At 32.7% G+C, this 121,896-nt stretch overlaps 1 protein-coding gene and 1 long non-coding RNA gene across 2 annotated transcripts; one reads left to right on the top strand and one right to left on the bottom strand.

Annotated features, from left to right (window-relative positions):
• Window positions 1-1,931: 1,931 nt before the first annotated feature.
• On the bottom strand, window positions 1,932-102,340 carry LOC125049568 (homeotic protein ultrabithorax). The gene is made up of 3 exons (XM_047648940.1): window positions 101,459-102,340; window positions 27,212-28,329; window positions 1,932-4,138 (listed from the first exon to the last, which is right to left on the bottom strand). The coding sequence occupies exons 1-2, from the start codon at window positions 101,916-101,918 to the stop codon at window positions 28,028-28,030; spliced, it is 762 nt and encodes a 253-aa protein (XP_047504896.1). The 5' UTR covers window positions 101,919-102,340; the 3' UTR covers window positions 1,932-4,138; window positions 27,212-28,027.
• A 17,399-nt stretch (window positions 102,341-119,739) lies between these two features.
• LOC125049570 lies at window positions 119,740-120,591 on the top strand. Its single transcript, XR_007117026.1, has 2 exons — window positions 119,740-119,779; window positions 119,963-120,591. It is a non-coding gene; the product is annotated as an uncharacterized LOC125049570 (long non-coding RNA).
• The last annotated feature ends 1,305 nt before the right edge of the window (window positions 120,592-121,896 follow it).

The raw sequence follows: 121,896 nt of genomic DNA, 5'->3' as shown, positions 1-121,896 counted from the left end.
TCTTTAAATAAATTGGAATTTTTGAAAATGGAACTTCGATTTTCTCCTTTTATATGCAGGTTACAGTAGCAAATACATAATATTGCTAAAATAGAATATAAAACCTTATATAAGTAGTTTAATATTGGTTAACAGTAAATATTTTTTTTCTATTACAGAGGTGTAATGTAGGATATATTACGTTGTTAAGATACTACGGATCCAATAATGGTAATAATTATTGGTTTGGTTAATTTATAGTTTTTTTTATACCTATACAGGGCATTCCATAGCTTTTAAGCCAAAACCATAACATATTTTAATGGTAATAAAATTAGTAAAACTGTACGTAATCTCAAAAGTTGCTAATTATTTAAATCAAAATTAATCAATCCAGCGTTGCTTGATAGCATATGTATAACTTCTTAGCATTAAGGTCAGATAATATATAATAAATAATATCTACGTATTAAATTCCTATCCAATTTAAATATCTTTAAGAATGTTTACAAACACACTTTAATACAGTTATAAACTGCTATTATTCCAGCACAGCAGTAACTTACCCACTCGAAATTTATTCACGACGTACAATAAAACTCTTGCTATGACGCGTATGCAAATAAAGCTGAAATTTCGCTAGCAAGGCATCGAACCCCATATTCTTCGGCCTCGTATAAACTTCCTGTTTGGCACGACAACGCGACTACTCCTCAATATACCTGCCAAGCTGTATTATTCTTCAGAATCCACTTTTATTTTAATATTCTTATGTAATGTGAAGATTTAAGCTGAGGCACGTTCATATTATCTTTAAACAGATTCTATATGTTTAAGACTTATTTAAATAAAGGAAAATGAGAATTGCTAAGAAGACTTTGAAGACTAAGATTCGACATTAGGTAGGTAACCTCTACTTAGCGCGAAGTTAGAAGAAACTATGACAAAAACGTATTGCATATAATAATGAGTTCTTGAGTCCTTACTCAGAATTTTTCCCATAATGTTTAAAAAATGTATCAATTGAACATCATAAATGCCCTTTTCAAATCTACCACTAACTTGCATTCATTGGCGTTATAACCCAATGTGTGTACATTTTTTAAGAAGTAGTAACTATTATTTGAGATTACCAATTTCTTTCACAGAACGAGAAAGTATTAATTGCGCGTACAAGTAAGTACTTGTAAACTAAAATTTTATATCAAAGTAAATGGATTACGTAGCAGTTTTGAAATATCTAATACCTATATAAAATTCTCGTGTCACAATGTTATACTCCTCTGAAACGGCTCGACCGATTCTTATGAAATTTTATGTTCATATTCAGTAAATCTGAGAATCGGCTGCTATCTATCTTTCAAACCCCTAAGTAATAAGGGGAGTCAACCCGAAATTTTTTATTTGTATTTAAAAAAAAATTGTTTATATTTTTTTATGATACAGCATACAAAAATACATACAACCCCTAATTTTCACCTTCTACGATCAACCCCTATTTTTAATTTTGTAGATAGTTATTTTTATTGAACTAAAAAAATGTTTCCTAGAAATAATATACATGGCAAAATAAACAGCCGGGTCAACCAGTTTTCAATATAAAAATATCTACTTGATTTTCAGTACATTCGTGAAGATCACGCCATAATAACAATGTATTTAAGAGCCACGGAAATTATGTCGATAATGAACAGCTGATAGGTCAAGTTGTGTTTTCATGACCTTCGAGGGGAATGACCTGAAGGTTAAGTTTATAAATTGATATTTATATTGTGTTGGGTATGTTTGAAGAATTTGTGATGCATAATGTAGGACAAACTTATCATATCTTAGGTATAATAATACCTAAGATATTATTTGTGTAAATTGTTCGTTATTATCTTGTTTTACTTCCAACAGTATATTTTTATATCTTAATTATTAAGGTTCCATTGTAATAAAAATACAAAATGTACAGTAACAGAATTTTATTTAATGCAAATTTTGCACTAGTTGATATTGTACAAAAAAATTATCGCTTCCCATTCAAATATATATTATAAGTGATAAATCGTATAATTTTATACAACATTTCACACATTTATATATCATCAAACACAAACATATAAATCATTTCAACTAGATTTCAAGTTTAAGTATTTCTCTATAATCTAATTAATATTAATTATTATACATTACTATAAATTGTGCCTAACTATTTACGTATGAAATGCTTCAAGGGCCAATTTTACGTATATAATCGTGAGCAAGTTTAATTCAAATAATAAAGGTACTGAAAATTATTTTTACAAATAGATTCAAAAATTATGGAGTGAACCAAAACTATCGTGTTTGTTATTTTCCGAATAAAAATAACCCTGTAAGATAGCAATTGCTATTGCGTATTATGTTACAGTACCTAATGAAAGTAATTTAAAAATCGAATTCGAATTAATCAAATAATTTCAAAAGTCTCTTTAGGTCTATTCGATGAAAATTGTACCCACTGTACAGGCCGAACATAAAGTGTCTAAAACAAGGTGATTCTAATACATAACCCCTATATATATGAGAAAGCTTTATAAATATGTATATAATCCATTTATTTACAATATATTCAAAATAAGTCACAAGAAAACTTAGGCTTAGATTCTTTCTAAATAAATACGTATTAAAATCCATTCGTATGTATAAAGGAACTCTGAGTTTAAACTATTGTAAAAAAGAAAAATGAATAATTTGGCACAATGCAATATTTAAAAGGAATACGAAAGAATCACGGCCAAATTTCAAACGACTTTTAATCTACATTGTGATATTACACGTACGTATGTTATAGGAATCCAAAAATATTACAACTACTGTATCTTAAAATAAATTATATTAGATATAACTTAATTAAATTAGCTATTCGTATACTGGGCACAACTAGTTTTGTTTGTCATTTAAGTGAGTAAGCTAAGAATAAGTTAAGCTATCGACTAATTAAATGGAATATTTTTGTAATAAAGCCTTTTTACGTATTTCGACTGACGGATGTGACGTATGTTTACAGAAATTCCCTTTTCTTGTTTGAAAATCAATAAGCGTTATTAATATTTGTATTGGTAACGAAATTATTGATTTTATACCAAATTTAATACGTCACATCGCCAAAGGTTTTCCACAAACATTTAATTATAATATATTAAAGATAATTCTGACCGTATACAGACGTTGTACATGAGTTTCAGATTAAATATACACTAATACATATTTACATATTCATTGACGCATTCTGACCATTGAAGTGAAGCACGACCAAGCGTTCATGAGAAAGCAACTACTTATACACCAATGGTTATCGTTAAATGGCAAGTCATCAGAAAACCTGACCTATTTGTACATTAATTCAAAATTGAAGCAATAATTCCATACAATTCGAGCCGAGATCGCGTTTAGCAGATGGAGTGATCGATACGGTACGATTCGCACGATAAATAAAAACACAATTCTATTTGAAGCTGGAGGCAGCTCGGCCGCGTCTCGTGTACCTCAGCAGGCGTTCAGGATTTATGCTGGCTGATGCTGGACAATATATCACGACAACGCGGGAACTCGACCTATGCCTAGTGGAGCCACCGTATCAGATTAGCCTGACTGATAGCAACTTTGCACTCGTACACGCCCCCTTTCAAACCTACCTCTCACAGTATCGAAAGCTAATTAATATTAATCAATATTAATCATTGAGATTAACATAACTCAAGCTAAGCGATAAATAAGCGGGAACGTGTATTTTTCATATATAATTTATAGTCGACGATATTATCGCGACTGGTTCTTTTATTTGTGAAATAGTGATACGCGGAGTGCTCGCTGAGCGTTACTAACGGGAAATTTTTGACAATAAATCTTCAGTAGTCGATTGCCTAAGCGATCGTGTGGGCTCAGAGGAAAATTTATTCGATATTTGACTTTGATATTTTGACCTCGTGATGTCAAATTGTGTCAGGCGAGTGGATGCGAACTTTGGCTATATGCCTTAACAAATGCGGATTGTAACGATATTGATAAATGCAGTTGTTCAACGGGTATGATACAATTTATGTTCTATTGATAAAATTACTTCGTGTGTCGAATTAAGCCCGCTCTGCGTTTAGGCCTACCAAGCATAAATGTTTAATAACATGACGACCACCTGAAACAAAAGGAAAAGCAAAATTAATATGATGTTTGGAAATTAACAGTGATATGCAAAGAATAAATAAAATAATTGTAGTATTAAATTCGGAGTTTGAGCCTTGCGGGGCTCTATATATCAATTATCAGTCATAATTGCTACGAGGCTCTAATTTAAAATATCTAAAGCACAATTACAATAAGTATTTTAAATATAGAACTCGGTATTGTTACTTGGAATTTAATTTATTTATGTTCTTAATTAGAATTTGTGCATAACGGAACCAAATTGTAAAACCATACAACGTCCTATAATTGTCACACAATTAAAATCTTATTTCACGTAGTTCCAAATTTAAAATCACATAAAATACGAAATGAATAAAAACCATCGTATTCTTTATCATAATATTTGCGTCACTTAATTTAATTTCGCATTAATTTAAACGATTTTGATAAAGGCCGTATCTGTAGCTCGCAGGCTCCAAGTCTGAAATTAAGATGTAACATGATGCGAGAACGAGCAAGAGCTGCTAGATTTATTGCTATACCACTTTGCATATGCTGATTTACAGAGACCGAGGACATCTATAGAGCTGTGTTTAATATTTTTATAGGAAAATGTAACGTTTATTTGGCCTTCAAGACTGTAAATTATATTTAAGAAAGACGGTATATCCGTCAAATAGGTAAGTGCCTACTATGGACTCTGACCATGGCTGTCATGTAATAACGTAAAAAATTTTTTTTTGTATCAATTAAATATATTGTATAAATGTAAGTGCTGGTGGACTTGGATATTAGGTGAATCTATTTACTGTGACTATGGCATTTAATATAGATTTCGTTCTAGGTAAATATGGATTAAATCTTAAATATAAAAACATAGATAGATACTATTGGAAGAGTAGTCCAGACCCGCTTCTACTTTGCGTAGATGACGTCATTTAACAAATGCACTATACATTACTTAAATGTGAATAAAATTCTAGGAGCCGAGATGTTCATTTTAGTAGGATCAAAATCTCTTAAATCTTTATATTGTAGGAATATTCGATAGGTAAAATCTTCTTTATAGAGAAAGGGGCAAACGGGCAGGATTTAAGGGCTCATCTGATGTTAAGTGATACCACCCATGGACAATCTCAATGCCAGAGGACTCGCTCGTGAATCGCCAGACTTTTAAAAATCAGCACGCCCTTTTTTGAAAGGACCCTAATTTATATTGTAATAACAGCTCCATATAGATAGCGTATGCTGATGTAGCCGATTCGCGCGGTATAGCGTCTCGGCTCGTCCGCACTCAGCAGAAAGAAACAACGAAGCTACGTATTTCCAGTTTACTTGTACATATAACTCAACACTATCACAGATTAAATAACATCTAAATCTCTGCAATGCATGTATGTGTGCACAATAACTGCACTTTAATGCGCGTTGGGTTTGTTTTGTGAAATCAGAACTGGATAGGTTGATCTAGACACAGAAAGTTAATGAGGTGTGATACGAATTCATAATATGACATAATTAGATTAATATTGTCTTAATAGTGAATGAAGATTTGCCTAGATTTAGAAAGCGTTCAAATGAAGAGTTCCGACGGTTGGCTAGATTTTAAACCTATATTTTTACGTATTTATATTATTGTAATAGACGCATTTATGTGAAATACTATTTGTGCAATTCAAAGGATAAATTTAGTTTATTCAGTAATTATTAAAGTGACACTGATCATCTTTCAACTTACCTACCGTAACTTTAAACTATTTCTTTAAACCTCATTAAATTTCTATTTAGTTTTAGTTATTATTACTTGGTTGGGTTTTTTGGGTTGCTTGTTTAATTTTTTCCCTTACCAGCTTATATTCTAATATAATTCATGTATGTAAAATTTGTGATCTCATATTTCCTTGTATAATTTTATGAATTCACGTGTATCGATACCTTCAATGGTTAAACAAAACATCTTCTTTTTTCTCTGTGATAAATTATAATGTTTAGTCTAGATTAGAAAACATAATTTACCTAATTTCTGAAAGTAACGTACTAGTACAATTTGTTACATTAGAGGCGAAAAAAGCCCAGCTCTACCTTCAGCAGAAAGTAATAAAGGAAGAGGACGCCAACCGAATAATTGATACTATTATCTGTCACTGTAAGGGCTGCCGCAAACACGAAAGCGTTTTAGATTTTACACATTTATACGAAAATAAATACAACGTTACGACGGGATGAATATGTCACAAATCGTGAATAGAAATGATGTACCGAATCAATTTGTAATTAAAAACAATAATTTTCTAATAGGTACTATATAGTTTGACCTTTAATTTCACAAGAAATCTTTTTTTACAATTTAAAATGTTTGCGGTTAAAGAATTAGTGTTATAATTTTTATTTCATAACGTTGTGAGAGGGTTTGAGTCACAGGAAGTGACGAAAAAGCATTCGCATAAATCAAATAAATTAAGTTTAGTCGAAAAGCGAAGCAATTAATTCGCACCCGTCGTACGACGTTAGCAGGAATCCCTAAATAGAGTTGCGGTTAATGACCTAGACTGTATCCTGAATGTCTATTTCGGCTCTGGTCAGGAACAATGAAAGAAGGCAAGCGCTTCGTCAAGTGAGAGAGACCATAAATCGAGTAGGACGTGCAATTTGTTGAATTACAGCATGCGCCCAGCCAGCCACCGGCCCGACGCGGAATTAGCTCCCTCGGAGATAAATTGACGGCGGCCCGCTAAATAAATTATTTGGGAAAACCGAGAAAAAACCGGCATCTTCCCTTGATAAGGGTTGCCTGGATATAATGAATATCGACCGTCTGGTCCAACAAGTACAATTGTTTATACTAATATAATTTCCGGAATAAAACGAAAGCTAGAGGAAGAATTAAAGTAGATAGGTACCTACTTAATTAAAAAACGAAAACGATATTGACTATAGTGGTAATTAATTGAATAATAATATGTATTTTACGCAATAATCGACAAAAAGCGTCAAATTATTTGTCACCTATATTAAATAGAAATAAATAAAAGGCCTACCAAAAACATTGATTAAATGACTTATAGCTAGAACCACTATCATTTGAATTCATATGTATTATATATGTACTTATATGTAAATCTTGCCTCAATATACAGAAATAATGATATCACGACTAAAAATTTATTCTATATGTTCAGCTTGTTAGTGTTATGAATATTAATTAATAGCAATTAAATATTTGACAGTAAAAATCAATAAAACGAAAAAAAACCTATACTACCGGTTCAATTTCCACCTTTAAAAGATTTATTGACCGAATCGAGCTTTAATTTAAATTCTCATTTGATGTTTTGAGAGGTTTCAAATTGTATCTCAATTGTATTTCATCTTATCATACGATCAGAATTAAAAGAAGTATTAAGATGTTTTATGCGAAACAAGTGCTTGGAACTTAATCAGCGAATTATATCATGGTATTTTAACGATAAACATTCTCACGATAAAATCTTTACTTTTTGCTAAGTTTTAATCTCTTTAAAGTGAAACATAATTGCTGTATACACTTATTATGTGTTCATCTTAATGAAACCATTAAAAATTGATTTTTAATATCATTTAACAATATGGATGGTTGTACAAAATGCGCATTAAGCGACTATAAATAGCATTTTTACATTAGGACGAATTCAACCTAAATCTATTCATATGATATTAAATTAAAGCAGTGTTGGCCTGGTTTCAACGTGCGAATCTCATTCCTAAATTCGAAGGTTCAATCCCAGGCTGGTGCAAACCAATGGACTTACTGTTATTGCGCATTTAACACACGCTCGTATGGAAAACATCGTGAGGAATCCGGCATGCCTAGGCTCTAAAAGACGACGGTGTGGGTCAGGCACAGACGGCTGATCCCTTGCCTATTAGAAATGATCACGGAACAGATACTGAAACCTGAGAGATAGAGAGAGATAGACAGATACTGAAACCAGTCCTTAAAGGTTGTAGCACCATTGGTATATAGTATGACAATTAATTCTACATACAAGTAAATTAATTTGTATTTTTTATATAAATGAACTGAAGATCATCTTTCATTTGTTAGACACTCTTTTAAGACTTGCTTTATAAATTTTAGTTGAAGATCCAAAAGTGCCTTCTACCTTCTTAAGGTAGGTAATAATTTAGTAGTTACTATATTAAAATATTAAAAAAATCAATATGTATAAGAACACTATAATCTTAATCACGTTATGATATGATATAAAACCTATTGTAATAGGGTTCCAGTTGCAAACCATTTTATGTGTATAAAATCCACTTTTGGCAAATTAAAGTATGAAGCATCACCGAATTATTTATTTTATAATCACAAAAGCTCACGACACCCTTTCTTTCAACGAGATTAATCTTACTTGTATATTCGAGATTTAGCTGGCAATAAGAAAGACATATAGGTGGGCTTAGAGGGGGCGGGCAAATTGTCTCAGATTCGGCCCTTGTGAAAGGATTTTATTACATTTGTTATCACATTTCAAATTATGGTTGGAGAAGAATTAACTTAAAATAAGGCTGAACATGTGGAGATTAATGAAATGCAAAATAATTAATCTTATAAAATTATATCTAATATATAAAATTCTCGTGTCGCGGTGTTTGTAGTTAAACTCCTCCGAAACGGCTAGACCGATCCTCATGATATTTGTATGCATATTGGGTATGTCTGAGAATCGGACAACATCTATTTTTCATCCCCCTCAATGTTAAGAGTAGTCCGGTCCACCCCTAAATTATTATTTTTTTTAATTTTTAGATATTTTTTTTTATTTTTATGAACCAGCATTAAATAATACATAGGTACAACCCCTAATTTTCATTTATAATATTTTTTTTATTATAAATGATATACATGTCAAAACGACGTTATCTTTATAACTTTCGCGCTTAAAAAAGATATCTACTTATGAAAAATAATTGTTCTAACCAAAACAAAGTTTTAATTATTACTGGTACAAAAGTTTATCCATGTAGAGAAAGCTGCTAGCATATATGTAAGTAAAATCCTATTATGAATCCTGTATTAGTATCTTAAAAATTTATGTTGCATTTCAAAACGCTCTCGATAAGCCGCCATTTGAAATAAAATTACATAACACATTTCTTTAGCTTATTCCATTATAAATGTACCTTCGCGGGGTGTAACCAACCCCTGCCCATTAATCCATCCCCTCCGACGTATGCTGTGACGTGCCCGAGTGAAACGCCATTACTATTTCGATTATCCTTTCTACCTGCCTAAATTTCTTAGCTAAAATATTTTAATTTGTACAGCTGTTGTTGCGAACAGCGAAAAATTTAGATTTAAAAATCGAATGATTTTGTAATGCCATCTATTTGTTTGAATTGGAGATATTCAAAATTATTGAAAATATGTTATCGGATTTAATAACTGAGCACCTAATACTACAGAAAGCAATTTTATTCTTATAATCAATACAGTAACATATATTTGCGCCGAAATCCAACTCGTTCCCCATTTAGACCATTAATCAGGATTTTGGACAGTCAAAGCTAAAATTTTGAACGCTGTAAGCCGGCGTAAATTTCTTAAAACATGACATTCCTAACAAGCTTTTAGAAATAAGTTTTTTATATAAGGTTTATATGAACCAAAGCAAAGAGGACTACCAATAAAGATTTCGTTGTATTTCTTAATGTACCAGCTGTGCTCGGAGTTATGAGCAAACGTTTAACCTATCGATCTCAGACATAAATCACTACATATCTCTCAAGACGGCGACCATTACGCAGAACTGTCTAAAAGCTTAAATACGTCCTTTGTCGCCACTATGAACTTTCACACTATGCATATGAATATTATTTTTAGATGCACCGACGCTATCTTCCTTTTTGATACTAATTCTGTTCGCTTTCGTCGGCATGTGGAATGAACATGGGGTGATAAACTTAAAGGACTCACAGATTTCGTAAACGTTTTAACCGTTAAGCATTACGCAAACTCGGCTGTTAATAAATCAATGCAATAATTCATTGAATGTATGACGCGATGTTTGCGTATAATGTAGACTATATTAAATGTCAACAGTGCATGAACATTTATCACGTCCCTATTTAAAAGCGTAAAAAAGATACGTAAAATAATTTTGTTGCCAAATATTGAAACGAGAAAAACTATTTAATCCGAAAAGTTTTGTGGGTTGAAATAAATCTGTGTGTCGTCGTCGATGCCAAAGAAATAAGAATTGAGTTGGCAATGGGGTTACCATAATCCGTCAGGGCTCGGTGTTGCGATACAGCGAGAAGTATGCGCTATTAATTACAAATAATCCGTTTCTTGTTATAATTTATTGGCTTATTTATCGCAGCGTCGCCCGGAGCGTACACTCGGTAGAGATAGTCAAAATAGATAAATGCATATTCAATGACTTTATAGAGGCTTTATATTAGCCGTTAAGTAAGCAATACAACTGAAACAATATAGCGAGTTATTTAAACGCGAATTTAAAAAACAAATCTTAGCAAAAAATATACGATTCACAGTGGTAATTTAGCTAATATATATTTTAATGGATATACGTAACATCAAACACTTGGCATGACGCATATCTATAATTATCTAACGTTATAAATCCTTGTCATAGAATGCATGTAAAGGCAAGTTATGTAATTATCCCAATTAATAAAAGTAAGCAGCTTGTGTTGAACAATTAATAAAAAGATGGAAGACGATAAGAAATCAGAAATTTCTAAGACTTTAAATGTAAAACATTCACTATACCTGAAGGTAAAAATAAGTAATTATATTTTTAATAATTCTTATAGGAGCCAAAACAGAAGTTTAGTGTGTATATACGTGTTTTACGTTAGGTAATGCCATTGTACGTATACTATATATATATATATATATATATATATAGTATACAAGTTATGTTTCAGGAATTAAAGCACTTTACAGTACATAAAATTTGCCTAAGCTTAACATATTTGTCACGATGGCCAATGTAGAATATCCTTTACCTATATTTGCCTTTACTAATTTTATTTTACGTTTCATATTATCTGCACTGAAACTTCTACTAAAATTTACTTCTTACTATTCTGTTACAACACTGCTACGTGGAAGATAGGTATGTCAAATATATTTTAGTTCAATCGGAGCTTTAGAATGCGCGCTTCCATAACCTGTACAGTGAAATATATTCTTTCGAAGTATTTATATTAAACAAGATACAAAATCCTATTAAATGTAAGCATAGCACGTTATTACAATTCCTCATTCACGAACAAACAAGGGAAAATATAAAACAATTTCTCAGAGCGAAGATTACTCCTGGGATGTGATCTTTATTACCACGAATCACGTGATACAACAATAAACTATTTTTCATCTCAAGTTATTTAGTGAAGCGCTGTGTTCACACTTTTTATTTTTTCCCTCTATTTCCTTAGAAAAATAACAATTAGACTCATGTATCAACGTCGCTGGAGCTCGTTACCGAAATCACGTTTATCATAGATCACATTTGTCTAAGGCTTTAGATTTTAATTGTACGGAGAAGAGCATAACACCCTTTATTGCTTCATGGGATAATGAGTCTTTTCTCTTTTGACAAAAAGAGGAAAATTGCGTGAGAAAACTATGGTTCTGAAGTGAAATTTTAAGAAAGGTTGCAGAGAAGAGTCGCGAGCCACACACGACGAATTACGAGCGAACTCGGGACGCGAGCTTGAGTTATGTGACCGCGATATATAATATTTATGAATAATGCCTTATATTTCGTGAAATTCCTTTTGTTTAAAGTATTTTTCATAAATCATTTGAGGGATGAAATAAGAAGAATCAAAATTACATGACAAAGACTTCAGCTAAAAGATAAAAGTGAAGTAGCCCCCGTAGAGCAGAAGATTTTTTTTATATTGTTTTTAAGATCTTCATAGATATTAGGAGCAAAAAACTGCTGCTCAGGAATCAAATCTAGCACCTTTAGCTTTCTGTATAGCAAAAACAACAGATATTTAATTACAAACTTTAATAACCAATAGGTACACTTAATGAATACTCTCCACAAAATTTGTAATTAACATAAATTGTAATTAAAATGGTCTTATCTATGAAAATAAAACGAGTTCTTTCAAAATGATAAATAGAGGTGATAAATATTAAAATGCTACTTGCATTAGTCTAGGAACACGTAACTTGTTTCTACGAGTATTTGTCTAAGCAGAAGCTTCGCGGAAGGGAACACATTTAGGCTGTTTATACACCCGCTTTTATCCGCTATTAGTGGATCATAAATATTACAAAGACTATAAGAATAATATTGTCTTTTACACCCGAGCATTTATGTGGTACTTCTAATTAAACCGGTCTTATAATGAATTAAAAATAATAAGAGTCTAGATTAATTGCGGGCTTTTTCACGATGTCCGATCATGACAGATTCAATTCTTTGATATAATATATGCTTTTTGACTTTTAATTTATATGTTACTAACTAATCTTTGAAAGAAGGAGACCGTTACTTTATTGACTGCGTAATTACGCAACTACAAACACTTATATGTTACACTTATATACTTAGTTCGATATTCTGATTCGCATATCTTGAGCGCTGTCAAATACGTCAAACTTCATACAGAAAAAGTAGTTTGATAGCTCTTTAAACTAGATTTGAGTTTGACTTACGTTGTATAATACCCGAGAATTTACTAAGAAATTGAATTCTTCTACAGACACATACGAAAGTCTTTACTTAATTGAACTTGCTTCTTAAGTCGAGTATTGGACGTAAAAAATCGCAAGTGAATGCTCAGCCTAGGGTCGGTGAAGTTAGGCGGGACAAGAGCGCAACAAGAATAATACAAAATGTTTTTCATTTTCTTTATGTCACCCCCGGCAGTCGTAAAGGCATTAAGCGTGACCAAACTTTTGTTTGATACCAACGATGTATGCGATACCTTAGAACATGCGCTTAGCAAAATAAAATTATGTTTAAAGTTCCACTATCATACTTTACAGCGAGATAGTCATAATGCAAGTATACTAAAGCGTTATATACGGGAAGGTATATGCGACCCACCTCAGTCAGATAAACCTTCTGCCTTGCGATTCTGTAACTCACTTTACGACTGATTTGAGCGCGACCGCTGCGAAAACTGCTGTGAAATTTCGAAAAGTGAGTTACAGAATCGCAAGGCTGCTGATAAAGCTGAGAGAGCTCGAACCACTGAAACAACATCGGGTGCCGTTTTCAAAGCTTACTCATGAAATTAGTGTTACATACAAAAATCTCTGACCAATAACCGAACGTTAAAAGAGAGTTCTATATTTTTGCGTAATCTTGCATTCTTATCTAAGTGTATAACAATAAAAATGATAAATTAACACCCAAATACGTGTGCCAGATAATTTTGTAAAACAATCCCGACTTTCTCCAATCTTTGTAGGCGTATACGTAGATTTCGAGTTTTGTCACGAAATGTAATCTTTCTTTTGGGGGACACGAAGATGTATGGATATTGAAGAATTAACTAGATTCCGGTGATAAAAATTTGGAAATGGTATCTTTGATAACGTGATAAGGCCCTCGTGGGTGGGCGATCCTTCCAAAAACACATTAACAATGAATTAATTAAGTAAACAAAGCAGTCATAATTATTTAAAAGAACAATTAGATAGTTAATTGCCCGGTAATTTTATAACGTTCACATCATTATTAAATATGATTTGTGGTTGCTACTGTTTTCTACTAAACACCTATATTATATCAATAAAACTGAGTAGTATGGCCATAAAAATAAGACGAACTCATAATGATTGAGTATTAAAATGCTAATTTGGTGGCGTCGAGCGAAGAATGTTAGTGTCCATTTAAAATGTATAATTAACGTTGAAAATCTACTTAAATATGACATTAATTTGAAAAAGGAACACACATTTATTTAATTTTTATACTTTGATTATGTTTAATAAGGTATTTTGAAAGTTAAAGATCAAATTAGTGACTTTACACCTTATAATACAGTCGTATATCACCTAATTTACTGTTAATGGACATGACGGTAGAGATAATTAAAATGAATTGTTTGAACAATATCTGTGAACCCTTCAAATTAGGTTCCCAACTATTGGGCGGATCGGTAGTCTCAGTAATTACTACAGTGATTACACGCCCTTACATTATTACCTATAACGGCTGTGAGACCTTATTTTACCTTTTTTTTTTTAATTTTATGGATAAATATTTCATGAATAATTTTTATGTTAATATACCTAAACCAAAAATGTAGTTTAAAAAAAATTTAACGCAGAAACTATTGGCGTAAATTTAAAATTAGTAAAAACAAAATAAAAATTTTACAGAACAATTTTAAGAAGTTAGGAGTTAGATAGTTAATAAGTGTTGCGTTCTTAAGATAAATATTGGACACTCACCCATGTGTATATCAATTTAAAGCCCGACGGTAGTTCTAATACGAGAAACGTTTATCACAGAACGATCCCTCATCTCCGGAGCAACAAAATTAAATGAATTATAAAGTAACTGTTCTGTGCATCTGCACTACCTGTGGTTCAATAGCCGAGATATTTTATGACCATTGTAAGCACAATTTGCGCATTCTAAACAATCGAATAAAAAACATGAAATATTTTTTAGTTTGACAATTGTTCGTAACAATAGTTTTATGAGAAGAAAGCACTCAGCTTTGTTAGAAACAAAGGTTTAGAAATTTAAGTTTTTTAAGGAGAAAGCATGCTAAAGTTCTAGGAAGTAGCTGGTATGGGGATGTGCCAAAAAGAGATAAAGTCGTTTTATTGATCTATACGGACATAGACCAGTGTGAGTTGAATGGAACGAAGATAACTTGCCGCCCCAACATCATTCATCCTTGTTAGACGCCCGGATTTTTATATCGCCCCATCCCTTTCGGGCCACGTGACCTAAGCAGGGTGTAACTCACCCTACAGCGGCCATAACTTACTCATACCGATAGGCGGGACGGTTGCGAAAATCATGTACACTATTAATCTTTTTTTTTTCATTTTAAAAATTAAAAAAATATCGTTAAATGATAATAATTTATACGTCAAGTTTTGAATATGAAGAGTTTATCAGACAGTAAATTTGTACGTAGGAAGTGCTACTAAATAGATTTAAAACATTCTTCTACCAGAAAACTACATTATGTCTGACCGTTTTATTTTATTGCATTTATGAAAAAATGGTCGTCATTAAAAAGTTCAAGATATTTTTTTTTTAATTAAATGTAATAATAGTTCTGGAACCACAAATATAACCGATATTATTATAATTATAACAGCTTGGCCCAGAATGTCAAAATAAATAATCCGATTATAATTTTTGTGCAATAACCAAATTGCATGCCATAAATAATGACAATTTATTACACTTTCATGACATATTTCGTCTTCTTCCCCCACAAATTATTAACAATGTCTGTCCTCTGGGTCCTATACGATACTTGCTTTGAATAAAATACAAATCTGATATCTTTTTTCTACAAAGTATTCGTAAGTAATTTTATATAATATGTATCAACAGATGAGTGAAGCGGAATAAAACAAATTTAACACAACATTTGAAGTAGGTAAATATATGCCTAAGTATAAGTAATTTACTTTTGAAAATAATACAGAAATACAATGAACTCAAAGAAGCTTCGACGCGGCCAAATTTGAGCCAGATACTGAACTATTGTTACGGATTTTCAGTGTCTTTTAAATAAGACAAAATATGCGAGCCAAGTAAAAATAAAGAAGTGCAGAGACGTGAAAATCTATATTTAAAATAAATGAACGAGTGGTATTCCTTTATAATTGAAGTAAATAAAATCACTTCATAAAAATATGTAAACGATTTTTTATCTGTTTACAAAATTAATTTAAAGTGGCAGTAAGCCCCAATCTGTACGAGGTGTTAACCGATCGTAAATGTCGAACGAACGATCACGATTATCGTAAAACGTCTCGTAAAACAAATAATTAGCGATCGTTAAACTTATGAGGGCTGTATCTCTACTTGGTCGTATTCAGTATTATAAATGTCAGTAATTTTTAAAGCACATAACATTTTGTTTTTGCAATATCATATTGTTATAAGGAATTATTAGTTTTATTTATTCACAAATATTTAATTCTTAAGAAGCTAAAACGTTTACATTAATTGAATTGAATTGATAAAAACCTATTAATTGATTAGAGATGTATATTTTAGTTTATTATAAATACATTAACTACTAATAGTACTAGAAAAAGTCATAAAAATAACTAAGGTTAGTTCAATATTTTTATTGTTGATGTGCGTACGCACTTAGGCGCTCAGAGCGCCATCTGTTATGAAGTAGTAAAACAATTTCCAGTATAATTTTTAAAAATAATAATATTGTTACTAAATTTTTAGGTAGTTATTATTTAGCACTTTCACCTGAATAGGATTGAATGTATCTGATGGTTTACACTACAACAATAATTAATAAAAATTAGGCGTTAAAAGCTTAACAGAAATCATAAAATAACAATAGTTATATATCCACTGGTAATATTATAGTATTATAGCTTTTTAGTTGTTTGTTAATAAATAGAAGAGAAGAAATTGTTCCATGTGCCTATATCTAAAGCGGTCAATAAACCTCCAAAAACAAATAAAGCTCCAGAATGATGAGAAAACATCCATCTCATAATAATAAAACACGATTGTGGTAATAAAGTGATTTATCCCATAAAATAACAGCTGATCGCTTTGATTACGCACAATACGAAGGAACTCATAATTTTACAACCAATTTACAAACAATAAAAGTCCATCTTATGCACACATTCACCCTCTTATATAACTCCATTGAGAGGCGATGGCCGCAGCTCATAACTTTTATGGGCACTCTCGTACTCCAATAAAACCATAACTCGATAGAAGTCAGTCGAAATTCTTTATATAAGCTGAAAACAGAGGGCGCGTGAATTATTGTGTACAGCGCCATCTCTGCTATGAACGATGAACTTTTCAAGCGTCTATTCGAATGTTGACGCGTCGTAAAATGGATGATACTTTACGACCTCGAGTGATGACGCTAGTAGTATAGCGATTCTGTTGCTTTAATATAGCAGGCTATTATTTTTTTATAGTTTTTTTTTGTAACACTAACAACGAATTTGTTAATTATAAACTATTTAAATTGTCTTACTATAATATATTCATATGCAAATATCTTATAAAAATATAATTTTGTTAAATTATTTAATTACAGAGATTGTATAGGAGCCAACACCAAGAAAGTTCTACTTGTTTACAAATTTTAGGGATTATTAATAAATATATGACTGTTTACTGACTGTCGCATAAATATATTTCTCCACATAAGTTATATTATTTTAATATAATATAATTGTCGATTATAATGTTCTTGCCTTTGTAAGATGTGTAATAGCGCCATCTGTGACAATATAGCTGAACTTTTATGTTCACAATTGAGAGTAATGGCTTGGCGCGTATCGAGACCATAAGAATATACTGATGGTGATTTTAACTCAACTGAAACCTATACGATTTGCTTTTTATCAAACAAAATTTTTGTAATATGTATATTTAGTGTATATGTAGAAGATTAAATTAATTTATAAAATAAATAACGTTTGGTGCGCTAATTGACAATTTATGCTTTCTATGAATGTAATGGTGTGATTTTTAAATGAAATATTGACCATAGTAGATAATAGATGGCGCGAGTGGTCCATTATGTAACGTATAGTGCCACAAAATAATAACTAAAGCGTGTTAAAGCTAGGTATGAAAAATAACTTTAACTTTTTTGTTCATAAAATCATACCAATCCTTAGATTTATTAGTATGGGAGAAAACTTATAAAATTTAAATGAAATTATAATAATAATAATTGTGTGTTTACTTTCTTAAAAATATATGTGTAAAAATAGTATTAAGTTTACATTGTTCTTTTGCAAGAAATAAAAAGTCTTTTTATTTATTTTATTTTATTATTAAGAAATACGATTTCAAGATGTGCCTGTATTACTCAATATCTTATATATGTCAATATATATCAATATCAATACCTTATTGTAAATATCGTATTTGAATAATGACAACCTATTTAAAACTTTCGAGTCTCTCGCTGACCAGTACCGATAGCAGAAAAGCTCTCGAAATCAGGATCTATAAAGAATGTATTATATTCGTAACTGTTAAAGAAGTTTTATTTTATTGAATAGTTGTAGCGTACCTATAGACAATACTACTTATACCTTTAGATATGTACCCAATCATTAGTAGTCCGATACCGCTTAAGACAACTCACACAATTCTAAAAAGTTGTAGGGTAATTATACAGTAGGAGGGTGACAAATCCCCTAATAAAACAACAGAGAAATAATTCCGAGGATAAATCGCCCTCGGTGTGAATGGAATAGCAATTATATGCTTGAGTTGTTCACTCCTTCTACTCGTTACTATTTTATTTTCCCTTCGAACCTGGACTGAATTGGTATAGAGTTATTCGAAATATTATGTATTTAAAAAGTAATTTTTATTTTCACTTTTAAAAATTAATATACCTACTTGTTTATTCAGTTGTAGCATGTGCTAATATAGTTTATTTCCTTAGTAAATAGACAATAAAACCAGAAGGTTCCTAAGCGTCAACCTAAGAAATTTACTTTTAAGCTTCGTAATTAAAAATATATATACGTATATATACCTTATATTACTTGTAAATTTAACATGTTATATAAAATAATTATCACATAATACGGAAACAGAGGAGATATCTTTATCACTCAGCTCCCAGAACCCATGCACTTATTCAAATTCAGCGATAACACGATATATTATTCGTAATAAATCACCGACGCATGCGCAACGCATAAGAATTAACTAGATATTTCAATTAACCGAAGATTTATAATTAATTTATACGCTTTTGCTGCGTGGACGCGCTTAGTGAGCTCCCATTTGTTCTGGATTGCGAACTTTCATGTTTTTAAGTTCGAAGCTTTGTAAACTAGAATGTATTAGAAAAAAAAAATTTAATTACAAGTCTGATAAATTAAAATTTAGTTTAGAAGCTTACTTCTATATAAAATGTTCAACATGTAGGCCGTAGGAGATAATAAACTATTTATATTATATTAAGCTTTTAATTATAATTATCTAAAACCGTTATCAAACTTAATTTCTACGCTAACTTGAAAATAATATACCAATTACTTTCCGCAATATATACCTGCTAATATAAAGAGAGACTTCTATTTTTGGATGATTATTTTAACCAAGAATTATTCCTGAGTTTCATATTTATTTCTCCAAAATGTCCAATCCAGTCCAGCTGTAAGAGGCCGGGCCTGTCCGTTTGGCTATAACAAGTATTTTCGTTTATCTTATGTTTAGGATTATATAATTAAAAACAACGTTTAATGGAAAATTAATTTATAAAGGTCACCTGTATAACTTGAACGTCTATAAGGTCATAACGGTTATCGTTAAACATTTAAGATAAAATTTCAAAAAATCGAAATGTACGTAAATAACCCATAATTTTAGCGATTTAATCAAAATTAATGTTAAACTTCAAAAAGTAACTGGTTATCTTGTGACATTACAAATAGGCGTGGTTTGTGTACTGGGAAAACTTTCGAAAACACTTGTTTCGGGTTTTCAAAATAGGAAAACCAGTTCGCTTTTTAAATATCAATATTTCTTTCGACGTTTAAATTTGGTAGAAATAATTTAGGTTCGTGGATAACTGTTGCCTACCTAATTATAATTGTAAAATTGTTCTGAACATTGATTTAATAAAAGGTTATCATTTGTTATTGTAAAACAAAACTTAAATATGTCTATAACAAATATTTAATTAACTTTACCAATCTAGCATTACCCTAACAAACAGTGTAATTGCTCATTATCATTCAATAAGACTTCAGAAATAAATTTTATTATATGATCGAACAAAACTTACCCCTTACAATAGTACGTAAATTCTAAAACGTCACACAGCACTATGTCACACATCCGTCCCTATTTTTTATTACCCTCATCATATTATAATTATAACCGTTGAACGGTGAGGTGCTCTGCGTTGCCATTTCTAACTAGACTTCAGAAACGTCAAGTCAAAAGATCTTAATAATATAACTTTTTGTTTAGATTTTTATATAACCAACCATTCCGGACAGCTAAAGTGCATATGGCATTTATGGCACAAAGTAATTTAACAAATAATTAAGTGTAGTGTGTAGTGTAGTACCTACTGCACCCTAAATCTAATTGTAACAAGTATTTTATTATCGATATTCCTTTCAAACTTTCAAAGTGATAGGTACATTATTGTTCATAGAATGTGATTTCGTTTTTTTTACCAACGTTTATTTAAATTATGTCATTTCATTTAATAATATACCTACTAAAATTTTTTATTTAGTGATAGTTTTATTGATTTTATACGATTAATACCTAAAATTACTAAATAGGTATCTCAGCTAGTTCAAGCTTACCGATTTTTACAAAATATTACCGCGGCAGGTGCATTGCACTGAAAAACAAGTGTTTAAGGTTTTCTAATTATATCTGGACTTTAATTAATAAAGCATTTATTGATTTTAATGGGTATGGTGACGCATTATAATCTAATGAATTTAGTTAAATAGCAAAAGTAAAATATTATCTTTATCTACATTTTTTGTTTAGTTGCATCAACGAATTATTCTTATCAAAGAATACATCCAATTTATGATATTCGTAGTATGTACATACTTACTTAGTGACAAGGTTGCATTTAAAGAGACAAATTATTTAATTGTTTTATTTACCTCAAAATAACTTTTTATTTCTTCACAAATACATATATATTAAAATAATATTGAAGTACCTACTATTAACTGTACCCTGCAGTGAAGCATAGTAATTTGGTTTGGTTGTGATGTTATATAACTTAAAGCCTTCAATAAATATTTTCGAATATTAAGCATCAATCCTTGATCGCTGACAAATCTCTTTGTTTTAAAGACCATTTATTCCCATTACACATGTAATAAAAGGAATAGCAGTTTGTCAGAGCAGTGCACGAGCTTTATGGCATTCAGTGTGGTGTCATAAAGCGATAAAATAGAAGTTGGGAGCGCGAACAAACCAATAGATAATGAAGTTTTATTGGTCAGTTTTACAACAGTCCCTGGGCGACAGTGAGGCCCAGTAAATGGCTGTCCGTACACGCAATCGCCCCCGGATTGGTGTGGGATGGTACAATGTAAACACTGCAGACTTGCAATTTAATTGTGTATTAACTCTAAAAGATGCAACCAAATAGACATTGGCAATTTAGAGTACTGAGAGTAGAGCTCCTAATTCACCATGCCTCCTGCTGATAGAGGACAAATCTTTGTTTTTAATTGATTTAATAACTATTTATTACATAAAATGTCACGTGGAACATAGTGAAATGGTTGCAGCTCCTTACAAAAGTTATGAAAAAAAACTTGGCGATTAAAAAGAGTGGCGGAGAGTTTAATGCCAGTTCTTCTCTTCCGTTCGACGCCCTTGATTTGAGAACAGGCAGTAAATGTAAAATTAGAAGCATTTAATGTATATTTGTTTTTTGACGTTCATAAGTGTACATTGTGTTACCTATATGAATAAATGGTTTTTGACTTTTGACTTGAGAGTTAGCCTAGTAGGTAGCTAAACGCATAAGCACCTATTATTACTGAAGAGGGCACAAAGGGATTTTTCTATGTGTACATGTATTTCTCTGTGTGAATTATTATTACACACACAAACAGTCAAGGCAATTTTTAGAAAACTGGCGTTTCTTTGATCCAAAAATCGAATTTGAATAATATATTTCTTTAGGAGTCAATGTTTCTTGCAAATTCGATTTCGAAACCAATGCTTTTGGACATAATGGTAAAGTCTGCAACGCGTACGCGTACGCGATATATATTTGACGTATTCTCTCGTTATCATATGTATTAAATGAGTTAAAAAGCATTATATTAATATTAAAATTCAACACAAGATATTCAAAGTCTCAGAAGCGATCTGTCAACCGGGTTTGGTAGCCAAAATGCTTATCGGTAGCAACAATTTTTTGTAACTACGTATATTTTAAGAGCCATTAGCCATCTTTTTATAGGGACATTTTATCGCACTTTTTTGAAGTTTCATGTATAAATCTTTTGCTATATAAATGTTGAACATACCTAATGAAGTAACAAGACTAATTTATATCCTTTCAAAGTCCGCAGATTTATCGCTGTGACGAGATAAAGGACAGACAGTCTGTCCATGTAATCTTTCTTATTCTGGTTTAAATATCAATTTACTGGTTTTGAAGGGATAAGTGGCTGAAAATTAATTCTGTTGAAACACCGCGAATGTTTTGCGCTAAATCGATTTTGGAAGCTCCTTTCAAAAGAATTAATAATATGGATTACATATTTATTAGGTAACTTCGAGTATTGTTTTGTACCGGAAGAAATAAACTATTCAAAATATGCAAATTGATTTAGTAAATAGTACATATTTAACTCTTGAATATTAAGGAGTACCTACTATTAAATTCTATTGTACTAGTGTTATTCTACTGTAGAATACAAAGATTCTAAACCATTCGTAGTAGCTACCTACACGCTAAATTATTGTAGAACTGTTTTTGGGAAGCGAATTTGACAACTCTTTCTATTACGGTATCGATATATTATGTTTTATAGTTTTGGAAAATGGAAAGCAGCAACTCCGAATTATATTTGTATTTAATTTGGTATTCATTTGTATCATACATTGTGCGTTAATTAAGGCTGACTATAAATGTGTTCAAATAGGTCTCTTCCTCAATTATTAGTATAGGGTAGTGTGAAAGTGTAACTTATCAACAGCAATTGTAACTTTATTGATAGCAGCAATTATAGCAAAGTGACTATTAAGTAGGCAGTATGCGGCTGAGTTGAGATAGTGAGCTGGTTTATAGCCTCTAGTGTGGTCCACAACAATTAATGGATCCCGCTGAAAACTGCTTTCAGAAGTTAAATACAACTATTCATACCTTATGAAATTTTAAATTACTAATAAATGCTTCCTCAACCGATGATTTTAACAGATAATGTAAGAACTGCTAGAATATTTGCTTTAATTAATCAGTAGCTTAAGTAGTCGAAATGCATTCTAACATCATGATAAAATAAATAAATGGTCTGGGCCTCAGATTTCTGTATATGTTTCATGAACATTTACAAATCGTATATGCAAGTGGTGGTCACCTGTGCCCGACACACCCCGTCGACTTTTATGGTCTAAGGCAAGCCTGTTTCCTCACAATGTTTTCCTTCACCGACCGAGAGAATGTTAAATGAGCACTTAAACAGAAAGTCCCTGGTTCACAAATTAAACCCCTCACGGTTTGGAGAACTATTCCCAAATAATACTACTGCAGTTATAATCTACTGATTAAAAGTGATTCTTAAAAGGGCGGCAACGCACTCGCAAGCCCTCTGGCATCGAGTGTCCAGGGGCGGTGGTATCACTATGTTAGCCTCCTACCCGTTTGGCCCCTGTTTAAAAAAAAAGGTATCTATAACAAATATTAGATACTAATTATCGTAGTAAATCTTCAATTGTAGCCAACAGATTTCAACAAACGTTTTGAAATTCATATAAAATACATACACGTATCAATATAAATTAAATTTATTCAAGCAACTCTATGTATAGAGGCATTATACAGAAGCAGGCTCGTGCGCGGGTACAGTTAATTAAATAAATTGTTATCGATGAAAGCCTCAATTCGTCCGCGTACAGAAGTTCAATGACCACAAACACACCACAATTTTGTATTAACTAGGACATTTTGCTATTCAAAGATATAGCCACCATCTGATAGGTTTCCAGTTTTGAAAGACGTTGTTAAATGATATCCTGGGTTTATCAAATTTATGGGCATCGTACGTACAGTCGAGTCGTGTGCGGTGGGGCAGGCCGGGTGACGCGATAGTATCACTGCACGAATGTACTTGAACAAGTACCCACAAGGGCTGGATTTTCTGCTTGCTAGGAGTCATTGTTTTTTGAAGTATTATTTATTCTCAAACATACGTAGCCGTACGTAAATAAGATTTCTCTAGGTATGCTATTTTTATGTATGTGCGAATGCGAGTTTTTGCAAATTTTGCTTAGAATTATGTACATTGAATATTATTAATACTTCTAAGTAATTATATTTCTACCGGTCATAACTACTAATTTATAAAACAATAAAAACTTTCAATATAGGTACTGCGGATACATTGTGAATAATATAGTTTTAGGTACCTACCTATATAAAAATTAAGAGACAATTATTCATTTACTTACTTAATAATTATTATTAAAATAGCACACATATACCTAATTGTTAAAATGTAGGTATCTTATTGCCGCAACCCATACTACGTCTTGATTAGTGAATAAAAAAAATGATTTTCATTTATTAATACAAAATGCAGTCAATAAAACAATATAGTAATTGATTATTTGCACCTAGATATTGTCTAGATCGTGTGTGAACAAAGTGTAGTTAGTAAGATAAGATTACCTGCGATAAGGCAAACTATCCATTAGTTAACTAAGGCTTGTAAGGATGACCTTTAACTATGATCCCTATCTTCAATTGCTTATCTACTAATTAATTGAACATTTTAGCTATACAATCTTACATTATATATATTATACTACGAACAGATTCATAACGCAGTTGTCGTAATATGTTAGGAAACTATTATTTGGATATTCTTATATTAAGTTAATAAATTAGTTACCTAATTACAGATATATAAAGAAAGATATAAAATCAATAATCAATATCATATAGTTTTAATTGTATAGGCAGTCAGCCTTTAATTTCAATTACTGTTTTATGCACACAACATGCTTTGCCTCATGCTTGTAGGTATATAACTCTCGAGTGCGTTGACGGTTTTTAATATTTGGTAGGTACATATTTTAAAGAATGACTCGACTTTTTATAGCGGTGAGATGCGCAATTGTTTTGTGTCTAATATAATTCACAAGTTCTTAATACGGTTCGTCAAAATATTTAATGAAATATATGCGAATTAAAGTATCTGAACTATTAATCTGAACGTTTTCTCGCGCGAGAAATAACCTTCCGTTAAATTCTCAAAAGTGAACGAGTAAAAAACGCCATCGCTAAATAACTGATGGCTCGCGTCTGGTGACCACATAAGAAAGATCACATCTCGAGTCAGCTGCCTCGGGTATATAATGATATATGCATCGTACATACGAACAGGTTCCGGGAGCCTTATAAAATTGCAATATAACCGCCGCTGAATATCGATTAATAAAAAACCTTCGTATATGATTAATCGATTATGCATTATTCAAGTATTCGACTAATTAACTTACGAATTTTATAAACTCAAGTTGTGAAGTTCAGTTTTAAAATGCAAGCCTATGTACATTTTAATAAGTAACTTTAAAGACAACACTTTTTTACCGGATTGAAGTTATGTATTATTATAAATTTACAATTATTTTACATAATTTTAAAATTTTCCGACGTGCGAGGTCACGGTTAATACGGACGTAACTTTAGTTAAATGTCTTAAATGCTATTTAATACATACTAGACAAAACATTAATATTTTTATAAAAATAAATAAATTAGTGGCGTTACAACTTTTTTAGGTCTGGGCCTCAGATTTCTGTATCTGTTTCATGATCATGTGTCAATATTTATCAATCTAATAGGCAAGTTGGTGATGAACCTCCTGTGCCCAAAACACGCCGTCGAGATTTTGGGTCTAAGGCAAGCTGGTTTCCTCACGATTTTTTGCTTCTCCGTTCGAGAGAATGTTAAATACACACATAGAAATAAACTCCATTGGTGTACAGCCGGAATCGAATCTACGACCTCAGGGATGAGGGTAGCACGCTGAAGCCACTAGGGCAACACGAACAGAGAGAACAGACTACTCTTTAGCATTATAATAATGAATTTTTAAAACAAACAATATATAAGCACGACTAAGAGTTAGTATAATTTTTATGTGGTTTTAAATAAACTAAATTGAGTCGTTTGAATATTAATGTTGTCGGTTTAATGTGGCCAATAATATTTCTTATCGGACCAAAGAATTATCAGTTATCGTTGAATTGATTTAGGTCGAGGACCGAAAAATGGCGACCATATAGGTATGTATGGTTAGCACATTCAACTAAACGAAGTTGTTTTTCGCTATACATTCTTAAATTTTCGTTCTTTGATTTGAAATTGTTAAGAGCAGCTTTGAAGTCTTTATATAGTAGTAGTGGTATAGAAAAGTAAATTCTTGAACGCAATCAGTATTATGTAGCAGGCATTAGTAGCCACGTCGTATTTTTAATTGAAGCCCTAATTTAATGGCTTAACACGTCCTACGTATCAGCTATTTGACATTTCTCAACATCAATAACGTGTCCAAACATGAAGCAAGGCATTTCTGTGGACCTGTTTTACTGACCGTACGCCCTGCTCGACTCAAAGAATCCACTTTTTAGTGTCCGTTTGATGTTTCTTACCGTATTGGGAATGCGAGATGGAACTGACCATAGTAAATTTAATTAATAGACGATATATATAATCGTGATGAAGCCATTACAAACTTTACCAAATAAACGACTTCAAAGTATTTGTATTCAAATGTATCACTCCCATTGTCTAGCTCTGTTTAAGGCAAGCGCTATAATTAAAATTTTTGGTATCGATTAACGAGGACGACGCAATGAAAATAATCTTAATGAATTTTTCTTTAATGATTAACTGCTTGCAAATATTTATTAATTAATGTTTAATTTGCTGTGCATGCGCCGTTCACGTTTCGACTATAAAGAGACGGTCGGGAAAGATCAAAGGGCTCTCGAAACTGGCTTAGTAAATTAAAACATTGCAAAGCAGCTATCCATAGATGTCTCGCTCGGGCGATTTCAAAAATGGCGTCGCGGTTCGCCCTGTGACGAGTAAGTTTTTCGCAACCGTCTCCACTCGATAAATAATGCCGCGGTCTTTGACAAAAACTCACCTAGTCCTGTTCGGTGGCCGGCGGCGCCCTCCCGCCCTCTCCACTCGCCCTTCACTGTCTCTCTTTGCCCGCACTCCATCCGAAGCCTTTTTCTGCCCTTTCCGAGGCGCCGGCGCATTCAACATCCTCACTTTCACGAATACAACCCTAACTATTTACACGGCTATGCGCTAAAATAATACCTACTTATATTTATGGCAATTTGTTTAACTTCACCAACTATTACAACTGCAGGAACACGATCACGTTACACTATACTTATGCGAGAGTATTGAGGGGTGATGGCGCGGTTAGACTGTTTGCACACGACTCTGGTACGAAACGATAATCTAACTTAATATGACTCTTACTTAGCTTTAAGGGTACGAGACCGGGTCTCTTTGGTAGGCATATTAATTTGTACAATGTTATAGTCCATTTCACCGACAGCGACGGCCTCTGCTCATATTCTACGATAGAGCTACACTATGATACACGGAAGAGATTTCTACAAATTGCACTGGTTTTCCAAACGCGAACATCTAAGACGATAGCGCGAATTAAAATATATGTAAATAATTCAATAAATCAACAAAAACAACCCAAAACACAAAATAATACGACCCGTTTCTATTCTAACATTAACAGTTTATTCGTCATACAAAAGTGAACATGTCAAATTCGAGTTAATTAATTTAAAAAATAATCACAACAACCGAACAACACTTAAATAACGAAAATAATTACAAACAATTTACAAACACAAAGGGCTAGGGATTGTTTGAATTGCAGAGTGCAATCGTATCACTGTAATTATTATAGGTAGTACGCGCGCACCTAATGCTCGGGATGACCCTGTGCTGCCGCCGCGGCCGCAGCCGCTGCCGCAGCAGCCTTCTGTGCTTGCGCCTGTTTCTCTTGTTCATTTAACTCCTTTATTGCCTGTATCTCTTTCTTTAACTTCATCCTTCGATTCTGAAACCATATTTTTATCTGTCGTTCCGTGAGACAGAGTGCGTGGGCCATTTCGATACGTCTCCTTCGCGTGAGGTAGTGGTTCGTGTGGAATTCTTTCTCTAATTCTAACGTCTGATATCTTGTGTACGTCTGTCTCCCTCGTCTTCTGAGGCCATTTGCTCCTGAAACAAAAAGAAGGAAGTTGTGGTTATTGATCGAGGCGGATGTTAGGCAGTTGAAGAAAAAAGGTTGATGTGTGATGTCGGTGCACCGTTTGATCGTCATTGAATGGGTTTGCTGTCGCCGTGTATTTGAAGTGACGTAACAATTGCTTCTGGAGACAGCTTCATTTAGTCTTAAGGATCAATATTGATAAATGGTATAGCTTGTACAACTGGTTCTATTTCTAAAACCCTATTCAAATAAGCCTTGTAAATAACAAGTAAATATTCAATTCATATAAGTAAATAAGGTGAGATAAATTGGCTGAAGAGGTGTTCATTTGACCGTGTTTGGCTTATAACAGGTTAACGTAACGAATGTTATTAAGCATCGTTGGGGCCGGTTACTGGAAACAACGCTGAATTGGTTCCCGAGAATTCGATCTGAGATAGCCGACTACAGCTTGATTGCCGCGGGACGTGAAAATTCGTACGTAACAACGCAAATATAACAAAGAAAAATAATACAGAATTTAAAATTAGGAATACGAGTAACTAATTAAGAACATCGCAATTTGTATAAAAGCAATGACGGCTATTTTAAAATACATTGGGTATATAATTATTCGATATCGAAATGAAACCTTTAAGTGCTACATCGGTTTTTATGAAGCCAATGTTGATAGATTAAATTTCAACGATCGAACGGAAGATAACATTCATATACGAATAAACCATATAAATAATGTGTCAAAAAACCAATCGAGATGTTAAAAGACTAAGCACTCAAGTAACACGTTGCCTTTGAAGTTGATACAAAAATAAAAGCACTTTAGAACGAGGCCGAAGAACGCTTCTCACAGTGTAAAAGGGTTGGCAAGCGATTTAATGGCTTAATTATCTCAAGTGGGAGCGGGCAGCTTAAAGACCACAGTGCATGTATGCGTTTATCTATTATATTGAAGGAGTTCAAGTCACGGGGGATATATTTATTGAATTGTACTACTATATAAGAATCCTAAGCATGAGAAACTTGGACGTATTTTGCAATTCATTATCATCAACCTCAATAGTGATTCTTAAATTTAAATTTGGAAAACGTGTAAATTTTGTTTAGTCTCGATAACTCTTCAATAAGAACGGATACGGAAAGAAGCATCCACTTTTTACCGTATGTGTTTTTAACATTTATTGTAATACTATTAATTTGTTTATTATTAACTGACAACTGGTTTTGTTTCAAAAATCGAACACGCTTTTATATTTTGGCGGAATTTTGATTACAAAAATTAAGCAATGTCCGTTTCCTAAGAGCGTTACTTTAAGTGCAGCCTTTTTAATAATTAACAAATTTATTTCAGTCGGAGGAGGTGGTGCTTAATTGAGTGACGCTAATTGCCTAAGCCGTAAAAGCCTCCGCCACGAGACGTAAATACTGAACCTTTTCTTTGTACATTGTACTAGTACCTACATAATTATACCAATTGACAATGTTCATTTATTTAGATTCCAAACAACAAAAATATAAGTTAATTTATTTTATTCACTTCATATAAAGCTGCAAAATATTCCGTTTCAAGTTTTTCTGTTTGACTTCTGACTACGTCACAGACTGATAAATCGTCTGCAACATTGTCAGTCCAATTAAGAGAAAATGCAATCGCTTTCTCAACGGATGTGCAAACGCCTTTTAAACAAATAAATATGAAAGCCATAAATATATGTATGCAAATAAATATTTTTTTGTTTATGCAATTAACGTCAGTGGTTTCTGTCAATTTGCGCCTTGTAAATTTAACTCAAAATCTGGCGTTCATAAAGGCAATAAACATGACACAAACGACTTCATTAAGACGTTGGGCGGGACTTTGACAAGCAAAAAAGATGTGTGCTGCCTTAATAGGTAAATAATGACAATCAAATGTTTCCGTAAGCTTCAAATCAGAAAAATCTTCTGTACATCTGTATCGAGTTCCGGCGTTTTGCCACCCCTTTGCATTTCGCTTCTCAAGGAAATGTTCTATATTTCAAGAGCTTGTATCTAACTTAAATAAGAGTAATAATCGCACATTAGTAGGAAACAAAATATCACGGAAATCGTTTCGATGTTCTTGAACAAGTGTCAGAACTCGGGACCAACCCGTTTTGCAACACGTGTAGCGAACAAAAGAAACTCGCCATCCCCGCTTTCCTTCAGCTGGGCGACAAAGGATTGCGCAAGTTTATATTAGTCGTAAAGAATTTTGAACTAAGATCTATAGTCTGTAAACCGCTCGTAATTCTCAATGGTCCCGCAATTGGGGAACATTTGAAACAACTGTTGTTTGCTTCGATATTTTAATTGTTCCTAATTCATAAAACTTTCGTGATTTACACCCGCTGCGTTGAAAACTGAAGAGATTTTTTTCGAAACACGTGAAGCATATTGTGACAGGATGCGCCTATTTATTTTGTGGGTTCGTAAAACAATAATCACGTGTAAAGAGTGAATTAAGAAATAAAGGCGTTGGTGTTTCGTATAATAGTTAGCTTAATATGCACTCATGCCTACGCTTGTAATTTTCTATCATAGAATTATGTAAATTAAACGCGCTACGAAGATTAAAGTCAATATAGACGTACATGCAAGCACTATAGAGATATTGTAGCCTTATTCGTTATCTGGCCTTCATTATATCGATATGAATCTTGAAATAATTTGATTCGTCCATATAAAAAATTACACATGTAGTAAGGCTTTCACGTAAAAATAAATTAACGATCAATTTTCACGAAACGTGTTTTTTAAATCGACGAGGACAGAACGGGTTTTTATATCAGCCTCTTTCCCGAATTTTGCTTATTACATATTCGGAGGTAACCAGTTCACTGAGATAATAACTCTTATTGGTAAGACGAATCGAAAATTACGAAATGAACACCTTCAACTACACTGTACTGAGGTACCTAAAGGCGTACATATAAGTTATACATGAGGTAGCTACAGGTAACGTAACGGCCTACCTGGGTGGTCCAGCCTCAGCGATCAGATGATACATAATAGCTATAAATATGTATAACATTTATATCGGTAAAGATTCGTGTCGCGGTCTCTTTATTGATTCGTATTACATTGTAAGCAATTAAAGTCGTGGTTAATTTTTAATTGTTGTTTTTGAGATTGTAATTGATATATATTTAGATGATTCATGAATTTCGTATAATTTACTAGCAGTAAAACTATGATAACGAAACAAAAATCGAAAAAAAATATAAAAAAATACGGGATGATTACGTAACAAAAATTTTTTTCGCTAGCAAGCGGTTAAAACCAATAAGCAAGAATCAAGTCAGAAACCAATAAGATTTCCATTAGATTATTTATCGTATAGAATTTTCACTGCAATGAGAAACAGAACGTGCTCACGTTTAATTTATAATAGTTACCATAATGCCGCTATCTGCACACTTCCAATCAGAGCACTAGATGTGTATCGAGAGACTGCTTGTTATCTCAAAAACACAATATGAATAATACATTAGTCACCAGCACGGAATACCTGAGTACTTAAATTGGCAAAGCTTAATTGACTCAAAGTTGAAAATGAAACACTGCCAACGTTTTCTTACGTTCGATCGGCAACTTTTTGTCCGATATCTTCCCGCCACGGAATCAATTTAAATCGCTAATATGCCTCTATAGATGGAGTGCACGAAAAAAGGAATGAAAATTTGAAGACAATAGTGAAATTAAGTGCCTCCGAGATAAACAACTTCTTCTGTTGATCCGATCTCAGACGTTATTATGACATTAAGTTAAGCGAACTATCCGTTTTTTAACAATTACTTTATGTTCATTGAATTTTTACTGTTGAACGGTTATTTATGACAAATCTTCGTGAAGAAATTTCATAAATTTTGAAATATAAATGAAGGTAATAAAGCGAATCGGTATTCAAGTCATAAATTGAACGTTAGTGGTTCTTAAGTTGTTTTTCACGATATAATTTCAAGTAGTATTTAGTTATAACGATAAAATCATTTTCTTTAATACTATAGCGGTTTTAATAAGTAGTTCTTGTATAAAGACTTGTTAGCTTAACAGCAGTTTCAGCATTTTATATGTTGAAAGGAAAACATTCAATTACAATAATGTTGCTAAACATTCACTTACAATTTATGTACTGAGTCATTATAATAATTGCAGGCCATGCATCGAAATTCAGAATCGATTAATAATAAAAATTATCATATTCGTTTACGGTCGCCAAAATCTCGAATTCCTTGGAAAAAATAAGTAGCACTCACAATAAATGCAAATTGCTAATTGATGGCTATAAGGCCCAGTTACGTGATTTATGTTAAGCTCGTAAAACGTACATAATGTATATAAACACTGCCCTTTACATGGCAGTATGTTTTATTTATATCACGCACGTAATAAAGTTACGCCTTCATCGGACGCGATTCATAACTGGAGATATTAAACTTTAAACGATATCATACAGATCTTAGATATGTACCCTTAACAATATGTGAACCCTTTTGACATAGCTCTTCGAAACTGGACCCATATTACCTCATAGATCAGGGCCGAAAGCAATAAAAATTGCCCATCCCTCCGGGATTAGGACAAACCCTGACGTATGTGGCATGTAAAATCCTGAGACTTTTTCAAGGGGCCCATTTGAACTTATTTAAAAATCAATTTGGTCCTACGCCCTCGACACTCACATACCTATAAGCATTTCCTTTCGATAAAATACGATCAATATATTCGTTACTCCAAATATATGAGGCATAAATCAATAACAGCGTACTGATACAGAATTTACGAGATCATTCAGCTTATAACACGAATAACATAATGCATGATATCTATATTCAATTCAAAATTGTAAAAGGGAGCGTGTTATTCGAATTCGCACAAATATTATTTCGAATTATTGATGCGAATAATTTAAAGCAAATCATTGGAACCACGTTAACAAGATGCAGCTGTTACACATTTTGAAAAACTCGTTAGTCCTCCAAAATAGAATATGAAGTGTCACTCCTTCCCTAATAAATCAGGGGTGATTAATGTTAGTTAGGAACGAAACTCTCCGTGTGACGGGGCAGTACCTCATTGGGTGGCGCGGACGCCATATTGCTCAGAACTTGTAGCTGTCAAACTTTGAGTTATTGCTGGTCGCCTTTCTTCGTTCGGATTAGTCTACGTCTTATCTTACGTTAACGAGATAAGTACGAAAATCGCGGGCGTATCACCTACCTGAGAATTGAGTTTGTAAAAAACTCCAAGGGTCCGATTTGATTTCATGGATATGTCTGATAAATTTACGTTTTGTTCTGGAGGTGTAAAATTATAGCGCTACAGTGACTCCAAAGGAATGTATTTTGATTTATATTTTGACATAAAAGCCAAAACATTAGTATCTATTGTAAAAATCAATTTATTGGCATAATAAATGTGACCGTTGTATCGCATAAATCTGATTTAAGATAATTTATATTTTTCGAGTTGGTTGCTATCTCTATTATTTATTCCCAGTAAAGGAAGGAAATATCTTGAAACAATAGATCCTACATTACAGTCGAATAGACGATTTAGTTAACAGCTTTGATTGCACAGTGAAGTTCTAAGTAGACGTTTTGCCTAACGCCCATTGGCATACAAATCATAATATGTCAAACTGATGTAGTCTTTAAATTAATACAATAGAGTCGGTTATTCCCAGAAGAAATTTACGTCAGTAAAGTGATGGAGGGAACCTACAATTTGCGATTTAACGTATGTACCTAATATAAGCACATGAAGGCAAATCATACCACTTTTATAATAGTTTGAAAACCGTTGTTTTAAGTTACCAGTTTGAAGATATTGTTACCAGCATAAATCCAAATATCTAAATATGTTTTATATCTATTTATTTATAAAAGCGTGCCAACGCTCGGCACACTGATACATTGATAAAAGAAAAATAAAATACAATTTTTAATGTGTCGAGCACTTACAAACATAGCATATAAGAAATAATAAAAAGAAATTAAGCAAAACAATAATATAATTTAAATAAAGATTAAACGAAAATCGTTCGAGCAACTATGGATATCCAGATCCAGCTCATTTCGTTTAACAGAGTGCTAATATTTAGTACCCATAAAGTAGTCACATATTTTTCTAAAGGGTTAGTACAATAGGTATAAGATTGGTAGATAAACATTTTAGTTCTAGAAAGTTCGGAAAAGTGATTAATATTTCGATTTTAATAAATTTTTACAGTGTATTCACCTGATATTATAGACTTCGCATTCGTTTGCCACGGCAAGTTTCGTTAGAGCAAGTTTCCCCACTAAGTTTAGACTTGGCAAAGAAACCACAAAAGCTCAACTTAGTAAATCTCCAGATATATGAACTACGGAATTTAATAGACAATAATTCTTTGGAGAGTTTTATTCCTACTTAAATAAATCTTTTGCTTGCTTATGAGTTTTTTTAATTAAAAATAGCTATTTTACATCTAAGTATATTTACATAAATTGCATGCATTACGTATAAATTTTTTTAATAATAAAACATACAATTTTATTCGTAAGTTATGATCTGCTAGTAGGTAGTCAAATTCTTAGAGTTGGGTTTCCAAATTTAATCCCCGACGGTATAAAAGATTACCTATATTAAGATGTGCATATACAAATCTCCATCATTTCGTATACCTAAGCCATGGATTAATCTTTATAATAAATATCTTGTAATACATAAAACATATACATATATGTTTGTAAAATAAACAAGTAGAAGAACATCACTAGTAATAGTGTCAGAAAGTATAAGAGAACTGCATTGTATATGAAGAGAATCCTTAACAGTTTAAAATAATACATAAGATAGTTATGCGAAAGTAAATACAGTTTGCATTATGCTTAAATGCAAGTTTGGTCGTTGAGGCAGGGATTTCGCTAGGATTTTGTCTGCGTTTGAAATAAATTAAGCAGATCTGCAGTCTGAATGCGTTGAGACATTGCAGTTTTTAGTCAAAAGTTATAGTCTAGGAACAAAGAGATATTAAAAAAACTCTCAATTTATTCGAATTCTTATATTGACGTTTTATGGAAACAAAGTAGAGTCATTGTTAACAGCAGCTGTGGAATACCTAACATACGTAAATGGGAATGGAAATTACTTAAGGCTTCTCCGGGCCTTCTCATATGTTAAGTATGCTGTTAAATGCATATATGATCTATGTGAACTACATATAGTACTTTAATTAATGACGCGCGATTATTTGTATTACTTATGAATTTAAGTTATACTCGTATTAATAAAAAAATATTTAATATTCATAATTATCTTTTATTTTTAAAGTGTTATGCGAAATGCTAGAAATTCACGTTTCTATCTTTTAAAGAAGTTGTATTTAAACAGGACCTCAGCTACGCTTATTAACACGTTTATTTGACTACCTTTTTACAAGATTTTGAAATCTCTTCAACGATAATCTTTTTTACAATTTACATAAACCATAATTTATCATGAGATTATCAGATTAAAAATCTCCAAAAGCCGTTAGATGTTCTTTAAGTTTATTGTGTTCATTAACAGAGAGCGAATCCAGGGACTTAATTATAGGTAAAGATTAAAAACCCTAAAATTTATGCTAAAGCAAAGACATCGTTACATCACGCAACAACAGGCTATAAAACATCCGCCCCAAAACCTGTGTCAATAAAGATAAAGGAAAACTAATATCAAAACAGGAATAGGTACGTGATAAGAAAACATTTATTCCCTATGTTTAATGCATGATTTGTCATAATTTTCCAGCCTCCCTTGTCTGTCCGTTGTTTTGTATCTAGCGGGGAAATGGCCGTTGATGATTTATAGCTTATCTTATTTATTTTGGACGAGAAAAATCGTTTAGGGGAAGAATCGTATGTCAGGTTTATTAACAGACTGCTGCAACGGGATCACGCAATTACACGTTCTACTTGTATATTTATTAATGTTTACTCAAACTTAGGAGATGCGAGTATTTAATTTATACCAAGAGAAATAATTAAATATATAAATATTCCATACTTTATTAATAACTATAATTTTTAGTCGATAGCAAAACAATTCTATAACCTACGTGTCAAATAATTAATACAGCTTTAATGATTATTTAAAAACGTTATGAAAAATTATCAGAGATTTGGTAAATGCTTTAAGTAAACTGCAAAGCTGTGCATCAAAAGTTGGCGATAAATAACAATATGGCGTCCGCTGCCCCGTGTTTGCTCTCGCCCACATAATCCGTTCATGCGCCTGTAAATCCATCCAACGATGTCCCGTACTACACTAAATCATCATAAGAGAATCCCTACGCACACATAGTCTTTAACATGCTCTTAATGCGTGTATTTAAATTCCGATAAATAGTCATATGATCTCCATACAATTTAACTAACCATATGTAAACAATAATTTATCTATAAAAAAAGCGGTCGGAAAAATTGCAGAATCATTATCAGATCGTTCCCTGTCGCATGGCACCGTGAAAAACTACTCAATATATTCCAATGGTTTTGTTCGATTTTCGCAACGCTGCCACCGTTACTGAAAAAGTTTGCATCGTAATGCAATCGCGTGGCATTAGTTTTGCAGTTTATCAGCGCGTTCTCGCCGCTGCAAAAGCTTTGAGGGATTAATACAGCAGCGCAGTGGAATAAATTGTTTACAAAATACAACCTACGCTGTCTCGTAATTATCATGCATTTTTACATTAAGAGAATTTCTGTAAAAACCGTTGACGCACAGAATCTTGTAGATTTAAAAATTAAATTTCACATTTTCCGCGTATGATAGAACAAAAAACTCACTTTGGAGCAATTATGTGCACTTAGCTGAGCCGGAATTTCAGTACATCAAAAATAAAATGAAGTTGTACATGAATAAAAAGTTGACTAAACAACGAGCGCTCATGCAATATTTGTTTGGACATCGCAATTTTTAGTTGAGGGCAGTGAGCTATCGCCGCAATTTGACTTTTTGGTCGATTTATGCGCGCCACTCCGCGGAAAGCGGGTGAACAAGCTGAATTTGTTGCGGGACAGGGCTATTTTTTAGTTTTGCGACTCTTTATATCAGTCACATGTCTAGCCGGTGGATTGCGACGGTGATTGATATGTTTACGGTATTGCATCGCATGGATAACATGATGCATGCGTGCGCAACAAAGCTAAATTGTAGTATTGATTGCAGCAAACTTGCAAACTGCATGCGTGTTTGTTAACTAACTTTTACACTAGACTTTGTATGGAAAACTTGTCATGAATAATTAAAGTTGGCAAAAAGCTCTTTCATTTACCTAGAAATATAATTTAGTTGAATAGATCATCCAATCTTTCCATCTTTATAGATAAGGAAAGGGTATGTTTGAGTTACAAATAAGCAGTTTATACCTAGAATGTTCTACATAAAGCCCTCATAAAAAGACAAGAATATACACGTTTTACTAGAACTAGTCACATTTACATACGAGTTTCGTAACAATAGCTTCTGTGATCAGTTAAGTTTGTTAGTCCTACGTCAGTAGTGGACATGTAGATGAGGCGATAGTGGGCCGCCAGCGTCGCAATACTAAGCCGTTTTGTTAAGGAAATTGTGAAATATATTCAACGAGCTCTATGTAGGTACTGTAGATATAAAATAAAATGTATTTTTGTAAAATTTGTTAAGGCTATTATGTGAGCATGTAGCGTCAATACAAAATAGTAGCGTCTTAGTTTAGGAAGAAAACATCACAGTCTTACAAACGGATATTCAAAGCGTTAAGGGAGAATCATATGAGAATCTAAGAATCATAAAGTTATGAATACACAGAAATTTTGTCAACATTAGACCCATTAAGAAGTTTAATATGAGAAACAGACATAATATTTGGTTATGTAGGTATGTAATACATATAGACAAAAGCTTCAAAACATTCAGTAACTTTTATGATAAATGTTCCATTGGCGTGTATTTAAAATTTACAAACTTGATGAGAAAACAAATAAGGTAGCGAATAATAACATAAATTTCCCTTACGTCTCCCGCGGGAAGCATTCATCCCGGAAGGTCTGATACATTTTTAACTGTATTTTAAATAACATGTTTTCTTTTAAGCAGACTGAAAATTAAACTTCGAGTTGAAGTTAACAATTGTAAAACGATTATTCTGAAAAAACTGTTTTAAAATATTTCCCTCGCAAACTTTTGAATCCCATTTGGAATCTTAATAACTTTTCTTTTTATTTCCGTCTACGCGACAAATTATCACTGGCCAGTATGAAATAATATGACAAGATAAAGAACTTTCGTTAAAACTTTCGTTTGGAATTTTTCATCATTTACGCAATTTAGAAAAAAAATCTTTTCCATAAATACCAGATTAACAAAATTAGACATAGATCCTGAAAAAGACGTGCGGTATTGTATTTGTATATAGCAGTGCCTTAGCTTGGTTTAGTCAGAGATAAACGACGGGCTTGAACAATATTTCATATCCAATGTCTACAAGATACTCCACTGAATCATAGTATGCAAACCGACCTAGAGATTACTCATGTTTCTTTCGTCAGTCGTAAATTGCAGTAATGTTTAATTCCTCGACAATTTATTGCCAGTATTTTTATTGCTGTAATTATTTTAATTGCATACTATTTTAAAAAACGAATACTTTGTTCCATGTTTAAAATTAATCAGGAATTAATATGGGTATGTAAGTGTCTACTTCCCAATAATGTTTTATAATTACTCTTTCGTAATTTTTCCTGTAAAAACTATTTTTTTAGTACTTTAAGTGTATATATTATAATATATACTAAAAGGATCAGTAGTTAAATTACTAGTAATTAGTAAATATTAGTTTTATATAAACATAACTATTTAATGGAAATATATGGTCACCCAACAGAGCACTGTGGCATTCTATTTCTGATTGTGCTCTATAATCTATTCTTAGCTAGACAAGTATGGTATGGCGACTAGATATATGCGATTGAGAAAAACAATACCATTGCATCCTATTACCTTTTACGTGTTATAACTCGAAATAGAAGCCTTATCCAGTACTTTCTTACAAAAGCATTGCATTCTTTATCTTGTGCGTTCTAACCCCCAAAGGACTTTTCTTTATAATATGTATGTGCAATTTTGATCGTTCAGAGAGTACATAAAAATCATCTATATACGTCACGCAATGAATGGCCAAGGCTGACGAATGCTTGTTGCACCATTTGATATATTAATCAATAGTTAATTTAAAACATATATTAAAATTTAAATATTATTCAAATGAGAGGTAGGTTTTGCTTTAATTTAATTTGTCAAAGATGCAGATGCGTAAATACATATATACTAAACCATAGAGTATGCATTCAGTGTTGTTAATTTGTCACAGTGAATTAGCCACGGACGGGGTAAGTGATAGCCTTAGCATGTTGCACCCTGCATGGCGCCAATATGCTCGTAAATGTCGTTACAGCACAATTTAATACCTAACTATCTGCCTAGATGCGTATCTGTTTATATATTGTAACTAATCAATGCTGAACAATTGAACGCATTTAAAATCGTAATTTATCTTTGAAGAAGAAAAATATTCAAATTTCGAATATTTGCAGGATAGTAATTATTTCATTGACATGTTATAAAAAAAAAACATTAATTGTAAAGAATCATTCCAATTGCATTTTATCTACGGAGTACAGAATTGTAATCTCTTAAAATATTCGATGTTTAAATTTTGACATAAGAACATTGTTATGCAAGATATTTGATTTTTTACATTCGTTTTTGTATTAGGAACAAAAACTCAATGTTTACAAAATTTTTATGGCCATTGTACTGTTAGAATGAACAGTAAAAAACTATAAACTCCTTACCTTTGTGCACAAGATAAAGGGAGAAAGTTGCACAACGAATGGTCAGCTTTCTAAAATTCTATATTGTTGAACCATTGTTCAGGATAAAACTCTTTAAAGGAGTTACCGTTAAGTCTATTGCCTTGGGACAAAAAAAAGCAATAGCGAACTCGTGCAATTCACCAGTGCCAGTTACCTTATAAAAAGTATTCAAACAAATGAAAATAATTAAGAGGAATAAACAAATCGATCAATATTGTTAAGCTCGTTTTAAATTCATAATGTGAAGGCGCTAACAGTGACCATAAACAATAGTCAGCGTGTAATGTAGACATTTATGATTGTCGAGTAACATGACAATAATGCATCAACTATATCAAGCCTCATTGAGCTAGATGCGCGTGGCATAAATCATCGAATCGGACTCGAATAAAAATACGCAATGCGCTTTCATCGAATAGCCTTTGTTTTAGATCGGAAGCATAAAATCGATAAGTTTTAGATTATACGATTGTGCTGTGCGCTTTTATTGCGGCTTTAAATAATAATTATTTTTATCTGCTAGAATGTGTAATGTACAATAGAGCAATGTTAGCCTAGTGGCTTCACCGTGTGACTCTGAGGTCGCCGGTTCGATGCCCTGCTGTGCACCCAATGGACTTTCTTTCTATGTCCGCGGTAAAATTCGCTCGAACGGTGAAAAAACATCGTGAGGAAACCGGCTTGCCTTAGACCCAAAAAGTCGATGGCGTGTGTCAGGCACGGGAGGCTGATCATGAAACAGATACGGATATCTGAGGCATAGACCTAAAAAGGTTGAGTGATAGAAACGACTGACCTGAAAGGTTAATTTGAGTTTGCTCGGATATCCTGTCATTCACAATGGCGAAATTTTTTATCAATAAGACAAAAATAAAATATATTTATAATACGCCTAAAAAATTATAATAATGTAATGAAATATATTCATTTTATTATGATTAACGTTTGTTGTTACAAAAACAAAAAGCATACAAATTGAGAATAGCCATAAATATGGCGAAGCGCTCGTCATAACTCTCACGAAGGCTGGATGTAGTGCCGTATACAGAATTTCCACCTAATAAAAGGCCATGTTACGTGTAGGGAGCGTTAGACACGCAATTAAGGGGCAACCAGTTTAATCAGACACCCCACCCGCCCTTATACAAGGAGAGCAGGGTCAATTTATATGAAGTACTGCGGGCCAAGTTTGATTGGTGGGGCACAAAGTTTCACGTTCAACGTTAATTAGCGCGTGCCTCACGTTCTTAGGTTTAGGTAGATATTTTGGAGATAAATGTCTACAATGAAAGACCTATACAACTTTTTTCGTTCTAAATTTAAAAAATAAAAGAAACAAATCATCTAAAAACGAAAATAGATAAAAACTTCTTTGACTTAAAACTCACTGGCCGAAATTCAACATTAAAAAGTATAAATCATGTAAATTATACGATGTAATATACATATTGATCCCAATACGCAGTTAGATAGGTAATTTGATGTTGAGATTAATGTGCGTGACAATTTATTGTCAATTATCGATAGTAACGGGAAGGTGCGATCAATTAACACAAAGGCAATTGCAAGTTACAACTAACTAGATATATGTGGTGATATGTTAGATAGTGTAATCTCACTGGCTGACACGATCACTATTTATATAGAGGTTTGCTGATATGTTCTTGCATACAGATATTATAATTCTCAATGTGGGGCAGATCTGTAACTTTAATAATAATGTATTAAAATACTTAAATCGTGTAATAGCCGAAAGCGCTATTAAAGTAAATAAACCATTCTAGTGTGGAAGGTATAGTTAAAACAATTTGAATACCTACTGTGATGTTAAAAAAAGAAATAAATCAGAGGCGCCACAACCTTCTTAGGACTGGACCTCAGATTTCTGTAGTACCTATCTGTTTTATTTGTCACCCAAATAGGCTTTTTTCTTTTTTTGAATGGAATCTCGCTGTTGGCCTTAAGGGCCTTTACAGCTCAGCTCGGGCTGTTTTGGCGAGCATAGCTCGGCCAGAATGGCCTCAAATAGGCAAGTAGGTGATCACTCTCCTGTGCCTGTCGCCTGACACACGCCGTCGACATTTTGTTTTTTTGCAACCCTTTTTTTTAATGGAATCTTGCTGTTGGCCTTAAGGGCCAACTCGGCCTTAAGGCAAGCCGGTTTCCTCACTATGTTTTCTTTCACTGTTCGAGAAAGTCCATTGGTGCACAGCCGGGGATCGAATCTACGACCTCAGGGATGAGAGTCGCACGCTAAAGCCAGCTAGGACAACAGGGCTGATACTGTGATATTAGTTTTTTTTTAAATATTATAAATCACCCCTTAAGACAAAAGCACAGACAAATTTAAATAAGAAACAATAAATAGCCGTAGCCATAGAGAACCGTACTTCCGTATTCGAATTTTGAATTTTAGAATAGAAAATATTAATTTCCTTAACAGAAATGGTATAAACAACAGTCAATATTTCGTAGACCAGTCATCGATTGTGAACTGATTCGGGCTTGGCTCTGTTCTGAGGTGGAAGGGTAAAGTTCGAAGGTGGCTATTAGATCGTGCATGCATGACTCCGAACCTCGTGCTTGTGACGTTTGCTTGTATATTTTTGCTTTATTTCCTTTGACAATCTGAAGTAATATTAAATACCACTTAATCAATATTTAAATCGTTAAAATATATAAATATTTACTTATAATACTAGATATCCCTGTAACGAAATTATTTTTTTTATGTAAAATACAATTTTTTTTGTAATAGGAGGCAATCGGGCAGGAGGACACCCACATTGCCAGAAGGTCCGCAAGAGCGTTGCCGGCCTTTTAAGAATTAGTACGCTCTTTTCTTGAATTGTCGAATTGATACGGAAATTTTAAGTTAAACTTTAATTGTTTTTCCTTTATAAAATTCTTAACCTTCATAGTAATAATAATAATTAAAACTGAATAAATATAAAATTAAAACTAATTTTAAAAGTTAGGTTTCTGTGCCACAGGCATTTATTATTATTACAATGAAGGTTTATTTAAATAATTAATATTTTATGAAGGTTAAGAAACTAAATACTGTAATGAAACTTATTCAAAATTTTACAATTGTTATTTTTTTAAATTTTTATAAACATTGCAGTCCCATAAAAATTAAAATATGGTTAATTTGTAATTTGTTTGCAATACATAAATGTAACGTAATTAAATTAATAATCGTGTTGAGAACTAATTCAATGAGAGACATAATTTACATATTATATATGTCTTAAACATACCTACTGAAAAGAGTTATTAATATATAATGGTTTTATGTATTTTTGGTAATGATAGGTAGGTAGGTAGGTATACCTTACGTATCAATATTAATGTATTTCCTTTATGCCTAAATTGAATTAATATAGTAAGATGTTTATACCTTTATAGGCTGCACAAACAAGTAAAAAATCCACTTTGAAATTTATTTATGTACGTTTACATAGTAACCAATTTAATATGAAACTTAAATGCGCCAATTAATTTTTTATGAATTGCTGCCAATATAAATAAAAAGGATCCCGGCAAAACAAACATCACAAATAAGGCCTGACTTTTAATAAATGTAAGGTGCTGAATAAAGTATAATAATTACTTTTTACTCTACTAAAAATGCAGCTGTTCAACTTATATGAAGTTACCTATTTTAAATAATACTGCGCTATACACCTTGCAATATACAAAAATGTAGATACAATATTTAACATAAACCAAATCTAATGAAGTCCTTATCTCGCACGCCAATAAACACGTCCAGTCTAAGTCGATACATTTAAAGGCGAATTTCACAAGCATTAAAATTCAAGTTGAGAATTAATAAAGAGATAAATAAATTTAAGAGCATTGGGAATGTGGGCCCGCCGTTACCAGTCCGGTTCGCTTTATGTGCATATCGAAGATGGATGGCGGGTGTTCGCGGCTCGACTCCGCGGGGAGGGGGATATGAATGCCGCCCCCCGTCTCAACCCTCCGCCGCCGTGCCGTAATGGCCGCGACCACGCAGCCCCGTCAGACGACAAAAATGCCATAATAATGGCCCCTGAATACTTTTTGCTGCACCGCTCCAAATACTCCGGATCCAGTACGTGATAACTCGTCGGTCATCTCCCTTTTATTGAGAAATTCGTCAGTTTTATTTACCGCAAAGAAAAAGGACATGTCGAAAGGGATGGAATCCAGTTGTGTCATTTCAAACACTTGATAAGTATCGCTCGGGCGGTTTTTCGATGGAGAAATTCAGTGAAGCCCCTTTCGTTAGTATTCGATGAATGCTCACTTTTTATTCGGCTTTAGGAGTAGAGGGTCACCTTCGAGATGCTTTAATTGCGAACCAATAAGAAACTTTATTTCTTCTTGATGCTGAGCGGGCCTTGACGTTGCCTTATTTGAGAAAATTAATTCAGTATAAAATCCACGCCGAAGAAAGTTTAATGACCATTAAGCACATTAGATAAATATTTTTATATCTTTATTTGACGTCCTTCATAGTAAAAAGGCTTGGTGAAAAAGCTATTTGTTGAAAGCTGAAGCAATTATGAGTCCCGTTTCAGTTTAATTGGTCTCACGGAAGCGATAGTGAATCACGGTCTCTTCGACAACCAAATCAGGGACTCGATCAAAATTCAGCAGCAATATGTTAAGAACTTACCCAACAGCTAATTAAAAGCAACGATCTGCTAATAATTGGTGGTGTTATTATCTCAGCGGCGATATTGGACGTCACAAAAGGCGACCAATTAAGAATTTCCCCGAAGTAGCCCGAAAAGAAAGCAGTGTCCGTTGCAATATTTTTTAAATATTCGTCGAAGTCTTTTAATCTATATAACTGATACAGTCTCCAAGTATAATTATAATTGAATAATAAAGCCAGTTGCTTTCCAATCTTTACAAAATGTTATATATACAGTTCAGACTCGATAATTTCCTTCTGTTCCATTGATTGGAATCCTTTCACGGAATTCTTTTTCCAAATATATCTAGTTTACAAGTATAAAAAAACTATTTTGTCCAAAATGAATGGTGGGATTGCGGAAGGGTACACAGCATAGTAATAAAAAAGATAATACAGGTTTGATCAAAAACTAGTTCGCGCGTTATATGAATCATGACGTGTTCCCGAGAACAATCACCGGAATAATTCATATTCCGTACGCGCTGCAATCAACATCGATTTATGACGGGATTCCGTTTTGCTCCCAGATGAATTTGCTTTTCACGTCATTTACTTACAATATACAGTATACAAACGTTTCTTTCAATACTCTTTAGAGGTCTGAAAGCACTTTTATAAGCACTTTAATTTTGTAGTCAGTTTGTAAATAAATAATATTTTATTGTTGTAACGTTTTGCGTAAATACGAATAATGAGAGCTACTATCTTCCTCACTATTAGTGGCATAGTTTGTATTAAAAGATCCCCTATTTAGTTCCCATCGGCGGCTTATTGAAGGGGTGCCGAGCTTGGCGACACCTGTATACGTTATTGTGCCACATAAATTCTCCGTCCGCGATTCACTCGCGCTGCAGCATCGTCCATGGTTTATTGAACTCTGTATCAAGATAAGGCGTGTATTCCACATAATAGCAGTGAAAATATCCTTCATTTTTCTTCGTTTGCATTTCCTGCAAGCGAGACATCGTGAGCGAGCGCTCGGCGGCTCATAATTAATGCAATTCAAATCACTTCGCCCACGAGGTCTCCAATTTATTTGTAACTGGTGCACCGCCTTGTATGGTAAACGATTGTGCATGTTCCTGTACTACTGAGTAAATATTTCGCTTTTAGATCACGCATATATACATCGCAGTGTAAACGTATGGCGGCTTATTATCACACAATAAACTCTATCGGGAATAATCTCGATTCTCAACGGTCGTTCGCCTAAAATGTTTATTTTCTGCGCTAGGAATGGAAATGTCGCCGAGTCTTGTATAAACGGGTGCGCGGGCGCATGAGACCAATAGAAAGGTCTCGTTCTAATGAGGCGCGAGGCTTTTGCCCTCACGCATACTATCACTTATATATTTACGCCCCATTTAATATGAATGTTTTATAATTACCGAAAGGATTCTATTACCCATGACCATTTTATGTAGAAACTTTACGATAGTATAACATAAATGTTCATTAAATATAATTTACATATGTATAAACCATTACGCACCTTTGAAGTTTCCGACGAAGAATTGTATTAACACAAGAAGTACGAAAAAAATAAAGATTTAAAATTAATTATTAGAACGAAATGGTTAAGTCAAGTTTAATTAGAAACGTTAAACCCAAGCACCGCATATATAATTATATTATATAGTTTTATCTATCTATATAATATAAAGTATAGTTCAGTACAGCCGATAAATCAAGATTACTAAGTTTCAAACAAACGTCGCAGCCGCTATGTCGTATATCACTCTGACCCAATGACATTAGTGAGGTGCGTCTCTCGAAAATATTTTTAAAATATCTGCTATAAAAACATTCTTCATATATAATCATATAGCGTCTTTCAATTATAGAGCAATATGTAGTAGCGACGTAAAAACAAAATTGCTTCTTGAGCAATTGAACATGAGAGCCGCATTAAAGAAAGATGGATATAATTTTCTCCACCCATAAACCCGGGAAGGGCCATAAATATTAGTAAATAGGTATTTCGTACGCACCAACTAACCTTATTCGCACTAGCTTTTAAATAAATTGCTCGGCATAACAATAAAACCGTCTAGAACCTTTCACACATTCTGATGTGCCGAACTCCTTCATTTGTCGAAGGCTCGCACGCAGAGGAAATATTTTCCCAAATCCATACGGCCTTAAGGATCCCATAAAGCAGTGGCGCCCTACGCGAAAGTATGGAAGTAAGATTTATACGGGGACTTTGGTCGCAAGCCCGGGGCTTTGCTATGATGAATTGACACTTTTTCAGAGTTGCCTACAAATTTCAAGTCGAACCGAGTACGAACTCTGAATGAACAATGAGAAGGAGACTTTCCGCCGTTATTACCCACAAAGTTTTAAATGTCTCTAATGAGGTAAGGTAGCCATAAATTTTCATTTGTAAGATTAGTGGTTCTTAGCGGAAGTGGCGTAACATATATCTGTTAATTAAATCAAATTAATTCAATTATTTCTGGTGAAAATTTCTTATAATTTTTGAAGGAGTTTTGTGGGTGTGAGATTGGGCGATAAGAATAAATTGTTATTAAACTCCATAACGACTTAGTTATTCATTTATTAGACCACACATGAGTGGGGTGACGTGCTAGAGCCGACTAACAAAAAGTATGAAAATTATAAACACAGTGCCATGACTCGGCGTCACGAAATCTGCCGCATTCTTGCATATCAAATACCGCTATGATTTCAAAATACAACATGAAAATAACGATGTTATTAGAGAACTAAATTTGTTTAATTTATACGATTTCCTTTCCCTCCATATTGTATAAAGATTCAGCTCATTGTCTATCAGTTTGTAAAAACAATTTGTGTTTTTTTTTCGACTAAATAATATAACATTTCAATGCTTTATGTTCAAGAAGAATTTCAGCCTAACACATAAAACGCGTGTATATTTCCTAATAAAATATTCTTCAAATAAAACAGGTTATTCTGATAATGATGACTTCATTCAGTCGGCAAAGCTTTAGGCACTCGTTAAATTATAATAATAAGCGGGCGTGAGCTCATTCCATACACGATCTTAATAAAGACATTACATAAATGTGATTTTAGGAATAGCTAGATTCAGGGTTAAATACCAAAACGAACGGCAACAAAAAGTAAAAAACAAGCTATACTATAAGCGTAATATCTAGTCAAAGTAATGAGTTAGTTAGGTACTTGAAGACAGCAAGAGCATGTGTATTTAAATATAAAAATAATTCGAATGTGAATCGCTTTAGTATTCTATTGCAAACGTGTAAAGGCAGATAGGTTATAAATAGTAGTGTATAACTATAAATATGTTTTAATAGCTATGATCAGCATTGGTCTAATTGACTGCACCGCACTATAAATTGGGTTTTCGCGTACCAAAACAAACAGCCAAAACGTAGGTACCTACGACACGAAACGTAGCGGCAGCCGTAACCGCTGATTTAAGCGGCCACTACACAACAATAGTTGCTTGTATGAATAAAACGATATACAAATTTAATCAAAGAGAAATCTATTAGTAAAATGAGAAGCACGGAAGGGAGCGCACCTATACATATTCAACGAGGTACTGCATCACGAACGGGCCAATTTATGCGGCCACTCTTGAGAGTATCGTACTTTAGTTCAGCCATATGTAAACCTGGACTATTTCTTTGGCCGATCAGATTGTCACCTGGTGAACCGGGAGCGTTTATTTATTCTATTCCATTTCAAAACCTATTTCGAATCTCGATTTAAATAGTGCGTTATTTTCGTTCGCAGCTGTAACTCAGCGCTTTTAATTTAGATTTGCCATATATGGATGACATTTTACTTTTATTAAAGAAAAAGTGTTTAGAATTACAATGAAGATATAAAACGACTCGTTTCAATGTAAATAAACAGGTTTTACTGCAAGGCAAGAAAAGTTTTCCAACATTTAAAAAGTTGTAAGATAAATTCTGGGCTGCATTAATGTTTCATCGGGTCGTAATATATTCGTGAAACAAAATAAAGATATGACAGCGTCGTGATAAAGTGGATATATGAGTTAAAAGTAGCACAGTTGAGATGTTGTATGTTGCGCCAGACAGGCGCTGTGGTTAGGATCGATGTTTCATCTGGGACCAAAGTTGAGTGTATTATGTAATACTAGAAACTTCATTCAAAACTAAGTTGCAAGATTAATTTACTAACAAATTTGAACAGAAACGGTTATTATATGCGTAACAGTAAATGTCAAGTTAGTATTGGCGTTCCGTCAATTTTTTTTATGTAATAGGAGACAAACAGGCAGGAGGCTCATCTGATGTTAAGTGATACCGCCCATGGAAACTCACATTACCAGAAGGCTCGCAAGTGCGGTGCCGGCCTTTTAAGTATTGATACTCTTAAGAGTAAATAAAAAGTGTTTTTGTAAAGAATAGGATCTCTTTTGTTTATAACGTTTTAAAAAAAATATTGATCATTGATGAATTTGTTTATTTGTCTACCGTAACACTGTGCCCCGAAGAGAATCGACTGTCTTGGTGAAATTGTCCATTGTGAAAAAATTACATAAATTTTAATAAGTTTTTCATCATATTTTAATAGCTGAATAGACATACTAACGATAAGAGCAATCAAATTTGTAAATTATATGATTCCTTTTGTCATATTGACAATTGTCTAAAAATTGTAGCAACGTCTCCCCCGCTCCCCTCCCCTACTCAACAGGAAGCGTACGATTATACCATATATTTCTATCAATAATATTTAAAAATATTAAAATTTAATATTGCTAACTGCAACAAAGGATAAAAGAAGTCAATAGAATCCAATTAACAATTTAGTGTATATTCAAATTGAATTCAGGAGTCGTATCGCTTTATATGGCGGTATAATAGCGGCCTTAGACATATTTGAATATCTTGGTTAACATCGGAGAGTGGCCATTGTTGCATGCCCCAAGTATGGACTTAATTAAGAAGGGAATAGGTGGATCTGAAGGCATTTAGATGGTCGCCACACGAATTTAATAATGTTCAGTTTTCGAATTCAATAAGAAAATTTTTGTGAGCTTTGTGAAATATATTGAAGTATTATTTACTTAGTTTATTTCATTATTATTGTCACGCATTATATCTGAGCATTATAGACGTACATTAATTCGAAAAGGCTTATAATGTATTGTAGCACTTATGAATAAAATTTTATTAAAAAAGGCTTTTTTCATACCAACACCATTATCATTAAATTTTATATAACAAATTACCTACAAAAATTCACAGTATGATCAACAAGACTATGTTTATATATCTGGCATAGTATAGTAATTACTTAAATTTCAAATGATATCGAATTCTTGTAAACTAAATTACGGACCAGAACAAATGAAGCAGACTTTATACGATCAATTACGCACATTATTAATTCAAAGAAGGAATTATAATTAAAATAGTTTATTCGAGCTGTTAAGCTAAGCTTTTTCTGTAAGATTTTGGTACAAAACAAACGCGTCCGCGCCGTAATGTATTTCTAGTAAGTAGATTCGGACATACCTACATTTCCCTAAACGGTCATTCGTTATTTTATTTACTTAGTTGAGAGCTCTCCTGTCTCTTTTTAACATATCGTAAATATTTATTTAAATATTTACGATAAGAAGAATAAGAAATATTTAATTTCATAGAAAGAGATGACTGAGTATTGTAAATTAAATCGTTTTTGTCATTATATTAAGTCCTATATAAATAAATTGATTCCTTACATTAATCAGAATGAAATAACGTATGTAATATACCTATTACGAAAGCTACATAATTTGCATTTTGAAACTGAAACTGATTTGACGAGTCCGTGAAACTATTGTTATAGAAGAAATTGTACTAATAAAGGTTTTCTTATACTTCAATTGAGATAGAACAAAAGAGATTTGCGAAATTTATTTGTGCGTATTGAATCGCTGTTCTTATATGCTTGTGGCACGCGAGCTCGCGGACTTTACTGCAGGGATATAAATTAAATGCTTACGTTTCGCTCCACTAGTTTAATTAAGCATCTTCTCCATTGTGCCTCTATGTGCGTACACATTCAACATGTCGCCTATCCCTCGGGCTACTTCTGACATACCTCTAGCCCATAGATTATATTGCCGACTATACGTCGGAGTTATTTCAGTAGGTATATATAGAATATACAATTATTATTAATCTGTGGTTTTATTTTAACGTTATTCGCTGATGTCTTATTTTTATACTACAGTTTTGCGCATTATGTGTGAGTACGGAAAATTTTGTATCCGCTTTTAAGTGTATATCAACACATAAATGTACCTACTACTTGGATACCGGCAGAAAAACGCCAGTCAAAATTTCACTGTCACTGTATACCTACCTGTCTACGGTCTACGCGCCGTAGCACCTACTCGTATTTTGTTCTTAATACATATTAATCGCTTAAGATAATCACTTCTCTATCTTCCTATTTCATTTAGAAAGAGACAAAAAGTAAATTGTTAGTCATCAGAATCAGTACCGATATAAAGATACTTTATAGTTCAAATTAATATATACGTACCATTATTTTATAATTATTCCTTTACACTTATATTCACTAACAACACAAGTATTCAAGCAGATGCTTTATCCAAAACTAAAAAACACCAAGCCCTTGACTCTGGTTTCGAATACAAAAGACTTTTTTATCTAACAACCGCGACTTTCTCTCGCACAAGGGACCGATATTGCTCAATACATTTTTACAACTTTCTCCATGCACAATTGCATTTGAGCAACTAAAAACTTTATAAAAAGTTAGTAGAAAACCAGCAGTCGTCCTATTCGAACGGACAAACGTAACGATACTGAAAAAACGGTATTCCTTTATCCAAAAATCTCTAACGAGCTTAGTTTAGGCAGACTTTTGTGATGTGATCTTTTTATTAAGTTTTATGAGATCCGATGTAACCCTTTCAAAAAAAAATCGGTTGTTCTCTTCACACAAACTGTGTATGCGCATGAGTGAGCGTGATATCTATATATTTGTTACTATTGCTAAATGGAACGGAGAACACGTTAGGAAAATAATTTGAATACCGAATGCGGATGGCTTCTTTTATCGGAGCTCTTGGCCGCCACAGTAAACAACATGTTAATTAAGGTATGGCCATCAATTAAATATTGACTTTGTTTTAATGTTTCATTATGATGTATTTATTATGTTCCTAGTAAATTTGTAAGCAATTGTCGAGTTGTTTCAAGTCCTATTACAAATACAGAATCGTAATGTCCAATAAATAAATGAGACGGAAGCGCTTACTCAGAGCGGACAAATACTGTTTGGTAACTCATAATCCGGGGCATAAATCGGTGCGGTCAGATCCCGCACATTCGTATCTGGGACGATGCATTCGTTCACTGAGCGAAACACCGAAATTTATTGGGTTAGTAGTTGCCTAGGTCGATAAAACTGGAAAGCAAAGTCAGAAGGTCGTAACTTTTGTTTCGAGGAAAAAAATATACGACTTTACACAAAAAGAAACAGAGTGAGATTTTGTCTGTTCTCGTCTAGAGTCTGTATGACGGAAGTTGATTGCGCAGTGCAATTTTGTGATATCTTTTTCACTCGTTCAATGTTAAGGCGACATACGGACGTTATAGTGTTGAATTAGCATATTTATTGGTAGTTACGCGACAATATAAATTTATCTCGGCCCATTGGGATCTGTTTAGGATATTTTTAGTCTATGATTTTGTACGAAACAGAATCGGTTTAGTATCAGATATATATTGCTATGGCATCTCAACTTTGGGACAAAAATAGTAGTAGTTCGTTCCTGGCCGGAATCATATCTTTTGGGGGCCTCATAGCCTAGCGGTCTTATTAAGTGGCAGCTAGGTGAGGGGTACCGGGTTCGATTCCCGGTTCGAGGGCAAGTTTTAATTTCGTAATTATTAAAATCGAATTTCTAAGGCAAAAAACACGAATGATAAAAATCTCATACTTGACGCTGGCTAATTCACAAACCGTGCCAGAGCCATTAAAAAAATTGTAGTAAAATAGACGTAAACTATAAAAAGTACTCAGTTTTTATTACTAATACCTACTACAAAAAAAACATAATAATAAGGTATTTAAAAAGTTTTCAACAGATAAAATTCTATGGATAACACGAAAAACTATATCTGCCTACTTTTAATAAGGCGTGATCATATTAAGTACCTACCAAAAAATTACCTAATACATTACTACCTACCGTAATATATATTATAAATTATTAATTAGGTCTTAGATGTCTCATAAGACTTATGAATGGTATTACGGGTCTTCAGTTTATACATTACGCAAGGGGTGTAGAATCAGCTGTTTGAATGAATCAGAAATCAACACCATAGTGTTGGTACGACAGAGAATTTTTTTTCTTAATTTCTAAATAGTTGACATATTAATCTAATAACCCTTTGAGTAAGATATTAAGCAGTTCGATCTTCATTATAATCACCTTTTCAGCCAAATATTAACTTTACCATATCTAAATATTTAACGCCGTAAGTTTTCCGTACCTGAAAATAGAGAAAATAAAATTTAACAATAATAAACATTTACTTAAAATAACCTCGAAACAGCACGCGCTCTGCGATACGATCCGTCATTATAAATAGGTAGCGTCTACCTGCCTTCGACACATAGCCCTCACATACACATACGCAAATGCCTCAGACGAAACCGGTCTACAACGCTGCCAGCATACAAATGCACCCATCTCCCATCTTTTATTAGCATCATGACATCTACATAAATCTATCTCGCTCTCGCGACTCGACTAACTTCACTCCGTATCGCGCGACTGCCAATCAGAAGCGGTCGCGCCATCGCCATATTGAATGACGCGATTGTCGATTGACCTGCCATCTAACTGAACGAATGCCAATGACGCGTTAAAGTATTTCTCATTTGTTTTAACCAATTTTCATAGTTTTTCAAATATTTTCAGAATGTTATAGTGTAAATATTGTGGTTACAAAGTGTTACAATGGTATTAGATATAAATTATAAAGGTATTTTGTACGTAGGTGTGTTAAATTGAGTGTGTTTGGGGGACGCCAAACAAATTTCTCAAGATGAAATTCAGAATTCATGTTTTGTTTACAAGTGGAGGATCATGAAATGTTTAACAATATGGCGTATGATAAATACATAAACAAATGAAATGGTATTCCAATAAGATATTGGTGTAAAAACATCAATAAAAAATAATATGGAAGGAAAAGTAGGTACCTAATTTAATATTATAATGTAAATAAATAACTACAAATATGGTGTTATATTTGTAGTTATTTACTTTATAACTTCCCTTTAAAAATAATTGTAAACATTAAAAACAATAATAGTAAACGTAATACAGAAAATTGTTGGTGTTTGTCATAATTTTAAAATTTTCAATAGACATCACTTTTAATGATTTGTTTTAACGTAAGTGTAAAATGTAGATTTATTCAAACCCTTTCTATAGTTTTGTACATTTTTTTATTATTTATATTTCTTTATTATTAACAAATGACAGGAAAACATCTCTCCGTCGGCCGCGCATGCGTAGTAGAGTCCGCCTACTTAATTCTTTTAGTAGGTACCTATAGATATATCTTATTTGCCAATTTAATTAACAGAAAGCTTTATTATATTACAAACAACACGGACCCATTATCAATGCTTTGGAGTATATAATAATATACTTTTGAAAATATTTAGTTTAAGTGTTAGTTTTGTACCTTGTGTTTATTATAGGTTTCATTCTAGGCCTGAAATTATTGATTTTTATAGCTTTATCTTTAATTCAAATTGTATTCTTGACATTCTTGGATATATGGTTGTACTAAAGATGTCCTTAATAATCCTTATACATGAAAAATTATTCAACTGCATAGTTTTTAATTCACTGATCTATCTTTTTTTACCACACACAGGTACTCAATTTTATAATATTGTTCAAATTATTAAACTAAATTAGTTTTAACACCAAATTTGTTCCCTTTTTGTGTATTAAATATAATAAGAAACAAGAGGGTTTATCAGTGCTTTAATTTTGTTTTCAATATGATTTAATACTACTAAACATTTTACTGTTATATATCAAGTATTGTACTTTGTATATACAAATAAAATGTCTTCCTTGATGTAGTTTACATTATGTACTTATCAAATCGTTATTACATTACGTTTTAATACACTAATCTCAACACATTAAAAGAATATCGTGAATTGTAGCGGAAAATGTAATTTTTCTCAGGCATTTCATTCGAAGTCCGGTGAATATTCCTTGAAGTTGCAAGTTAGATAAAGATAAAACTCAATGTGCAGTAGTGCGATATTGTGAAACTTAGTCGCGTTTAACTTTCAATCTTAAATTGTATTTTGAATTATGGTTTTAAGGAAAAACTTTAGATTATTTATCCTAAGGTTCTTCTTTTTCTGTACATATTACTATATATCTATATATAATCTTATATAATATATATAATCTTATGCTTACATATATTTTAAGTAAATATGAGTAATTTGTTTATGAAACTCAATCGGAACATACTCTTTTATATATGTACTATTGTAAGCTATTTATATGTTCATAGTGCAAAGCAAGCGTTGCAGAAATAAAATACGCTGCCAAGTCTTCTTTAGCAAAAGAAGTGAACTGAAAGCCAAAGATTTAGTGGAAAATTTTTGGAAGTAAGCCGGACTGCATTCGCGGCTTAAATTGATAGTCCTACAACAAATAACATGAGATTATTAACATTTTATTTTCACAAAAGCTCTCTGATATTAAGACTTATAAAATTTATTATTCCAAAAAAATCTTAAAATATTTTATACAACATTACCTAAGAACACTCGCCTTAATTTAAACAAATGTTTGCGCTAAGCCTACTTAAACAAATTTACAACGACCGTTACTCTTAAAGGTGACCCAAATTACCTTAAAAAAAGTTTAACAGCCCTTTATTTCAGTACAAACAGAGGCTGTTGGTGGAATCCCGTGTAATCCTGGCCACTTATCACGCGTGCAAAATGCAAATTCAAGCCGGGCCCAAAATTAACGAAACCTCACGCCTGACCGATGTCACGAAAATTGTCAAAGTTCTGTACGTTCGAAGAGCTTTGTAACATGTTATATGTATGGCTTAGTTTAAAAGGTGTAAATCGTTTATTAAACTTGGAAACTCAAAGCATATCGAGGCGTGCGTTAGATATATTATGTAGCAATTACTTGATGTGGTTTTTCCATTTTTACTCAACTCCACGAATGTCGAAGCCAGTTATTCTACTTCATTACATAGTTAAATATAAGGCATATATGGGGTTATATTGAATAGTAAAACATCGTTAACGGAGACACTTTGAAACGAACTTTAATTTGCAAAGCGGTTTTCAATATGTTTTTCTATTTGTTAATAACTCGTCAATACATAGACGCGTGTGGAGTTTATCTGTAATTTACTTATGTAACAAGTAAATTGTGGATATGACAAGTATAATTGGAATTATTATTTATCCTTCAATATGAATTCAAATGATATAATTGAATTAAAAATTGAAAGAGAACTGAAAGTCTTGATATGTTTATTTGGTGAGAGAACAATATATTTTTACTTGATCTTGATTAATAAGCAACTTTCCATAGTTGAACCCGTTTAGACAGTTTCAAATGGCGCCATAATCCGAGCACATTAAGGGTATATTAAGACATAATTAACCGTAATTTGAGATGAAACATTTTATCCGCAAGTCCAATAAGCGGCTAATCTTCGGCCATTTTACCACGGCATGGTCTGCCGAATCCCGAAGCTTAGCGCCTGTTTGTTAGTAATACGATTTTAACACCTGCGTTTAGACTTATGTAACGTGTGAATGAGATTGTATATATTAAGGTGAATAACAAGTTTAGCGCTGTAAATAGGTTACATCAATAGAGTGTTAGAAAGCTCTTTTAATAATAACTATGTTGTGCTTATTATAACTTTTATTTATTTATTGAAGTTTACCACATCATACATAATACTATATTTACAGTAGGTATATGTCATTAAGCTATCTTTTCAAAAATATATGACAATTTTAAAAAACATAAATGTTACAAAAATAAAAAAAATACTAGTAGATAATCTTTGCTTATTGTTAAGCAAAAAAATAAAAAAATATAATTTCCAACAAAACAGCGATATTATATGAGCTATATATTGCCTATGCAATTAACAATTTTTTTTTTAATTGATCAGATCACTACCGAATATATAGGAGCCCAGGATAAGTACCTACTGTTTAATCCGTTATAATCGCGAAGGATTCGTATTATTTAGTAACTATTTTTACACTATTGGCATGTTTTATAATTCAAATATATGTGAAATATGAAAATACAAAAACAGGAGCTACTAGAAAGAGTCGTTAAATTTTTCTAAAGAATGCGCGTTTAAATGTTACAGCTGTTACCTTCTATTGAAAAAAAATAACGACTTGTATTCTGTGTATAGAAACTTGTGTATTTATGAATTGAGTTTAAGTATATACATTAAGCTATTGGTGCTGAGCTTTTGAACATAAGGTTATTGGAACTAAGCAATCACTAAATTATGATAAAGTTGACGTGTGATAAGAAAATCAATGTTTACTTTGAGTAATTAATGACTAATGAGATAATTGTAAAATCTGTGTTGCTTATAATTAGATCACTACGTCAAACTGTCAAGTCTATCATGTTAATAATTTGCTCGTGTCTAAATAGTAGGTAGTACTATTTACCAATTTCTTTTAAATTTATAGAAATATTCAATATAATAATTCTTGCACTAACGCATAAATACAGTTGTATATAAGTAGATGAATTCTTTAGTTATAATAATACAATTAGTATTGGGGGCTGCGTCTTAATTTATGGGGACTATGTATAAAGTAATGATAATAATTTATATTGCGTGACTTATTTCAGTTACAGCAAATGTCACATTTTAAAGGTTTCCGCAACTGATAATATTCTCGATAGTAATCTCCTCACTCTTATAGGTATAAATTAATAATTACATATATGTTCATTTGTCCTATTTCAGTGTAAATTATATTTCTATTTTTTCTTGTTTTCCTACAATGTTAACTTATAATGCTTCCGATAATATTCATAAGATTGATAAATGCTTATCAGTCACTTATATAGGATTAATAAGCTAATAACAACATATAAGTTCATTTTACGTATTAATGTCAATGGAATTACTAATTACTCTATAGTTGACTGATTTTGTGATCGATAATATTCATGTAATTGTATAAAAACGCTTATAGCGAGGAAATAAACGTTTTAGTATCTAACTAATCTTTATTATTGGCATTGTTTCTCACCTTACAATAACAATGTGTAATTATGATTTAATCGCAATGATCACTCGCATAATTTCCTATTGATTATAAAACGAATAATCGTTATCATGAAATCGACAGCTTTTTTATGCTCCTATTATTACACTATTAAAACGGATGTTGAATGTGATTATCATGTCATTATCTATGAATTATTATTAAATTAATAATCACTCATTAATGACATTTAGAGACCACGTTTGAATGCAAACATTTGATTAAATAAATGGCTACGTGCGAACATTTAAGGTAAACCGGAAATTCAAGTTACTTTTTAAGAATAAATAAGGACTAAATTCTATCTATTACGTAGTCTTTAACCCAGGTGAACGTATATCTACATATTTATGGCCCCGGAAACCATCTTAAGGGGAGCGTCTAAGCTTAAAAACGGGAAAATGTACGAGTTTTTTACCGCAAGTTTTAACAAGATCCGCCTTATTTATATTGCAAGGGAGTTTAGGCAGATTTATTAAGAGAAGCGTGACGGATCAGGGAATTGAGCAAAGATAAGTTTAAGCTGAATTTAAATTGCATAGATTTTATCTACCTCGTGCGCTGTCTGTTAAGGACTTATTTCTATGGATAATTGTATAACGTTCTGACTTAATACAAGTTTGATATCGATCTAAGGACCAAAACTGCTAATCAATGTGACATTAAATTTATTTAATTTGTCAAATATATTTTCATGTCTATATTTCATGTTTTAATTGAATGTTTAATTTAAATTACTACATATAATTTTAGTTTCTAACAAAAACCTTCAAAGGCTCCCAGAGCTGTCTTATACAGACAAAACCCATAATAATGTTATTAAGTATGTAAGAAAGGGACTGAGATGTTAATACCAATCAGTCAAGAGGTGAACAAAGGGTCAACAATTTGATAAAATTGAAAAATACAAGCGAAATAAATCAGATATGGAAATGAGTATGTACCACATGATGTATGCGCATAAATTATTTGGTAGGTATCTACAATATTTTGTTACATTGAACAGTACAATGCAATTATATATTATATATTGAAACTAAAAAAAATCTCCCCGTAATTTTTATTTTAAATATGTTTTATATAGGTTGGTCTACTTGTAAATGTTAAATTTTAATTATATGAAGATTGCCGTTCAATATGATACGCATTTAGTACATACATGAGTTGAATGGATTAATTGTGAATAAATTGAAAGTAAACGTTCACCCCGTTAATGAGTAAACCAATAAAATACGTAATGTTAAATGTGTAATTTATTAAAGCCACTTGCAGTTTTTTGGCTTAGCCCGCGAACGGCGAAGACTGCCCGACTATTTACTGCGGCTTAACTTAAGCTTTTGCATTTTTATCCGACTACTGTGAGGCATAGGCAAGATCTCGAAACACCTACATAAAAGTTTCTATATGAAACTGAGCTTCGTAAAGTTTTAAAGTTCATTCGAAATTTAAATATAGGAACCAAAAACAAAACTGGACTAAAATAAAACGTTCGCGATAAATCACGGCTTATTTAAATAAAAAACACATGCAGATTTATTTCGTGACCGTCTTTTTGAATTTTGTATTAGTTAATAAATGATTAAAGTTTCATACCTAACAAAATTTATGATGTAGGTATGTACCGAGATAATATGTAGTACATTTTAGTATAATAAATCAATAATATAATTATTAATGATTATCTTATATTTTCCATAATGCTAATTCCAGTTCACGTTTAGATTAAAGTAATAGTTTAAATCCTAAATTCTATGTTTAATATAGTTTATAAATAATTCTAAATGAGCAATATATACCTATAGATAATAAACGCTCGCAAAAATCTTTTAAATTATGTAGTATAAAATAAAAATAAATGTATGAGACAAAGTGTTACATGTGTCAATTGTTCCGATATGCATAAACAGTTATGAATTATGTAACGAGCTCGCTATTCGACTGTTTTAAGTGAACAAGTTGTATGTTAAATCTTTTGGATAAAACGTATTAATATTACTATTTTATAAGCTTCTTCAAAACTATATAGTTAATATTCATGTCACCAACAAGGATTTGTTCCGTTATTTTAGGAATGACGCAATATTATAGTAGACTGTGACTATTTTTAAATTTATCGAATACGTTACGTTATTGCTTAGTTAAATATTGGAAACGTATGTGTAAATTACTAATTTCGCTACGCACGTCGTTTGTTTCAAATAAATCATATTTTGAATTTCGAAAACGATATTCAGTACGTGAGCATAATTGGAACTCAGCACGGGGCCGTTAGGAAATTCTGTTCGAAATTTGAATTTTAATAAAACATAACATGGCCGTGTATTCATACGTCACATCAAAGCTTGTTTCAGGGCCTCTATGTCGCCATTTACGTCCCTCGTGGGAGACGAAGATTAATGTCGATGTAGGGAAGAGCAAAAAAAGCTGAGTCGAACGACAAGTTCAGCCAATTATAAACGACAAGGATCTGGCTGTTGGCACAAATTAAGGCTCGCTCGCAAGTACTCATTTGATTCAATTCATAATAGAAGCGTTAATAATGAATAAAGTAAGCTTTGTTATCGTTTTTAAATTCTATTATCTCGGCCTTCATTAAAGTTGTGTTGGAAGTTAAAAAGTGGATCGGAATGAATCATGGCGTGCGATCCCCATGATATATTACACCAAAGCTGGCACCATAAAGCAAACGGCATGGCACTGCGATACAACGATAGCGACACAGACCCGACAGACACCAGAGATCGCGTCTGAACAGACGCATCATACAGGGTGTCCGAAATATATAACTAAAAACTTAGATAATACATCCTTACATCCTTATAGAAATTATAGCACAAATCGCAAGTTGAATTATTCTATAGGTAACAACGTTTCTCATTTTATCTTAATAATTATTGATATAAAATTGCTGGCGTATTTATGTACAGTGTTTAAAATTGCATACAGTTATTTCTTCAATAATCCTAATTGGGATTATAACAAGTCGAAATAATTAAAGATAAGTGTTGACTATTTATAGCCAAGTTACTTTTTGTGTAATCATGTCCTTTAATTTACTTTTATTGTGTTCAAAATTACCACAAAGAATGTCACACCTACACCTGCCCATAAATAGCACTTATTTAAAATTGACTGCTTATAAAAAGCTAAAGAGGATTGATAGAGAGGGCCTTCAAGCAAAAATATATATATATAATAGGTATGTGTTGCTGTTTTTCTTCACAAAAAATTGTAAGGCGACCGCTGTATTACAGTAATAAAGTGAGTGGTAATTATGTTACAGACAAATAAGCCCTTTCTTAATAAAACCTAGCTTTGATGACGCTACAATATTGCGCCAAAATACTTAAGAAACGCGTTGATATATAACCTCTTTCGTAGTTTTTGACGTTTAAAAAACGAATAAAATCGATTTAACATTCGAGTAATAGATATCTATATTTGCACGTCCTGTACACGACTCCCACATATTTTATTCACCAACACAAGAACGTAATGAAGCAATTATATATCGATATTTTTATGCATAAAATACTGGTATCTGGTTAGGCCGAGACGGAATAAGAAAAAGAAGGTATTGTTGGCCCGGGTAGGTGTGCGAGTCTCGGTTATCGAGCTCTTAACCCGACGTGCGACATGCCAAGACATCGACAAGATTTATCGCCTCACTAGCAACACTCATTTGTATTTCCCAAGCAAAATAAATCTTGAGTATTTAAATCTGAATATGTATAGGCCTAAACACACTGTAAGAGTAAATTAAAAATATGTTTTGTAAATATAATGTTGAAAGAGCAGTGTTGAGGTCGTAGGTTCGATCTTCGGCAGTGCACCAATGGATTTTCTTCCTATGTGCGCATTTAAAATTCGCTCCAACGGTGTAGGAAAACATCTTGAGGAAGCCGGCTCGACCTTCGACTCAATAAGTCGACGGCGAATGTTAGGCACAGGAGGCTGATCGATCACCTACTTGCCTATTAGATGAACAAATGATCATGAAACAGATGCAGAAATTCTGAGGCCCAAACCTAAAAAAGGTTGTTGCCAATGATTATTATTAAATAAAAAGTTACCGATCAAAGTTATTTTTCGTATATTATATTCTTAACAAAATATACACTACTATTATGTACCTACTGACTAACGTTCTACGCACAAGAAATGGCGTGCGTCAAGTAGTTTCAATAAACTAAAATGATTAAGTATACCATTAATTGTATACCGAATAAAGATAAAGCTATTTTTATTTCTCACCTGTGTTTTTCTCACTTCAGAAAATGCGGATGTCGTAAATATTAACTAAAATGGCTATATTTTATATTAAATAAACTGTCATATGTGGTCTGTCCACGTCATACTTATAATGAAGTTTACCTTGATTAATATTTGCCAGTCTTTTGAAAATCAATGTACCTACTAAAACTTTCAAATAAAGATATGCTAATATTTTTCTAACATACGGTCTTTGTTAAGCATTTTTTATGTTCTTAACAATGAAAACAAAAATGTAGTAGACAATATATAAGTTTTAAGCTATTTCTCGTATTATATTGTAAAAGTTGGTAACCCACCCAACTTCTATTGGTTTCGTAGTGATAAGATGGGCCTAATACGCCTTGAACATTTATCTTAAAGATTAATGAGCCAATTTTCTTAGTTGGCTATAAAAAGAATTGCTACGGTCTCGCCAGCAATCGATTTTCACGAGACTTTAATAAGTATTCAAATTTTAGCCGAGTTATAATTAAATATGTTTTCAGATCCACCAAGGAGACATATACAAAGGAAAAAAGCAATTATAAGAACAGAAATTCCCCCATCCCTTGAGTGGGATACAAGGAAACAAATTGGATTAAAGTGTCAAAGGTGAAATAAAAAATTCGCATATTGTTTATCTTTACGATATCTGTGAAGCGTCAAGTCGCTGAAGCGATACGCGTAAATGAATTTTGATTCGGGAAAATCGACCTTCTATTCATACAACCTCATCGTTGAACGTATGAAATTCCTATGGATAAGTCGCTCTAGCGATAGGTACTCATATTTGCATTTAAAATGGTAAGTAAACAGTGGAGTGTTTTGTAGATGGGCGACACGATGTTTATGTGTCGTTTATGACCTGGTAATGTAAGGTTAGCTCGTAAAAAGAATAAGTGGTCAAGTCTTTGGTTTTTATAGTAAGTTTATTGATTGGTAATTAAAAACAACGTGAATAGTTTTGGCTTAGTAGGAAAAATTTATCGTCGAACATAGAATTTTGTTATTTCTGATATTCGGATTTGAAAACATTATTAACTTCAAAATTGGCTTGAATTAAAATAAGCTAAACATAGTACTAGAACTCTACATAACTTCAAACTATATATAATGTACCAATGAACTGTAGTGCTCTATCTTAAAAATAACTTAGCCTTTTTGACCGCATAAATCGGTCGCGTACAAACTTATTTTTGTTCGTAGGTACCTACGCAGGATAGATGGATCCAATTCCAAATTATGTCTATCTTGGGAATTAACTTTGGGACGGGGATTCCTGTTTATCCAAAAAAGTGTGGAGCAAAAGGGAGCCGAGTTATTTCGAAATTATGATTCCGAATGCGTCCAATGCGTTCACGCCTCGTTCCACAGTGAGTAATACTATAAAAGCGTAAGCCGTAGGCAATGCATCATTTTATAGCTATTAACCATTAACTTAGACACAATATAATTAATATATTTAGCTAAAATACCTTAAAAATCAATAACATCAAAACATGTTACTATGTTAATACTTTAATATCTATGTATTATAGTATTTAAACAGCCCCCTGGTTTAGTGGTTTACGCCCATGGCATCCTCCAAAACTTATATCTGATAGTATTATTTACGTAATATAAATTATACGTTGAAGTATAAATGCAAATCATTAAAATTTATAATACACATTTATATAAATGTCTTCGAATAATTAAGGTACATTCTCAACTGCAAGTAGGAATGCACGCCCTCCCTAAATTAAAATATCTAACCAAAAATGCAGTGTTTTAATGGGGTGACACCGGGTTCTTAAGTATTCCACCCTATAATACCCAGACCAAGGAGACTGGCACGTCCTCCCCTTGATATATTGGTCCCAGTCGTACATAATTCTGCGAGGTGGCAACCCCCCTAAAAGTCCAATGGTTTGTTTATTAGCTTTTAATAAGGTTACCTTATCTGTGATCTAGTTATGAGGTAAATATTGCCAAGTTGATATAATGGTACCTTTTCCTGATTTTATAAAAATTTAAGTGCTATTTTTTAACTCAAACGAGATTTTTCTTTTTATTAAGAAGGCTTTGGTAAAGTCGAATTCAGAAGAAGAAAGTAGCAGCCTATTAAAGCAAATATTTTTATTTATATAAATTTCGACGACTCATTGGTCTAGTGGTTACTACCCCTGACTGCGAATCCATGGGTCCCGGGTTCGATCCCCGGCTGAGACGAACATCGATGTGATGAGCATTTGGTGTTGTGCTTAGGTCATGGGTGTTTAAATATGTATTTGTACGTCTATCTATCTATAATATGTATGTATATCCGTTGCCTTGTACCCATAACACAAGCTTCACCAGCTTAGCATGGGACTAGGTCAGTTGGTGTCAATTGTCTTTAAAAAAAAAAAACCTATACTCGTATCGATTATACCCTTACTCAGTACGCAGTCCTCCAATGTATATAATTTATACTTATATTATAAAGTGCGATTATACTGGGCACGGTGACGTCAAACTAAGAGCTATGGCTGAACATATTGAGCCAGAACAATAAATCTTTATTAGTTATTACTCTAGAGGTGCATCTATCTTGATAGTCACGTGTGGGAATAATATTGCATCAATAAAATATTATCGAAGGTAAATAAGAGAAAGCAAATTTTATTTTAGTATAAATGGTAATAAACGGTTTATAAGTTAAAGAAAATCTTGCGTGGGTATAATAACGTAGAAACTCAGAACTAATGTGTTTTTTAAATGTCAAGTAACCTTTATTAACCGACAATATTTAAAAATTATTACGATAATAATAATTTTAGTAGCGACTTTTAGTTTCTTGAATTCTATATTCAAAAATATTATATTGATTCATTATTTTGTGAGATATTATATCGTCCAAAGTTATAACACAGTTTAGAGGCTCTATATCTCAGTTAACATTATTTAGCCCATTAGTTAAATTAAGTAGGCTTCCCCCACAAACTCGAGTTATTTGTCATAATATGGGGACGCACTAAGTAACCTCGCGGTAAAGTCTTCTCGCCGGCAATAAATTTTAATTTTGATACATCTCCACGTTCCTTTAAATAGACCGCAATTTTTGCCAATTGTACTTTGCTCAATAATGTCGCAGTAGGTACATTCATTACAACAATTCAAGTGGTAATGTAATTCAAGTCTTATAATAACTTTGCTATAAGCGTTATATGATGCTTAGTAAATTTTGGGGGAAATTAAATTTTACTCGCGTTTTGTTCAAAGAGTTGATGTCCAGATTCATAATTCTAATAAAAGAGCTAGGTCTGGATACCCATAGATGCTCCCCTCACACTTTAATATAGATTTTTGTTTAATATTTGTATTATCTTTTCGTGTAGGTATGTCATGTTTGCCTATAAGTGCTTGTCACATAATTTTTTTTATATTGTGGTTCTTTTACCAATGTATAGGTGTGCCGAGCGTTGGCGAGCTTTTATCAATAAAATAAAATAAATAAAAATACACAAAAATAATTGAAAGATCTCGATGCTTCGTAAGAAGCGCATTTTTAATTGATCAATTCATATCACATTAAAGTTACCTTTTCGTAAGAATATTTGCAGAATTAACTGCGTTTTTACTCTTTATAATGAACTAGGTATCTAACATAACATATTTTATTCGAACTGGTAAAAATACCAGTAATAAAAATATTCATTTATTATTAATATAAATTCACCTACAACCGAACATAAATATCAAATAACACTAATTTATTTATTATTTAATTAACAAGAGTATTAAGTCATTAGAAAACAATAGGCATACCGCATTGTAGATCAACGCACCCACGCGTCACCGCAACCTAGTTGGTTTATTACCGCCCTACGCACCAAATTATATTGTTATATATTAGTTAAATATACAATATGGCTATATAAAGTTATTTTGTTGATATAAATAAATAGTGTTTATGTTTTAGATTTAGGTCAGATGCGACTGATTATTTATATCATTTATTTATATAATCTTTACATCTATTTCTAAGGAGTAACATCTTCAGTAATTATTTTAGTATTCAATTAAAGCATGATTCTGTATATTAACTTAATAAAATAAGCAGCAATCTGATAAAAGACAAATGCATCATTCATGCATAGTCCCTACACATTTTTTTTTAAACAATGTATTTATTCTTTTGTTTTAAATGTAATTCTAATATACGGTTAATAGTTTAACAATTGAACCTTAAGCTATTAAGATACCTAAAGCTTTAATTAAATCTATCAATCTACCTGTCGATACAAATATAAGGCAGTTAATTAAAAATGAAAGCTGCAGGGATAAGGTATATAACCCTATAAACCATACGGGCATCCGACTAAATTATTTAACATCTTCATTCCCCATGGCGCACGCAGGTTGCATGCCGGCACGAAAGATATAGCTCTTTGCATAAACGTACATACATGCAAGACGTCGACATGGCAATGTATCATTTTCAAGTAAATTGATTTTTTATTATCGTAGTTCATTACGGAAATAAACTTACAAAAAGTTGCTTTAAATTACTGCAATTTTATATAGGTTAAAACAGACTAACTGAAACGGTGAAAGTAATGAAATATCTTCTATCTCGATTGAGGAAACCTGTTCAAAAGCTTTGAAAGCGTATATATGAGTTATTTAATAAGAAATCAAAGTCATACGTGTCAAGAAAAATCCTTATAAAGTGTATCTTGATGTCATGCAATCGTAAATTAAATATCTGTAAACATAATAGTATAAGGGTGATCTAATCATGGTTTATTGTTTAATATTAAAGATCTTAAGGTAAACGGGTGGAGAGTCTGCAATTCCGCGATAAGGCAACCCCTACCCTCCTTTTTGGGGGGAACGCCTTAAGAGCCGCCATACTTCAAATTGCGTTTAACTTAGATAGCTAGTTTGATACATTGCTCCCATTATTGCATATCAACTACTACCTTTGTGATAAATCGCGGTTTTACTCACGTATGCGCGATAAGCGTTTATTGTTACCTGAAACAAAAGTGATTTTATAAATAGATGATATTGAAGAGGCAAATAGTTCACTTGCTTACAATTAAGTCTGAAATGACGACGATTTTAAAGGATGCATATTTTAGTTATATAAACACGCTCCAACTTGATTTAAAAAGTTGAGTAAATAGTATTTTCATATATACCTGATGTAGTTAAGATTTTATTCTCATGTTTCATTAAAAAAAAAATATTTAAATAAACAAGGGCGCAGATATATGATATACCTATAGGAATTACATAATTTACAAATTCGTTGTACTAATTGGTTGTTTATTGTCCGGGTAACATGAAAATAAACCAGAGGAACAAATCGCAAACTTCATCAGTTTGCTCTCAATGTGACTACCGACAGGCGATTGATAGCGATTGTTGGTTCTGATTGTCGTTGTTTTAATAGATCGTATATATGATCTTTTTTACTTTATAGTTATAAAACGCGTAGGCGGGGGTGTAAAGTGAAAGAAAAAACTACTAGTGTTTCGTTTGTGATTGGTCAGTAGCATCTCTAGTCTAATTGACGTTTTCACGAAACATGATGCGTCATAATATTACCTCCGTTTCTCCAATAGGCTTCAAACGCCATCAACATTCATCTTTTATTTTACTCTCACCACCCTTAGTGAGTTTTTAACGTTGGTATAATCTTATATTATGTCAAATATAATGGATTATTATTAGTTAATTTAATGGATGGTAGCTTGAGAAATACGTTCTAAAATAAACGGCCGAAAAAATATGTTCAATTCTTTAAAAATTATATTTCCAACAAACAACTTAGTTCCGACATTAATTTTCTATACCTACACTCAAACTTGCTTTTGATTTTCAAACGAACACACACACAACTGTAGAGGAAACTGAACACAGAACTATAATATCAATAATAATATAGGTACCATAACCTTATTTAGATGATATGTTTCATAACACGAAAATTGAATTATTTTCAAATTTATTTATTAAAAGCTAAAGCAATGAACAGATTAAACATCGAATTCAAATGAACATGATAATTTATCGCGCATGCCCCCATGTGTATTAGCTGTATCCGACTAATGCCGGCTTTCGATATTCGGCGTTCGGTCGCGGTCTATATTTACGAGCGAACAGCTCGCATTAGACTGTCCGCCGGTAGGTAAATTAGCACAGATGCTCTCCATACAGTGATTCATTCCAAATTGGCTTTTCAGCGAAAAAACAGCGGCTGCGGACGCTAGGGATAGCTAAATAGCTTTTAAAAGCCTCTTTCTCACACTAAATAGGGGAAGATACGAAATGTTTTATTTCTAGCGTTGTTTCGAAATAAAACCCAGCATAAAGACGGAAATCTTTTATTTGAACTTTAAATGTTAAAACGAGTGATTTCTTTTGATTATATTTGAACATTTATCATCCCATATATAGTTAATTTGAATCTGATAAGCAACTTACTTCAAGTAGTTACAATCAAACAATAAATACACAATTAAAATCAAGTATCAGCCGATACAATGCGCTATGGGCGGGAGCCTAGTTGTAGGTTACACCTTGTGATTACCATCGCTTTAGTACACATTACTACTGAACAAGAAATAACATATAAGAATCTAAGAAAGATTCTTGGTATAAATTAACAACATTATTTTATAAATTTCTAGTAAAAGAGAATTTAGATTTTTAGAAAGAAAATTGAAACGATATGCGTATGATTTATTTTATTATTTATCTCTGGTTTTTAATATGATCCGTCAGTTTCACTGTTCAAATTAATATCAATAAACGATGAATGTCATTAGCAGGATAAAATCTGAATCGCTATGAACGATTAATTGCGGTTTCAGCTTATTTTTAATGAACTGCAAATGACAGGCCGTGAAATGCACAAATGTTGCATTTCCCAATAATGAACCAACGAAATTACCTTTAGTATAAATAATCCGTGCCAAAGGGGGTTCGATGCGCCGCTACTGCAAATCAGCCTCCCCCACTATACTCCCACCACGCTGTCGACGATAAATAAAATTCACGTTTTAACAATAAAATGCATTTTCCGCAAATGCTCCCAGTGAATTATTGTTCAGGCTTTACGAGCTTAAAATTATATGGGCATGTGAAATTTTCGATGTCGATAATGCATGCGCTCTGAATCGCGACATAATATTTTTAATGATACAAAACGATTTTATATCACCGAAAAATTTATATTTTTGTATGCGATGGCAATTTTATTATTTCCCCGTCGCTGATGACTATGAAAACCGTAATGGGACCGAGCCGGAACACCCCAAAATAGAGTCACGTACGAAGCTTAAAATACATATAAAATATTGTAGAGGGAAAAGTAGTGTTTTATATCCAGCAAAAATAGATCATACGGCCCGTTGATGGAGAACCAATGGTGGGTGTCCCTCGGCACAGATGGCGACACAAACGCACAGATAGCAGAAAAATGAATTGTGGACTTCGATATTTGTCACTTGAATTACAACTCTCTAGGGAGCTTTCATTTTCGGACTTTGGATTTCGATTTTATGACAGATTTAGCAACGATTTTTAACCAAAGTATTTTCCATAATAATATTATGTTTATGCAGCTTAAAACTAATTCTGCTAGCAAATAGTACGGTTTTGTATCTGTAAGTTAATTAGAAGCAGCTTAATTAACTGGGGATTAATTATCTGATGGCTCATCTTTTACGTTAATTTTAATGCAGCTGCAAATATTATGTAGTTTCAAAATGGTTATTGTATAAGAGTAGACACAGTTTCTTTTTAATTATAATAATCATGTGGCGATACAACATAGGTCACTACTTACTGATAATTTATTTTCGATTTCAAGCCGCGTTTTCCTTTGCCGTATTGTTAGTGTTAAACATCCAGACTACGAATACCAGACCTCAGAATCGTGCCCTTAATCACTGGGCTAATACTGCTTCTAGTTTTGTAGTCATTAAAAATAGTACTTATGTACATACGTTTAAGTAGGTATACTGTGCGAAATGCAGGTATAGCATTTATAATAAATTATCTTTAGAAAACCAATTTGGAAGGTATTTGTAAATGTCAAATATGTTTGCGCGCACCTATTTATTGCGAGCATCCCTCATGTAAGAGTAAATAAAGGAGACACTGCGACAAAGTGAAAAGAGATACAGAGAAACTATACTGAAGCGTTTAAAACTCCTTCCCCTTAATGAGAAATATACACCTTACGTCATTCATAATAAGAATTATTTTTGTACATTACTCCGTAATCCTAAGCCGTTCTACAATAAGGCGCAAGCGTAGGTATACAAGTGGAAAACTGTGCGCCACGTGCGAATGATATATAGCCATCCCTTAATTAAAGAAGATTTTAATTGTATCGGATGTCTGTGAAAGCGAAAATAATGCACTCCTAAATTGGGGTTGTTCTCTCGTCCAAATTTATATTCGGGAGCCGTTCGAAATATTGCTTTGCGTGTTTTACCTAGCTCTTATTTCACGTATAAATAGTATAAATAATAGAGTTATATGATAGCTTATTATCGCGTACTCTCATTCTCCATTCAATGCGTTTTATTAGGTACGTCAGTTAAATAATTATAAATTAAATTCCATAAATTGCTTAAGCTTGGATTAGATTAAATCGCAATAAATAAACAAAACTCCGTTTAACAAAAGTTGAAACGCAGTTAATCCAGTAAATTCATTTCGCGTAGAAGGCAAGCTGCCGCCAGCTTAAAATATCTTTCTTAATTACAAAAGCCTTTGTTGAACGTATCTGATCTATGTAAACAGACGGGGCGAATGTTTTAAATAGCGGCCCAACAAATAGGTTCCGGTTGTGCGAAATAAACAAAACTCCTTAATGAAAGAAAATTTAAAGGGTTCAAGGGGTCGATAAACTAATACGTCCTTTAATTAACTTCTTGTAAGATTAATGGATAGTAATTTCGCAATAATCAAGTGCGAATTTCCTTGAATCGGATAATATTATTCAGTCTTTATCGCGTTCGACAATCGTATTCGAATTTCCCAATGTCGTTAGCAATGTAACTATGGTGTATGGTTCGTCGCGTAGTTCATTTGGCGAACAATAGTCAAGCCGGATCCGCTGCGCGACACCGGATAAATTGAGTCGGGCCTCTAGCGCCCTCTCGCGGAAAATTGAGGAAAATCGATTTAAACATTTCCAATGGCCTGCCTTAATACGATTTAACCCCTTAAAGTGTCTTTTTATTTACGCTATTGGAATTCGGGGTTAAAGCAAATTTTTGTGTAATATTATAAAGGTACCAAAGTTCTTAGTAAAACTGTTATTGCTTCCCCTAATTATTTAAATATATGACTTATTTAGTTGATTTAACGTTCACCTAAAATTTAATATATTATTAGGCTTGAACAGTTTTTGTACATGTACCTTCTCTATTAATAATTTAAGGCGAACTATAGCGAAAGGTTTTTTCCGTATACAAAAATCCGTACATTAAAATCAAAGCTCGGAAGTAGCCTGGATTAATTTAGAAGAATCACTTCCCAGTATTGCCATTACATTTTTCCCCTCGACGTTTGGGCCGTACGGGAAAAAGGCGTGTTCACTTGAAGATAATGTAATGTATATGTATGAGGTCGAAGGTTTATAATTAACCATTTGCCCTACGCACTATGGGTTCTTGTTACTTAATAATTAAGATATTTAATTACATAAAATGCTAGTACCTAATACAGAGTCTACGATAGCCACTTAGACTCTGTTCTGATATTAATCACTCATTATTTTCGTTATTATATTATTTAAAAATATTGTCAAAAAAGACGTTGCACTAGAACATAGACAAATTGTAGGGCTAGGTACATACGTACATTATCAGCCCTTTGCAATCTCTTAAGGTAGATAAAAAATATTTCAATGTAATAAGTTTATTGAATTAATCATGCGCAAATATTTATCGATGGGGACGAGGGATGGGGTCAAAATTTATTGAAATTGGTAGCGGATATATAGGTAAAATACACATTGACATTGGTAGCAATCAGACAAATTGGCTCCGATCTACCCCATCGAATTAATCTAATAAACGTAAGATTTCTTGGCTAAGCCACATAGGAGACATGAGACAAACTCGACGATAATTTGATTGAGAAATCCTACTAATATGTGCATTATAACTTTGTTAAGTATATCTATATGAAATACTACAAAGATATTAAAAATTTTAGAAATTTTAAGATTGATCAAGTCGGCAAGAACAGGACATTTAACAGGCAGAATCCGAAGGCAGAGGAATAAACTGCGTTTAACACATGTTACCTACCCAACCATCCAAATTTTACCCTAGCAAAACAAAACTTCTCCGTCCATGATAAAAGTTTTTTTTACAGAACAAGTATAATATGAGACAATTCGATGATGTACTTTTAGTCAAATAATGAAGTAACAATGTTACTCCGTTCTTATTATAGTTTTTTTAATCATTATTCGATTATTTAATCTTAATTTTATCAAAGTAATCAATCAATTGATCTGTCACGTTTACTTTTTAAACTAATAATTAATAATATCAGATTAAAAACGTCACAATTATTTATATATTTGTCATTATTATAATAATGGGTGGCTGAAAAATCTATTTATACATACAAAGAATACATTTGCCCCAACATGAATAAATATTGTAGAAATCCACCTTTTAACTTACTGTATGGGGGAATACGTTTTTGCCTCTTTCCAAGTAAACGATGCTTAAGATATTTATTACGGGATGAGTTTTTTAAGTAAAACGTTTTACATATTGTTTTGTTACAATGTATGCAATAATTTACATTTAAGATAAACAAACTTACTTTTAGCATACCTAAGTATTATTGTGGTAGCTTCAGCTTGCGACTCTCATCATCCCTGAGGTCGTAGGTTCAAACGCAGGCTGTGCACCGTTGGACGTTTTGTCTATATATGCATTTAACACTCGCTCGTATAGTGGAAGAAAACATCGTAAGGAACACGGCTTAGACCTAAAAAGTCGACTGCGTTTGTCAGGCACAGAAGGCTGATCACCTACTAGCCTACAGAAAAAAGTAAATGATCACGAAACAGATATACCAATTAGAGGCCCAGGCTGTAGCGCCATTTTTGTTCATTTCTGGTAATAGAATTAAAATCGATAGAATTTAATTCTATTACCAGAAATGATTTCTAAATGACATATCTAATAGTCAAACTGACAATCGCCTTAAATTTAGGTTATTACGTAAAATTCTATCAACAATACCCAAGTAATAAAAACACTGGAACAAAACAAAACTGTGTAACGTAAAGCAGCAATTAAGAACGCCCTCTTAAAGTACGCCATCAATATGAACCAAGACAAATCCCTAAGAAAAACTGATTATCTAATTAGAAGAAAACCTCTAGTGCGGGCTAATCACAAATTAATGAGAGCTTGTACTCGGGTGTCGTAGCGCGATGATAATTCTGCGCCCTGCTGCGCTAAGAACCTCATCAATTATGGTGGAGCCACCCCCGACTGAGCCCTGAAGGCTACAATGCACCCCTTTGTCACAATCCAGCTGTACAGGCTCCGTGGATTTATCTAGTGTCTCTCACAAGGACTGAAATCAATCTAAAACTGACCCTTATTTCGCTTAACAATCGTTGCGAACTTTGAAAGCTTTCGAAGAAATTACGTATAAAATAATTATACAATTTTAAAATAATCGAATTTTATTTAGAAAATAATACTAATACAATATCAGCGCGTGCATGTGTTTGCATTTTTGAAAATGATAGTATGTAAAATATATAAATAGGTTCTTAAGCAACAGTTTCGTTTAATATATGAATATGAAACTATATTTAGACAGCAGATTGGAATCGTGACGACATTCGGAATCCGTTTGTCAAAGACATAAAATAGCTGTTGTACCGGCACTAAACACTTCCGGCCCAAACCACAGCTGATTTGTAGTTCCGACGCCGCTAGAGTTACTGCACGATATTTCAAACATTTGCTAACATGTTCTCGTCCTAATCACACTAATATTATGCAATATAATTAATGAAATGGCTTAGAATGGTGTTATTTATTTACGAAAATCCCGTATTTTTGTTTAGATTTGTAGTATAACACACAGCCATGTGTTGACCTATCTGTAGATGCTTTACGGTTTAATTATACCAACGTTTTGTATAGTTTTCAGAGATAGTAATTGATTAGTAGGTAAGTAAGGATTTTTTTTTTTTAATTTACCTCTGGTTTGGTATTTGTAATTTGAGCGCTATCTGAATGTATCGCCCCAAACAGGCTCACTTTGTTATGCCATGAATATAAATCGTGATAAATTCCTCTCAGAGCGCGGATGGTGAGGGGCGAGGTAGAGAAGCCTCGAGGGGATTTTTCTTAAAAATAAGTTTTGTCGAGGCATTTCACTGGAGCCGCGGGATTTATGTAAAGGTGGTGTCACCCCTGTAATTAGTTTTTAACTAGTTGTGATAAGGGTACATTTTATGGGCTGGCAACGATAAGATTCAGTAGGCAGTGGTTACTGGGTACCTACATACATTACGTGTGTCATAAGTTTTATATTTTTACAATGGGACTCAAGCACACGTACGTGAGTACCGGGTTCTTTGTTATTTGTATTGTTTTTGTTCAAAATATTGCAACTTTCACCGAAACAGTTATGCAATTTTTAACAAAAAAGTGTCACAATATTTTATTGTTTCTATTTCTTGTCCCATCGGACGGTCATATCATACGATGATTTACGTCCCGCCGACAAAAAAACGTGAAAGTTCGTACACGAAACTTCTTTTATTGTTGGAGAAAGTTGCGTAACTTGAGGCGCTTAGAAAAAAGCAATTTCCTAGCTCAGGTGTGTGAGATGTTCTTTATCTAACTTTGCATCCGAACTGCTTTGTTTATGAGGGAATATTTTTTCCAAGTTTTGAACATTTTATTATATCGCGCCGCGGGTTCACTTTTGTTAAACGTTACAACGGTAGAATAATTAATGTTTTGTAAACTGCTTTTTTAAATTAGCTACCTGTATTTGCATTCAAAAGGCGGCTTTGATTTACAGTTACGTAAAACGTTTTGTTATTTTTAGCTAAAAATCACTTAAAAAATAAACTCCATCTGCTTTTAATGGAGAATATAATTTGAAATACTCTTTATAGCTTCCATAATGTAACCAAGTGGGCCAAAAAATGGTTGTCACCGTCTGGCGTAGTACATTAACATAAAGGGTGTGAGGTAAGGAGGTTTTATCAGAAGGGCCTTTCCTGAGGGAGGACAAAATAATGTGATATTGCTCGTTTGTGCGAAGCCCTATTTATCTATTAAAAACGCAAGATTTATGGCCGAGTATAGAAAACTCCGCGAACTTTTTATGTTGTTCCTCTAAGCTAATATACAAAATTGATGTGTATTCTTTTACTCTGCGGTAAGGGAAGATGGGTATATGTGAACCTATTATAACCAAAGCATAATGTGGTGCAAAAATTGTTTTATTTTGCTACTTTATTTAACTGGGGCAATTGGACACAAGGCTCATCTAATATTAAGTGTTACTACCGCCCATGGACACTCTTAATGCCAGCCCGCGAGTGCGTTGCCGGCCTATTAAGAATTGGTACGCTCTTTTCTTGAAGGGCCCTAACTCGGATTGGTTAGGAAATACTTCTGTGGGCAGCTGATTTCAAAAACTACCTTTAAAAACTCTCAGATGTGGAACGACGAACGTCGAGGTGGGACGGGTGGAATTTCATAGACTGCCTTGATGTCCGATGATTAAACTCAGCTGCAAGTATTAATTCGAACAACTACTCTCAACAATCTCCATGATAAATGCGGTTGAAGATGCAGCTTGTACAATATTCTAAAACAAATGACAGTTGAAATAATTGTACTGGCTAATAAAGTACCTATGTAGTTTCGTAACTAGCTTGTTATAAATGCTATATTTAGACAAATAAATGGGATAACGGAGGTCTAGAGTAGGTATATAATGTTTGTCAGATTGAACTTCAGTCACGATCAACGTGAATATCATGGGTTTCGAGTATTAACTATCGTTAGACGCTTTAGGAAATTTTCAATAGATAAGGGAACATAATGAACGGCCGGAATAGTCATACGAGTTGTTAAGATTATCTGGGCATAAAACGTTTGAGGTTTAAATTGATACTATAGATTACTAAATGCCTTGAAAATGTATATATATATGTTATTTTATGCAATTTATATACACGCTTAGGGTTTTTTCTGGCTAATGTCCACACAAGTATGAAAGTAGAAAATAGTTTATTCTAAACATTTAAACACATTTCTTCTTTGATAATAAACTTTATATGACCGCGTGTATGTAATGATTTAAGTACACGGAAATAAAAATGTCCTATTCGTGCCCCTTATCCCCAAAGCCAAAAACTTAAAGCCTCGAGGCCGATGTTAAATTTCGAACACATAATTCTCTGTATTATACATTTGTATAGGTTTAATATGAACAGGGAATATTGGCTCGAAACAGTGCTAAATTCACATCGGACAGACGATAGCGTGGAATTATCTGCCATTATTTGTCATCGGATGAACAATGCCCTCGCCGGGACCCTATCTTACTATATTTGTCACCAATTATAATTTAAATGAAATTTTAACTAGAAATTTTATATTACGAAAGTGGAATACAGTGTCGAATAGTAGAGTTAATTTTGGTCTGATGATTCGTTCGAATTTCAAACCCGGTCAAGTATTGCTTACAAATATTAATTAAAGCTATTTTTAAACGTGTACAAAAGAAGATAAAACAACGCAAATACGAAATATAAAAAAGGTACCAGTGGGGCTGCACCAAAATAAACCTTTTATTTGGGCCTCAGATTTCTGTATCTGTTTCATGATCATTTGTCTAATGAAAAGTAGGTGATCAGCCTCCTGTGCTCGACACACGCCGTCGACTTTTTAGTCTACGGCACGGGTTTTCTCACAAGGATTTTCCTTCACTTTTTGAGCGAAAATTAAATGCGCACATAAACAGAAAGTCCATTGTTGCACAGCCAGGAATCCAACCTCCGACCTCAAGGATGAGAGTCGCACGCTGAAGCCACCGACACTGCTCACTTTATTAGGCAAGGTCAATAGGTACCTACCTAAATGATAAGTTTGAACATTTGTCGTATATAATACAATAGATTTTTTACAAAAGGCAGATGTTTATTATATATAATTTATAATATGGTCTATTTAGGATCGCGACCATTCCTTACTTAATAAATAAGTGGGAGTTAAGACCTCCTAGCGGGATGACAAGCCACGAACAATATTTATACACCTTTACAACATACAACGATCTTATTAATAGAATTTTCGTTACCACCTAAGATGATACTTTTAAATTCCCCATTAATTTATTTAATAGACTACTTATGAATGAATAGAAGATTTATTAATTTAAATAGAAATGTTTTTCAATATAATTTTAAAGTTTAAACCAAATTGTATATCACGCACACAAAGTTCGAACTTTGGCACAGTAGTAATAAATCAAGGGGTGTTATACGCCATGTTCCGCGATTGTGTGCGATCTCTTTTTCACATTTGTTTATTGGCATTTCTCCATCTCTTTCTAATACCCCTGGGTCCGGGGGAGGGGGCGCTGTCTAGTCTTGACGTATTACTCCGGTGGCGCTCGGTCAGGTCACTACAGTACCTGTGTGAATTATAGCTTTGTTTTCTTTATTAACCGTTGCAATGTAAATTATTGGCGGGTTTTTATTGATATATAAACTTATTTTTAATAGGTTGAATGCGATACATGTTTAATTGATTGATTTTTAACAGTTGTTGTAACATTTTGAATAACGCACCACAATTACAAATTTTAAAAAGTAAAATTAAAATAAATGTATTTAATTATTTATATTAAGCTATATAACTCATCATCAGCAATAGGTATACAGCCCCTAGTTAGCCTCATCAAGTATATTTGGCCATCGCAATCTAATTCGTGCTTCTTGCTTCCAACTTCGAACGCCTATTGTTTGGAGATCCTTGACATCTCTATCCCACAAACGCAGCCTCGGTCTTTCGAGTTTTCTCGCCATATAATAATAATAATAAAGCCACTTTAATTCCATACTAAATATTAAAAAATTACGAAATTAGACCCAAAAAGTCGACGGCATGTGTCAGGCATCTACTTGCCTATTAACAGATAAGCAGATTCAGAAATCTGAGGTAGGGACCTCAAGGTTGTAGCGCCACTGATTTATTTTATTTATCAACAAAATTAAATCTACTTTAGACTATCTTCAAATAATCAAAACATTAAATTTCTCTAAAGAAGGATCTCTTTAATGATTAGGTACTAATAGTGTATCATTATATAATAATAATTAGGTGCGCGATTAGAATATCGATATGGACTCTAATTACTTGCCAATGTATGTATGCCGAGTAGGCTCAATGCAAATCGTAGTTCGATTCGAGAATAGACAATGCGAATAATTCTTTATAGGACCACCCACACTCTTTTGATAGGTTCGTTAGCGGAATCATGTTTATTTATTGATAAACTTCTATAGATAACTATTATCAAATAAGTATTATAGTACACGATGTGCGATTGTGTAATTGGTAACACCTCAGCATTTCACAGTCTAGTCATTTGTAAATGCGAATGATGGCTAACGCGTGATCAGATTTAATGAATGGAAATGGCAACTAATGAATTGCGGGATGGAAATTTATTCACAATTCGTCTTAAACTTTTGCTTTTATCGACCAATGAACTAAGTTACAAATTATTATTGACCTTTTAATTAGTTAAGTAATGGTTTCATAATTTCATTTATTCATAACGGTCTTGGGACAAACCAACAAATAATAAATAAAATAAATAAATAATTGGCGCTACAACTTCTTTTAAGTCTCTCAGATTTATGTATGTTTCATGATCATTTGGTAATCTAATAGGCAAGTAGGTGATCAGCCTTCTGTGCCTGACGCACGCCGTTGACGTTTTAGGTCTAAAGCAAGCTTCACGATGTTTTCTTTTACCGTTCGAGCGTATGTTAAATGTGTACATAGAAAGAAAGTCCATTGGTGCACAGCCGGGGATCGGACCTACGACCATGAGTCACACGCTAAAGCCACTAGGCCAACACTGCTTTTTCAACAAATAATTTCTTTAAATTTCTATGAAAATCTACAGCTAAGTACCTACATACTGAGTAGGTACAAGGACGCCTGCTTCAATAATAGATTAAGGTCACAACTTTACAATTTCAAAACATTTGCTAATGAGAGTACCTTCAACATTTGCCTATTATCAAATTCGCAGCTAATATACTCATTATTTAAGCTTAATATACTATATATTAGATGTATACAGTACTATAAAATTTCAAATACTAAGTGGATATATAAAAGTCAGATAAGATCCAATAAGCTCAAAATGAGAATCATTACATCTAATTTGTAATTAGATTAACACGAACATTATGGTGTTGTGTTTAATCAAATTACCTCGGTACAATAAATAAAGCGCTATCTTTCGATATCAACTACGCACCGCCCAACCCTCACATTAATGAATTACACAATGAACTCTCATCTAAATACAGAAAAAAGCTTTTAAAGGCACATATCAAAAATGCCCACAAAGCCTACTAAGACAGGCTTTAGATTTATAGCACTGCCTTTGTTAAATCACGTAATCTCCACGCGGTGCCACGATACAAATGGAGTTAAATGAAAATAAATGTAGTTCCTCATTCTGCTCACCTATTTATGTAGGCATGAATTTGGGTAAAAAATTACCTGTTAAATTTAATGGCTATAAAGTATTGTTCGGGTTATGTAGATAACAGATTGGTCGGTAGGTGTTTGTCGCTGTCATGGTGGTATATGTATACTTATCTAATTAATTCTTCGATTTATTCGTAATAAATAAACTAATGAGGTGACTAATAGGGCTTTTTCATAAATCAAATGAATCAGTTCCTATGACTTGAGAAGTGGGCGAGAATTGTATTCAAATTAATGATTATTTATTAGATTCTAACAATTGGTCACGTAAAGTGGAAACATATTTGGAGATTTCCGGTTAATATGATAAGCGTATTTCATGGTTTAAAGGGTATGTGTTATATAACACAAACAGTTTTTAAATAAACAGTAGTGTTGAGAGGTAACAATATATTTTTTAAAATTATGAAAACGTTATCGTACGTTTTTATCGATAAATACGAGATTCATCGCATCACTAGACAAACGCTCTCGGGTGCGAGCCTACAAATCATACCGATAGCATCTTCTACAAATTTGAATCGGATCTTATTTATGATTTGCCTTTTTCACGGCTACATTTTGGGAAATTTTAAATATAAATTAACGATATATGGACGTTGACTTTGTTCCTAGATTTATTTATTACAATAATATAATAAATAACAATAAATAAAACAACATAAATCAACCAAATTTGTTGAACCAATATAATCACGTAAATAAAATTTAAAAGATTACTCACAAACCTCTTATATTATACGTAACAACATAATAATCATAACAAGAGCATGTTCAAAACCCCGTACTTGGTTAAACAGCAATCGCATAAACAAACCCCAACAATAAAGCCAAATAAACGTTCAAGCACGCCATCCAATCGCACCTTGAATCGCACATAAAGCCCATGAACACCGGTTGAATTAAATACTATAGTACTCAACAGTAGCACCCAAACATTAGACTGCCAACTCAACTCGGTCGGATAACACCGGCCAGAAGTGGAGCGCTCATAAAATCGTTTACGAGCTGCCGAAGAGCCCTCTCCGATTTAAACGCGCCATAAAAGTTCGGTTAAACTCAGCTAGATGGCGACACTAGTGGCCGTTTCAAACCATTCTCACGATTTTTACTGCCATCTATCGAGCGTTTTAGTGTTTACAGAGCCGAGGGAGAGGCAATGCATGCTTTGTCTCCTTCTAATGTAGAGCGCTATGATGACTGAATTTTCAGCAGTTTTTTTTCAAATAACCTTAATTGTGAGTAATTTGTGTTTTTTAGGCGAATTGGGACCAAATTAATTTATAGCCGACCTTGAGATGCGAAACAATAGGTAATATAGATAAAATATGTCATTTAAATTAATAATACTAAACTGTAGTGAGAAAAATAATTGTTGGTACCACGTATTGTTTAATGTGAAATTTCGTAATGACAGATGAATAATGGGTTCCTAGATAATAACTGATTTTATGCTTTTTCACTATTTCAAGTTATTTTAATAATATTGATTAACCAGAATAAATGGCATTATAAATCAAAACATCATCTTCAAATGAATACCGTAAGTGTAGAGTCTGCAAATAAGAGTACTTCAGTATGATTCTTTTAATAGTTAAATTATTATTACTATTAAAATATTTTCTTTATTATTAATAAAATGCCCCACAACCCTATATGCCCCATATTGAATTCGTTTCTTGGATCATTTTTATTTTATAGACAAATAGGTGATCAGCCTTCGATTTTGTTTTGGATTAAGACATACAGGTTTCACAGTACCTACAAGCGAGGGTCAAATGCGCACATATACAAAATATCAATTGGTGCACGGCAGGGGATCAAAACTAGGTACGACCTCACGCGTAAGAGACGCACATTGAAGTCAATGGGCCAAAACTGCTTAAATTTCTGATGTTTCGCTTGTTTATGGTTGCGTTTGAGTGGGACTGGACGTAATAAGATGACGTTTAAGGTCACAAGTCAACGCTTATTTTACTAGAGGTGCCGTTGACCAGTCATATTTGCACTGAAGTCACAAGGCCTACACAAGCAGTGTAGAACTCGAAAGCTATTCAAGATATTAGGGTTTTACATTTACAACGTTATATTTATTATTTACTTACTTTAATTTATTTCTATTCATATAAATAACTATATGTTAAATAGTTTTAATTGAATTTCAGTTTCATCAGCTCATAATTACGAAAAGAAATAGATTATTTTTTAATTTTCGTCTCCTTATTGAAAGGTAAAAACTAATGCAATGCAAAATATTTTTTAGTTACTTTGTATATGCAAACGCTTAACTAAAACTGGTTTGAGTAAGACCAAGAGTACAACAAGTTTAGCTGTTCGTCAGAGTTCGGATTATTTGCATCTAATTACTTTAAAATTACCTATTTAATAAGCATAATTTCTAATACTATAATGCTAGCATCACTGTTACAATGTTCCTTTGAGTTCTCGTTGTAATAGCAGCTTTATTTCTTTGCGTTAACGTGTAATGTTGTATAATAGTTTAGAAAAACCGTATACGGAAGTTTAAAATTTGGCATAAACGTTAGCTTGTACCTACTATGTATACGATACACTAAACGAGTACTAGCATGATAATAAATAACCGCTACAACCTCATGATCATTTGTCAATAGAATAGGCAAGCATGTGATCAGCCTCCTATGCCTGACACATGCTCTCTACTTTTTGGGTTTGGCAAGCCACTTTCCTCACGATGTTTTCCTTCACCGTTCGAGCGAATGTTAAATGCGTACATAAACAGAAAATCCATTGGTGCATAGACGGGGATCGAACCTTCGACATACGATCGAGCATACACTGTTCATAAATATCTCCTTAAATTTCTGATTATTTGCTTTTTAATCGTTCCGTTAGGGTTTATTCGACGTATCGTGTTCTAGAGATTCCCATTGACCAATCCCATTTGAACGAAACGCATAATCGTATAGTCTTTCGTTTAAAATTCTCACCCTCCTAATTCATACTTTATATTGAATTTAAGTTGATTTTAAGTATGGCTCTATCACGGCACATTTTGGTGTACTTAAAAATCACGTTTCTATGCGGTGAATAAATAATTTACATGAATACAGTGTACTATTTTAGGACAGCAATCTGTGGTCAAAATCGATTTCTTTCAATTTAGGTTCACATGTTTTGCATCGATTACAGAGGAGAGAAGCTGAGGCAAATTACAGCAAAATTATATGAAAAACAGAAGAGCCATGTGCGGCTTAAATAACTTAATGAGTTCAATTAGACGCCATTTTTAAAAGGTTCTACTTATAGAAGTTATATGTGTATTTAAGATTTAATTATAGAAAAGTAATTATTGCACATATACGTAAGTATTATAAAAACGTTTAGATTTCAACGATTTTCTATTTGTAAGTTACAATTTTTTTTAATCAGTTAAGACGTTAAAATTAATTTACACGAGCTACCGATTTCTATCTCATTAGTAAGAATAAGTATGATTTATCAAACAATGAAACACTTTGTTCAATGTAACAATATCTATGTGATGTATTTTTATAGAGATTTTGATGTTCAACGGACACGCGAGGTGATAGACCTATGAATCTTTCTAACCTCACTCCGTTTATTTGTTAAAGAATCCCATTATATATGAGATAACTATATCGATAGGTTTTATATAATAGCGCAGTGTTAGCCTAGTGACTTCAGCGTGCGACTCTCATCCCTGAGGTCGTAGGTTCGATCCCCGGTTGCACCAATGAACTTTCTTTCTATGTACACATTTAACATTCGCTCAAAGGAAAACATCGTAAGGAAACCGGCTCGCCTTAGACCCAAAAAGTCGACGGCCTTTGTCAGGCACAGCAGGCTGATCTTCACTTGCCTATTTGATTGACAATAATGAAACACATAGGTACCTACCTACTGAAATCTGACCCAGGCATAAAAAGGTTGTAGCGCCACTGATTTATTTTTAAACATAGGTAGCCTATATTATACAATAATCTCTGATTAAATGTGTCATTCATACGTGCATAACAAAATAAAAATAAAACAAGTATAAACAGTTTTTAAGTTATCTGTGGCTTCGCACTTTTTGCATTATACCAAATTTTATTGTTCGATATGATGGTTGCCATGTGCCGCTCCATAATAATTTAGGTTCAATCATTCTATATTTTTTGTATGCAGCGACGTATTAAATAAGAATGAATTCAATTCTTGTATGTATTGTATTAAGTTAACCACACGCCCTCCATCATTAAAATAACCACTGAATATAAAATAATATAGCCATGTTAACACGTATTTTGCTATGCAATTTGAAGTCGGCGTACTTCAAAGTAATTAAAACGTTCGTGTTGTCATACAAAACGAAAGCACTCATAAAAAATAATAGCTCGTGAAAATAATTGAAATAAAACCCTACTTTTATAGATAATAGTTCTGTTATCTGACATTTGCTCATGGCTTAATGAACGTGTTTTTTCAGTTGGCGTGTAGGAATAAATCTATAGCTTTTTAATATCAACGAAACTATAATTCGTTGTATGAAATCATTTAAATCGAGAAGTGTATGTAATAAATGAAACAAGCTAATCTTTTTTCCATTTTTGTGCCAGCGGTATCATTATCTGACATGTATAATTATAAAATATCGTTTTTTACTTCCCGTTGTAAAATTACTATAAACCCGGAGCGATTCGAGACCGATTACAGCATTCAGCTACTATGAATGAATGTCGTAAGTTAACGAATCCCATAAACCAAAATAAACCAATTGGCAACACCTTAAAGTCCATACTCCAATAAATTAAATCTGATTTATGAAAATTTATCATATTCTTGAGGCTTAATTTTGAAATGATATTCTCTCATTTCCAAAAAGACGTAATTGCTTGGTAACTTATAGTGAAACTAGACCTTGCGCTAAACAGTTTAAGTGTGAAATTAGAGCACCGAGTATTAACGAAAAGACGTTTTACTTTGCGATGTTAGAAGTGTGTCTGTGCATTGTTTTGATAAGCTGTAGAACGGGTTTGCGCGATTTACGAGTTGTATGATTTAATGCGAATAAACTACTCGGATCTCGCTTACTGTGATGAATACTATATTTTTTGTATTTGGCCCTGAAAAAATATTAAAGCACTCTGTTGCTATATTATTAAAATAAAAGGCTAAATATTTACTATAATGATTATATAACGTTACGGAAACCCACTTTAAATCGTCAATAAAACAGTCATTTGTTTTATTATAATTCAAGATGTATTAGAAATACTGATATAATTTGTTTTATTTATAAAAGCTTAACAACGCTCAGCACACTGATACATTGGTACAAAAATAAAATACAATTTTTAATGTTATAAGCTCTTAAAGACACGACAAAAAAATTAAACTATAAAAACTAAACGAAAATCGATTTCAAAGTGTGAGGGGAGCAAGTATGGATATCCAGACCTAGCTCGTTTATCAGAATGCTCAATTTTGATATGGATGAGTTTTGGGCAAAATGCGTCCTTCAATATTATCTAAGCTTTTTACATAAGCTTCATCAGCCATACATAAGTGTTAAGAACATTGACACTTAGGTAAATTATTCCTGTATGTATAAAAAACACGTCTAATACGTCTTGAGATGCATTTATGTGCATTATGTGCTAAATGGAATTCCATTTTTCCATTATGATGATACAACAATTAAATGCAGCGATTAATTTTTTGCATCGAATGGCCAAGTGAGCTTCTGACATATCCGTTTGACGCACTGACGTAGAATATACAATACAAGTCTTGCCAGCGATGTTAAAGTATTGCCAGTTTATAATTACATAAAGAAAAAACCTTTTTTCTAATAAAGCAATATTATTGTTACAATAACGATGTTTTATATTAACTAGTGTTTTAGTAAGTAATTGTTTGTTGATTTATTTAGGTAGGTACTGTCTTGGTACTATATTTTCAATAAAAGAAAATTTCAGTAAATCAATCGTAATTATAGCCTGCAAACTTGTACTGAGTAATTGCAGGTCCTAGTCCTTGTTACTTCAGATTGGCAGCCCTAAAGCCCGAGGGCCGATAGCGATATTGTAATGCGGCGCCTGCGCAGAATCGCCCGCTGAGTTCAGTACAAACAAGATAAAAATTATTGATACGAATTTAATTATTAGTAATTAGAATATTTGATAATTTATGTTTTGATTTGTGTATTACAGAATCGGTCTCAACTTAATAGATTCTTTCTGATATATAAAGCTGAAAATTTGAGCAGGAAAACTGGTTTGGATTGAAATGTTTTTATTGAACCTAGTTAAGGCGGGTAAAACTGCAAAGCAAAGCTAGTGTTGAAAAGTAATAAAAACTTTGCTTCACAGATATACATATATGTAATATAAAATAGTATTTTAGTTCCGTTCGCAGGCGATCGATAATAATAATAATTTTGATATTCATCAACCATCCTTTTCAAATCGATCCCCGACTTAAATTATGCAAACGATATTGCATTATAAACAAAATTCCATTTCAAAAACAAGCACACATTGAATTACTGCCCCGAAATTGATCTAGAACTATGGTAAATTGTTACATATTCATTGCAATAAATCAAGCGCAGTTAGAGATTTGCGTGTCACAACTGTAAAATTTATTGCAATCGCAAGGTCGAAGAACATGCATTGTTTGTATGAAATTCTTATTTTATTTTTACTGTGTACAAAAAATGTCGTGTATAATCCCTTAATTAATTTAATATCACTTCAGTAAATTCAAATGCCATTTTGTAGATTACAAATCTTTTTACCGTTTTTAAATCTCTAGATATACATAAATATATAAATATGTATTAATTTATATTGTTTAAATAGATATTGGATTTGTGATCTATGGAAGTTATTATTTGCTCAATTCATCGACGAGCTATTAATTCATATAAATATTTATTTATTTTATTTATTTATTAACACTTTGTTGCAAAAAACAATAAATCAAACACAATACAAAAAAAATTATAAGGGATGCAACGGGCGGCCTTATCGCTAATAAGCGATCTTTTCCAGGCAACCCTAGTTAAAGAAAAAACTAAAAATAGAAACATGATTCGTGCGATAAATAGCATAGTATCGTTCAATAACATGTACATTATAATCCCTTTATAAAACAAACTAGAACTTGAATTTGTAGTTCTTATTTTAAAAACCATAGTTCTAAGGTAGAATATTGTAATAGGAATATTAATGAAATGACCTTGTACTTATTTACAGTAAAATAAGAATTAAAATCTAGTTCTTTCAATAATTAATTGATAAACTTTGGTGTCCATATTTCAGTAAACAATTCCACAACTAAGTCCAGGTATGTTTATAGCACTATGCGTCAGCTTTTCCTGTCACAGGAAGCAGACATCATGATTCTGTATTATAATTTTTAATAATGTAGCTACTGGTTTCAAACGAATAAAACCATTTAAGAAAAAGGATAGGCGACTCTGACGTAGAGTGCGTGTGTCTATATTGGCATTGCACACGCAAACTAGTTATAAAGACATAAATATGATAGTAATAGGCCAGTAGTGAAATATTTTGTCGGTTATTGTGTCGGGATAGAGATTATCTTTAGAACCGCTATCTTTTATCGCTATAAGGATGTTTTAATCATGATGTATTTTTTATTCAAGGGAATCATAACTTATTTTAAATGTTTTTAAATTGTTAGAATACATACCTACTACTTATTACATAATTTCAATTAACAGTGAGCAAGTGTAGGTACTGTTCGACATTTGTATAGTTTATTTGTTTTATTGTTTACTATAAGATAATTAAAAATAATTGTAATATTCAATTCTTACATATGATGTGTTCTTATGTTACAAATAAATACGGTTATTAGGTTAACAAATAAAAGACAAAAACGATAACTCATTTATTAAAAAATAATACAAATTCTCAAGTAATGTTTTCAGACTATTACAGTGTGAGAAAACAAACAACTGCTGTCTTTGTATAATGTAAATTCGTAGACGGGAGCACGAATAACAAGTGATAGTCAAAACATGTCTACTGTTTATCAAGTTATAAAACCTTAAAGAATTAAAAGCGTTTCACATAAAAAATCTTCATATTAGATTTTAGTAAGAACTAACATAATTCATTAGTCTTAGTCTAATGACAACGTTTTAGTACTTCTGTCTCTTTTCATTATAGCGTTAACACAATTCAATAGAAAGAGACAAAAGACTAAGTAGTCAAATGAGTGCAATTATATTTATACAACTTACACTGGAGAACGAACACAAATTAAAATACATATAGACAAAAACAACTAATTAATATTAGGGATTTTTATTCATTAAAAAACAAAGATTTAAATCGTTGCTTGAATTAAAACAAAAGAAAAACAGGAATTGAATCGATTTTTGGTTCAGGCTGAATGTGTGTCATTGGTAGGTACAGAGAAGTAGGTGACATTTAGTATTTATCTATTTACAAATAATAAATTTAATAGAATATACAAGAATCTTAAAAGTTACATGAGACTAATTAAGAGAACAATGAATATTAATTACCCTAACTAATCTTAATGTGCGCGTTTTAGGCGCAGTTAGTAACAACTTAATTAAGCATTTTTATTATTATTTTATTGCCCTATGATAACATTTATACGTATTAAGAAATTTAGATCGTAATCGCGAAGTAACTTGAAATATAGCTGTTAAGTTAAATCTGGCATAATCAATTAAGGTTCTGTATATTTGAGACTTTATTTGCGCACAATATTGTGTCAAACGTCAAATTTACCGGTGAAATGCTCTAATTTTTAAAATTTAAATCAGCTTCCGTAATTTACATTAATTATCTTCTTAACGAAAATATTAAGAATTATCTGTATGTTTAAATTTACTTAAGTTAAAACTGGCAGTTTTTTGTTTACATAATTTTAAACAAAATATTCCGTAATATGTGCATAGTTTTAATTTTAATAGCGGTTACCGCCATGGACGGCTGCACATTATGCAAAATTAAACGGCCAGTACGTAAATTCAAACGTCTATTTTATCTATTCGATATACAAAGTGGCATCAAATTAGAACAAAAAATAGCTTGTGGACCAAAACCCTAAATAATAATGATAAGCGTAGGAAATTAATAAATTCTCTAGAGCCGAAACTAGCGCGCTTACCATGAACTTGAAGGCAATTTGTTCAATAATGCCGCGGTTAAATTTGAAAATGTGATCTCATATGTTGTTTGTCTCAATTGGCCTTGCCTATAATTTCCTTGTGTATTTTTAAGATTTCAGTGATATTATCTACACGCATATAGGTAGACTTTTATGCCTTCTAAATAAACATTTATTTGTTTTGCTACTTTAATGTCTGAATTATATATTTAACTTCCCCCCTCCCGCTAAAGGCAGAGTTTCTAAAAAACTGTCAGACTATCATAATTCATTTATCGGAATCTAGGAATTCGAAATTCGAAATTAAAAATACAATGTTTCGTTTGCATTCAAATATTCGAAATCAGGTTTTTATCGACGGAAGATTAATGTGGAGCCAAATACTAAAAATCACGTTTTAATTGTTGAATGCGGTAGAACATCGTGGGTATGACAATGGCAAATTGGTGATCTTTGACATCGTTGGAAACAATGGGGACGAGGTTTCAGATTTATGACGTGCATGAGTGTCGGTTATACTCCGGGAGGAAGCTTGCTTTCGAGCTTGCGAGACACAAAATCATTAAAACTTTCTACTACATTTATTCTTATGTACGTACTCCAAATTAACTTAAAGCGTGTGTGTACGAATTTATTAAGTCATTGTGTCATACTTTTGTCTGGTACAGGAACCTGTATAATCAAGCGTACAAAGAAACACTCGTCAAATAAACGTCTTCATGTTACGGGGTTTTTAACGTCTATTAAAAGAATCAACGACAGAAATGTTCTTAATTTAAAATTTTAATTTTTTTTTCAAGTTTTCTTTTGTTTTAACTTTACAAATATATTCATCTATGTTAATACCTTGGGTCTACGCAACGAATTGTGTTGCCGTCTTTCAAGGAATTTGCGGCAATATCCCGTACATTGTCCATCCATTGATAGACCATAATAACCACAGTCATAAAAATTGCACAACCTTTTTAAACAATTAAATTTTTAACTGCTAAACAAATACATTTCGTTAAAATTTATGACAGTTACCTGAACAGTGGTTTTTTAAACCGGTTACGTAATTTGAATGGCTTCCAACATGTCCATTTTAAAATATTACAATGACTGAATTTAACTAGTTATAATTGACTATTTCATACCATCTCGTATATATAAGAACACTTAAACAGACATAGGTGTATTTCTAACCCTGATACTTCTGCCATTTTTAACTTTACATACAACATTTCCCATCACATTGATATACTACTGTACCATCGCGCTACAGTGGAATCCTTAATGAATTTTAAATAACGAATTTCCCTTACATTCTAACATCTGTAGTGACGTAATGTAACAGCTGATCCCATAAACTGTAGAGTGACGTAATAAAATGGAGGCCTCGCGACATTCCACCCGACCCATATTTACAACAAGCTTTTCTTTTGATTATGTGAATAACTTTAGTTGAAATAAACAAATGTTCGGCGGCTTAAACGTTAAAATACTTTTTATTTTGACAAACACTTTTAGACCTTTATAAGTCACCAGTATCATGTTTATACGTTCATCGTTTTTGTTACGCCAAAAATACCGTAGATTTAAATAAATGTGGACATAACTATTCTAATTCCACATTTGAAGCCACGTGCCTAATATAAAACTTAAGAATACGACATTTGCATTAATTAAAAAACAGCTTACAAAAAAATAGAATTAATTGGCGCAATAAAATCGATACAAGCGTATTATAACTAGATCGTAAAATTAATAAAAAATTAGCCGCTTTCGGGCGGGTGTCTTTAGGGTCATAAAATGTTGGAGTTAGTGCTTTGGTCGTGCGTTGCGACGTTTGTACAAAGCGGGCAGGTGTGAACATTATCTTACAGCTACCGATCGAGGTAAGCTCGCACATAAATGCGGCAAATTAGCTCGTTTTAAATCTTTTTCAATATAAAATTTAAATTCCGATTCATATTTGTACGAATTTATTTGATTGTGATACAAGGTATATTTTGTTTTTGCTACGGTCTTGAACATACGGTTTGTGAGATGATTCTTTATAACTATTAATATAAATTTATATACTTTACCATAAAGAAAAATACATTAAACACTTGAAATACAAAAATAGGATACATTTATAGTAACTTGCCATTCGTTTAAATATATGTATTTAATATATTAGAAATAATTAAAATTGAACCCTATTTATTTTGTATATTTTTACACTTAAATAAAGTATAGCGTGAAATATATTGCTTATTGCTTTTAAAAGACGCATTTAATTAATTAGCAATAAGAATAAATCTTATCGCGAATTGCGCGGTTTAGCTGATCAATCTTTTTGAAACCTAAGCTATTCGCCGTAAATGGCTTAAAGGATTGCTAATTTATTTAAATTACCTGTTTCTATTTAATCGAAATGGTTATTAAATGAAATAAATGTAAGACAATTAATAGAATGCTTTAAGTTATTCCAAGATTCACTTGATCGTAAAACTTCGGTATGGTTTTTTTTTAAAATGTTGACTGAGATATCATTCAAACATTACCATTATAGTAGTTTAAACTAATAAATAGTTTTAAAAATATTTATTCAAGACATTCTATTCATGTATAATATATTCATAGTAAATTTTAATATGAAATACCAAAAAAAGTACCTAATTTCAAGAAACCATGTTGTTTTCGGTATAGGTATAAATCAATGGAGATTTTACTTGGGCGAGTTGATTAACGGGGGTCTAAATAGTTTCAGTTTTAGTGAGGTCAGCGGGCCAAAGGGCGGTAGTAGGTAATTTCAGCTTAATAAGGACTGGCGGTGTATATTCTAAATATAACCTAATGCCTATTTTATTCACTGTTTTAGTTCGATTATACGACGTTTAACGAAAATGCTAAAAAATCTAAGTGTTATGTACCTCTGCTCATATATTTTTTGTGAGTTGCCAATACTTATGTAAATGTAAAGATTTCCTTAATTCTCCTTCTTTGGCTACGTTATCAAAGGGGTCAGGCAATCACGGCCGCGATTAAAATGTAAATAACTGTCTCTAATGACTACATAGATTTTGTAGTGATAATATTACATTGTAAAGTGCATGTAGCAATTATGTCAACATTGTGCTTACATCCATAAAGCATAATACATAGCAATTACACTAAATATAGGTATATGATGGTAAATTAAAAATATTTGATTACATAGTGTCCACTGTCCAGCCAGTCAGTCATTATACATAATATTAGGGAATGAAAACCGCAATTTAAAGCTATCATTGTAATCAGATAACGATTCTTGTAGGTAAATATCGAAAGAAAAATAAAACAAAAAATGTTTTAACTATAAATATGAATTAATTCCTCTAATGAAATACGTATTAAAGATGAAATATTAATGTCTTTATCTAAGTTATTCAACGAACTGGTATTTGGACTTGAATTGTGAGGAAATTCCTTTGAAATCTAAGTTGAGTATCAACTACTTTTTGTTCGGAATGTGAGCAATTAAATAGGCGTACTTCATTCTATCGCGATTATTTTTGTATAGTTAGATAAATTATTGTAAGTGGTTTACATCTAATTAAAATTAATTAACGAAAGACGAAAACAAGTATAACATTTTTACTTCCTCACTCGCAGTACGAGAGTACTTGGCGTCGTTTGTTTGTGGAAACATTTTCGCGGCGTCGACTCCGTGCGCTCGCATTTATAATCTCCGCGGTCTTTAACCCTATAAACCTGACATATTTCAGTTTCTCACAAACACAAAATAAATATTGAAGACATTAATACACTCTATCACGTCCGCTTTATACCTTACTGGAATTCTAGTTATTAAATATTTTAACTGCTAATTTAAAACGCATTATGATACTAAGCTTAGCACACAGCGCGCGACTGTTTTCCGTTGTAAACACGACAGCGAGACATAATGTTTTATGTATCGCCAGTATGGTTCAGGAGGAAATTCGCATTAGAATTCTGCGCAAGCGACGATGATACCAGCATTCGTGCTATGTTAGCCAAACACATCTCCCGTGATGCGTGTGAAAGAAAGAGTAATTTAAACACTTCACTGATCCGCTTCGAGGGTATGAAAACGTCTTATTTTCTTTGCTTTTCGTATCTTAGTGTGAGGCCGCAAAGGCTTGGCACACACAGTCGCTGATTACACGTGAATCGGTGCTACGTGTGTCGCATCGCATGATCGGAACACTTTGCTCTACCGTCAATGAACTGTGGTAGGTCACGCCTTAACAATTCTGACGGCATGCATAATGAACGGAATGCCTCTCACAATTTGCACTCTCTAAACTCTGCGCGTCTGATACAACCGAACACTTAATCCGAACTGATTATTTTAGATTCCAAAGCACACCGCCATAGACACGATAGATAACTTAATTTCCTTCATCCTGTGGGTTAATAAATTATAATTTACGATTGTGTTTCTGGACGTTGCCAGTGAAAAAACGGTCTTCGTAATAGAAACGTCGGTTTTTTCGACCCGCATACATCGTTAAAGGCCGCTTGGACCGCTGTAACTGTTGAGAACCTTGATTACCATAGTTGTCTCTTTCTAGAATATTATTAAATATTACCAAGGATAAGTATAAATCCAACGGACGTCAATATTAATGACGAATGGGCAATAAAGAGATTTATTACTTGATAAAATATTAATTAAATATATGTTACCGAGTGTGAGAAATATAAACACTTTTATGGAATATTTATAATCGTATCTATTTTTAATTATATTATTATCTTTATAATATATTTTTGTGCTTCACATTAAATATTTCGTAATAATATTTCTATATCGTTGTTAATTTGAGAGACTCTTGGTAAAATATTTTGATGAAATGAGACAGGTATATTTTAGTCAGGATCCTCCCACATCAGAAGGGTTGATTAGCTAACGTAGTGGGGCCATCCATCATTGGTGTCGGCGCTAGCGCAAGCTTTCTTTTCGATTCCCGCGGCGAATGGCCATAATCAAATTCATCGATTTGGTAATCTTATAATTTTGCCGTAAGAAATTGTAAAACAACGGTCAGCCTTTCACATGTCTAATGACTCAAACAATTAAAATTACAATCGAAGCATTCATAAAATTTTAGTGTCGGATAATTATCGATTCCTACCGTAGTGGTGTAAAGTTTAGTGGTCGTTCTAACGAGAGGCGAATCAAATCTTTGAGCGGCGTGACCGATCAACAAAATTTGCTATGGAATATAAAAATACGAATGGATTGACTAAGAATAATTAAAGAGTAGCGACTTTGTATCGAGGTAAGTGAACCGCATGTTTTATCAGTTTTTATACATTATAACTGTAAATAAATGAATATTAATCACATTAATAGCTATTATAATTTATAATAATTACTGTTAGGTTTCCAGTGTCAACGTCGCTTAAGTTTTTCATTCACGACATGAGTCCGTTTTTTAATTAAGTGATATTCGGAAATAGATGTACCAAATTTTAAAGACTTCGTATATCTTGTATACACAATTCCACTTCGCATCTCTAATTGCCCTTAATTAATACGACGAATAAAAACAATAGTGGACTTTGATAGTGAAAAAGAAAAATGAATTTTATGTGAAATTCACACTGGAACAACACGATTAACCGACTTAGTTCAAAAGACACATTGTTCTGTAAAACGCTAGTTTCGGCACGAAGCCCCTTATATCACGGAAACATTATAAAATGGCCTAAATCCTTCAAAATGCCACCCAATAAAGAGCACTATCACCGGGACAAAAGGTTCAAGGGTGTATTAAAAGGATTTCAGCTCGTGTTTATGAAAAATGCGCCCTAAGATGCAGTACTTATAAATTAAAATGTGTCGTAAAAGCTATTCATACACTGTAATACTGCACAGTTTATGAGAAATTAAATATGGTTTAATAGTTTACTGGGAACAGGTTATCGTTATAAAATTGTTTAATGCAATTTTCTCGCGGCTGTGTGGACTTTAACACGTTTAACTTGATACAAAAGATCGAAGACAAGCAATAATCGAATGGTAGAATGATCAATTATATTGATTCCAATCGGATATGTTAAAATCCGTAATTTTACTTTTATGCACAGTCGGTTAGCGATTGTAGAGCGGTCGGTGAGTCGTGCAAAATTATTAATTGCCTTACTCTTCGGAGTCTCGAATAACACTGTATTCCATGAAAAGCGATACTATGAATGAATTGTATGTACTAATTATGTTGTACACGAATTGCCTAAACTCTATGTTAATCTCAAGTTAGGTTGTTTTTATGGTTTATGTACAAAGACTGAACTAAAAACATATTCTCTACTGACCTGTATTATGACAGATAAATACGACAGAATTAGCACGATTATACATAACTCATATACTCAACGAAATTGGCGTTAAATCTCACATAATTATCCAAAATTTGATTAAAATTTCACTTCTTCTTCGGATTAATTTGTATAAGTAGAAAATACAGCCAATATTAGCGATTAAACAATTAACTATAAACGAATGCCTGTATCTTTATTCTAAGGAGGCAAAATAACGGGTGGAATCGTATAGTACAATATTACAGAAAAATTAGTATTTTTATGATAATAAAACATGATTTAGTTCTATAAAAACATAGTAACATTATTCATAATTAAAATTGCCCTTTACTGAGGTTGCTTAACATGTATACAACAAGTAAACAAGTTGATGAGGGTCTATTTTTAATACCGCAATTTTATCTTCCATAAACCAAGGACGTTACCTATCAAAATTAACACATACATACTTTATTACATAGGTAAGTATTGCTCTGAACGCCTATTTCTTAAATCAAAAGTAAAATAATTAATATTGCTCGGAATAACTTCTTTTTTTAAATTTAAAGTAAAACCTAATTTTATAAAACTGAAGAGTTGGTTTGGTCCTATTAGTCAACCTTGCAGTATCGAGGCAACCTATATACCTAACATCACGCTACCGAATTAAGGCGCGTACTATAAACATAATCCACGTTTATTAAGTAGGTAACAAGAAATTTTCATTTATTTAAATTAGTACAATAGACTTTAGGTAAGGTAAATCACGAAGTACCTATAATTATTTTAACATGTATTTCTTCTTTCCTTGGATCAAAAGCTTTATAAGCTCCCTGGGGCTGACGTAGTTGTTGCGATGCACTCCAATATTTAATAACACCTATTTACTTTCACAACGATTCTCAATTTGATTTATTTAAGTTTAAATTTTGCACAAATTATTATCTTTGTTATTTATATTTAATATTTTTTGTGGTATTATGAATTTTAATTATTTCCCGGTAGAAAAAATTATAAACGGCGCCATTTAGATTCTTTAGATAACAGTTATCTACTATTTACTACATATTTTTCGTATGATTTTCACGTCTCACTCAGAATTCTCGGAGTGTCTCGAAATAGCTTCGGAATAAAAATAATTGGAAGCAAACAAAGACTTGGGAGAAACAATTGTAAGATTGCAGAAGTCACGGATCGGGTATAGATAACCAATGATTTTCGTTGCACCGTAATCTCGACTCGCCGGTTCCCATATAGAAGTGAGTTATGCAAGCTGTACGTTATGTTTTATTGAGTGTGGTATTTTGAGGATTACAAACCAGGAGTTGTATGTGATAATCCATTTAAGGAAATGGCTATTATTCATTACCTGGTACCTACTATGATATATAGGATCACTTTTACAAATATTTAGTTTAAACGATAATTAATTACTTAACTTACACAAATATTAGCGCTAGGTATACTTAATCTAATGTAGACTTTAATTATACATGGCTTTTGTAAAATAACACAAATTACAAATATTTTTTTACATTTGAAATACAAATTTTACCGTACAAATAAATCTAAAACATTGAAATTGTTTATTTGCAAAAGCTTTGAAGAGTGAAGCTTTCAACGGTTGCACACAAAAAGACAAACGCACACAGACAGGAATCATATTTATCACTTCACAGCTGCACCTATGATCGATTAAATCCAAGATGGCCGCCTCGCGGGAGTATGGGCACGCGCATTTTTACAATTACTTTTAATACAATTAATTAAAATATTAACAGCACTACGAACGTGCTTACCCGTACACGTTTTTGACCTAACTAAAAAAGCTCGTATTCAAAACTTGAAAGCCATAAAACATATCTCCCCCATTATTAGTTTGGTTTTGCGACTGTTACGGGCTATTATGTTATTTTTCTGTTGTCTTGAATGACCAATTTGGGTTTTTAAGCAATTCTATTGAGGCCAGAATAGTGTTTGGTATGAAGAGGCTCTTACTATTATGGTTGCTTTGTTCTTAGGGCGGGTAATAATAAAAGTAAGTAGACAATACTTGCGTTGGACATTTAATTAGTTACTTAGTTAATAACCAACTATATACATTGAATTAGAAAATTTAACATAAATGTAATTGATTTTGTCGTCATTAGTACCTAAGCAAGCAATATAAAAAGTTAAAACTATAAATATTGTCTACATTGTACGCTTCAATGCATTGATTTATTCCTTTTATCTAACACCTTTGTTGGCCGCTAATCGATAATGAACAGTAATTCATAATTCCTTTTGAATTTATAGCAGAAAAATAATATCGTAGCATTAGATCGAAGACGGAATTCCCTTGACGTTTGAAATGCATAAGGCATACGTGAAGTAGAGCAACCTTCACATCGGACGCTCATGACTCACGGATGCACTGTGCATAATAGTGCTATCTCTGAGTTAGTTCTGAAAATTTGAATTTGGAATTATTTTTGTTATAACAAATTTGTCGAATAGGTTATGAGATAAATGTTTTTACACGCTTTATATTAGCTTCACCTGTATGTATGTATGTATGTAACCGACTCCTTCGGACTCGATTTTGACCCACTTTAAACGGACACATTTTATTCAAATTTGAATAATATGACTGATACGATGACAATGCAATAATCCGAAAAAAAAAATAAAAAAAATTTAACTAAAAAATAAATAATAGTTTAAAAAAACTAAAAAACACGCTTTTAAAGCACATCAAACTAAAAAGTGCTCGATAGACGAAAAATATGGCACAGAGCGCCCCACGCTTTTTCACAATAATACCAGTATTTTTTGTTAATTACCATTTTCAGTCTAAATTAGGAATTATTTTTCACTTTTTAGTTTGATGTGCTTTAAAAGCGTGTTTTTTAGTTTTTTTTAACTATTTTTTATTTTTATTATTATTTTTATCAGTAATAATTCGGGTTTCTTAATTCTCGAAGACATACACTCAAAGTTTGTCATAAATTAATGAATAATTTGTAAAATCTGAGCTGATAATAAGTACCAATCCTTATTTCAGGTACAAATATTAAAAACCAGGGAGCAAAGAAGAACCTTCAAGTGAACTAGTGATTACAAACTCATTTCCCTTTAATAAAGGAGCATTTAAGAAATTCGGCCTCGAGCAAAATTCGCTCTGCAATTTCGGAACCCGTTTAGAAATTATAGAGGCAAAACCAGGCGTATGGTTAGATACGGCAACCAAAGTATATAAAGAATATAACAAGACATATTATAGTAGGTAAGTATATTTTTTACAATGACACATTCAAATTCGATATGAGCATCCAAAGGAAATTTATTATTGAGAAAACAATTGCTTATAAATATCCCAATAATCTTGTGTCCGAGATATTTCCTTTTATTTTAGAATTATTATTTAAAACTATTTAATTAATTTCTTAATATGTACTTTAAGTATAAAATTGATCTGGCAACAAAATGTTTTATTTCTGATTGTATCGTATTAAACGTTAAACTCAAAATATTAATTTAAAACATTATGTAATTATTATATATATTGTACTAACAAATATTACGTATTTTTAGTGCTTGGAAAGCCCCAGTTAACAAAATCAAACCAGAAAATTACCATTATAATTTCATTAAATTTTAAACCATTGCGATTAATCGCACAGATTTGGTCCGTTAATTGGTAATTACTTAATTTTTTTGCTAGTTTAATCATTTTAATAACCCTGAATACTAAATTACTGATAAATTAAGAACAGCGCCACCTATCAGTGAAATATGAATTTAAATTACTATTCGATTGGAATTTATTTAACATTGTTTATAGAAATATTCATAATTATATTTTATAAAATATAACTATTACAAGTGTTTTTTGAAAATAATAATAATTAGAGAACCTCCAATTATAAATGAATACTAAATACAGAGCAAACTAAAGTTCTCAAGGAAAATATATATAATAGTCTTGCCTCGGGAAACTTATAAAATAATAAAATTTAAGGTATACAATGTTAATTAATGCACACAACAATGCACATTCTAACCACATATTAATACAGCGTACAATTTTCTTTCTTAAATGTCAGTCATTTGCATAATTATTCATTCAAAAGAATAGAAAACTATCAAATCGATAATTCAAAGTGTATGAATGATGATGATGATGTATTTTTGAAACAGACATTGAGTAAAAAAAATGAAAGTAAAAGACAAGGGAGACAGAAATCTGAATATATCTCAATAGATATTTCTTCCGTAAGAATTATTTGACAATCTCAACAAAAACCATACGATTTCATGTCCTTCAAGAAAAGCGCGTACCAATTTTTAAAAGGCCGGCGACGTACTTGCGAGCCTTCTGTCAATGTGAGTGTCCATGTTTCACTTATCAGGTGAGCCTCCTGCCCGTTAACATTTTACATTTACAAAAAATGACGAAAGGACCATTTGAATTGTACAATCGAAAAACCTGAACCATCGGCCTTGTATTGTTTTCGCGGGCATCGCGTGAACTCCGGTGAAATACGACGTACCTTATTTTTACTTTTTAATTCCCTTAATTTTATCAAACATGAGTTATGAGAATCGAGACCACACACGACTCGCGTTAATTACGAGTAGCGAGTAACCTGTCTTATTCTAGTTGGGTGCTTTGCTAATGGAATTTCTTACTGGACTTTTCCTATCACCTTGACCTTATTAGCTTTTGTACTTGGGGTTGATAATTGCTAAACAAATGAACGGTAGTTGTTGATTTAAAACCTTCATTACAATAATTCAGTAATTAATATTCACAGTACTCGTGTAAAGGAAGCGATCGTTCTTTCCGACCACTCCCTTCAATCACACTCAAGGCCAACTTTCGCTGTAGCTAAACACACGAAAGGCATAATTTCGTTGGTCAGTTAAATAATGCGCCCAAACTAGATCGGGCCATTGACCCGAGTGCCGGCGCCCGCGCTGCGTTAAGACGTTGCATCCGCAATGTTTTTTTCCTATTTCTAAACAAACTGAATCTCAATAAGGGCTTTCATTTATTTTTGCGTAAAACCGTATTGTATTACTGGCTACTGAGTGACTTATTACAACTGGCAGTATCCCAAGATATTCGACTTCACATGTCAATCGCCGTAATGGCTTAGAAATAATTTAATATTTCATTTTGGAATATCATCAGACCGTCGTTATAATTAGCGGCGGCTAAGATTTGTAATGAGGCACGTGAATAAATTATATACAGTTAATGTATTAATTACCTTGGATAATGAATATAGGATTATTAAATTTGTTATTTAAAAGCCTTTAATTTTAAAACGAATATAGAATCATTTTTACACAAATTAATATAAACAAAATTATCTCTGATGTTATTTTTATTATATTTTGAGAGTTGTCATATGCAATAAAATCTCGTGTTAATCGGGAGTTAACGAGGGTCTTCGATTTTATGTGATTTTTATTGGCACTCAATGAATTGCGCTCCCCACTTTATTCTCATTCATATTAGTATCTTATTAGAATAATTTACATTCAATTTGTTTAACTGGAATAAGCGACATTTTAGGACTTCAAAGAAAGTAGAAAATTATTTTTAACAGTGTATTCGGGCTTTGAGAATTTTTTACACTTTTTACTCATAAATTTGCGATTTTTCAGGTTTTGGATTATTTAAATATGAACATACCTGCAATGGCCATCCAAGGGTAAAAGGTGTGGTTGGTGGGTTGATGTTGGACTGGTTGAGCTGCTGCTGCTGACCCTGGTAAGCCGCACTGGTTTCCCCAAGGTAGAGCTCTTCCGGGGCTAGATGACTCGCTGTACCTCGCCTCTGGGGTGCACGCGGCGGGCCTTACTAACGCGCCCAGCCCTGAACCCCACGCTTCCTTCCCTCCATAGCCATTCTGTTGCTCTGCTCCAGTCTTTGAGCAATCTGCTTTTCCATACTGTTGTTCGCCGGCGTATAACTTGCAAGCAGCCGCTACAGACGCATCGTACGGCGAGTCCTGTGGCCTCGGCTGATGGAGAGCGTGTGGCTGGGCGTACGTGAGCCCCAAGGGAAACCCACGGTACTGGTCTCCACCGCCGCCGCCCTGGTGCACTCCATGGGCACCATAGAAACCGCCCTGTTCAAAATATGAGTTCATGGTGAAGTCACTGTCACTATCGTCACTCAGTTAGGGAACACTTATGTCATTGCGGCCCCACGCGCCTTGATAACGCGACCTCCGGCGTCACTCCGAATATAGACAGTCAATGTTAAATTTTATTAATTTTATTGCCTATTAAACGTCACTCGAGCGTCATAATGGGCTTCGTCGGCGATAAAGGCCGCTTGACGTGTGTTTACTTTTTACGATTATTTTACGACTTTGAAGCGCGTGCGGTTTTACGAGTTTTTAAACGGTCCCGCGTGTGGCGGGCGGGAGGTGAGAGTCACGTGTGAAGTAAAGGGTTATCGTTTCAGGGATTCAGTATCGGACATGTGGTCGAGCGAAGTTTGCAGTCGCGTTTGCAAGAGCGCGCCACTGTATGTAGTGCGACCGGCGCGGCGCGACTCACGCAATGTACTGAGAGCCGCCACGGGACCACGCGCGCCGCCCCGCGCGCCGCCCGCTCACCAACGCCGGCAACACTGCCGATTGTTCCGTCCCCTTTTCGCTAATCACTATAAATATTATCAGTCACGCTCTCTTTTCCTTTCTTATCACTCCTCCTAAAACACGTGTTTTCATCGTGTTCTTGGTATCTCATATTTTTTTTAAATAATTTAAATATAATATTTCAGTACTAAATAAAATCATTACTATTCAATACATCAATGCCTATTTGTTTTATTAATTCGAAGTCATAAAAGAACCGCCACAAAATACAATGATCCCACGCAAAAACGTTTACAAAAGGTCTATAACAACTTTGCTACTGAAAAGTAAAGCCACAGAAGTCATAAACTCATAAACGTACAATTAGTGAAACGGGCCAGTAAAGAAAAGATTTTACAACCACTCTACGGTCGGGCCACAATGAGCTCGCAGTATCGTAACAAGGTGCTGAATAGAGTGAGAAGTCGTAAAGATGATTATTATTTCTTCTACTAGGTACCTGTTTTTACGACTAGTGTTTGCATCTCGTTCGCACAACGGCGATAGGAGGAGGTGTGAGCGAGATGGCGCACCATTTGTGGTACGCGTATTGCGTGGTCGGCGTGGAGTTTGATATACTTATCTCTGTCTGGCGCAATGTGGCGCGTGCATCAAAAGACGCACTATCGAAAGGTAAACAATAGCGCATTATCGCAAAAGCACTCGGTTCGCGCGACCAAATGAAGACATCAAACGAATGAATGGCCCTCGGTGAAGCGGTCTACCCGGAGACAGGCTCGCATTTTTATTGCAGTCACCTCTTTAAACAAATATTTACCGATAAAAAGGGCGGGATGGCTTTAGATTTTTTTTATTCCTTTAATTGGTCAATTTAAGACTGTAGAGATACCGATGCGTCCTAGAAATTGTTTATAAAAATTGAAGGGGGATTATCGACATTCCTGAAGTCTACGGTTTTTGCATCATCAAACTTACGATTTCAGCTGCTTTAGCACTTAATTAATAGTTATCTGTTATTTCTAATAACTAGTTAGATATAACAAAGAATAAACAAATAAGGAAAAAGTGGAGGTTTCAAAAGATCATGAATCCTTTTAACTCTCGAAGTCGAGTCTTAGTGAGTAAGAAATATTGTAGACCCTTAATATAGATATATATTTAACCAAGAAAAAATAAAGCGAAAATATTACGTTACGCATAAATTTTAAGCTTGAATCAATTTTAATATTTCACAAACTCTGTGTCAACTGACGCAAAAAAGAGAAATCATGTAGGTATGACGTAAGAATTTGTTTCCAGTCTTCGAAGTCAGGACATTGATTAAAGCAGTTGAATAAACCTAGTGCAAACAAAAATTCCATTTCTGTTGTTTCACAGGAAAAGTCTGATGTTTCTTCTTTATTAGATGCCGATCTTATGTAATGAAACAAACGTGTCCATACAAAGATGGTTACAGGTAAAAAATCGTCTTTCGACACTTTGTTGCCAACATATCCCATGTTTTTAAACATGTAACACGCATAGATCCAGAGAGTTAAGGAAAAACGTGACTGGCACTAGACCTCTAGGCCGATCCTCTACTGGACCGATCAAGTAAAGGCCCTTACCAGGCACAGAGGCTAACACGACCTTCAGAAATGAAGAATCTTTGTTATATGCTTCGTATAAATGTGGATATCAGCCGAATCAGTCAACAAGTACCTACCTACACCAAAGGTGTATGGGGAAGATTCAGAGTCGTGTATGAATCACGTATTATGACTTAGGGTAGTAATAATTAGTGTAGTCGGGATTGTAAATCTAAGGGTATTATTCTAAGTGTAACATACTTTAATAAAAGACCAACGTTGGTTGTAATGCTCATCTAAACATAATATCTCTGTAAACTTCTCATTGATGCACATGTATCGTGTTTTTGTATGTCGTGTGTTCTCTGCAAGGGTTTGTATGTGTTTCGTTAGTGTGACGCTTTAAAATAAATAAAATAAATATGAGTACTGAATCTATGTGCGAATCAGCTCACTACAACTAAACTGATAAATCACTGATACAACCTAAGGTGGTTACAGTTGCACTCAGAGGCAATCCTTTTAGCTATTATATCCCTCCTAACAACTTGTACTATATTAGTTCACTCACTAATAATATGGTAAACTATGTGGCAAACATATTATCTTTTTGGGAGCAAACAGGCAAAAGGCACTCCCCTAATGTTAAGTGATATGCGAGGAACTAAGAAGGTATCTCGTTGGAACGAAGGAATTCGTTCCTTGTGTCTTTATCCTACTGTGTAACATAATTGATTAGCTTATAAGCTTATCACAAACGCCACTTAGAGTTAAAAAAATTATAAGTGATACCGCAAAGGTCTGATGTAAATAGGGCAGTATTAGCTCAGTTATAGCTTAACTTAATATAGTGTTTGTGCAATGCAGGAAGTCAGTTTTTGTTGCTGTATGTAAAACTAAGACTACAGTTCATCAATCAAATGATTATCGAATAGAGAGTTCACGTTTGGACTTCTTGCTTCTAAAATTACCCATTGATCAATATTATTATCAGATTTTTAATATTTAAAAAGACATTATTCATTAATATGTTCGCAAATATTTCGTACAGTAACCTTTTTACTTTATATCGGATGCTATACGAAGGGGGCTGCAACACTGCTACGAGGACTGAGGAACATTTTATTGGTTATGCTTTTTTCCGCCATCAGACGTCAATCGTCCATTATACGTGAATGGATGCCTGATTAATTAAGCTAGCGCAATGTCTTTGAGTTGTTTTCTTGGAGAGACCGCGGACTGAGGAACCAGCATCATCATCCTATATATGAATTCTGTTGAAAGAAAGAGAATTGCAACTTGTGACCATGTATTTGGAGTGATATAGTTTGTAACTTCCTTTAGATTACGCGCTAATATCTTAACCACGGTTGCTTTAAACGTAGAGTTATGTAAAGAATGTAGGAATTTATCCGTTAAAAATGTATTTAAACATACTTTATAGCATGGCCATTATTGCAATACATTTTTTTCGAATTATTTCGAATACCTGCTGCTGAGTTTCATCATCAAACGTCGAGGCAGAAAAGAAATTCCACCCGTATCACCTCGACGTCCGTCATTCCACAACTGAGCGTTTTTATGGCAGTTTTTGTCGAGCCCCACCACTATGTGGAACTAGCTGCCCACTGAGGTATTTACGAACCAATTCGACTTAGGGTTCTTCAAGAATAGAGCTACCAATTCCTAAAAGGCCAGCAAGGAACTCGCGATCCCTCTGGCATTGAGAGTGTCCATGGGTGGCGTTATCACCTAACATCAGGTGGGCCTCCTGCCCATTTGCCCCCTGTTCTATAAGAAAAAGGTATATTTATCAGTCTAACCTCTATTTGTTGGTAATAACAACAAATACAATTTCTCCAAACCTTGTGTGCCTTTCGTATTGGTAAGGAGACATTGTAACGAGGTATGTACTCAGGACTTATTATCCTAGTATAAGATTGTGTATCGACGGCCACCGAACGGTTCTTTGTGGTACCTACACTAGGTATATGACAATAATAGACGTAGTTTTAATAATAAACTAGGTTCTAGAAACTTCTATTAAATAGCATCGATATAGGTTTATATGATTGTCTTAGAAATAATTGCATCATACATATCTAATTTTAAGAAATCTATAAAAAATGCATGTAGGACCGTCTTACCTTCGGTACAACTAAAATAAATGTAAATCCATCAGCAGGTACTCAAAATGTCGTGTAATAATATTATTTACCCGTGTACAGTTCGTAAAATTATCTAATAACACTTAAATAGCACCAGAAGCAGCATTAAGGCTTTTAAGTATTATGTTAATCCCAAAGCAAAAAAAACAAAAACTCATTCGCATTCGTGCGACAGATGCGATGATATTCGCATGGCGGCGCCCGCGCACGCGCCATACGCTCATAAACACGATTTTTACTACCACTTGAACGATCGTAAACGTCACGTGAATTGCGCCGTTTGTAGAACTCACAGTAAACACCGTTCAGATTATTTCGTATACGCCTCCGGGGCTAAACCTCGATATAAATTCGAAACTTTATGGCGGCAACGGACGAACACGGGTTATTATGCCGCACTTTAGACATTTATTGAACCATTATTGACTTGTTTAAAGTATCAACCGCTTAATAGAGATAAAGGAGTCGTTGATAGTTTATGTCTTCATCGTGTGAGGGGTATACCTAACGATGCTCGCGTCTAGCAGTCTGCCCAGACGCGATTGCAGGTTTATGGCGGCAATTTTCCTTTTTATAAGCCAGCGCAGCCTGTTTGATTGATATGAATCAATGCGATATAATGGTGTTGTCTGCTCACTTAATTAGTTTATTACGTGTGTGGAGTCGTTAGGGCCCTAATAAATCAGTTCTAACTTAATTATCACGTATGCTTCAATTAGTGTTTTGTAAACTGTAATGTGGGAATGTGAATGTTTATAATTAATACTGGTATTCACGTAAACACCTTCGCTGAATTTCGCTGGTCAAGAATTTGAAGGCAAAAGTTTTTTTTCGGCTTGAAAGGTGCAGAAGGCTGATTATCTGACGGCATATAACTGGACATTATAAGTAAAAATAATACTTTTATATTATTTCACCACTAGATAGTTATTCAAGTTATGAATAAACAATTAAAACTTAGATAATACATATCAAAGTAAATTCCGTTGTGCAGGATCAGCGTAATTATGTTTTTTTAACAAAATTATATGCTGGCTGTTTGTTAACTAGAAAAAAACTACCAAAAAATTCAAATCTATCCAAATATAATTTAATGTTAATTTACAATCCTAAACTTGATAATAAATATTAAAAAACTTATATGTATCAATGGTAAATATACACATACAGCACATATTGGTGATTTCGCGCCAACTTTAAATTTTACTCAGACTCCATCTATGGTTGAGTTATTGCACCAAAAAGTTCCAATAATAATTTTTAATATCACATTTAAGTCCTTTACATAAATTATATATTTTTTCCAGGATTAATATTTTTTACATTTTGAAGTTTGCATTAATATTTCCATTACATGACACGCCTAATTAACCCTAAACAATAATATTAGAAATCTTTGTTATTACCGCCATCTAGGGGAATATGATAAAATTTTATGAGCGCAATGTGCGTTTTGTTCCAAGGCGATTGTACTAAAATGTATCAGGTAAGGCATCCTTAAAATTAACTTGATGATACTTTTTATACGGAGTGAATATATCAATAAACTTTTAACTATTAATAAAGATAAGCATATGACATAATAATGAATATAAATAGAATACAAGATAAAGAAATCAATAAACCCAAAACAGTTATAATTATCTATTAAATTGCAATCATAAAATGATACTAAAATTAATCAAAATGATTCAAAACATTATTATTTTATTGCGAGCGTTATCACGTGTTACATAATTTTAATACGAAAAGGTGTCATAACAGCCAATATAGAAACGATAACGGGATCGTAAAATCTCAGTTTATTACTTTATTCATCATTCGGCAATATAAATTCATCAATATACTTGTTAATCGTAAAATAAATCTTACGACATAGTAAAACGTTGTTTAAATAATTGACGACAAGACTTTTATTTCGTCATAACAATAAAATTTATTTTTATGAGGGTGATGAATAGTGCCGTTTATATCAGCGCCACCTAACGGTGAAAGAGTGAATTACAATGTCAAGGTGATTTGACGTCATTGTAATAGTGCGTGGCGCCCTGAGTCTTGTTTAGTATTAAAATATATTTTAAACACATATTTTAAAAACATTATTAGGTACCATGATGGTAATAAATTATATCTTTATTGGTATTTTAGATACTTAATGGCATCCGTATTTTTCCACAGCTTTTACTTGAAAACGCAAATAAAAATCAGAGACAAAAAAATTATATACAAACTACATTAAAAAAATATATTTTAAAATAAAACGGATATAAATATTACGCAGTTTTTCCGCCTTTTTTTATATATTCAATATTGAAGGGATTGGAAATTTAAATTTAAAAGTATCGAATCAATGTGATTGTTATCCAAACTGGTTCTTTATAAATATAAATAATTAAAAACTACACAATCCACACTGAAGACTGCTCAGGCCGAAATCTTTGTGAGCTATGGCATTGAGTGTATAACAAAACTTCCCTGTCCATTAAAACTAGACTAACTTTGCATAATTGTCTCATTCACGCACATGGGATCGTTATGATACTATTCGATAATACTATCTCTCTTCCTCATGATCGTCAAAATGGCCTCCAAACGGGATATTTTGAAGCAACATCGCGCAAACTTTTGTTGCTTAAAATAGGCGGAGCGTAGAAACAGAGCCGAACTTGTTCATGATTTTTTTTATAATTTCTGAACATGTAATTCTACAATGATATTATAAAAAACTAATTAATTAAATTCTATTACACTTGTGCCATAATTTGCATACTTGAATGTTTTTATACTGTATAGTGTATACTCGAAGTTTGACGATCTATCATAGAGCATTTTTTCATTAGTTTCTTTTATTTATTTACACAAATACAGTATTTACAATTTTCTTAACCTATAAAGTAATAATAAAAATAAATAAAATTAAAATTAAAACAAATTTAAAAAGTTTGGTCCACGTGGCACAAATTATTATTCATTAGTTAGTTTATTAGTTAGCACACGTCTTTGGTATTGCAAGAATTGTACAATGTAACATTTTTTTCCATGAAATGTCAACTCTTAACAATACCAAAAAATTACTGGTCACACTACCGTTTCTTTGCATATTTTAAATAGTTATAATCCAGTTTAGTTGTAATATAGCTACATAAACCTAATGCTAGATTTTATAAAATTAACCTAAAAAAAAAGAATATCCCCAGAGTTAGCTCCGTAACTATACTAACGAATATTATATTTCTCCTCTAGAAATTTAAAAAAAATTTAAATGCATGGAAACTTAACAGTATAAAAATAATTTAAATTATTGACTGTAATTAATATCTACCTATTGTTTAAAATCCCGTCCAAATTTTGTCAATAAATTGGAAATTGTAAATTCGGCCCTGGTTACCTTGCCTCGCTCGGATTACGGATATGGCGACCGATAGCTTGGTGTTATAGTGAATATTTGTGATTGTGTGCGTTTTAAAATACTATTTTTGATACATCTTTAGTTCCAATAGTGCTTAAACGTTAATTTATATTAGATTAGTGCTTATTTCATGTGATTAATTAGGTTTTTCTCACGAAATGTATGAGAACATTTCAGCTTTGTGTTATTGTGTCCGCCATATTGTCAGCGCGGTCTCAGATGTAGGTTGTCCCTTTCATGTTTGTAGTATTGAAAAGAAACAGAACGTAAGTTGGAATGAGAACTTTAATTTTAAATAAAGCTTATATTTAAAAGATAATAGTTTTCATATTTAAAATACTATTTAAAACAATTGACAAAAATGCATACTTTTTAATCAAAAAGACATTCAAATATCTAAAACCATACATATAGTAAGAACCAATTTGATGATATCTTGAAGTTCGATTAGTCCCATTCAAATAAACCACCTTCATTACCTTGTGGTTAACACACACCTCATGTATACCGTCAGACCAGGCCCTTACCCCTATGGGTATTATAGAACCCTGTGTCTATACCCAAGATCTATACCCTGGGTTCTATAATGGGCTTAAAATTAATTGGCTTCATATATATAAAACAGATGAAGAAATATCTGCCCCGTGCTTTAACTGACGTCAAGATTATTTAAACAAATGAGAGTAATAACTTCAGTATCTATTTTATATTTTATTTTGTCGACATAATATATTTAATATAAATATTTAGTTAGTTAGTTAGTATTTACCAAGTCCAAGGCATTGTACTTCGTATATTACTGCTGTAATGTGTCTGCTCTTCTAAATCAATAAATAAAAAACCGTTGTACTAGGTACGTAATTACCTAATGTGATAGCCAAAAAAAATAATCAATGTTTCTAAAATTAATCCATTTTCGAACCCATACTTTTCAACCTGAGCGCAAAGTAGTATTCCGTCTTATCTTCAGCAGCCAATTCCATATGGAGTTGGTAGCTTGCGCCATGGGTCTTCCATTTATCCATTTTGGAACCCATACTTTTCTTGGTCTTGCAAGTTCAGCTTCCAAAACTTCTTCGGTTTCAGATAGCACCACGTTTAATACTTTGAGTAGGTACTTCTTCCAATTGCAAGCGCGCTTCTCGATGTTCTTCCAAACTTGCTGATCAACAGCTATCGACAACTGAATTAACTTAACAGAGCCACTAAACAAGAATTGGACACTACTTGCACTACACACCTGCACTAATCACTATTCAAAGTGAATACAGGCCTTAATAAACGGTACCAGACTTAACCTTATTCTGAATTTAATTACGACATTTATTCCAACGTTCCAAATTTAAAAATAGAACATAGACAGATGATACCAACGATGGTATTGCACAGTACTACACTCTGTTTGACAGATCTCAAAATATTACCCAAACACCGCAGAACTAGATGTAACACCCATTTACATCAAAACAAAAAAAAAACATAAATCAATCAACAGTTTCCCGTAATTTTTCCATCATTTTAAGCGTAAATACTTCAACGGATGTCGGGAGGCGCGTGCGGCGCCGGTGTTTTAAAATTCAACTCATGCGCAGTTGTTTTAACACTAACAGATGATTGCGTGATTGTTTTATTGAGTATTTATTATGTGCATATGAAAACATGATACCTAAGTCGGAAATAATTGTTAAAGTTCTTAACACAGAAGATCTATTAAAAAGTAGGTACCTAGATATAACATTTTTCAGTACTTAGTTCTGAATGATAATTTGTAATAGAGCAAATAACTTTTATTGTATTTCACATTATATAATATAATATATATAGTTATTATATGTATATTAAATAGTAGTTTAATACATAGATACAATTATAATACAATAGCACTGCTATTAATTATGTTAGACCACCTCTATTGTTTGGTTATGTATTCCGCCGGCGGTTCGTAGTCCTATTGAATGAAAATTAATGTTTTTGTTTATGCATTTATTTTAAAGGTTCTCAGTATGAAACTAAACCCTCTTCCCTTAACTTTGAAACATCCAATTAAAGTATATATAGTCATTGATACATAGGAATTTAACTTCATTTAAATTGTTATACATATTGTTATTCTCAAAAGGCCGGCAACACACGCGAACCTTTTGGCATTTGGAGTCTCCTTGTGGTATTACTTAACATCAGGTGAGCTTACTGGCCGTTTGCACCCTATTCTATGAAAGAAAATCCGTAAGATATTCTTGTTTATGAATCTAAATAGGTCATATTAATTAGGTACCTAGCTTTCTGTAAGTAAAAGTTATAAAACGTAGTCTATAGAAGATAGAACGGTAGGTATATGTATTTGAACTTTTATAACTCACATAGTTGCATTTTCGTTTATGGCAATGTTAGATGTTTATTAATGAAAATTAATATTATCAAATTATGATGTACCTATCTATGCAATTTTTTTGCAAAATAATATAATACATTTAAAGCGGTTGTTTCAAGTTAATGTTAATATTGTCCCCGCTATTTTACAGTTACATCTAACACAAACGCATGAAAGTTATTTTTTTAATTAAGACGAAGTATGCCCAGTATTACTATATTATATACACATAATAAGAATTTAACATTGAATTTAACTGTAATAGGAATTTGAATTTATCAACAAAAATAAACTGAATTTTGTACCGTATCTTGAAAAAATTTTGTTTGACTGTCCCACAATTTTTACCTAAAAATGATTGGATAATTTCATAGGCCTACACAATTTAAGAGATGTGAGCTTAAAGCGTAATTTTTACTCTTATTAAAATATTACCATTACCTATAAAGTGTCAATGTTTGAATGAGATTTTTGCCGTTTCAAACTCCTAATAAATTATTTTTTATATATCGGTGGTCTTAATATATACCTAAGTTTTAAATCTGTTCAAAGTTCTAGTGGACAGAAAAACTGTGTCAATTTTATGTTTTCTCCTCACTATTGTAAACCTTTTTTCTGTTAATATAAACAATAAATTATTTTAAATAAAAAGTCCAAAAAGAATTTGCACTTTTAAGTTCGCCGTTCGCGTTGCGATTTACAACTGTAAATAGCATTTATAATATACAGTAATGTGCTAAATAGGAAGACTAAATAGGCGCCAAAGTGTGTTAGAAATTGTTCGTGTCGCCATGTTCATATCTCAAAATAACCGAACATATAACCCAACACTGCTACCCTATATCGGGCGGGCTTACATGCATTGCAATTTTTTTTACTAATTTTAACATGATTATTGACGTTTATTTTTTTAAATTAAAATACACTTAGGTACTCAGCGTACGTACGTTTAAGAACTAAATTTATTAGACCTGTGTTAGAGGTGTATGTTTTAAAAGTAATTCTTATTCAACAATTTTCTATTATATATCTTATGTCTTCTATTAGTACCTACTTAATAGCTTATATATTTTTATTATGAATTTTATTCGTACTTAAATGTATAGAAACAGACATTTAAGGTGAAACAAAGGTAACAAGGAACAAGGAAACAATATAAACGTATATACTTATTTCATTTTAATTTAAATATGTAAATAATGCGTAATGAAATGAAATCTATATACAATTATAAAACTACACTTTAAAACTATAGAATTCCGAAAAACAGTTGAAATACAAATAAACTTATGATAATATTTCTTTAAATACTTTAAAATAATCCTCTCTAATTAATCACAAAAGCATAAAATGCACTTAAAGATTATATTCCTTCACTTTTAACGGAGCTCTCAGCAAGATGACGGACGACCCATGTCTGCGACTAAAAGTCGGCCATCTTGGATCCCTATGTAAGCCGCGCATCTCCCGCCGCGCCGGTAGTGGGGAACGCAACCCCAATAAAAAAGAAATTTGAACCTTATCATGTTAGCATAAGGGTTATTATAGTATTTATATAATTTGGTTAGTCGAATACTGCCTGTTTATGTAGCCGAAACGGTCGCTTCATACACTGATGGCGTCATAGCCATCACTTTCATTATTATCGGGCGATTCACGATGTTTACCGAGCACTTGCTCGAATCTCGGTTTTGTTGTTCAATTAAAAGTTCTTGATTTTATTAAATTCATAATTTAGTATTATTTGTAAAATTGTATGGATTATAAAAAAAATTGGAATTCGATAAAATAAGTACTTGATGAAATTGTTGAGAACTTGAGTTTTCAATTATTTTAACATACATACTTTATTTAGTCACCGTCTGATGTTACTACTAACTTTTTAATAAAATGGGGTTTTATTAGGTATTTTGAATAATGTTCACTTTATAAATTATAAAAAAAAACTTTTGTTAAATAATTAGCCATATGAACTCTCTCTCCAGTAACACTAAATATAACTAATTATAGCTACTATTTTACAAAAACATCTGCTGCCTCTTTCCATCCCAGTGTAAGCACGTTTCGAGAGATAGAGAAGAATGATGACGTTAGTGGTGTTTTTAGACCAATTTTTATCAGCTTAACAACAATTATATAAATACATATTTATCATTATACAAGAGCTTCACTTGTTTAGTGTATACACGTGTATAGGTATATGTGAGTATATAATATATATATTTCTTAATCTGCTTAGTTTTATCTTTCTTTTGTTTATTTAGTCCTATCAACATGGGAATTTATTTAAGCTTTATACCAAAAAATACCAAAGACAAAATGTTTTTATTGAAACAGTATATAACAAAATACCTAAGAATACAAAAATAGTATATTACAAAATACCAAAGAATACAAAAATAGTACATTACAAAATACCGAAAAATATTACCTATAGAAATGGTATCTACTGAAATATATTTCTGGTACATAGATAATATTCTATACCACATCGTTTTGGTTTTCATCCAAACCGAAACGCGAGGCTCGTTCTTAATTACCCATCCTTATTAAATTTATACTAGGCACAGTTAAATTTCAGTTGTTTAATTACTCGGAATTTTGGCCAAGGGACACCGCAAACGATCGTTGCTACGGACCGTAACAAAATGGAGTGGTTAGAACTACTGCATATATACTTGGTGAATTATATATTTAAAGGCTTTCCTGGGCTAAATATACCTAACCTTTTTCTCATTCACATTGTTAAATGTAAAAAGTTGGTTCAGTATTTGTCCCTCAAAGTTTTTCATCATTTTTTAAGCAAGAACTGTATAAATCCATAATTAATGTTTTGCCTTTTTTGATCAGACTAAATAAAAGAAAGCATTTTTGAGGCATTGTTGACTTAAAAGATTTCTTTAGTTTAACCAACCTACCAACGAAACCATTAGTTTTAATATAAGGAACATGATACAACTATTGCTTAATAAATTTATCGGCTATATAGTCAGATATAGAAAACCTTTTTTTTTCTCTATTTGATTATACATTTGAAATACTTTAATTTTTATGTATTAATCTTAAGAAAAAATAGAAAATGGATAATGTATGCCTCCTGGCATAAATAAAGCTTTAAATATTAAACAAATGTTGACAATTTTTTCTATGAATTTGAACATAGACAGTTAGTAATTCTTGGAGACAAAATGAATTACTAACAAAGTACGGCAAATCTATAAATCCCTCATAAAGACATACATACTCTTGAATAACTGTACCTAATTTATCTCAGAAATTTATTTTTATTCAAGCATATAATAATTATTATTGTAATATTTGCAATATACTCATTTATAAGCTAATTTAGTTTAAAAACAAACTCAATTCAATTCAACGTAAGACGTTTGACACTTTACGTTACGAGTCCGCCATAAAATAAAAGCGCATCGGCCATCGTTCGCGATTAACCCACCCGAATGACAAACATAAGATATCGTCTCATAGCCGTCTACACACCGACCTTCTCAACTCGGTAGCATTATCGGGGTTCCTTTACGATTATTTAGTCGTAAAAATCAAAGTTATAGCCTATTTACAACCGTAACTGTATGTTAATCTTTGTTTTACGAGTGCACGGTGGCTTATTATTTAATAGTCAATCATTTAACGCCTCAAGATGTTTATGGACTTTTTATTAACACAAGTAATTACGTCTTATACTAATTTTTGTTTACGGTTAACTTGAATGTAAATAACTCGAAATCGGATAGAAATTTCGATAAAATTTATTGGATAATTTAAATAGCGAAGTCAATTCCAGGCAGTAATAAAATAAAGCTAACACTATAATGACAGCGCAACAAGAATATTGTTTGTGTAACTCAACGGATATCGCAATGCAACAAAGACATTAAACACAATGTCAAGATCTAAAACAATATCGTACACATCTTTTAGTGCGTTATAAATCTGTGTGTTTCATGTAACAAAGCATTTTGTACGCACACAGCAATATCGCCTTTATATATAAACAGTATGAGTAATTTTTGTTTGAAGCCAATCTGCGCCGACGCATACAAACTGATGAAGAATGCATAATGAGTTAGTTGACCTATTGTGCTATCGGTTAAGATGTATTTTTATTGAATATATAAAAAAACTATTTTCTGATGTAATTAAACTTTTTGTATATTTCGCAGTTGCTATATTCATAGGTATTAAAGCTTTCTTAGTATGATCTGGACCATATGGAGTAGGAGTACTTATAATTTGTAACCAAGGGTACCAAATGTGTTTTCGGTATAAGCGCTATAGAAAAAGACTTTATGTACTAAATTCTATATAAACATTTAATAAAAGTTCAATTTTTTGTTATAAAATACCTATAGATTTCTTTAGCAATGCATGGTTTGCTAAGCCGACATTTTCTTAGAAAATGTTTACGAGTTATATGTTTTTTGATAGTTAGTTAAATGTATTGAATATTTTTTATTGTTTTTCCCTTTTGGAAATGTTTGAACCTTTTTGTAAATATTATGAATACCATCTTTAGGAATGTTTTTAGTGTAATTGTTGGTATTTATATAATTTTTGCTAGTTGTAGGATTACGAAATAAATAAATAATAATAAACACGTTTAACAATAGGTACTTTTGAATATAGGAGCTAAATTTTATTAATTTTTGTGATTTTTTTAGTGTCTAACAAGACTACGGACCGCCCATCACAGCATAGGACACCCATTTTAGTAGGTGCGTTGCCGGCCTTTGAGGTAGGAGTATACCCTTTCTTTGGAGGGAGTCGATTCCACAGTTCGCTAATTATAAACACATTTTTGTTTATTTAGAAACACGTTTGTCCGATATTAGTAGGTAGTTATATAATCCCGTGTGTCACCATCATAGGATAATTATATTTTATATAAACAAAAACCATTGCAACATAGTAGTACAAAGATCCTTTATATTTCAATAGCCGAAGTGCTGTTACATGATTTACGAACCACTCTTACAAGATTTACGAACCACTCTTAGTTCTTACTAAGTAACGTTTCCTTGTAGAGCGTGAGAACAATGTGTCAGCACAACGGTCACGTAGGCCTTTAAGAATAGGATATAAATATAATAGAACACTTGTAATATTTAGTATTAAACGGACCTCAAATCGGACCGGTTGTATTCATTTTAACTTTAAGTTTTTAAAAACCCTTTTTTCGCGGACCCACTACTTGACTGGCGCTGAGGACAGGATAGTCGCTCTAGCTGCACGTACTTCTCAATTATCGGTTCGAGCATCAAATTCTGCTTACCTAAAAAGGGGAAACTACGTCGCGATTGCTAAAAACGGCTATTCAAAAGAACAAATAAATTTGTCAAGAACGCAAATCCAAAAGCGTTAAGGGTGTTTTGTGCGAGTGTTGAGGCAGCGATGTACTGGTAAGTCACCTTTTCACCTTTCAAATCCAGCCCTCTCCACTTTTCTTTTGTTATTTTGAGATCGACATCTCTCATCTTAACGATAGTTTTAAGACTTTGTTAGAGTTAAATTCGTATAAACGTAAATTGTAATAAGCAAATTAAAGAAACATAGAAGTAAGTAGGTTAGTGCATGAAATTCTGCAACCCCTAAAGTAAGTGTACCTAATTATAAGTTAGATTCACATCAAATTCTGTGAGCTATAATTATTGAGTAATTGTGTAATTATTTAATCAAACAATTCCTGAAAGAATACATAAAACCCAAAAAGAAATATTTTATATATTTCGGATATACGGAACATCGCAAACAATTCAGCAACATGGTAATTAGGCTTTTTAAAGGTGGATCAATTCAATTTTATGAGTCTACGGAAAGAATCGTTTTTATTGACGATGAAAATGAACAGAATGCCGTTATTCTGAAATTTCATCGCGGAAAAACCTGTCACAGAGATATTCAAGAAACTTTTACACGCATCAGGCGACACTTCTTTTGGAATAACATGAAAGAAACTATATCAGCAGTAATTAATTCTTGTGAAGCCTGTAAACAAATGAAATATGACCGAAAGCCTTTGAAACCATATTTACAGTTAACTCAAACGCAAGATGCCCCATTCCAGGAATTATTTATAGATATATTTAGTATCGAAGGAAAAACATACCTCACCTTAGTTGACGCTTTTAGCAAACTAAGACAGGCAATTGAAATTCCTAGTAACGGCACACCTGACGTTATCCGCGCACTAATAAAATACTTTTCATTTTACGGCATACCTAAGAAAATAAGCTGCGACCCTGGTACTGAATTCAACAACGATCTATTGAGAGAAATGATGTCACTCTATAAAATCCAAATACATATCGGCACGCCTAGGAACCCTAATTCAATGGGAATAGTTGAACGTTTTCATTCCACCTTAATTGAAATTAACAGACTGACAAAATACGAACAACAATGTACCGACGCCGCATCTATTATATCACTCATCATGGCATATAATAATGCGATTCATATTGTAACAACTTTAACACCGTTTGAAGTAGTGTTTGGCCATGTAGATTCTGAAAACGCATTCAATATAGACTTCGAGAAACGATACTTGCAAAAATTAATTAAAGATCACGCCAAAAGAATAAAAGTTTTATACAAATACATATCTGATAAAATGTTAACGTTTAAGGAAAACTCTAGAGAAAAACGCGGTGGCGAATCCGACGTCCCGTTGCCAGAAGGGAAAACAATTTACACAAAATTAATAAACACTCGCAGAAGTAAGGACAAACCTTGTTTTGAAAAGGCCATAGTTACAGGAAAACCTGAAAGAAACACCATCCCTACTACAATTAGAGGTAAACACAAAAAGGTAAAAATTAAAAACATAAAACGACCTTCAAAGGTGGTGCTTAGTGATCATGATGACACTCACGAGCCCCAGCTTGGGCCTTCAACTTCAAAAGGTTGAAAACAATCCAGGGATCCGTAAGACAGGGAACAGCCTTCATCCAACAGGATAACTGGCTTATTTTTAAGGTATTAGATTTAAATGGCCTACTGATGGAATTAGGATATAACAATAGGAAATATAGTAATTTTAGTAAGTGATGATAAGCCTTAGTTTAAAGAATTTTTAGGAATTAGGGAACAAGTAGAGTACTTGCAAAGAATAACTACTGAAAAGATTAGGCAAATAATCCCTTCACACCGAGTACGAAGAGGAATATTGAACCCTCTAGGCTCTATTATTAAAATGATAACTGGAAACTTAGATCAGGAAGATGCTCAACGATATGAACAGTTAATAAATCAATTAGGTAATCAACAAAATTTCCACAAACAAGCGTTTAACAGTTGTTTTCAAAATGTTAGATGGACTCATTAATTCATCAGAAATATTACACAATAACTCAAAAAAAAAATTATGGACGAAAAACTAAAACGTGTAAAAAAAAATGTTAATAGACATAAGTACTAAAGAAAATAATGCAGTATACTCTACATATGTTTTAAGTTTATATAATCTTTTTGTAAGTAATTTTAGAACGCTTTATATAAAAATAAGCGAATTAGAAAGATACGATTAATATTAAATCATACATATTATTAGATAGACAGGAAAATAACTTTGTATTAGAGGTAGCTTTAATAGCCAATTCAACTTATAGTTATAATAGAATGTATCCCTTACCATATTTTTCATGACCCTAAAAACCTAACCTTAATCATCAATCCTAAATATCCCTATATCCTGGTGAAAGGTGTAACATACTTACCGCTTATACAGCCTTGCAAACAAGTCTCTGAGGAAAATTATCTCTGCACACAAGAAAACAGGGGCACCGTTTTCTGAAACGACATGCATTGAGGAGCTGATGACCTTCAAGGAAAATCCATCCAACTGTGACCAGAATACAGTAATTATAGAAGAGGTAAAGGTACAAAAATATCAACTAATAGATGAATATTATACAGCCGTAATCAAATCATTATTCAAAATAATTGCAAAAATGAGATAAACCAAATAAAGGGAACATAATATATCATTACTATAGATTAACCCTGCGATCTCAACATCAATAACATCCAATTACATCATCAGCGTTCATAAACAGAAAATATGTCATCAGAACGTATCCCATCCATTAAGCTGCTGGAGTTACAGTCAACAGTGAACTCTAAGGAAAATCAGAATCCAGTAAACTTACAAGGAATGGAGCTCAGTGACCTGCAACACATGTCTTACATGCTGTAACAACTTAACAGAGATAGTGATAGTGAAATGGGCAATTCAGTGAAAGTGAAAAGCATTAGTTTAGGCACTCTTTTATTGTATTTTGCTAATTGTTGTGTTTTTTATAAAAATAAGATTATTAATATATTGCAGTGGCGAAATAATCAGAATTTGCATGTGCAATCCCCTGATAATTTCGCTCTTAAGGAGGGAGGAGTTATATAATCCCGTGTGTCACCATCATAGGATAATTATATTTTATATAAACAAAAACCATTGCAACATAGTAGTACAAAGATCCTTTATATTTCAATAGCCGAAGTGCTGTTACATGATTTACGAACCACTCTTACAAGATTTACGAACCACTCTTAGTTCTTACTAAGTAACGTTTCCTTGTAGAGCGTGAGAACAATGTGTCAGCACAACGGTCACGTAGGCCTTTAAGAATAGGATATAAATATAATAGAACACTTGTAATATTTAGTATTAAACGGACCTCAAATCGGACCGGTTGTATTCATTTTAACTTTAAGTTTTTAAAAACCCTTTTTTCGCGGACCCACTACTTGACTAGGTACTTATAGGTTAATTTGTAACAATTTGACGAAATAGTAGAGAGAATTGTGTTTATAAACATGTTTTGACTAACGTGTTTTTTATATTAAGTAGTAGACGAAACGGATACCTAGTAGTCAGAACGATACCTTTCACCTGAAATACCGGCTTTAGGTAAGGGCTTCTAACGAGTTACCGACACTATTACCACCCATTGCTATCAGGCCATAGTGTATAGAGAACCTTATCTCGTAGACGTGTATTGCAGTCACGTTGCTCTCAGTCGTGACGGAATACATCAACCGAGATAAAAAAAAACATCGGGACCCCACTCACGATTTAAACGAACCTTTACCCTTTAGTGTAAGAAATGATAAGAACACTATATTCAATTAGAGATGCTCTTTGTTAGGAATTTTTAAGATGGTATATAAAATTATATCTAGTGAACGGAAAAGTACGTCTTTACATTGTCACCGATCGACACTAATTATTGTGTTGGCTAAAAATTGTAGCTTTAGAATTCTTAATTCAAAAATTTAAATTTTAATAATAATTTTTTTCTACACTTACACGCTCAAATAAGATTTTAATTACAGGTGGACAATTTTATGCTGTTAAATGCTATACGATTTTTTTTTAATTTTTTGATATATTGCTTTTGGAACAATAGGTACTGTCTTATCCGAAAAGGAAAAGTCGCAGGTATCAACTAGTCTGAGTATAAATCTTCAATCAGCGTATAAATCATTGATCTCACGCGTACGCGATTAAAAAGAGGCAACACTGAGAAGCTGAAATCGAATAAGCTGGCAATAATTTATTCGATTGTGAGTTATATGGTATTAAGTTTAGGTGGGAGTTGCGGGGGCTTATCAACCGGACAGTTTGAGTTATTGCGCAGATATCTAAACGTTATATTACACCCGTATTCTTATAGAAATAAGGTGCAAAATAAAAAGAAGAAATTCCTTGGAATGCAGCCATCTTGTATTCTCTGTTTTTTGGATTCTGTTTTTAGCGTCTGTCTATTACAGTTAAATTATAAATAGTGATTATAAGAGGACAGTGACTTAATTACATTTGGTCTGTCCTCATTATATATAATTTATTATTCATTGTTTCACTTGTTACGCGCTCACGTGTTTGATAACAATAATGTAATTAATAATTAAGATTTTCTTAATTAAACTTACCTCAAAATTAATGCACGAATCACTCACTTTAACCAATAAATGAACGAGCGAACACTAGAAC

Source organism: Pieris napi, chromosome 5 (assembly GCF_905475465.1).
Source record: "Pieris napi chromosome 5, ilPieNapi1.2, whole genome shotgun sequence".
Taxonomy (NCBI): Eukaryota; Metazoa; Arthropoda; class Insecta; order Lepidoptera; family Pieridae; genus Pieris; species Pieris napi.
Note: the sequence above shows the minus strand (reverse complement) of the source record. Positions and strands in the feature narration are given on the sequence as shown.

Bases quoted from the DNA above. Each gene is read 5' to 3' on its own strand.
- LOC125049568 (XM_047648940.1), bottom strand. From the start codon at position 101,918: ATGAACTCATATTTTGAACAGGGCGGTTTCTATGGTGCCCATGGAGTG. The intron at 28,330-101,458 runs GTATGTTCATAT...TTTTTGTTTCAG, and splicing joins CCCTTGGATGGCCATTGCAG to GAGCAAATGGCCTCAGAAGA.